The sequence below is a fragment of the Eubalaena glacialis genome, chromosome 8 (assembly GCF_028564815.1).
Source record: "Eubalaena glacialis isolate mEubGla1 chromosome 8, mEubGla1.1.hap2.+ XY, whole genome shotgun sequence".
Classification (NCBI taxonomy): domain Eukaryota; kingdom Metazoa; phylum Chordata; class Mammalia; order Artiodactyla; family Balaenidae; genus Eubalaena; species Eubalaena glacialis.
Window position 1 is genome coordinate 52,207,423 of NC_083723.1, and position 144,179 is coordinate 52,351,601.

The 144,179-nt window shown below is 36.7% G+C and overlaps 1 protein-coding gene across 3 annotated transcripts; it reads left to right on the forward strand.

The window, feature by feature from the left end:
• Positions 1–3,487: 3,487 nt before the first annotated feature.
• HYCC1 (hyccin PI4KA lipid kinase complex subunit 1) lies at positions 3,488–93,391 on the forward strand. Of its 3 annotated transcripts, XM_061198503.1 has the most exons (12): positions 3,488–3,571; positions 48,079–48,157; positions 53,452–53,553; positions 59,067–59,246; positions 60,202–60,282; positions 60,781–60,896; positions 61,270–61,365; positions 69,794–69,910; positions 72,874–72,961; positions 73,661–73,820; positions 88,331–88,626; positions 89,424–89,503. In XM_061198503.1, exons 2-11 carry the CDS (start codon positions 48,107–48,109, stop codon positions 88,597–88,599), a joined length of 1,260 nt encoding a protein of 419 aa, XP_061054486.1. In that variant the 5' UTR covers positions 3,488–3,571; positions 48,079–48,106; the 3' UTR covers positions 88,600–88,626; positions 89,424–89,503. The 3 variants fall into 3 exon arrangements, with proteins under 3 accessions (XP_061054486.1, XP_061054484.1, XP_061054485.1); XM_061198501.1 differs by lacking the exon at positions 88,331–88,626 and having other exon boundaries at positions 89,424–93,391; XM_061198502.1 differs by lacking the exons at positions 53,452–53,553; positions 88,331–88,626 and having other exon boundaries at positions 89,424–93,391.
• The last annotated feature ends 50,788 nt before the right edge of the window (positions 93,392–144,179 follow it).

Sequence of the window (144,179 nt, forward strand, 5' to 3'; positions counted from 1 at the left end):
CTGTTTTACGGTTAATTTAATAGAAATATATTTGAGTTAAATTTTTCTTAGGTTTCTGAAATTTAATATCATAGGGAAAATGTTCACGCTTTAAAATGTTCAACTTATTTGCAAGAAGGTAAATGCATTTTAATAGTTAATGTAGAATTATGCATACAGATATTGGAGACTGGCAAATTTGGGTAGTTAAGGTCTGGAGTATGCTGACTTTCATAAAGTAGGTTAAAAGCATTTCCCTTTTGAAACAATGTTCTCAGGCATTTTCCTGGTGCTTTGCTGCTCAGATACAAATGGTTATGTGTAACTGTTAACTGCAGGCTGTTATTGTTGGAAATTATTTTTATATGCACAAATTGTGATCGAAAGGAGAGTGGACCGCGAACATAAATTTGTGTTTTGGTTTTACTCTTAGAGGGAAGATGACTCAAATTGCCTTCTATATCATCTCACCACTTCAAAACAGGAAGTGGTCAGGCAATAAATTGCTTTCTGTCTTCTTGCAGAAAGGAAACAAATATACGAATATAAATAGGCAGCCTTCAGTCTCTCACCACTCAATCCATCCTATGCACAGTCTTGATTTAGCATTAGTAAAATGTTATGATGTCATTCCCCTGGTCTCAACCTTGAGTGTATGTTAGATTCACTTGGGAAGCTTGTGAAATAAACCCTATATCCATCCCCCAATTTTCGGATTTATTTGACGTGGGTATGCTTTCGGCATTTATATTTTTGAAAGTCATCCCAAGTAACTCTAAGGAACAGACAGGAAGCTACTAGGCAAGCAGACAGAACCTGAACATTTGAGTTTGCTTTTACGGCACTCTATTATCCATCTCCAACCTAGCTTGGCAGGGTCTGGCCAGCTCAAACGGCTCCCCATGTCCTCTGTACATTGCTTATACTTCCCCTCTTCTGTTTCTTTTCCAGGCATACCAAGAGTTTCCTTTCACATGTTTTTTTTCGGATTCAAATTTCTGCCCAGTTTTCAAGACTTGGCCCAGTTTTTACCTCTCCCATGATGTCTTCCCTGACCATCCTTGACCGGAGGGCTTGCTCCCTCTTCTGAACTCACACAGCAGTTATTGCCTAGAAAATCATCTGAACAATGAATCAATCATGTACTGCTTTGTGTTATCTCTTCTACTGTTGTGATAAATGATTAAACTTTGCTTTACTTTTCACCTGTTACCCAGGGACCCATACTGTGAGCTTCTGGCATGCCTTTGTATCCTTGATAAGCTGAGTGCCTTGTGTAGCGCAGGAAGTCAATAAGTATTTGCCCCTTTCTCCCATTTCCGAAGGTGTGGTTTGGCCCTTCATGTCTGCTGGGGTCTTGCCCTGGTCCTAGTGGACCTTCTTGCCAACAGACTCTCTGGCTCTTTAAATCAGGCCAACACATCAGTGGCCCACATGGCTAATTGTCAGTAAAACTGATTGTGTGTGTACTCCTCTGCTCACCCTTGCTCTCTCCCTATTGTCTGATCAGCTGACCTTTTGGCTTTCTTTCCCTCTCTGACACCTCACTCTCCTACTCCCTATTCTGTCAGGACTTGATGGCAGAATTCAATTTCTTGGGTTTTGACTTCTTGCATTCTTTGAGATGTTAGAGTACAACACACTCTCTGGATCTTCCTGTTTCTATTCCTTCAGGTAAACACTTACCTTGGCCAGGCTCTGGCCCAGCTGACCTCAGTTATCCTGCAATCCTCCACCAGTACCCTGGTCTGATCTGTCAAGATTCTCATCAAACAGAACAGGCACTCTCTACACTGTCTTTAAGATTGTCCACATGATTAAAAGCTTCTATGGGTCCCTCATTGCCTGTAGAATAAAGTCTAAACCTGAGCTGTCCAATATGGGAGTTATTAAAATTCAAATAAAAAACTGAGTTCCTCCACTATGCCATATTTCAAGCGCTGAATAGCCACTGGTGGCTAGTGGCTATCATATTGGACAACGCAAATATAGAACATTTTCATCCTTGAAGAAAGCGCTGTTGGACAGTGCTCATCTACATACCTTAGTGTAGTTTATATGGCCTTTATAATCTCATCTCAGTGTTTTGCTCTAGCTTAATTTTTGGCTGCTACATACCTTTCAGCCCCACCCACTTTCTCAGTGTTCCGCAGCCAATCAGTGCCCTTTCACACTTCACGCCTTTGAACTTGCTGTTCCCGCTTCCTGAAATGCTCTTTGACTTCCTTCTCTGGCAAACTCCTATCTACCTTTTAAGATCCAACTCAAATGTCACCTTCCTTGTGAAGTTCCCTGACTCTCCTAAACACAGTAATTTCTTCTTCTGTGTTCCTCTGGCTCATTGAACCTAGCTCTGTTGCCCTTATCACCATATTTTGTAATTATTTACTTATAAATCTGTCTATACTCTTGGATGGGGGATCCTGATTGTTCTATAGATCTACCCTAATGATTAGCTGAAGTTGTTTGCTTGATGCCCTTTCAATATCAAGTAATATATTTTCTTACTTTTTGCTTGTTATTTATGTGTGTGCCATGTTTGAAAAGATTTTGGTGCTTTAGGAGAAGTCCTTCCCCTTTCTTATAAAACTAAAGTGGCTTCCTGTCTTCCAGGTTGAAGGTTCATTTTTCTTCTAATCAATTCTGATTGGACTTGCGAGGGACGTGGTAGGAGGAATCGACAAGGTCGAAACAGAGGAACTATACGTAGGAAATAGTTCAGATGTGCTCAGGTTCCAGTCGTTACATAAAATATTTAGTGTGTGTTTGGGAGAAGAGTAGGGAGGGAAGATGAAGAAAAACAAAACAAAACAAAACAGCTCATGGAACGGATATTGTGGAATTGTTTGACTTTTTCCAGACTAAGGCCAAAAGCAATGATATAAGGTGAGAAGAGTTTTTATTACCATTTCGCAAAACGTACATTTTTTTCTCCCCTCCGAGGATTTGATAAAATTTTGAGAAATTCGGGTGACTCAAATTACTGGGAAGTAAATCCTCCTGACCAAGAAATTAAGATATCAATTAGTTTCTCTTCTGTGATTACGGTTAGCAGCATTTCGAAAGGCTTATTTTCTTCTGGGAGGGCTGTAAATCCTAATGGCTGAGTCCAAGAGACCTTCTCTGATCACTATCGCCTAGTTGTTGCCGCAATCTTAACAATCAATCATCTCCCCTTGGGTGCCCCGACCACGCCTATTGCTCAGACCACGCCCACCAAGTCGCCCTCCCTCCCACCTCATGGCTCCGCCCCAAGCCTAGCAGAGGAAGATTCTCATTGGTGAAGAAGTTGCTCTGGTCCCGCCCTGGCGAGCGGCGATAGGCCGAGCTGGCGTGGGGCGGTGGCGGTTGGCTGCCTGGGGACGGGTCCCTGGTCTTGCCCGTCAGGGTAGCTGGCGGCAGTGGCGGCTCTCGGGACTGGGTTGTCAGTCCGTGAGCGGAGGGGGAAGATGGCTCGCGGGGACCCGTTCTGCTAGGAAGAAGGGGGGCAGGTGGTGCTGCTTACTCGGGAGAAAGCAGAGCAGCCGCCGTCGCTGTCGCTGCGAGCCAGACAAGTCGAGGTTCTGAAGGTGGAGCCTGGAGAGCCGTTCTGGTGAGTCCGGCCGAGCGAACCGCGCCGGGCCCCCAGGGCGGCCGGCGACCGATAACTTTTTTGTCAGGGAGGAGCCGGGGCGAGGCGGCGGCGGGGAGGGCACCGGGACTTTGTCCCCGGGGCGGCGGCTTCGTTGGAGGTAACGGCTCCCGCGCGAGGCGCCGCGGCTGGCGGTGAGACGGTGCTGGGCGCCTGGGGCGTCCGGAGGTCTGGGGAGCGGGACCGGATGGTGGGCTGCGGCCGGCGGCTTCTCGCCCAGAAGTTGGGCGCAGCCCGCCTGCTGCTTGGGCGGCGGTGGCAGCTTTGTGCGCGCGGACTCGGGTCTTTCTCCTTCCCCGGCCAGGAGCCCTCCGACCTCCGGGCGTGACCGGGGTGCAGCCGCCTCGGCCCGACCCGCCGCCCCTCGGCGGGGTTGGCCTGGAGTGGGACCCCGCCACCCCCGCCGCGGCTGATGCTCCGGCCTGACCTCTCCTACCCCTCCCACCCCTCCTACTCCTGCTTGCCACTTCAGCGAGGCTGCCGCTATCCGTTCAGTCTAATGGCCAAAACGGTCACTGTCGTCCCCCTCGTCTTTGAAAGCTGCATTCGCCTCGGTTCCCCCCTCCCCCACCCCCAGGTCGGACAGATGCACAAAGCAGCCACGATTCCTTCCTTGGTTATTTACACCGGAGATCTCTTCTGCAGCCCTTGCCCTCTTCTTACTAAGAGTTAGTCCTCTCCTTAGGATGATTCTAACATACTCGAGAATTGTCAGGGTTTTGTCTGAAAATTGTTGCATTGAAAGACCCGCCGAAGTTTGCACGCTTTGGCAAAACTGGGTATCCGCCCTTCGGTGTGCACATGTGTGCGTTGTACCCTCAGAGTTTAGACAGTCCTGATAATTTTTAATTTTGCCCTGGTGTTTTCGTACTCTGCAGAATCGGTTCTCTGATAAATACACTATCACACGCCTGGCAGCCACTCGGCTCTTCAGGTAGGGGGAGTTTATTCCGCTGGCAGCTTCTACTTATCTCAGAGACCGTACTACCGGCAGGAGGGCCAGGGTATCCTTTGGCAAATTGTCCTTTGGGTCACCCGGTAGTTTTGGGGGCAGGTATGACACCTCTTTGGTTCGTGTATCATTTTACAGTTTGAAATTTTCAGCTTTTAAAATCTTATCTGCATAAAGTCATAAATATTGGTCTAACCTTGAGTCAATGTGATAGTCCTGGGAGGCTTGTTTTCCATAAGGACATTCTCCTAACATCCATAGGTCACCGCCCCGCCCCCGGCCCCCAATTTCTAAGCATTTTTTTCTTTAGGTTAATACATTTTAAGTACAAAGCACCATATTTTTGAAGTGCAGGCAAGAAAGAAAGAAAAAAAAAATCTGTAGGATATGATTGGTTGGCCAATAGTAGCTTCAAAGTCAGTTATTCTAATAATTCATTTCAACAAAGTGGCAAGGGAGAAAATCATCACCTGTTTTAGGAAATAAACTCTGGATTTGGTGTATTTATCCTTTTTTGATTTACTGTACTTATAACCACAGAGGGATTATAAACCCTCTTAGTTATCAGCATTAACAGGATATGGATACCCAGATGAGGCATTGGCTAGGTCAGTGTGTTATCCCTGCTATGCTTCCTTTCTTTGTTGTATTCGTATTTTATGAAATCTGCTCTTGGTTGCATTTTTAGAGTGGTGTTGTTTTGACAGTCAGAGTTTAAATATATCTCGTAGTCAACTATTTTACTCAGGATCCTGTTGCCTGATGTTTATTTTATAATGAATATTAAGAAATCTTTAAAAAATGTTAGTATCAAGACCATTTTGGGGGGTATCAAGTTTACATTTTGTAAATAATGGAAATTATGTCAAACGTAAAATTTGCACTATCCCAGGCTGAATAGGTGCTAGGGATACAGAAATGAATGTCATAACTCTTGTCATCAAGGAATTTACTGTGTAATATGCAAGACAGATAAGTAAAGTAACAATTATAATACCCTCTGATAAGTGTGAGTAGAGATATGCCTAGTATAGTAAGGGAGCAGAGTAGGAGATGGCTAACTCAGCTTGGATGTATATAAAGTCGGGGGCACACAGTAGAGTTTTAAAGTATGACATAATTTTGTCAAGTGCAGGACGTAAGTGAATAACTTGCCAAGAAGAGAATATAAATATAGTCAGTGAGAAAGCAAGGAGGCATGAGAAACCCTGGTAGTTTAGAGAAGTCATTGTCAGTGACAAGTCCGAAGTCAGTAACGTTGACGTGACTTGAATGCAGGGGTGAGATGGGGAAATGGTGGAAGATGAGAACAGTGAGGGTGGTAGAGGGCCAGACCAGGGCCTTGTATCCTTGGCTAAGGGGGTTGCGTTGAAAGTGATGGGTAAGAAACTGCTTAATGGATCTGTGTTTTGGATCCTCACTCTGGTAGAGTGAGGTAGAATCTGATAGATGCTGTCACCTCGGGAAAGAAAGGAGGAGGAATCAAGACTGAGGATTTGATTTGGTTCCATTGATTGGAAATGAGGAACACATAGATGGAGGGAAGATGATACATTCTATTTTGGATATTTTTGGATTTGAGGAAGCTGTGGAATGTTCAGGTGAAGCTGTAGATAGATGTTTGGATCTAGGATGTGAAACTTGTAAGGGAAATCAGGAATAGAGGGAAGAGTGGAGGTTGAATTGAAGAAGCTGCGTTGACTTGGGTATGTTGGAATGACTCAGATTGGTAGTCTTTAGCATAATGAAAGCAGCAGTCAGAGAACAGACAAATAAAAAGCAGATAGGTGGAAGAATAGTGTGAAAGAGAGAAGAGTAGTAGTTAGAAAGGTAGGAAGAACTTCAAGAGGGATGCCAAGGGAGGAGAAATGTTCAAATAGAGGGGGAATGGGTCAACAATTTCGAATTCTTTAAAGAGGTGTCAAATAAGGAGAGACTTCAGGGACCAGTGAATTTGTCAGGAGTCCATAGGTGACTTTGACAAGTACAGATTTAGCTGGGTGGTGGTTCAGAAACTAGTCTTCAAAAGATTGAGAAAGAATGGATGATGATAAAGTAGACATGCTTGCCTGAGGCATTTTAAGAAAACTGAGGAAGGGAGAGAATGACAGCTATAGAGCAGTGGTTCTCAATCTTACCTACACATTTACAATCTTTTGGGGGAGCTTTTAAGAATCCCGATTTCAAGGGGGAACTCTTGTACCAATTTGGGGAGTGGGACAGGACCCAGACATCAGTATTTATTTCAATAGCTTTATTGAAGTATAATTGGCAAATAATAAACTATACATAGTTAAAGTGTGCAGTTCAATGTTTAACATGTGTTTATACTCATTAAACCATCACCACAATCAAAATCACCTCCAAAAGTTTCCTAGTGCCCCTTTGTAATCTCTCTCTCTCATCCCCTGAAACCACTGATCTACTTTTTGTTACTATAGATTAGTTGCATAGATATTTTAAAGCTCCCTAGGTAATTCTATAGGCATAGTTGAAACTGCTGCAGAGGGATATGGGTTGAAGAGATATTGTGCTTGATTTTTTTATATGCATAAGGAAAGTGAGAAGTAAGAGATTAGGAAAGTTATCTATTGGAACTAAGTCCCTGAGGAGATAGAAGTAGATGGAATTTAGAGCTTTGACTGGTAAGAAAGGAAGACAATTCTGGAAGCAACATCTCTAACAAAGAATATGATATTAAAGATAGTATTTTTTGTTGTTGTTGTTATCAGCATCAAAGTTGTCATCATGTAATATCAAGATTAGTTCTCTGAAATACTCAAAAACAATTAGCATCTTAATATTATGAAAATGAATGCCCCTCAGAAAAACCCCTTAAATGCAGCCTGAGACCCCTGGCACCACCATGTAATGCTTTGTCATTTTTTTGGAGGGGAGCAGATGGAATTAACTGTTTGACTATTGCTTATTGTTAAGAGCCAAGTACTGCTAGAATCTTTTTGGCCCTCTCAGAGTTAGGCTGCATATCTGCACTGTGGAAAGAGAACATTTAACATTTACAAATCTCCTGTTTAAAGTATTTTTGTTCAGAAGAAATCCTGCTTGTTTGCCCTTTGGATATATGCCTTTTAAATACATTGGAGAAGAAAATCCTTCTTCTGTGTCCCAAATGAGACAGAGAAGAGTTGTGATTAGAAGTTGTCAAAGGCACACACTTTGGGACTTCTCTGGTGGCACAGTGGATAAGACTCCACACTCGCAATGCAGGGGGCCCGGGTTTGATCCCTGGTCAGAGAACTGGATCCCACATGCATGCCACAACTCAGAGTTCTCATGCCACAACTAAGGAGCCCACGTGCTGCAACTAAGGAGCTGGTGAGCCTCAGCTAAGGAGCCCACCTGCCACAACTAAGACCCGGTGCAACCAAATAAATAAATATTAAAAAAAAAAAAAAGGCCCACACTTTGTATCCTGAGAAAGGTAATTCTACCCCCCCATCCTACCCCACTCCCCCATTCCACTTTTTCTTTTTCTTTTTTTTTAAATTTCTGGATCAGGTTTTGGATGTAGGTGAAAGCTGAGCCCCACTGGTTCTGAGGTCCAGGGTTTGTTCTTCACTCTTGTTTCTTACCTTTGGCAGGGGGCTGAAAGCAAATGGTTAATATCTAAATATTATTTGACATTGCACTTGAGCATAAATAAAGGTGGGGTGAAAAATTTTGTCTGATTGTTTCCTAGAGTTCTGAAAATTTCTTTCATTGTGATTAAAGTATAAAAGTATGATCAGACCTAGAGAGGGTAGGCATCCCTAGTTTTGGTGCAGCCTAAAAGAGTGGGACTATCAATGTTAACATGATTTTGGATACTGTTGTTACTATAGTCAAAGCAATATTGTAAACATTCTGTATTTTCTTAATTACTAATGTAATACGTAATAATTGTAGGAAATTTGGAAAATTCAGGAAAGCATAAATGATAAATAACATAATACCTTCACCCATTGATAATCATTATTAATACTTTGGTGAATATCCTTACACGTCTTTTTAAATGGGATTTACTCTTTTTTTTTTTTTAACAAAAAACCCCCCGTATTGTAACTACCCTTTTTCTGTTGTTGTTCATGCTGTTCTGTTTCTAGCTTACTTTTACATAATTGAATGAATACTTACCCGAGTCAATAAAACATTATTTTTTTACAACATAACATCATTTTAAATGTGTGGCTCACATTCCAGCATATGGGTTTACCATTATTTATTTAACCAGCATTTCAATTGTTAAAAATTTAAGCTCTTTCCAATAATTTTGAATGAATCATGTAGCAGTTAGCTTCTTGATGGATTAATCATTGCCCATATCTTTATTTACTTAAGACAAATTCTGAAATCAAAAGGTATCATATTTTAATTATTTTTGATAGATATTAATAGACTGCCTTCCAGAAAGTTTTATTTAATATTCATTTTTGTTAATTGTGCTTGAGAATGTCAGCAACCTCTCCATATTAAAAATCTGCCATTTTGATATGAAGAGTTATATCTTCTATAAATTTTTTTGTTTCATTGGTTATTAGTTATTGGTTATTTGTATTTTTTGTGAATTATCTATTACTGTACTTTGTTTATTATGATATAAAGATATGATATGGAGACTTTTAAAAACTGAGTTATGAGAGCTCTTTGTATATAAAACTATTAGACATTGGTCAAATTACAATGCAGATAATTTCTCCAGTTTGTCATTTGCATCCTAATTTTGTTTTTGGTGTGAATTTTTTCTTTTTAAACAGATTTTTAACATTTAGTGTAGTTAAATCTATCAAATTTTTCTTTTATGGTATCTGCCTGCTTAGGAAAGCCTTCTTGCATTCCCAAATTATGTAAGTAATTACCTCTATTTCCTTATATTACTTTCAGAGTTTTAAAAAACATTTACATCTTTAATCTATTTGGAATGTATTTTGAGGTAGAGTGGCAAGTCAATTATTTTAATACTATTTACTGAATAATTATCTTTCCCCAGAGGTTTTAAATGCTTTCCTTTTTATATACCAATTCATGATTTTTTTTCTAGGTTTTCTATTCTGCTTCATTGGGCTATATTTTTTGCTCCAGTAACTCCAAACAGTTCTAATTATTATAACTTTTTAATGTATCTTACTATAAGGTTGTGTGAATTCCTATTATCTTTTTCAAAACATTTTCAGTGTTTCTCATATATTTTTTTCAGATTGCCTCTAATTCAGTTTATTAAGACCCTGAAAGAACCCAATTGGAATTTCTAAACTAATGTTTTAGAGATAGCTGTGATATCTTTACAATATTTTCGTCATTCCTTCAAGTCATCTTTTATGACTCAGTGTTTTGTAGTTTTCTTCATGTGGTTCTGCCTATTTTTAAAGTTGATTTTTGGTATTTTAAAACCTGTTGCTATTGTGAGTGGAATATTTTTTCATTGTGTTTTAAAGAGGATTGCATCTTCCTGGTGGAACATAGAAAAGTTGGTGACTTGTGTATACTGTTTTCTAACTGTTTATTTTACAAAATTCTTAATTCTAATAGTTTTTATTGGATTTTGTAATAAGGCAGTTATAGCCTTTGTAAATGATGATAATTTTGTTTTCTTGCCAATATTTAACCCTTTCTTTTTTAAAAAATTACACTGATCGGAATGTCTAGAAGATTGTTAAATTATAGTAGTGAATAGTGAGCATCTTTGGCTCATTTCTCATTTGAATGAATGCCTTTAGGGTTTCACAGTTGTGTATTCTTTTTGACAATTTTTTTTAGTATGTTAAGGAAATAGTCTTCTATTCCCCTTTTTTGGAGTTGAGGTTAAATTGGAAAAATATATTAAATTTGATCACATACTCTCATAATGTATATTGAGATAATTATATGGTTTTTCTTCTTTTACCTATTGGTTGATGAATTATATTAGAAGATATCCTAGTGGATTTCACCAATTTTGTCTCTTTGGAATAAAGGCAACTTGATAATAGCATACCTCTTTAAAGCTACATTTGGTTGCTCTGTAAGATCTCTAGTGTTCTTTTTGTATTACCTTTTTGAGGTTTTGGTTTCTGAATGTGCTAGCTTTGTAAAATAGAGAGAGAGAGAGAGAGAGAGAGAGAGAGAGAGAGGAGTGTTCCATCTTTTTATAAGCTCTGGCAATCTCTTCTTTGATGGTCTGAAATAGTTTAGCTATAAAAATGTCTAGGTCTTTTTGGATTAAATACAACTTGTTGAGATTTTAATATCTGCTACTTTCTTAAGTACTTTGCATAATTAATTTCATTTATCTGTGCACAGCTTTGCAAGATAAGTATTATCCTTATTCTACAGATAAACTGAGACTCAGAGAGATTAAGATACTTGTTCAAGAGCAACAGCTAGTTAGTGGTAGAGAGAGTTTAAACTCAATTCCTATCTGATGCCATGATTCATGATTTTTAATCAGTACCCTAATTTTTTCCTTATCAGGACTCTTTCCTTATTCTCTATTACTGAGAAGTAAACTTAATTATTTTATTTGAGTGTCTTATTAAGTGTTTTCATCTTTGCCCAATTAATTTCAGTTTTTGGTAACCCTATCTTAATTATTACTGGTTTGTTCTGTTTTGATATCGTATCTTCTGCTGTTTTAACAAATACAGCCCAGTATGGTTATGACAGAAGATACTGGAATGGGAATGGGATGATATTTATTTAATGCACTTTATATAATTCATGTTTTAATTTGTCAGGTGTTCAAGATCAACTTGCATTCCTGAATCCTGTTTTTACCTTGTAAGGAATGTTAAGCGCAACACATTAAGGAGCTTTGGAAATAGTACTTTTCCGTTCTAGTTTAAATATTTGTCATTGTTGAAGCTTGCATCAGAGTAGGCTTTTAGTAGTAAATGTTAAATGATATTTGTTTGGTGTGTGCTTTCTGGAACAAAGAGTCTTTTGATTAGCGGATGAACATTAGTTGCTTTCTCATATAAATGCATAAGCATTCATTCAGTTATTTGCACTAGACCTAATGAAAACATTATATGTGAGTTCTTAAACTGTGCAATGAAAATTATTTGAGGTTTCAGGTATTGGAAGATATACATTCCTCTTCTGTAGAGGAACTTACAGGCTTGGAAATTAAGGAGAATAATGTAAGCCCTAAAAGTGCTTAAGTTGGGCAAGCAATTGTAAACTCTGTTTCTATCTTTTTGAGCTCCTCTGGTTTTTTTTCCCCCTTTAGATGTAAGTAACATTTAATTTATTCAATTAGGATATTGGTTCTAATCAACATACACAGACTGTACTCCCCACCTCCACTAATGGGGGGCAGAAGAAGCTGCCAGTCTGACCTGGCACATAACATGCTCTTTGGATCTAAATGTCAAAGTTCCTGTTGATTTGTTAATCCATAGATATTATTGTGGTGGACGGAGCCACCACATGGTCCTCAAAGCAGTGCACACTTTAGTAGTTGAGAAGAGGGAGAGACTGTTTTGGGAAATTATGAAACTTTGAGTGGGTCTGGATAAAGGAATGTAGAGGAAGGTGGAAGTATTTTAGAAATGGGTGGGGGGAGATGCATCAACTAAGTATGAAAGGTAGAAATGTGCAAATCCAATAGACTGTTAGAGAAGTATGGAAAATCAGAAGAATGGGTTACGTGGGTGATAGAAGCAGAATATTGAAGTCAGTGAAGTCTTCTCAGTAGAGTTTCAGAAAGGAAGATGCTTGTGGCAAGGTTAAAGAGAAGGAATGAGTATGGAGAGAACCAATAGAATTGTCATTTTTGAGGTCATGGAGAGTATATGATGAGAACCAAATATATACTGTAAAGGGGGTTAAGGAATAAATTGGTGGTGAAATAATTGGAGGCAGTGGCAGTAGATAAGGCTACTAAATCAGAAAGCTAATCAGTGAAGAATAAATAAGGATGAAAGTAACTGGAGGGCATTAGAAGCTAATGAAGCTTCTCTCCCAGTTCTATCCCTCCCCCACCCCCTCCCCACAGATCCTGAAAAGCATTTTGTCCAACTGAATGAAGTGCAAATTGTCCAATTGAAAATATTTTGTTAGTGATAATTTGAACTATCATTGAGCATCTGTGGTTATTATTTTTAATCCCTAAAACATTCCTGTAATACAGATGTTATCACCTACTTTTCACAGTGGACGAAACTGAGAAAGTTTAAGTAACTTGCTGGAAAGTGGGCATGGTTTTTTTGAACTCTTCATTATGCCATGCTTCTTCTGTTTATTGAGCTGTGTTAAAACACTTGGGGACATTGTAAAGCAACCATACTCCTATAAAATTAATTAAAAAAAAACACTTGGGGAAGGGGTGGTTGTAAAAGGAATATAAGGTATGATTCCTCTCCTTATAGAAAGGAGTGGAAGAGAAATTTTAGTTATGTTTGCTGTAATTTGTGTTGACTGTATTTTCTATTTAAAATGTTTTATAAAAGGATTCCTTTCAGTAAGCTCCTCTACCATATGTATAATACTTAAATTTTAAACATTTTATCTAGAGATGAAATGTTCTTTTTATCCATGATGATTGGTTGAGGGGAAAGGAAGTACAGTCCAAGAAAGATGATGTCAAGAAAAGTCCGGATATGAGAATTCTCTGGTATTCCAGAGGTTAGGACTCCACTCTGTCACTGCCGAGGGTGCAGGTTCAGTCTCTGGTCGGGGAACGAAGATCCCACAAGTTGCGTGGCGCAGCCAAAGGGAGAAAGAAAAAAAAAAAAGGTAGTGTACGAATAGTTCTTTTCACTGTGAGAGCTACAAGTATGTTATACAATTTTCGATAGCACCTCAGAAAGTCTAGCATCTTCATGGAAATCATACTGAGCTTATCACAAGATGGTAATCAGGGCAGATATTTTTCATGACACCAGATTATAAAGCTTCAGAGTTTACTGTAGTATAATGTGATTTATTGAATTTGGATTCCATCAGTCAGGAATTGGTTATTGATGACAGAGTCTAAACAGATGTTTAATTTTCTGTTATAAACCCTTTCTTTGGAAAGAATGCATAATTGAAAAGAAATACTTAAACTACTTTAGGGATTAAACATTCTTACAGGACTTTCAAGTACTTTGAGAGGAACCAACATAGAAATTTTTGCTGTACTAATTTTGGTTTCACATTCAGCTGCAAAACAACATCTAAGTTACATTTTGCTATACTAGTATAAGACTTAATATTATTAAAAACTTTATTTAGAGGATTTCCCTGGTGGCACAGTGGTTAAGAATCCGCCTGCCAATGCAGGGGACACAGGTTCGCTCCCTGGTCTGGGAAGATCCCACATGCTATGGAGCAACTAAGCCCATGCACCACAACTGAGCCTGAGCTTTAGAGCCTGTAAGCCACAACTACTGAAGCCTGCGCGCCTAGAGCTTGTGCTGCACAGCAAGAGAAGCCACTACAGTGAGAAGCCCGAGCACCGCAACGAAGAGTAACCCCCGCTTGCCACAACTAGAGAAAGCCCGCGTGCAGCAACGAAGACCCAACGCAGCCAACAAAACAAAACAAAACTTTATTTAAAAAATAATTTTATAATTCAGCCTCTGCTAAAACAAATTGACTGTAACCCCAGTTAGTATGAATCAACATGATCATACTGGGACTTCCCTGGTGGTGCAGTGGTTACGAATCCGCCTGCCAATGCAGGGGTCATGGGTTCGATTCCTGGTCCGGGAAGATCCCACATGCCGCGGAGCAAATAAGCCCGTGCGCCACAGCTACTGAACCTACTCTCTACAGCCTGTGAGCCGCAACTACTGAGCCCACGTGCTGCAACTACTGAAGCCTGCATGCCTAGAGTCCTTGCTCCACAACAAGAGAAGCCACCACAGTGAGAAACCTGCGCACCGCAACAGAGTAGCCCCTGCTCTCCGGCAACTAGAGAAAGCCCACGTGCAGCAACAAAGACCCAATGCAGCCAAAAATAAATAAATAAAATAAATAAATTTTAAAAAACCCAAAAAACCATGATCATACGGCACTATTTATTTCATCTTTGGTTACTATAATTTTTTAAACCAAGAAAAACAACTATGTTAATAAGATCCACTGAGTTTCTGATTGAGACAAATCAAATAGAATTTTGTAGTGTAGTTAAGATTTGTTGCTTTTGTTATTATGGCTCTATTTTATTATTATGTTGCTTTTATTATTATGGCTGGATTATTTTGGCTCTATTACATTACCACCATTAATTGTTTACTTGCATTTTTTCATTGTACCCTCCCTTTGTCTGCACATTTTCTGATTGAACATCTGAACTTCTGTTGGCAGATGTCATTAATGGTTGAGCATCTCATTCCAATTTTTGAAAGGGCAGTGACTCACCTTAAGACATCAACCCAACCCATGAGTCACTTGGAATTTGGTTCTCCTAACATTTCTCTCTTCTTTTGTCTCCAACATTAGAGAAGGGAAAACTGCCACTTAAGAATGCAAAAAACTTTAAAGGAATTAAAATAGAGCTGTGCTTTAAAAAGTGTATTTCTATATGCTATCATTTTGGGGAAAGAGAGAGGAAAGAGAGGTGAATGATAGCAAAATGATTGCAAGATAATATTTACATTGGACTTTCTTCAACATTCCTCCTCATTTTCCTCATAGCATTTGTTTTTATTTGCTTATACCCTGATTTGCCTTGATTTGTTTCAAAAGGGATTAAAGGACACTCATTTCTGCTGTGTTTTAGGTTTACTTGTTTCCCCTAATAGACTGTGAATCCCTCAAGTCAGCGACTATGTCATACTCATTTTTGTAAATCTAGCATCTAGGACATAGAAGACATTTAATAGTTCATAACTAAATGGATGATATTTAAGCACCTCTGTACAAGAGAAGAGAGGTTAATTGCTGCAATCCTAGTTAATTGCATGCAGCTTTGATGGTGTTAATGGACTGAACTGTGTCTGTCCCCCCACCCCATTCCTAATCCCCAGTACCTCAGAATGTAACCATATTTGGAGATAAGGTCTTTGTAGAGGTATAAATTAACTTAAAATGAGGTAATTAGGGTAGCTTCTAATCCAGTGTGACTGGTGTCCTTATAAGAAGAGGAAATTTGGATATGACTTTACAGATGGAAGATAATGTGAAGGCACAGGGAGAAGATGGCTGCAAACCACGGAGAAAGGCCTGGAACAGAACCTTTCCTTAATGGCTCTCAGCAGGAATCAACCCTGCTGACACCTTGATTGTTAGACTTCTAACCTCTGGAACTGTGAGAAAATAATGTCTATTGTTTAAGCCACCCATTCTGTGGTACTTTGTTACAGCAACCCTAATGAACTAATACAGCTGGCTTGTATGCTTGGCTATAGCAAAATCTGATACCCTTAATTTGCCTATTTCCAAGGAACAATTTGCTACACTTAATGTCAAAACCTTAGAACTTTTTACTCTTCCCCCAGGCAAGACTTGGGAAAGAGAAATTTGTATGGCTTAAGGGAGAAAGTAATAACTATACATCTCAAATAAATAAATAAATAAATAAATAAATAAAAAATAAACAATAACTATTTGTCTCCTTCCACTTTCCTACCAATACAGTCAATGGCAAGCAGCTAGCTAATTCTCTAGTTCAACTGAATTTGTTTGGTTTGGCATGGAGGAAGTGTTTATGAGTTATTTGTGTTTAAGTGTTCAAGAACTGCCGCTAAACCTGGTTGCTTTTTCAAAGTATGGAGATGGAAGAGGAAGACTGAATAAAATAGTTATTGTGATGTTAATTTGAACTAATTGCTTGCGCATAATCTCAGCAACATTACTTTGCCTGTGTTATAATCAACAGGGCAGAGCAGTGTGTCTTTTATAGTGTTTTGAGACACTTAGTTGAAAGAGAAAATTTTGGACGTGTACAAAACAAGAACACTTGCTCTATCATCATTTGGAAGTAGTTTACCAGAGTACTGAGAATAGGGTAAACTAAATTAACTAGCAAACTGAATAAACCTCTCAGTCCTAGAGTTAAAAAAAAAATTGTTTGCCATAAAGCAAAACAAAACAAACAACAAAACCGTCCAATTTATGGGCAGTAAGACTTTTAACCTATTTTTGGCATTTAAGCTTCAGTCACATCCACACAGTCTGGAGCACCCTTGTTAACAGCCTGTAGTTACTGTGGTAAATACCAGTGTTACACTTTTTCATCCCCTTTCTTTTCCTTCATTCCAGTTGTTGAGAAAAATACTGAAACCAAGAATTTTCTCAAAGTCACTTGCTAACAAGTGGCAGAGCTGGGTCTCATTGTAAATTGAAGACTTTTGCTGTGTTACCCTACCATGTTTTTCTATGACCCTGTAGTTCTCAACTTGGCTGCCAAACAGAATCACCCATGTAATTTATTTTCCCCTACCAATTTATTTTGAGATGAAAATATTCTAGTTTTCTGTTTAGAATGAAAATAAAAGAGTAAATTATTCATGAAACAGTATACTATAAACTTTGAACTGTTGTGTGCTGGGGGTAGAGATTGTTGATAGCATGAAGAGTGATTGAGAATGGGGACTCTAGAGTTGCGCTGCTTGGGTTCTAAATCTGACTCAACTGCTTACTGGTGTGTGACCTTGGACAAGTTATTTCTTTAAGCTTCAGCTTCCTTTTTTTTGTGAAATGGAGATTATATTAATTTACCATTTAGGAAGTCTGTGAGGATTAAATGAAAATTCCCATAAAGCACTTAACAAAGTGCCAGACACATAAGTGCTTGAGAAATGTTAATCGTTATCACAATATCATCCCTGGACATCTGTTGTTGACACATTTGACTCACACTGTTTTCTAGACTGTATTCCCAATGATGCCAGTTGTGTCTGGACCATAAAGGATCTAATGGGCAAATACACTTGGGAAAATATTTCATTCTAAATAGCTTTCTTGGAGATTCATTAACACAGATATAGCATATTAAAAGGCTCTGACGAGTCCTTTGATTAAAAAGAAAGAAAACTCTAACTTTCTTGAATAGTTAAATTTTAATAGGGAAAGCCTTTTCTTCTTTGGTACAACTGTTAATATCTTTTAGAACAGTTTGTTTTTGTTTGTTTGGTTTTTTTTTGGCTGTGTTGGGTCTTCGTTGCTGCACGCGGGCTTTCTCTAGTTGCAGCGAGCGGGGTCTACTCATCATTGAGGTGCGCAGGCTTCTCATTGTGTTGCCTTTTGTTGCAGAGCATGGGCTCTAGGCGCACGGGCTTCAGTAGTTGTGGTGCACGGGCTTAGTGGCTCCAATGCATGTGGGATCTTCCCGGACCAGGGATCGAACCTGTGTCCCCTGCATTGGCAGGCGGATTCTTAACCACTGCGCCACCAGGGAAGTCCTAGAACAGTTCTAACAAGAGTTTAGGAAGCACTGCCTAAACTATTTATACTGTGTTTACCTGGTTTAGTGAATTAATAAGGATAGTGATTTTTTTATTTTCCCCAATTATTTGTACTCTACAATAACAATATGATGTATAGTTGGAAGGAGCCAGGAGTTTGGGATTCTAGTAGAATTTCTGTAACTACCTAGGAGAGTGATCTTGTATTTAGCCTGTATATGTGCCTTTTAAAAGTAACAAAATAAATGAGGAAAATGACTGTAAACAGCTGGTTATATGAAAGATTTGTCATTGAAATAACTTGCCTATTAGATTTGACTTTTTTTCAGCCTTAGTACCAACTGTCATACAACCAGCCTTGCAAATAAGTTATAGGAATAAGAGCTATGTTCATGATCAAGTCCCTGATATCAAATTCATTATAGAAATAATCACTAACAAAACTACAGAAGCTTTGAGAAATCTGGTTAAAAATAATTCCTTGACAAGTTCAAATTCTGTATATGGTTAAGAAGTTGAGGTTTGGGGTTTTTTTTTTTTTTAACATACTTAATTTAGATTAGTTTGTCACATTCTGATGTTTGTAGCCTAACTTAAATAAAAAATAATAAAATCTATCCTCAAATAGAGATCATTTTTAACATACAGAAATCTGTTGCATTTCTTTACACTAACAATGAAATATCAGAAAGGGAAAGTTAAAAAAAAATTCATTTTAAAATTGCACTAAAAAAAAAAACAAAAAAACTTAGGAATAAACCTGACCAAGGAGGTGAAAGATTTATATGATGAGAACTATAAAACATTGATAAGGGAAACTGAAGATGATTCAAAGAAATGAAAAGATATCCCATGCTCTTGGATTGGAAGAATTAATATTGTTAAAATGGCCATACTATACAAAGAAATCTACAGATTTAATATGATCCCTATCAAATTAACCATGACATTTTTCACAGAACTAGAACAAATAATCCTAAAATTGATATAGAACCATAAAATGCCAAAGCAATCCTGAGGAAAGAGAACAAAGCTGAAGGCATAACCCTTCCAGATTTCAGACAATACTACAAATCTATAGTAATCAAAACAGCGTGGTATTGGCACAAAAACAGACATATGGATTAATGGAATAGAATGAAGAGCCTGGAAATAAACCCACACACCTGTGGTCAATTCATCTTCAACAAAGTAGGCAAGAATAAACAATGGAGAAAAGACAGTCTCTTCAGCAAGTGGTTTTGGGAAGGCTGGACAGCCGCATGTCAATCAATAAAGTTAGAACACACAGTCACACCATACACAAAAAGAAACTCAAAATGGCTTAAAGACTTAAATATAAGACACGACACCATAAAACTCCTAGAAGAGAACATAGGCAAAATATTCTCCGACATAAATTGTAGCAGTGTTTTCTTAGGTCAGTCTCCCAAGGCAATAGAAATAAAAGCAAAAACAAACAAATGGGACCTAATCAAACTTATAAGCTTTTGCACAGCAAAGGAAACCATAAACAAAACGAAAAGACAACCTACGGACTGGGAGAAAATATTTGCAAACGATGCGAATGACAAGGGCTTAATTTCCAAAATATACAGACAGTTTGTACAACTCAACAACAAAAAAACAAGTCCAATCAAAAAATGGGCAGAAGACCTAAATAGACATTTCTCCAAAGAAGACATACAGATGGCCAATAAGCACATGAAAAGATGTTCAGCTTTGTTAATTATTAGAGAAATGCAAATCAAAACTACAATGAGGTATCACATCACGCCAGTCAGAATGGCCATCATTAAAAAGTCTGCAAATAATAAATGCTGGAGAGGGTGTGGGGAAAAGGAAACCCTCCTACACTGTTGGTGGAAATGTAAATGGGTGTAGTCACTATGGAAAATAGTATGGAGGTTCCTCAAAAAAGTAAGAATTGCCATGTGATCCAGCAGTCCCACTCCTGGGCATGTATTCGGAGAAAACTCTAATTCAAAAAGATACATGCACCCCAATGTTCATAGTAGCACTATTTACAATAGTCAAAACATGGAAGCAACCTAAATGTCCATCAACAGAGGAATAGATAAAGAAGATGTGGTACATACATACAATGGAATACTACTCAGCCATAAAAAAGAATGAAATAATGCCATTTGCAGAAACATGGATGGAACTAGAGATTATCATACTAAGTGAAGTAAGTCAGAAAGAGAAAGACAGATACCATTATGATATCACTTATATGTGGAACCAAATGATACAAATGAACTTATTTACGAAACAGAAACAGACTCACAGACATAGGAAACAAACTTATGGTTACCAAATGGGAAAGGGGGTGGGGGAGGGATGAATTAGGAGTTTGGGATTAGCAGATACAAACTCCTATATATAAAATAGATAAACAACAAGGTCAAGATCGTACTGTATAGCACATGGAACTATAGTCAATATCCTGTGATAAACCATAATGGAAAAGAATATGAAAAAGCATATATATATATATATATATATATATAAAACTGAATATATATATAAAACTGAATATATGTATAAAACTGAATATACATATATAACTGAATCACTTTGCTGTACACCAGAAACTAACACAACCTTGTAAATTAAGTGTACTTCAATTAAAAAAAAAAACCACACCCCTCTAAAAAAAAATAGAGATCATTTGTCAAATAGCATTTCCCTAAACCAGTACTAGTAATGATACCTTATATTCATTTATTCATTTATCATTCTGTAATTTAGAGTGTTTTCACATGCTTTATTTTCTTTATTTTTCTGTTATGTGTGGTAGGTAGGGCAGCTATTATTTTTTTAATTCAGTGTCACTTAACAGTCAAATAAACTTTCTGAGCCTTGGTTTCCATGTTTGCCTGGTCACCTTAGAGTAGTTGGTGGAAACAGAACTCTGGCCCCAGCTGCTGTTCTAATTTTTCCCTGTGCTGTTCTTCAGCATCCTTAGAATATTGTCTTCTGTTGTGCCACTCATTCAAATTCCTTGTGCTAAATATTTCCTATTAATGTAGCCTGGTGTTTTAAAAATCCTCTTACTGTTTTTTTAAGCACCTAAATTTCTGTACATAGTCATGTTTCCCCCATCCTTGTTTGTCCAGTTCATTTTTTAGACCCAACTATATGGTCTTCATTTAATTTCCATTCAGCTTTACCTTTTGAGATTAAATGCGTGATACCAAGCTGTCACAAGACTGTCCTTCGTATAGGTGTTAGCATGACTAAAATGTTTGTGCCTGTTTGTGAGTGTGTGAGGGCTGAGAAGGAATTGGTGTAGGTTGTCTGTGGTAGTGATAGTTTTCATTTAATTATGAACTAAACAAGCAAATGGTTTTATTAGCTATAAAGGTTAATATTTTTCTGATTGGATTATTTATTTTTGAAACATTCAGGAATCTTTTCATAAAATAACATTTTATGAAACTTTTTTCATCTCACCTGCATTGCCAACATCTCTTCATATCATATCCATAGCAGCAAACTTTAATACTTGTATGTTTAAAATGTTTGAAATGTAAAATATGATTTGCCTACTGAATGGCAAAATTCATATAGGTAAAATTAAATTGGAGATTAACATTGAGGTAGAATAAAAAATTTAACTGTCATGTGGGACAGTTATTTATAATTAATATGATTGTCTATCTAGAGTATTTCAGATAATAGACTGAAGAATTATTGGAACTTTGGATAAATATTTCAGTAGGATTATTAGAAATAAAATAAACCGAATGCATAGAAAAACAATGGCTTTCCTAGATACTTGAAATAAGCAGTTACAATTAAAAAGAAAAAATGTAAAGTGTAATAAAAAGAGCTCATTTATAATAGCAGTATAAATTAAACCCTATTAGATAACAAAATGCACAAGTAACCTTAGACCCAGCAATGCTCTTTCTTGAGTCTATCCTATAGAAGTACTTGCAGAAATACAAGAAAATTTGTCACAGCATTGTTCAAATAGAAAAATTGGAAAAAACCATTTTAAAGGGCTGGAAAAAATTTCAAAAAAGGGAAATACCTGTAACTTAATAGATTTAGCTAAAATTGTAATAGTCAGGTTTTTTTTTCCCCACAAAAACCTAATTTCTCTGAATGTGTCCTATGGTGTTTTAGTTATCTGTAACTGTGTAACAAATTACCCCAAAACCAAGTGGCTTAAAAATAACAAAGATGTATTTTTCTCATGATTTTATGGGTTGACTGGGTTCAGCTGGCAGTTTTGCCTTTGCATGGCTAAAAGCAGTCTAGCTGAAACCACTGTGCAGCTGTATTCATGTGGGAGCTTGGCTGTGTCTGAAATCCCCAAGATGGCCTCTCATCCTCCAAGGCCTTTCTTCACATGGCTTCTCATTCACATGTCTATCCCTGAGTTTTTACAGTATGGTGGCTACCTTCTAAAAGGGTATTTCAAGAGGACATGCCTGAGGTGCAAACTTCTATTAAGCCTCTGCTGGCATCATGTTTGGTAAAGGCCACTGGTCAAAACAGGTCACATTGCCAAGCCCAGCATCAGTGTGGGAGAGGACTACACAAAGGTGTAAAATGATAGGAAGGGTTGTTTGTTGAAGGCCACAAATATAATAGTAATAGTCTACCTCACATGAAGAAAAATGTCCAGGATATATTAGATGGAAAAAGATCAAGTCTCTGTGGAGAGTGATTCCATTTTAGGGCTGAGAGGGGAAATCAAAACACAAATTGACCATCATATCATATCAGTTGGAATGCAGAAGCAGTTATAAAGATCCAATTATGTTCTATTAAGCCAAGACATTAAAGAAATTTGCAAAAATGTGAAACAGAACCACTCTTCTCAATAATTTTTTTGTTTAGAGATTATTAAAAATAAAAATATGTCAATATATAATAGGTTTATTATTGTAATAAAATTTAAAATTTATCATTAAAAATTTCAAATATGATAAATGTCAGTAAATATATCCACCATAAACAAAAGCTCTTTGGGGTTCTCAATAGTTTTTAAGAGTAAGGAGTTTTGAGAACTGTTGATTATATATTGATGGTATATGCATAGAAAAAAGTTTGAAATAATACAAAATAGTACAACAGTGCTTTCCTTTGAAGAGTGGGATAGCAACAGTGAGATGGATGAACATTTCTTTTAATTATGTGGAAAAGATTTAAGTGTAGCAATGAAAGAAAACTCCAATAAAGAAAAATATTAGTGGAGATGGGCGATTAATGTTCTGTGAAAGTGTTTATAGTTTTTTGGTTTGTTTTCTTTCTTAATGGAAATTTTGTAATTTTTTTGTAGTTTCATAATAAGCAGAACCCTGTTTTACACTCTACATTGTTGATTTTGTGTATTTCACATAATTTTATCATGATTCTAGTACTTGTAATTATTCCTGTAGAAAATATAGGGTGCTGTCTTGATTCATTTTCCCCCTCAGCTATGCTTCTCCCTTCCTTTGCCATCTGGATTACAGCCTCCTGTGGACACAGATCATATTTTACTGTTCTTTTGCTAACAGTACAAAGTAATAGAAACACTTTGTATTATACTCAGTAGGCACTCAAGGGCTTGTTGATTATTAACGTTGCAATTTGAATATATAGTAATATTGATTTTTTGCATGTATAAAAATATTGAGTGAGTTATACACATGATCGATTCTCATCCTTTGTCTGTTTTTGCCCAGTCTTGTTCTCTTTTTTTGTTCCCACTCTGACCCTGCCTGCCCTACAGTCTGGGTAAATTGTATGAGCTAGACAGGGGATGTATAACTAATTTGTATCAACTTGAGGTCCTGGTCTAGTGAATATGTAAAAAGCAGTACTGATCACTATACTACTTACTTATTACTTATACAATAATCATGTCAATGAATGGTATTGAGGTAATTTTTGTAGTTTGAAACTTTTATAATCTGTCAACATAAACTTTACAATTTGTGTCTTAGTTATCATGGTTTCATGGACTTTGATTTACTGAAGTAATACTTGAATCATTCAGTATATACTGTAATTATATTTTATAAAAGACGCTACATACATTTTGGAAAATTTTATTTCAGCCAATAATTGCTCTTGTAGATTTATACCCAATATTAAATTTGAAATAACTCAATTTCTGATACTTCTGTTTTTAAAGAAATGCATAACTTACGTTAGTCAACTCTTTAGAATTCTTGTAAAATTCTAGTAATATTTTCTAAGTCAAGGTCAATCAGTCAATCTTTAAACCAATCAATCAGGTGATGCTGTTGTGGCTCATAGATGCAGTGCCATAGTTCTCTACTGACAGTTTTCCTTGCCACCCATATACTTCATCAGCCTAGGCTCTGAGTTTTTCCTGGGTAGGTTGTAAAAAACAGGAGTAAAAGGAAGATATAGTAGAGAAGAAAAGCATACAGACTTGGAGGATGGTGTGGCATGATGCATTTTGGAGAATAGCAGTAAGTAAAATTTAGATAGGTAAATTATGGCTGTATTATAATGGGAGCTTGAGGTAGAAGATCTGATAGGTATGATGTGGAAAAGTGTCATAGTATGTTTCAGGAGAAAAGCAGTGTTTCAGGAAGATTAGTTTGGCAGTAATGCATATGGTGTCCTGGAGAAGAAACAGAAGCAGGAAGGCTGTGTGAACTGAGCCTGCAGAGGCAATAAAGACCCAGACTGAGGGTGTAGCTATAGAGATGGAGAGCAGTTGGCAAATTTGACAGGCATTATGAAGAATGAAATTTATTCCTTTACTCAACAAATATTTATTAAATACTTGACTGTATATATTTATGCTTCTAATATCTGGACTGAACTTTGCCTATAATTACAATACAATTTTAAACTTTAAAATTATGTACACCGGTGGTGAAGTTCTTACTATTCTCTTTTCTGGTGGTTTGTAATTTTAAAAATAGTTAATCTTCTAGACCTTTCTAAAATGAAGAGCAAACACTTCTTAATCTTCCAAAATAATTTGTACTTTATTTGATTAACAAATTGAAACCAGCTACTTAATTATACATATAAGAAATCCTCTGGCAAGCAAATGGAAGTTCTTAAACAGAGGGCTTTATTTTTTAAGAAAGCTTGCATTTATATTTGTGAACGATTAAGAATGTTATAGTGCATGGAATTCCCTGGTGGTCCAGTGGTTAGGACTCCGAGCTCTCACTGTTGAGGGCCCGGGTTCAAGGGATTCAGTTCCTGGTCGGGGAACTAAGATCCCACAAGCCAAGCAGTGCAGCCCCCCCGCCCCCCCAAAAAAGAATGTTCTAGTGCATAAAAAAGTCTTTTCATTACAGTCTTATAATGCCAACTATCACTTTGTGCCATACATTTAGCATCTTGTTAGTATGATTTCTACATCAAGCAATGCTTAAAATAGGTTGTTGGTTTAAAACAAACTGAAAAGTACTTTAATTTCAAGGTCATTTTCTCTGGTTAAAGCCAATAACAAAAGTAGGTATGAATCCACTCAAAGAGCCACATTAATCATGCTTATAAGATAAAGATTTTCCTTAAGTAATGTTGATAACACATAATAATTTGCATGTTGGAATATAAGTATGAGGGCAGAGTGAGGCAATGGAGGTAAATCTTCATGTTATAAATAATTTATACCTTAGTGTGTTGATGAGAAAGACTGGAAAATTTCAATTGTAATGGTATTGTCTTCATTGACAACAAGCAAAAGTAATTTTTTCTTCTTACTGTCATAACTGTAAATATACTGCCTATAGCATTGCTTTTTTTTTTTTCCCTATTAGATCCCAATGAAAGCCCTGGCTTTTAATGCTTTCATTCTGTTGGAACTAATATTTTGTTTTCTGTGTTGTCTTCCTGGACAGTCATAAGATTCATTGTTGTAATTCTTGTATACTTTTATTAATTTTTTCCTTGATATTTCTCCTGTTATCTATTTCAGAGATTTCTATTTCATTGGCTGATCTGGAACCTTCCTCAGCATAGGCCCCTATTCTTTCTTCATTCTAAACATTGAAAATGGCCAGCAATACCACTACTGGGCATATACCCTGAGAAAACCATAATTCAGAAAGAGACATGTACCACAATGTTCATTGCAGCACTATTTACAATAGCCAGGACATGGAAGCAACCTAAGTGTCCATCGACAGATGAATGGATAAAGAAGATGTGGCACATATATACAATTAAATATTACTCAGCCATAAAAAGAAACAAAATTGAGTTATTTGTAGTGAGGTGGATGGACCTAGAGTCTGTCATACAGAGTGAAGTAAGTCAGAAAGAGAAAAACAAATACCGTATGCTAACACATATATATGGAATCTAAAAAAAAATGGTTCTGAAGAACCTAGGGGCAGGACAGGAATAAAGACGCAGACGTAGAGAATGGACTTGAGGACATGGGGGTGGGGAAGGGTAAGCTGGGACGAAGTGAGAGAGTAGCATTGACATACATACACTACCATGTGTAAAATAGATAGCTAGTGGGAAGCAGCTGCATGGCACAGGGAGATCAGCTTGGTGCTTTGTGACCACCTAGAGGGGTGAGATAGGGAGGGTGGGAGGGAGGCGCAAGAGGGAGGGGATATGGGGATATATGTATACATATAGCTGATTCACTTTGTTATACAGCAGAAACTAATACAACATTGTAAAGCAATTATACTCCAATAAAGATGTTAAAAAAATAAACATTGAAAATGGATTTTTATCATGGATACTTACTTAGTTTGGGGCCTCCTGTACTTAACCTGTGTCCACTTTGGGAAAACTCATTTATTGTCATTGCCCTAATAATTGCTTATACATGGATAGCTTATGACACATCTCTAGCTTTGTTTCCTTACTTTTTCTCTAGTACAAAATTCCTTGCTTTCAGGATCACTTTTATTGCATGCTATGATGTCAGCTACCATGGAGGGCTAATTAACAAGGTAAATGTTATATTAAAAACACAGAATGGAATTCAGGGCCCAAGCTAGCAAAAGTTCAAAGGTTTGCTCACTTTTTCATTCACTGAGCAAATGTTTATGTATCTATTATGTGTGAGTCAGTTTAAAAAGGCTAAATTGTAACTTAGATTTTTAAGAATTGATTGGATAAGTATAAGATAGGAGTGACCTAGTTTGGAAGCAGTTTGTATGAAAAAAGTCTTGGGGTTTAGCTTACTGTAAGCATAATATCATCTCTTTCTGTGAGACTTGAGTACAAAGGAAAGTAAAAAAAAAATTTAGGTTTCCCTGATTGAAATGTTGTGTCCTTGTATTCAGCTTGTTAGATTTCTCCTAGGATATTATATCTATAGTAGATACTAGATACGTTTACCATTCCTGCTCACGCAAAGCCCCTTCGAAATAAACCTGCATCTATATTCGTCTGTATCTTTGATTTCAACTGTAGGACCAAGGGGAGATATCTGTCCAAGGATGGGCAGTCTTCAGGCTGGCCAATTTCCAGAGTGGCTAGTTGAGTTGTGGTCATGATCAAAATAAGGAACTGGTACAATCAGATTTATTTGAAGAATTTAGATTTGGGAGATTGAGAAATGCAGATTTGGTGCAGATGAGAGTGTGTGTCTGGATCAGAAAGGTCGTGATAATTAGGACTAGAATAGCCATAATGGGACATAGGCAGGATGAGTAAGTTAGAAAGCCATTCAGCAAATGAAGAATGGAACATCAACACTATGAAAGCAATGTATATTCATCCTATGCTTTGAGATGTGGGAACTGGACATACGGCTTTTGTGGTCTTCTGCATATATCCCTTTCTGTAACATTAAGATGGTACATTGTTGTAACAGTTTACTAAACTTTCTTTTGAATAATTAATTTTTATATATGGATGTAGGATGAGCAGGGATTTTAAGAGTTTTCTAGATTATCTCTCAATTTTCATGAGATTTTACTTATAAAATCCTGGACAGATGAAAAATCTATCATAATCTTAAAGAATTTTGGAAATTGTGTGTTTTCTCTCAGTAGCCTATTTTATATTGAGGTTTCCAATAATAAGGGTTATTAATTATTTTATCAAACCTGAATCCCTTATTGTATCATTTAAATTAAAATTTTTTATTAGTTTCAAAATTGCAAAGATCTATAGTATAAAGAAGAATATCAAGGTGAAACTTCATTTTTTTAAACTGAAAATTTAAATGAAATCATTTGACATCTCAGGAAAATTCTGAGGTGCTGGCCTCAGGATATGTACAAACTAAGATTGTTTATACCTAATGAATAAAAACAACTTTTTTTTTTAAACATCTTTATTGGAGTATAATTGTTTACATTGTTGTGTTAGTTGCTGCTATATAACAAAGTGAATCAGCTATATGTATGCATACATCTCCATATCCCCTCCCTCTTGCATCTCCCACCCTCTCTATCCCACCCCTCTAGGTGGTCACAAAGCACGAGCTGATCTCCCTGTGCTATTAAAAGCAACTTTTATATAATATAGTGAGAACTGTGAAGGTTACTGTGATAAGTTGGCTCCGTTGATTAAACATAGCATTTAAGATAGGATGATTATTAGTCAGTGAGTTTTGTTTTGCTTTGTGGCTATGGACTTCTCCAAACTTTGAATTCTAGCCAACCGTATCACAATGTCTGCCATTATTAACAGTAGGATCAGGCAAAAACTATATATACATCAGCAGAATATAAACACATTTATTAGACATTCATAGATTATATCCTATTTATAATAGGTTTAACTACAAGTTTTCAGAGAAAAATCTAATTCCTTGATGGCAGGGATCATGTCTTGAAAAATCTAATATTCTCTGATAGGAGTTAGCACAGTGCCTTGCACTAAAAAGTTATGTTCTACATGTTTGATTAAGATAGGTGTTCTGGTTATCTATTGATGCCTAACAAACCATCCCCAAACTTAGTGGCTTCAAACAGCAAATATTTTTGATCTCTCACAGATCTGAGGCTGACTAGATTTAGAATGGCAGATCTTCTGCTTCATGTTGTCAGCTGAAGCTACAGTCATCTGGAGGCTTGGCTTGGTTGGAATATCCAAAATGGCTCAGTCTCGTGGCTGGTACTTGGTACTGACTCTCAGTTGGTAGCTCAGCCGGGGCCTCAGTTCTTTTCCATGCAACCTTTCGTGATGGTGTGGGCTTCTTACAGTATGGTGTTTGGATTCTAAACACATGAAAGTGCAAACTGCAGATTTCCTAAGGCCTGGCCTCAGAAGTTTCACAGCATTGTGTTCACTGCATTCTTTTGGTGAAAGCAGCACATGGGGCTAGTCCAGATATCAAAGTGTTTTTTTCCCTCACTTCTATTATTTAAATTCAAATCAGATATCCGTTCCCTGGACAAAAGGTTCTTCTGAAGTCCTGGAGGATTTGAAAAGAATAGAAAGATAGAAATGAGAAATGAGAAGAGGGATTGCTACCTTTCTTCGAATTGTCCTCCCTTTTCCAAAAGAAACACACTGGCCTGGTTGCCGTAATACATTGGTATCCCAACATGATTTTATTTGTCCTTGGGTTAGGCAAAAGATGTTGAATGCAAAAAACATTTCATGTAGTAAAAATCTCTGCTCTCTTTTTAATAACCAGATACTTGTCTGTGATTTATGGGGAAAATAGGCCTAAGTTATGGGTCTTTGGAAAGACTTCTCACACCTCTTCTACTGGCCTATAAATTATATTCCTTCTCCCTGTGCCCTGAGAGGAAACTTTATTCACTTGAGGAGTCGAGTAGGCAATGAGGCAATCAACAGCACTTCTTTTCAAGCACCAGCACAGGTACCCTCCTGTTTCATAGGGCTCTCCAGTTGACTGGTCATTTTCTAAGCAGTAAAATCACTATTTGAAATTAATTTTATTCTGTAACATAATCTGAACATTTCCTTCTGCTCTGTTTTCCTGAAATTCAGCTAGGAATCTTGATAATCTTCTGGTGGCACTTAATTTACTGCAATGGCCCCATTTTGTAGGACAGAAGTTTAAAACTTTGTGATGTGTCACAATCCATTTATAGAAATTTGTTTGTTCTTTAGACTTATAGAAACTTGATTTTCATGACATATAAAGCAAATGGTTTTAAAAGATTCAGTAGTAATTTATAGTTAATACTTCATGATGCAAGGGATGATGTGAAATAATAGTAAAAATATTTTTTAGAGTTTTACAGTGAAAGTTATAAGTACCTTTTCTTTTCTTTTTATGTTCTTCCTATTGGATAAGAGTAAAACATTTATAATAAGTTATATATCTTTTGTGACAACATTTTTATGATGTGCTTTCTGGAAAGCTCCTTGAGGAATTCAGTAATCATTATTAGGGTTAAAATTAAAATATAATGTGGGGGATTGAAGAAAAAGACATTAGATTTAGAAAGGTTTTATTGCATACTGAAAATATAAAAAATTAATTTCACACATTACTAACTCTGCTTGTGAAATACTGCATAGAATTCTAGCGAGCTTTCTAATATAATTTTAAGTACTCTGTTCCAAGATATATTTGAGAAAAATAGGAAGTTAGATACACAGCAGGAAATACCTATTTTAATTTTGTTCCTTTTGCCTTTGAGAAGAATAAAGATTTTTTTAATGTGAGAGTATATGTTGAATATTGCTTGAGAGATCTAATTAAGTTTATAAAGCTTTAAAGTTATGTAATCAAGACTTTGCCATAAATGTTAAAAGATTACATATTAGATATGAAATGTGGGGGTGGGATAGCAACTGTAGAGAGCCTCTTGCTGCGTGCTGGTGGAGAGAGAAAGGTTTTAAATCGCTGTTTCAATTTTGTGGTCATTTTGCTTCTTGTCCTCCCTAGTCTTTAGTGGTACCTATAGTCATAACTTAACCATGGAAGCCAGGTCTAATGGAAAGAAAATTTTTTTACAGTGTCACAATGTGTGGTAAGGACAAAGAAAAACTTCTGTAAACTGACACACACTATTGGTTTTTCATCTTCTATTTCTCTAGCTACTTGTACTACATTTTATAAAATTCCATTAACCTCTTTCTCATATAATGCATTAATATTTCAGGTCCCATTTTTAATCTTTATACATTTTCTATTTCTCTTAAGATACTTTTCCTTTTTTGAAATTTATAAAAACTTGTCATCTGAGAGAATTTTTAAGTTTTACCATATTTAGATTTGTTTTGAACTGGCTTGACTTGGTAATTTAAAATTACATGAATGCCAGTTGAAATTTTCACTTTATAATTTTATGGTATAGTTTAATATTTCTGTGAAATTATACATTTAATTAAAAATATTTCTACATTGTACTGAAGATTTTTGACTCCATATAAAGACAACTAAAATGCTTGAGTATATTACTGTTCCTAAAGAAAACACAACTAATGATAAGTCAACTAATGATTTGAATTTTCATTCATGTTTATAATTCAGTACTGTAATTATTTTCGTTTTTTAACTTACAACAACAACTAGATAAGAAATCTCTTTATAAATTAGTCTCTTTGTCACCTCAGTTTAGTGCAGAGAATAAGTTATAATGGAAAAGAATTTGCCCCTTAGGGTTAAGAAGCCCTTGTGTAATCAAGTATTATGAAAGTTACTGAAATCGAAGCTTTAATGAAGAATGGTATAGCATGTTATCAGAAGACATGAATATCTTTGAAGTGATCTTAATCCCACTGTTGGAAGGTGCTTTCAGATTACACTTGTGGCAGATAATATACTACATTACTTTATATACGGTAAAATAAATTTACCTTTAAAAATTAGAAATGTTTGTACTAATTTCATTTCAGATCTGCTCTCCACAGTGGCTGGTGTTTTTCTACATTACTGCTTATTCATGGATAGTTTTACAACGTATCTCTAGCTCTGATTCCTTACTTTTTCTCTAGTACAAAATTCCTTGCTTTCAGGATCACTTTTATTGCATGCTATGATGTCAGCTACCATGGAGGGCTAATTAATAAGACGAATGTTATATTAAAAACACAGAATGGAATTTAGGGCCCAAACTAGCAAAGATTCCAAGGTTTCTTCACTTACTCATTCACTGGGCAAATGTTTGTGTATCTATTATGTGTGAGTCAATTTTAAAAGGCTAAATTGTAACTTAGATTTTAAAGAATAGATTAGATAATAAGTACAAGATAGGAGTAACCTGGTTTGGAAGCAGTTTGTATGAGAAAAGTTTTTGGATTTAGCTGACTCCAAGCATAATATGAGCTCTTTCTGTGAGACTTGATTTACTGATACAAGAAACTCAACTAACCCTAAGCAGGATAAATTCAAAGAAAAACACACCTAGATTTATCATAGGCTGCTGAAAACCAAAAATGAAGAGAAAGCTTCATATAAGAAGATTTAGGCTTCATATAAGCTTATTTCAGATATTTCATGGCACGCATACCTTAGATGATTCACTAGAAGAACTCACAGGATTCAGGCAGTTATACTCACAATGCTTTATTACAGTGAAAGCATATAAAGCTGAATCAGTAAAGGAAAAAGATGCATCAGGTAGAGTCAGGAGGAAACCAGACACAAGCTTTCAAAGTCCTCCCTCATAGTGATCACATGGGACACACTTTTTCTCCTGCAGTGAACTGCAGCAACACATGCAAAGTATTACTGACCAACTCACTAAAGCTGACATGAAAAGAAATAGAAGAATTTTAATAGCTCTACATCTGTTAGAGAAATTGAATTCTTTGGGTAGGCAATAATTTCTTAAATGGGGCACAGAAAATACTAATCATGAAAGAAAAAATGATAAATTGGACTTCATCAAAATTAAAACCTTCTGTTATTTAAAAAATACCATTAAGGAACCAAGATGGCGGAGTAGAAGGATGTGCTCTCACTCCCTCTTGCGAGGACACCAGAATCACAACTAGCTGCTGGACAGTCATCGACAGGAGGACACTGGAACTCACCAAAAAAGATACCCCACATCCAAAGACAAAGGAGAAGCCACAATGAGACGGTAGGAGAGGCGCAATCACAGTAAAATCAAATCCCATAACTGCTGGGTGGATGACTCACAGACTGGAGAACACTTATACCACAGAAGTCCACCCACTGGAGTGAAGGTTCTGAGCCCCACGTCAGGCTTCCCAACCTGGGGGTCCAGCAACGGGAGGAGGAATTCCTAGAGAATCGGACTTTGAAGGCTAGCGGGATTTGATTGCAGGACTTTGACAGGACTGGGGGAAACAGAGACTCCACTCTTGGAGGGCACACACAAAGTAGTGTGCGCATCGGGACCTAGGGGAAGGAGCAGTGACCCCATAGGAGACTGAACCAGACCTACCTGCTAGTGTTAGAGGGTCTCCTGCAGAGGTGGGGGACGGCTGTGGCTCACCGTGGGTACAAAGACACTGGCAGCAGAAACTCCGGGAAGTACTCCTTGCTGTGAGCCCTCCCAGAGTCCGCCATTAGCCCCACCAAAGAGCCCAGGTAGGCTCCAGTGTTGGGTTGCCTCGGGCCAAACAACAGGGAGTGAACGCAGCCCCACCCATGAGCAGTCAAGCGGATTAAAGTTTCACTGAGCTCTGCCCAACAGAGCAACAGTCAGCTCTACCCACCACCAGTCCCTCCCATCAGGAAACTTGCACAAGCCTCTTAGATAGCCACATCCACCATAGGGCAGACAGCAGAAGCAAGAAGAACTACGATCCTGCAGCCTGTGGAACAAAAACCACATTCACAGAAAGACAAGATGAAAAGGCAGAGAGCTATGTACCAGATGAAGGAACAAGATAAAACCCCAGAAAAACAACTAAATGAAGTGCAGATAGGAAACCTTCCAGAAAAAGAGTTCAGAATAATGATAGTGAAGATGATCCAGGACCTCAGAAAAAGAATGAAGGCAAAGATTGAGAAGATGCAAGAAATGTTTAACAAAGACCTAGGAGAATTAAAGAACAAACAAACAGATGAACAATACAATAACTGAAATGAAAAACACAATAGAAGGAATCAAGAGCAGAATAACTGAGGCAGAAGAACGGATAAGTGACCAGGAAGACAGAATGGTGGAATTCACTGCTGCAGAACAGAATAAAGAAAAAAGAATGAAAAGAAATGTAGACAGCCTAAGAGACCTCTGGGACAACATTAAACGCAACAACATTCGCATTATAGGGGTCCCAGAAGGAGAAGAGACAGAGAAAGGACCCGAGAAAATATTTGAAGAGATTATAGTTGAAAACTTCCCTAACATGGGAAAGGAAATAGCCACCCAAGTCCAGGAAACGCAGAGAGTCCCAGGCAGGATAAACCCAAGGAGATACATGCCGAGACACATAGTAATCAAATTGGCAAAAATTAAAAAGACAAAGAAGAACTATTGAAAGCAGCAAGGGAAAAATGACAAATAACATACAAGGGAACTCCCATAAGGTTAACAGCTGATTTCTCAGCAGAATCTCTACAAGCCAGAAGGGAGTGGCATGATATACTTAAAGTGATGAAAGGGGAGAACCTACAACCAAGATTACTCTACCCGGCAAGGATCTCATTCAGATTCGATGGAGAAATCAAAAGCTTTACAGACAAGCAAAAGCTAAGAGAATTCAGCACCACCAAACCAGCTCTACAACAAATGCTAAAGGAACTTCTCTAAGTGGGAAACACAAGAGAAGAAAAGGACCTACAAAAACAAACCCAAAACAATTAAGAAAACGGTCATAGGAACATACATATCAATAATTACCTTAAACGTGAATGGATTAAATGCTCCAGCCGAAAGACACAGGCTTGCTGTATGGATACAAAAACAAGACCCATATATATGCTGTCTACAAGACACCCACTTCAGACCTAGGGACACATACAGACTGAAAGTAAGGGGATGGAAAAAGATATTCCATGCAAATGGAAATCAAAAGAAAGCTGGAGTAGCAATACTCAAATCAGATAAAATAGACTTTAAAATAAAGAATGTTACAGGAGACAAGGAAGGACACTACATAATGATCAAGGGATCAATCCAAGAAGAAGATATAACAATTATAAATATATATGCACCCAACATAGGAGCACCTCAATACATAGGGCAACTGCTAACAACTATAAAAGAGGAAATTGACAGTAACACAATAATAGTGGGGGACTTTAACACCTCACTTACACCAATGGACAGATCATCCAAAATGAAAATAAATAAGGAAACAGAAGCTTTAAATGACACAATAGACCAGATAGATTTAATTGATATTTATAGGACATTCCATCCAAAAAAGCAGATTACACTTTCTTCTCAAGTGCGCAGGGAACATTCTCCAGGATAGATCACATCTTGGGTCACAAATCAAGCCTCAGTAAATTTAAGAAAATTGAAATCATATCAAGCATCTTTTCTGACCACAACACTATGAGATTAGAAATGAATTACAGGGAAAAAAACGTAAAAAACACAAACACATGGAGGGTAAACAATACGTTACTAAATAACCAAGAGATCACTGAAGAAGTCAAAAAGGAAATCAAAAAATACCTAGAGACAAATGACAATGAAAACACGACAATCCAAAACCTATGGGATGCAGCAAAAGCAGTTCTAAGAGGGAAGTTTATAGCTATACAAGCCTACCTCAAGAAACAAGAAAAATCTCAAATAAACAATCTAACCTTACACCTGAAGGAACTAGAGAAAGAAGAAGAAACAAAACCCAAAGTTAGCAGAAGGAAAGAAATCATAAAGATCAGAGCAGAAATAAATGAAATAGAAACAAAGAAAACAATAGCAAAGATCAATAAAACTAAAAGCTGGTTCTTTGAGAAGATAAACAAAATTGATAAACCATTAACCAGACTCATCAAGAAAAACAGGGAGAGGACTCAAATCAATAAAATTAGAAATGAAAAAGAAGTTACAACAGACAACAGAGAAATACAAAGCATCCTAAGAGACTACTACAATCAACTCTATGCAAATAAAATGGACAACCTGGAAGAAATGGGCCAATTCTTAGGTATAATCTTCCAAGACTGAACCAGAAAGAAATAGAAAATATGAACAGACCAATCACAAGTAATGAAATTGAAACTGTGATTAAAAATCTTCCAACAAACAAAAGTCCAGGACCCGATGGCTTCACAGGTGAATTCTATCAAACATTTAGAGAAGAGCTAACATCCATCCTTCTCAAACTCTTCCAAAAAATTGTGGAGGAAGGAACACTCCCAAATTCATTCTATGAGGCCACCATCACCCTGATACCAAAACCAGACAAAGATACTACAAAAAAAGAAAATTACAGACCAATATCACTGATGAATATGATGCAAAAATCTTCAACAAAATACTAGCAAACAGAATCCAACAGCACATTAAAAGGATCATACACCATGATCAAGTGGGATTTATCCCAGGGATACAAGGATTCTTCAATATACGCAAATCAATCAATGTGATACACCATATTAACAAATTGAAGAAGAAAAACCATATGGTCATCTCAATAGATGCAGAAAAAGCTTTTGACAAAATTCAACACCCATTTATGATAAAAACTCTCCAGAAAGTGGGCATAGAGGGAACCTGCCTCAACATAATAAAGGTCGTATATGACAAACCCACAGCAAACATCATTCTCAGTGGTGAAAAACTGAGAGCATTTTCTCTAAGATCAGGAACAAGACAACATGTTCACTCTCGCCACTATTATTCAACATAGTTTTGGAAGTCCTAGCCACGGCAATCAGAGAAGAAAAAGAAATAAAAGGAATCCAAATTGGAAAAGAAGAAGCAAAACTGTCACTGTTTGTGGATGACATGATCCTATACATAGAGAATCCTAAAGATGCCACCAGAAAACTACTAGAGCTAATCAATGAATTTGGTAAAGTTGCAGGATACAAAATTAATGCATAGAAATCTCTTGCATTCCTATACACTAATGATGAAATACCTGAAAGAGAAATTAAGGAAACACTTCCATTTACCATTGCAACAAAAAGAATAAAATACCTAGGAATAAACCTACCTAGGGAGACAAAAGACCTGTATGCAGAAAACTATAAGAGACTGCTGAAAGAAATTAAAGATGATACGAACAGATGGAGAGATATATACCATGTTCTTGGATTGGAAGAATCAATATTGTGAAAATGACTCTACTACCCAAAGCAATCTACAGATTCAGTGCAATCCCTATCAAATTACCAATGGCTTTTTTTACGGAACTAGAACAAAAAATCTTAAAATTTGTATGGAGACACAAAAGACCCCGAATAGCCAAAGCACTCTTGAGGGAAAAAAAACGGAGCTGGAGGAATCAGACTCCCTGACTTCAGACTATACTACAAAGCTACAGTAATCAAGACAATATGGTACTGGCACAAAAACAGAAACATAGATCCATGGAACAAGATAGAAAGCCCAGAGATAAACCCACACACCTATGGTCAACTAATCTATGACAAAGGAGGCAAGGATATACAATGGAGAAAAGACAGTCTCTTCAGTAAGTGGTGCTGGGAGAATTGGACAGCTACATGTAAAAGAATGAAATTAGAACACTCCCTAACACCACACACAAAAATAAACTCAAAATGGATTAGAGACCTAAATGTAAGACTGGAGACTATAAAACTCTTAGAGGAAAAGAAAACATAGGAGGAACACCCTTTGACATAAATCACAGCAAGATCTTTTTTGATCCACCTCCTAGAGTAATGGAAATAAAAACAAAAATAAACAAATGGGACCTAATGAAACTTCAAAGCTTTTGCACAACAAAGGAAACCATAAACAAGACGAAACGACAACCCTCAGAATGGGAGAAAATATTTGCTAACGAATCAACGGACAAAGGATTAATCTCCAAAATGTATAAACAGCTCATGCAGCTCAATATTAAAGAAAGAAACAACCCAATCCAAAAATGGGCAGAAGACCTAAATAGACATTTCTCCAAAGAAGACATACAGATGGCCACAAAGCACATGAAAAGCTGCTCAACATCACTAATTATTAGAGAAATGCAAATCAAAACTACAATGAGGTATCACCTCACACCAGTTAGAATGGGCATCATCAGAAAATCTACAAACAAATGCTGGAGAAGGTGTGGAGAAAACGGAACCCTCTTGCACTGTTGGTGGGAATGTAAAGTGATACAACCACCATGGAGAACAGTATGGAGGTTCCTTAAAAAACTAAAAGTAAAATTAACATATGATCCAGCAATCCCACTACTGGGCATATACCCAGAGAAAACCATAATTCAAAAAGACACATGCACCCTAATGTTCATTGCAGCACTCTTTACAATAGCCAGGTCATGGAAGCAACCTAAATGCCCATCGACAGACGAATGGATAAAGAAGAGGTGGTACATATATACAATGGAATATTACTCAGCCATAAAAAGGAACGAAATTGGGTCATTTGTTGAGATGTGGTTGGATCTAGAGACTGTCATACAGAGTGAAGTAAGTCAGAAAGAGAAAAACAAATATCGTATATTAACGCATTTATGTGGAACCTAGAAAAATGGTACAGATGAACCGGTTTGCAGGACAGAAATAGAGACACAGATGTAGAGAACAAATGTATGGACACCAAGCGGGGAAATTGGCGGGTGGGGGTGGTGGTGGTGGTGTGGTGAATTGGATATTGGGATTGACATGTATACACTGATGTGTATAAAATTGATGACTAATAAGAACCCGTTGTATAAAAAAAAAAATGAAATTCAAAAATTAAAAAAAATAATACCGTTAAGAAAATAAAGGGGCACGTCACAAACCAGGAGAAAATATTTGCAAAACAAATGTAAATCCAGAATATATTAAAAACACTTAAAACTCAGTAAGACGTATAACCTGATTATAAATGGGCAAACAACTTGTAGAAACACTTCACAAAAGAAGATATATGAATGACCAATAGGTTCATGGAAAGATATTCAACATTAGGTATCATAGAAATGTAAATTGAAACGATGAAATGCCACTATATACTCACTAGAATGGCTAAAATTTTAATTAATTAATTAATTTATGTATTTTTTGGCTGCGCTGGGTCCTCATTACTGCACGTGGGCTTTCTCTAGTTGTGGTGAACGGGGGCTACTCTTCGTTGTGGTGCACGGGCTTCTCATTGCGGTGGCTTCTCTTGTTGCAGAGCTCGGGCTCTCGCGTGCAGGCTTCAGTAGTTGTGGCTTGCGGGCTCTAGAGCACAGGCTCAGTAGCTGTGGCTCACGGGCTTAGTTGCTCCACAGCATGTGGGATCTTCCTGGACCAGGGCTCAAACCCGTGTCCCCTTCATTGGCAGGTGGATTCTTAACCACTGCGCCACCAGGGAAGTCCCTAGAATGACTAAAATTTTTAAAGGTGTTAATATCAAACAAATGTTGATGAGGGTTAGAGGAACTGAAAATCTTATAAATTGTTGCTGGAAATGTAAAATAGTGTAGCCATTTTGGAAACAGTTTGGCTGTTGTGTGTGTGTGTGTGTGTATAAAGTTAAAATATGTAGTTATTATATGACTTAGTAACTCTACTCCTAGGTGTTTTACCAAGGTAAATAAAAAGGTTTGTATACAAATCGTTCCAGTTACTGTTGCTGCATAACCATCCCAAATTTAATAGCGTAAATTAAAGTCATTTTATTATGCTCTTGGATTCTGTAGGTCAGGATTTCAGAAGAGGCACATGAAGATGACTTTTCTCTCTTTCACAATGTCTGTGGCCTCAGCTGAGAAGGTTCAAAGGCTAGGGGTAATCTGACAGCTGGGGGCTAGAATTATCTGAAGACTCCCTCACTCCCAAGTCTGATGGTTGATACTGACTGTTAGCTGGGACTCAGTAGGATTGTCACTGGAGAACACCTACATGTGGTCTTCCCATATTACTCTTTGGGCATTTTCGTAATACAGTGGGTAGGTTCCAAGAATGATGGTCCCACAGAAAATCAGGTAGAAGCTATATCACCTTATATGATCTAGCCATAGTAACAAGCTTGCCTAGATTCAAGGAGAGGTTACATTGATTCTACTTCTTGAAGAAAGGTGTGTCCAAGTCATCTTGTAAGAAGACTATGTTGTGGTCATCCTCAGACAATATAGTCTGCCACATGAATATTTATAGCAGCTTGGTTCATAATAGCTCCAAACTGGAAGTAATCCATGTGCCCATCAACAGGTGAATAGGTAAACATATTGTGGTATATTCATACAATAAAAAAAGAATAAGCTATTGCTATACTCAACAGCATGAATAAATCTCAAAAACATTACGCTGAGAAAATGAAGCCAGACGCAAGTATACATAATGTATGATTCCATTTATATGAAGTTCTTGAACAGACTGAAGTAATCTATAGTGATAGAAATCAAATCAGTAGTTGGCTGGGATAGGGGGTTGAAGGATTGACAGGAAAGGATGTATGCATAGAACTGTACACTTAAAATGTGTACATTTTATTGTGTATAAATTATACCTCAAAGCTGATTTCTAAAAACTAAAAAAAAAATGTTGTGAGGGGAGGTAGGAATTAAAAACAAGCATACCACTCTTTTGAGAAGTTTGAGTATAAAACAGAAGCAGAGAAATGTGAAAATAGCTGAAGAGGAAATAAGGTTGAGAGTTTTTTAGGGGGAGTGAGTTAGTAGAGAGGGAGAAATTTAATTAGGGAGAGAAGGAGACTCGTTGGAGCAATTTCTTTAGGTAGACAAGAAAGGATAGTTGTGGTGTGTAATTCAAAGGATTGGCCGCAGATAGGATCATGGACAGTTCATTTATAGTTAACAGAAGGGAAGATGGAGTATAAAGATACAGATGCTTCAAGATTGGTAGACATTTGGGAGTTTGTGGAAGTTCTCTTCTGATTGGTCAGTGAAGTAGGAATTAAAATCATCAGCTGAGAGTAGGAATGGGGAGATGGTTTTGGGGTTTTGAGGATCAGGTAGAATGCACGAAACAATTAAATGGGACAGTAGCAAAGTGAATGGGCTATGGGGAGGAGGACACTGCATGATTGCCAGGCAGCAGTAAGAGCTCGAGTCAGGTTCTTGGTCGTAAGCTTCAGGTGTTGTTTTAGTTGTTTTCTCCACCTGGTTCAGCTGCATGGGTGCTCACATGGACTAGGTGGAGAGTTGGATTTTACCAAAATTATATTTTTGCTAAAGGAGTAAAACTAGTAAGAGCAAAGGAGTTGAGGGAGCATATTCAAAATGGTGATTATAATTGACTAAAGAATTTGAAATGGGTAAGGAGAGAAAGGAGAAGGTTGGAAGGTGACATTAGATTCAGGTATGGTCAAAACGTTTTGGGGTCTGAGTACATAAAAGTGTGTGCCGAAAAGATAAGAGGAGCGATCAGAGTGGGTAATGACAAGGACTAGGGTAATGGTTCTCCAAGTATCATCTTGAGACCTCTCGGGGTCCTGAAGACGCTTTCATGGTGTCTGCAAGCTCAAAACTATTTTCATAATAATACTTGGACTTTTGTCTTTTTCATTCCCATTTATGAGTAGACAGTGGCTACATGATAAGTGATGACTAATGAAATATGTGCTCATGTGTTCTTTTAAATTTTGTGTTGTTTTTGAATACAGTAAATGTCAATTGGATTGGATCCTAGAACAGAAATACATCAGAGTCTCAATAATGTTTTAAACAATTTTAGATTTATAGAAAAGTTTCAAAGATAGTACAGAGAATTCCTGTATACCCCAAACCCAGTTTCAGTTTCTCCTAATGTCATCTTATATTACCGTTGTACATTTGTCATTACTATTACTTTGCTATTAACTAAATTTCAGACTTTTTTTTTTTATTACTATCTCTTTTCTTTTCTAGGATCCAATCCAGGAGACCATATTGCATGTAGTTGTTATGTCACCTTAGTCTCTCTGGTCTGTGAGTCTCAGCATTTTTTATTTTTCATGACCTTTTAGTTTTGAGGAATATAGGTCAGATATTTTGTAAAACATCCCTCAAATTGAGTTTCTTCTAATGTTTGTATCATGATTATACTGGGTTTATGGCTTTTTAGAGGTAAGGTGCCCTTCTCATCATATCAAGGGTACATGATATTCACATGACATCATGGGTGATGTTAACCTTGATCAAGGCAGTTTTTATCAGATTTCTCCACTATAAAATTACTGTTTTCCTCTTTCCATACTCTCTTCTTTGGAAGGAAATCACTATGTCCAGCCCATTCTCACTGGGGAGGCAGAGACTGAACTCCTCCTAGAGGGGGAAATACCTATATATATTATTTGGAATTCTTCTGAAAAAAAGATTTGTCTCTTATTCTCTAATATTTATTTATTTATTTAGTCATTTATTTATATCAATATGGACTCATGTATATTTATTTTATACGTTGGGTAATAATTCACTACTACGTTATTTGTTCTGTTGCTCAAATTGTTCCAACTGTGACCACTGGGTGTTCTTTCAGGTTGGCTCAATATTTAAAAGTATAAATGTTTGGTCTAGTTTATGATCATAGGATTGAGTTCCTGAGGCAGGGAAGAAGACAGTATTGTTGTAGGAGATTTTTAGGAATTAAGAGTTCAGGGAGTGAGAAGGGAGAGTAGTTTCAAAGCATGACAGTGAGCCAGAGCTAAAATCATCTAGAAATGAAAGGGAGGGATTGAATGATAGATGACAGCTTGGAGTTTTGGAACAGCGTTGGGTGGATGGTTCGAGGGGAGAGAGGGAGAATGATCTGAAATGGTAATATTACCTCTAGGGCCAGTGGTTTCTTCCAGGGCTATGAGAGGAAAAGCAGTCCTCTTTGAGAAGATTGCAGGGAAAGCAGTGTCTTCAGAGGAGAGCCAGGCTTCTTGTTAGAACAAGAAGAAAGTGACAGTGAGAGAACTGTTGAAGATATAGAGGATTTTGCTGGTAACAGATTGTCAATTCCCGAAGGCACAGTGAACGAGAACCTCCTTCCAGAATTAGGGTGGAATAGGAGATGAAGGTAAAATAGAGGGCCCACAAAGAGTTACGAAGATCAGTGTGCAAGGGCTGAGTGTAACCTGGGAGCTGTAGTTTCTTGTGGTTCCTGACATCAACAGGGGGGAAGGGAAAATGACTTTAGTCCTAGTGGAGGCAGGTAGTGGTGGCGAGGCTGTGAAAGTTTCTGGGGGGAGCTGTTTCGAGGTCTCCCTTTTGAGCTCTGCAGAGGAAGGCAAAGAAGTATGGAGAGGGACAATTTTACTGAGTATTCATGTGAACTCAGTTATGCAATTGAGGGCTCCCATTTGATCTCTATCAAGTGAATGATAAGAGGCCTGGAGCTGTCTGGTGTTACTAATGTATAATATAGATACAGAAAACTGCACAAAACATAAGTGTTCAGCTTGATGAATTTTCACTAAATGAACACACCTGTGTAACCAGCACTTAGATCAAGAAACAGAATATTACCAGAACCCGAGAATTAACTGCTTCAAGAGCAACCACTCTTCTGATTTTTAACAAAATTGATTAATTTTGCCTGTTCTGGAAGTTTATATAAATGCAATTGCATAGCAGTACTCTTGTTTGCCTTCCTTTTCCCAATATTGTGACATTGATGTAGTTATAGTTTGCTTATTGTCGTTGTGTAGAACTCCATGTATGATATACTATAATTTATCCATCCTACTCTTGATGGACACTTGGTCTCTTTCTAGTTTTTGACTGTTTACAAAAACTGCTGCTGTGAATGTTCCTGAACATATCTTTCAGAGACATATATTCACATTTCTGTAAGGTGTATATATATATATATAAAATTAATTAATTTATTTTCGGCTGTGTTGGGTCTTCGTTGCTGCGCGTGGGTTTTCTCTAGTTGCAGCAAGTGGGGGCTACTTTTCGTTGCAGTGGCTTCTCTTTGTTGCAGAGCACGGGCTCTAGGCTCACGAGCTTCAGTAGTTGTGGCACGTGGGCTCTGTAGTTGTGGCTCACGGGCTTTAGAGCACAGGCTCAGTAGTTGTGGCACACGGGCTTATTGCTCCTTGGCATGTGGGATCTTCCTGGACCAGGGCTCGAACCCGTGTCCCCTACATTGGCAGACGGGTTCTTAACCACCGGGCCACCAGAGAAGTCCTTGTAAGGTATATTTTTATGTGTGGAGTTGTTAGAGTATGCGTGTGTTCAGTTAGAGGATATTGCCAAAGTGTTTTCCAAGATACTGCACTAATTTACATCCATGCTAGCTGTGTATAAATATTCTGGTTGCTTCATATCTTTTTCAGCACTTGGTACTATCTCTTTCATTCTATCCATACTTGTAAGTGCGTGTGTGTGTGTGTGTTTGTGTGTGATATTTCCCTGATGACTAACAAATTTAAGCACCTTTTATATTAAGTTTCCATTTGGATAAGTGACATGCTTGCTTTTCCTATTGAATTTTCTGCCTTTTTCGTAATAATTTATGCGTTCTTTATATGTTCTGGATATGGGACTTTAGTCAGGTATGTCAGTTGTAAGTATCTTCTCCCAATCTTTGGTTTTGCCTTTTCATTCTCACAGTAGTATCTTTTGATGAATAGAAATTCTTCTCTCCCCCCCCCACCCCCAGCTTTATTGAGGTATGATTGGCAAATAAAAATTATATACATTTAAGGTGTACGTGGTGTTTTGATATATGACAATCAAGCTAATTAACAAATCTATCACCTCACATAGTTACCATTTTTTTGTGTGTGTGTGTGGTGAGAACACTTAAGGTCTGCTCTGTTAGCAAATTTCAAGTATACATTATTACTAACTATGGTTACCATGCTGCACATTAGGTTACCAGAACTTATTCATCTTATAACTGAAAGTTTGTACCCTTTGGCCAACATCTCCCCATTTCCCCCACCCCCCTGGAAACCACCATTTTACTCTCTGTTACCATGAGTTTGACTTTTTTAGATTCCATGTACAAGTGAGATCTTGCAGTGTTTATGTTTTTTGTCTGGCTTATTTAACTGAGCGTAAGGTCCCCCAGGTTCATCCATCTTGTTGCAAATGGCAGGATTTTCTTCTTTTTAAGGCTGAATAATATTCCATTGTGTGTGTGTTTGTGTGTATGTGTATCACATTTTCTTATCCATTCATTTGTTGGCAGATAGAAGTTCTTTTAATGAATCCAATTTATAAAAACCCCTTTATGATTAGTGCTTTTGTGCCTCTTATTTAAAAATTTTTTGCCTACCCCAAGGTTATGAAGGTATTCTCTTATGTTTTCTCCTAAAATTTTTGTTTTACTTTTTAAAATTAGATCTGTGATCCAGTTGCAACTGACTTTTCCATATGGCATGAGCTATAGGTTATGGTTCTCTCCCTACCCCGTACCCCATGTAGCTGTCCAGTTGATCTAGTTCCATTTTTTTATAAAGACTACCCTTTCCCTACTGAATTACAGTGTGACTTTGGTCATAAATTAGGTGATCATGTATGTGTAGGTCTGTTTCTGGTCACTCTAAACTGTTCCATTTTCTTTTTTGGTAATGATAATATGATGATAATATGACAATACTTTATAGTAATACCACACTGGCTTAATTACTATGGTTTTGGTAAGTTTTATAGTAAGCCTTGATACTTAGAAATCCAAGTCCTCCAACTCTGTTGTTCTTCAAGATTGCTTTGACTATTCTTGATCCATTTGCATATGCCTCTTGATTCCTTTTAACCTTTTAAAAATTAATTTTAACTAGAGAATTATTTTGAATTTTTGTAAAAATTTTACCTCCCAAATTCTCTGTAACTTGATGTAGTGTCGTTCTATTTGTGATTGCTTTCTGTCCTAATTTACTAGATAAACAGTGGATAAATACAAAAGAAAACTCATGTGCATTTATATTTACCTTTCTTCATTTTGCTTCACAAACATGTATAACAGGATAAAAATAGGTAGATCTAGGTAGAAAGAAAATAAAGGTAAGTGTATAACATAAAATGATAAATAAAATTAATCTTGGCCTGCTTACAGAGTTAGGGCAGAAACTTTGACTCCCATTTTATTAAAATCAAAGCAAAGAGAATCTGTAATGAGATTCACAGTATCCATAATATAAAAGCAAACCAGGACTTCCCTGGTGGCACAGTGGTTAAGAATCCACCTGCCAATGCAGGAGACACGGGTTTGAGCCCTGGTCCAGGAAGATCCCACATGCCGCGGAGCAACTGAGCCCGTGCGCCACAACTACTGAGCCTGCACTCTAGAGCCTGTGAGCCACAACTACAGAGCCCACGTGCCACAACTACTGAAACCTGTGTGCCTAGAGCCCGTGCTCCACAACAAGAGAAGCCACCGCCATGACAAGCCGGCACACTGCAACGAGAGCAGCCCCCGCTCACCGCAACTAGAGAAAGCCCGTGCACAGCAACGAAGACCCAACGCAGCCAAAAATAAAAATAAATAAATTAAAAAAAATCAGCTACTACAATTAAAAAAAAAAAAAGAAAAAGTAAACCACTTACTCTAAAGGAGAGTTTTTCCTGGTATTGAAAAATGAAGATGTGATTTTTCTCCTCCTTTGGCTTTTAAAGGGAAGAACGTGATCTAGCAGGGTTTTCAGTAACATTTTGGGCATAATTCCAAAGCCCAGTTTATTTGAATGGACAGTTCTATAAAATCAATAATATGGTACAAATATGTGGTTTTCTAATAGTCTGGCTTGATCCAAGGATAAAATTTAGAATAAAAAAGGGCTATTTTTTATCCTGAAAAAATAAAATGCATCTCTCTCAAGTAATTCTTCATGTATGAATAAATGAATTAATGAATATATATATTTTTCTTAACCATTTTTTTTAATGGAAATTAGACAACAGAAACATTAGAATGTATTCTTTGTAAGAACCTGTGTTGTTCATTAAGAAGTATCTGTATACTTTGATAGACAGCCGAGCAGAGGCTATACAAGTTGATATTCTTCGATAATAATATTGCACAGTAATAACACTTTTATTGCAAGGTACTGTAATTAGTGCTTTTATTTACATTTTTTCATTTAATTCTCACAATAATCCATTGAAAGTAGGTACTGTGGTTATCCCTATTTCGTGAATGAAAAAAGTAAGGCAAATAACCTGCCCAAGGTTATACTATAAATAAGAATAGAATCAGGATTCAGTTTCTGTCAATTCTGTCCCGGTTTCTACTACGTGATAATGCTGATTAAAATTAAGAAGGATAATGCAGGGTTTGTGCCTGACTTAGGAGGTTAGGAAATTCAGCTAGAGCTAATAAAGTTTCCCCTCAAGAAACAGTTTTAAAGTTCATTCTGCTATGGATGGATGGGTGAAGAAAACTACATTGTACTTTGACAAAAGTTTTGCTTGAGATAAATTTGTTTTGCATTTCCTTTAGCTTCCTTTTTTCTTATTTATACTTAAGTAAATTCCAATCTTATGAATAATTATTGTTAAGACTAAGGTCATTATCTTGGATATTACCACTTTTACTTCTGTTTTATGAATATTAAGCTTTCAGGGAACCAAGTGGCTTACCTAGATAGATTCTTACTGTAGTAAAGAACTGAAATATAAACAAATTAAATTAATGCTTTCTATAAAGTTAGTTTTGGATGCATGTCTTTTTATATTTTCACAGTTTTAAAATGTTTTCTGCAGTTTTTTTTTTTTTAAATTTATGTATTAATTTATTTATTTTTGGCTGTGTTGGGTCTTCGCTGCTGTGTGCAGGCTTTCTCTGGTTGTGGCGAGTGGGGGCTACTGTTCATTGCGGTGCGCAGGCTTCTCATTGCGGTGGCTTCTCATTGTGGTGGCTTCTCTCATTGCGGAGCAGGAGCTCTAGCCGCGGGGGCTTCAGTAGTTGCAGCACGTGGTAGTTGTGGCACACGGGCTTAGTCGCTCCGCGGCATGGGGGATCTTCCTGGACCAGGGATGGAACCCGTGTCCCCTGCATTGGCAAGCAGATTCTTAACCACTGCGCCACGAGGGAAGTCCCTCTGCAGTTTTCTTAAGATGCATTATCTATTTGGAATTATTTAATTGAAACTAGGGAAAAAAGTCCAGTATGTTTTGCAGCTGGTATTACTAAAAGCTAAATGAAAAATTGCAGAGCCAATTTCATCATGTTATGATATTTATACTTTTGTCAAAATTCGTGCATTTTAATGCTTGTTTGTGCACATTGGTTTTGAAATGAACCCAGTAATTTATGTTTGAAACTGCTTTAGTTTCACAAGTAACAAAGTAGCTAAATTTTATAGGATTACTTCTATTCTTGGTAATCTGACTATAAAGAAAATATATTCAAAATTTTAACATTTTTCTATGTTAATTTTCAGGTTGAAGGTTTAGAACAGATGTGGAAAGATGTTCACTTCAGAGAAAGGGGTTGTGGAGGAATGGTTGTCAGAGTTTAAGGTAATATTTACAGTTTTAATATAATAGTTATATTCCAAAGAAGTTGTGTCTGGGGTTTAAATTCTAGTGACTTTTTTTTTTTTAATGACTAAAAAGCTAAATATCTGTGGAAGCAAAAGAATTTTCCAAAAACTCTTATTAGGGAATTATTTACACATAGTAATCTTTCCTAGGAAATTGACTCCTGTTTTCAACAAGTAGTTTAGTTTGTTTTCTCCCTTTTATGGCAGCACCACAAAGAATGGTTAAAGTCTCTGAAAGTTGATGTCACTCTCTCCAACCACCATGAAAGAGTCACTGTTGAAACGTTTCTCCCAATTTGGGGGGCACTGGGAGTGGGCAGATAAACGATAAGGAGAAGATGGGAAGATATTTGCCCAACTTTCTATCAGTGCATCTTTCTCTGGTTGGCTAACCCAGTGCCCGTATAAGCGGTTTATAAATTTTGGTTAGTTGATGAAGAAAAATATAACTCTGTTTTCTTGTCTCATGAACTCTTCTTTATGATAGTTAAAATAGTGTTCCTTTAACCAGTTAACTAACTTCTTTTTGTCCTCTGGGTCTTGCTGTTACACATAATTATGTGAGCTTCCTGATCATGAACCACAGGAAGGAAGGGTTTGGGCTGAAATTGTTATTTTTTGTCCAGCCAAGTTAGCCCAAGGCCTCGGACAGAAGTCAGACTTACTGGTTTGTTTCAGTGAGGGAGACTATACAATAGGTACCCTGTAGGCATCTCACCAAACAAAGGGAAAAATAAAATTGTTATAGGATTTTCAGGAAAGGTGGAGTTTAGGTGAAATTTAAATGAAACAGTATTTTGATAGACTCAAAACAAAGCAGAGCTATGTGTAATGGGGTTAAAATCTGGCCTGGACTGTGAAGTGGACCCAGGGTCACGTTGTCTTGGGAACTACAAAGTTAACATCTTTGTGGAATGTTGGGTTCAGAAACCCCTTATCTGAAGCCTGCTTCTCTGTGTCTAGGTGACTTAGGTCCTCCCGCCAAGAGTGGGATGTTTCATTCTTACCGATATATGTTTAAATGGCAAAGTTCTTGATATCTATGATTTTAGATTACAAGGCTTCTCACTGAGTAAGAATACAGTAGTCATTCAAAAATGGAGGTTGTTATGACACTTTTTAGCTGCAGTATGTCCTTGAGAGAAGCAATGTTTCCTGTTAATTTTGTAGCTGGCCTTACCCGTCATTATCTCATCCTGATGAATGACAAAAGGTTTTCATTTTCTCAGCTTTTATAGTCATGAATTGAATGTCTTTCTATGGATCCCCTAACTCATCATAAAGTGATGTAGTTATACATGCACTTATGAAAGGGCACTGTATATAGTATACATATTTTAATAGTTTGATTAAATCTGGTGTGTGCCTTTTTTTCCTACATATGTTGTCTTTGTGTTTTTAAGCTTTTTTCCTGCTTCAAGAGTGCTTAATATGGTTCATTACCATGATTTTTTTATTTTTTTTGGCAAGTTGATTAAAATTGTCAAGTTTAACAGTTGAATACCACTTCTAGGGCATTCTTATATTAATGATGTAGTAAAATTTGCAAAAGCAAATAGAGCCAGTTAGCCGTTCTTTACTATGGGAGTTGTGTCAAGAGGGCTCGATAAAGGATGTGGGGCTTAGGGGAGGATCAACTATTAAGGCAAATAACTGAAAATCATGACTAATTCTCTTCCCTTCCCATCTTTTTGTTTATTTCCTTCCCTTCATGGGAAGGAAACTTTTCCTTGAGAGGAGGGGAGTAAAATCCTGGGCCCCATGAAATAAAAAGTTATTTAACTTTACCTTAACCCGCCAAAATTAAATTTACCCAATTTTCAATCAATTTGACATAACAAATGATTTAAATTATTGTCAAGTATAAGGGAAGATGTTTCCTATTCCTTGGTTAATTTGGTAGGCATTTCTGAAAACTATTTTGAATTGTGTTAATGTGTGTTGAATTCAGCTCTGTTTTATGTTTGAGGAAGAGATTAAGGTTACCAGACAAAATCAGCAGCATAGTAAAAGTGATAGAAGATAGGAAAGTACATGAGAACAAATCTCCCAAGTATACTTTTAAAATTGAATATCTTGTCTTTTGAAATGATTTGTGATGTTAATTGTATATTTTGGTGAAAATATTTAAGAAATAAAGTTTAGGGATCATCTATCTATCTATCTATGCCTCTGCTTGGTTGTTTAATCTAATAACTGTGGTGCTAATAAGGCCAAGGTCATCATGATTAATAAAGTAAGTGGTACAGAGTACATGGGGCTGAGAAGTCAGACACCCTTTGGTCTAATCATAATTGTTCCTCTAGGTGGTTTTATGATGTTGGACAAATCACATAACTTCTTTGGGTCTCAGTATCCTCACCAGAAAAACTGAAATAGGTGGTCTGTGAAGATGATTTTAGCTCTGCACTGTTCCATGGGTACAGTCTGAACTCCCAACCTCATAACCTCACTCTACATTCTCTCAAATGCACAAAGACAATGCAGTTTGCTTTGTGCAATTTTTTTTTCTTTTTTCTTTTTTGCCTTTGGAAAAACTAGTATTTACTCTAGCTATGGGCCCTCATTAATATTCTCTTAGTATACCAACAAAGAGAATTAGACTCAGACTTCATTATTTTAAGGTTTCATGAATAGTTAGTTCAATCTCTGTCTTTTCAAATATTTATTTGTAAAATATTATCTTTCAGATTGTATTGTGTTTTTCTTAATGTTATACATAGATTTATCTGCCAGATTTTTGATTTTCTGGTAGTCACTGAATCACAATATGTGACTCAAAATCTAGTCTTATGTGTAATGTTGTTGGTCAGAATTGTTTTATTTATTGGTTCTCCACCCATCTGTCCATCTTCATTAATTCTCTTCCACCCAACCCATATCACTTCCTTACATTTTATAAAAGCCATCTGCCAAATGATACTTTAGTATGAAGCATCTGTCTTCTTCAAATTTTGCCAAGACTAATTTCCTACCATAATTTCCCATTATAACTTCTTTTGTCTCCAGTTCTGCCTTCTGAAAAGTGAGAAAGCTTAGCTGGTATTTAAGAAGGCCAGTACCTTTGAACTAGTACAGTATAAGAAAATTTAAAGGTTTGCTGTCATGGTATTTAAATCCATAGGCTCTTTTAGATCTTAAGGTTTTCAAAGCACTGTTCATAAACACAGCAATTGTATTTTCTCTCCTTCTAGAGACAAAAGTAACTTTTCCCACATTCACAAAATGAAATAATGACAGAATTGTGATAAAATACAATAGTCCACTACACTAATTTTTAGGAGATCCTTCCTCTCATTTAGCAGTAGTAGCCTAGGCCCAGGATATTTTCTAGAACTTGTCTTTTCAGAAAAGAGCTGTCCTTTTGCTTTTGGCTGTTTCACAAAAAATATTTTACCTCATGAGGGTTAATTGATACATAAACTGAAAATTGTAGTTCACATTTTTAATGACTCTTCCAGTTTTAGCCTAGATAGTGTATGTAATAATCTTTCTATCCACTAATCATTTTTTGAGATTTATTTTTCAATTCACTTGGTTTAAAATTTTATGTTTAGACACGCATGTGCACGTGTGCACATACACACACATATATTAATGTGTTTTACATGTATACTTAGGTTCGTTATCATTCAGGTGATTGGAAATCTGTTGTTTATTTGACTATTATTCCCTTTTATATAAATTCCAACAATATTAGGTTACTCTTGATCAAATAACGGAAATGGAATGTTGCCTGGAAATCTTTTGCTACATGCTTTTGAAATACTGAAGAAAGCCCTAATCTCCTCTTTGTGTAAGCAGCTGCAGTGAAACTCCCCGCTTCCCTGCCCCGGAAGAATTGTGGAAGGTTCCCAGATAGTTCACATTTACTTACCATTCTGGTAAACAAAACTATCTTAATAAAAAAAAGAAGCTATTCACTTACTAAGGTGAAATGTGACCTATTTTTAAAGAATCTACTGAAGAGTAAACAGTGACAGTATTTATTTCTTATTTTGTTCATCTATATAAATGTCTTCAAAGATTTGAGTACGAGGCTGTGTGCTGAATGCTGTGGATGGAAAGATAAGATAGTTCTTGCCCTCAAGGAGTTCACAGTAGGGTAAAAATGAACCAAATGTCCTTATTATAAAAATTAATGCTGTTTAATTTTCTATGTCTATTTATGCACACACACACCTATATACACTAACCATAACCCATTTTAAATCATGAAATACTAGGATGTGGGACATGTGAGAAATAGTGTATATCTTGGAATGACTGTTAGCAGTATCTTGAGACATTATATCTACTGCAGGATTAACATTGTTGATTAATTGGTTGATTGATAGAAATAATTTTCATGGGAAAAAATAATGACTTGGGAGACAGAAGTTGTTAAGGAAGGGGTATACTCTAGAAGGATAGGTTTTTATCGTTTGTTATAATGAAGTGGGTTTTTGTTTTTTGTTTTTCTTCAGATTTCCCTACTACTTTTATCCTAAACCGTCTGACTTACTACTGGAGTTTTATCTCTTCCCATTCCTCTCTGGTCATAGTGTCCTTTCTGAAAGGGTGGCTCTGTGATTAGTTGCTGATATTTTAAATGGCATTAAGAACACTAGTTTGTTGGTAGTGTGGCTATCTTTTTCTCCAGTTCTGAGAAGTAAAAAATTTCCCCCCAATTCTGTAAAGTAGAACAGTCTTACTTAACAGTCACAACATGTAACTCAGGAGTTACTTTGATAGATGATCTGTGGCTTTAAGGTTTGAAACATTAGCTCCTTATATAACATGTTTATTAAGAAACAGGATAAAATACTGCTAATAAGATTGGTAACCTGTATAATGCTACAAAAAAATGTATCTCTGGCTTTACAAATGATTTGTATTCTTATTTCTAACCCCAAACTGTGATCAAAGATGAAGTGTTGATGTTAATTTATGTCCCTGTTGATGTTGAGGATTAAATATATCTTTTATTTTATTTTTACAATTTTTTTGTTGAGATATAATTCACATAATGAAAAATTCACTATTTTAAGGTGAAAATACAGTGGTTTTTAGTGGTTTTACAATGTTGTGCCACTAACACAAGCATCTAATCCTAGGACATTTCCATCACCTCCAAAAGAAACTCCATACCTCGTTAGTTACTCCCAATTCTTCCTTCTCCCAATTCCCCATCCCCCAATCTCTGGCAACAACTAATCTGCTTTCTGTATTTGGATTTGTCTATTCTGGACATTTCATAAAAATAAAATGTATTTTTTAAAATTTGTTTAGACACTACCAGAAACATCTTTACCAAATTATGCTACAAATTTGAAAGACAAGAGTTCTTTAGTTTCATCTCTCTATAAAGTTATCCAGGAGCCACAAAGTGAGGTAAGTACTCGAACAGTTTATTGTGCTAGTAGTATTCATTTGATTGATTTTTTAATTTGTTACTGTGAAAAATAACACATATATTAAAAAGGGTAAGAAAAGTATAGTTTAAAGAATTGTAATATATATTCTGGAGTGTTTAGCTGATTACTTTTGAGAAGTGGATAGAGGGATAAGAGAAGAATACTTTATGTGCAGAAAAATGGCAGAATAAAAAAAATTATAATAAAATGAGCTCCAGTGTACCATCACCCAGGCCAAGAAATAGAATTGTTACCATATTCCAAAGCCACCTCTGAACATGTTCCTGCTCATCTACCTATGTATTACGTATGTAGGTATCTGTCTGTCTACCTATCTATATATCTATCTATCTTGCTGGAGATAGCCTTGGAAAGTCTGGGTCACTGCATTCATTCATTCATTCAGCAAATATTTGTGTGCCCATTATGAGCCAGCCACTGTGCTAGGCAACAGAAAATCAAAGATGAATAATAGCACATGGTCTTTATCCCGTAAGAGGAAAGGGAGGAAATAATGTAAATACATGCTTTCAAGGCAATGCCTAACTGAGTCTAGATGGATTTGCACATGTTTTCCAGGTGTGGAAAGTAAAAGGACATTCCAAGCTGTAGGGATAGTATATGGAGGCCTGAGAAAATGTGAGGAATTTGAGGAGTAGCAAGTAGTTTGGTCCTGCTGGTGTTTTTCCCAGTCCTTTCTTCTTCTCTCTGCCCGCCCCTCCACCCCACCCCGCATTTCCTTTTCTTTTTTAGATAGCGAATTTAGTTTGAAGGTGACAAAATGATCTATGCTCCAGATTCTGGTGCTTATAAATCCCACCATTCATAGTAGAAATATAATAGGTAAGGATTGGAAATAGTGAGGAAAATCAAAAGGCATGGCATTCAGGTAAAAGCAAATAGGCTAATGCAGTAGTTAACAAGAGATGAAAGACTGTTGGGAACTGAAGCTGGAAAGATAGGTTTAGGTTGTAACCATGGCGGGCCTAGAGTTCCATCATAAGCAGTTTAGACTTTTTTTGCGCTGTTGACTTGACCAGATTATTGTTTTAGGAAGGTGGCTATGTGGAGGACAGATTGGAGAATGGAAAAAATGAAAGCAAGAAGACTAGGAGGCTATGACAACAGTGTAGGAGGGCTGTTGAGAACCTGAACTAGGGCAGTGTCAGTGGGAATGGAAAGAGGTGGAGTAGAGAGGAGGAGTATGAGGTATACATTCTTTTTATACTTGAGTTTGGTAGGTGAAACGATAGGCTCTAAGACCACTAATCCTATTATCTAGGGGTAAAACAACTTACACCCTGGCGTCTAGTCCTATGTGGACCTATATGCCTTTGGGATGAAACTATCAAAACTAGAGTCTTTTGTTATTTGAGTAGGTAACCTCTTTTGGAGGGGGTCTAGAATAACCCAGCTTCTACTGATTATTCCATAAAGAAGATTATAAAGATTATGAATTTTAGGTGCTGAAAAAAAGATTAGGGATTATATTGACAAGACAAAAACTTTAACTGGAATAACTAAATAGAGCAATCATATTTTGCTTGTCCCTTCCTCCTTCCCAAAGCTTCTTAATTTGTACAGTAGCTTGTTTTCTTGAAGGGTTTTAGTTTTTGAAGTATTTGGGTAGAAGCTGTTTTACAGTTTTCCATGTTTATTTGAGAATTATTTTACCAAATGGAGCAAGTATAGCTGTGTGCTTTAGTATTTTTTTTGAACAAATTAAGTCTTATTTATCATTTACTGCTCAGTATTTTGAAAGACTTAAAAATTATGTCTCTAATGAAGTGTGTTTTAACCAGGCTGCTTTGGATAGAGGTAAATTTCTGATAGGGTAGTTTGGTTCATAGCATTTCTTTCATTCAGATGACAGTGAGCTCTAATGGCTCAGAGCAGTATATCTCAAACTATTTGTGGTGAAGTACCAGTTTAAAATTTTTTTCCCAATCTCTCACAGACCAATATGTGTACCTAATGTGCATGACAAGTATGCAACTCACATCACATGCGAGGTACCACATAAATTTGATAACCCCTAACTGATCCATACTCTGTTCAGTAAGTCTGCTGATCACCCTCTTGGTTATTGCAGCCATATCAAGTTGCTATAAAAGTTTTTAAATATTTCCTCTCAATTTCTGTATTTATATTGTTGAGGACTGGTAACAGTTTGTAGATGGTCTTCAGTCCATGGACCACACTTTCAGAAGCACTGGTTTAGGAGGTTTTGCATGTAAGTTTGTTCTATGTTTTTAGCCTGATGAATGTGGTAAAGACAGTGTGTATTCTGTATTCTTAAAAAGACAACTCAGTCTTTAAAAATGTACTTAGAAGTGCTTCTAAAATATAGCAGTGTCTACTTTAACATCATAACCTTCCTTTTGCTCTTTAGAACATTTTGTGTCTTAAAGTGGAGATATTCCCGAAAAGTTGACGTCATTGTCTTTTGGCATTTTTGAAATTTGGAACGTTGATTCTGCTGTTATTTGAAGTCTGGGAAATTTGGTATTCAGATTTTACAAGTAGTACTTTTTCATTGTTTAGTTAAATTCATTTAATAAATATTTATTGAACACATATAGTGTGCCAGAAATCACTTAGAAATGTAGCAGTGAACAAAATAGAACAAATTCTTTATCTTATAGATTAGAACTTGTATTCTGGTAGGTGAAAGAAACATTAAACAAATACCTAAATGTATAATAAAATGTCAGTCATAAAACTGTGAAGATAAATAAAGCAGAGTAGGGGAAGTATGTGTTGGGACTGAGGAGGTGATGGTTGAATTAAGGTCTGAATGAATTAGAGAAAGAAAATAAAACTGGGGCAAGAGCTTTCCAGAGAGGGAATAGTAAGTGCAAACGCCCTGATGCAGGTGTGGTGTGTGTGGCAGGCTCAAGAAACTGTAAAGAGGAAGTTTATGGATACAATGAAATTTCCTTAATCAGTGCTTTTAATTGACTAAGATAGGCATGGGATTAGAGGCTAACAATGCTCAAGTCTGTTATGAAACCAGCTGTTTTTTTTTGAAAAAGCCACATAAAATCTTTTTGGTGTTCTAGGCATAGCAAGCCCAGAGTGAGAGGAGGTCAGTTCATTGGCTACTGGCACCTGAAGAGTAGTGCCCTCCAACTTTTCTGTATCTGTTTCCTACCTGTATTCTCAGTAATTGTTCAATGCAAAAAAGGTTTGGAAGATTCTCTTGTGAATTTACCCAAACTTAGCTCTTTTCCATCTTTTATCCCTGCTTTAGTCATTTAAAGGCATTTTTATGATACGTTTTTTTTACCATTAAAATTCTCTCTTAAGATACAGCTTCTTACTTATGAATAGATTGTTGTAAAAGTTCATTTGTAACTCAGTTGTTTTAGAATTCTGAATGTATTTTAGAATGGAAAGAAGGTACATTATGATTAGACCATAAAAAGGCCATTTAACACATCAAAATATACTTGAGGTGCAGTTGTCTCTTAACAGTATTATGAAACCTACCCACCAAGTATAACAATGTTTTCATGAGAAAATAGTTCAAAAATTCAAGCAAGACACTAGGAATACAGCATGTTCTAATGCTCCATTGCTTGTCTCAAATATATTCAGGTTAGATAAGTCAAACACTGATTGTGTTTCCCACATTGTATATTGTTTTATTCTTTTCCGACATTTTTCAGGTATGTTTATAAAGGAGTTAGAAAGCCTTGGCTTCAGTCTCACTTTCGTGAGCTGTGTGATTTTTTTGGTTTTAGTTGATAGCTTCTTTGTCTCAATATCCTCATGTAGAAAGTATACATGAGGGTAATGACATTGTACCATATAATATTGTGGGAATTAAATGGGTCATATATGTGAACGTACTTTGCAAGCTGTAAAATCCTGCACAGATACTGGTATTTACCTCTAGTGGTTTGATATGCATAATTTCATCGAATCTCATTGCAATATATAACTTCTACATCCCTTTTGAATCTGTCTTCATTTGGTTCTGCTTTCATAAACCAAAACTCCATTTAATTTTAGACTTTAAACCAGTTTAAAAGGCCTTTTGGAGTGTTTTGATTAAAATTGATTATGTGTTCATGCAGCCTATTGAATAAATTTTCAGCATAAAGTTTCACAAGTTTGCAAATATTTTTTAGACTATATTAATTGATTTAATCAAAGCTTCCCCTGGTATTTAGAGATGAGCGATATTACACCACAATACAAGATTATCGACCCTTGTCCACAAAGAAATTTTTAAAACTCCACCCTGAAAGCTAAACATTCCCCTACCAGTCTTTCTTCCGCCATCCCCCTCTCCATTCTTCCAAATTCCTACCCTAAAAACTTTTCTTGCTATCTGTGAATGGGGTTACTTTGCCTCTGACCCTCCAGTTTCCTGTTGCCTTTGCCATGCCACAGTGGACACCTGTTGCACTCTGATGACCATTCTGAGAGTGGAAAAATGTTCCTTAACTGTCAGAAGATAGTTTTTCAATAGGAAAGACCAGTTTGATTTAGTCAATATTTATTAACGTATAACTTTTTCTGTAATACTGACTTTAATTATACCCGGTTTGCTTTACATATTGAACTTTTTTGAAATCAAAACATCCACTTTAGTTGCTGTTCATTCCAATTATTGGTAGTAGAAAATCTGTTTTGTAAATTGACGTCAATCTATTGCCTAAGTTAGTGAAGTGAATGAACTTCTGTTCGCTGAAAATATAATAGTAGCCTGCTTGTTTGAAAAGTAGCCCGGACATATTCGTTAATGACTTGTGTGTGATGATTATATATGCTTTAAGATAATACTTACCTATAAGAGTCTCTTATCTTGACTTTCTGATTTTTTAAAAAAAGGTCTGTTATAAAGATACAGTCAGCTCTGTTAACTGGGTAACTGGGGGAGTGTGGTGGGGGGAAAAAAAGGCTATCAGTAAGTCCAAATCACGTTTAAAATAAAATGATAGCAACGTTTAGATCATCCAGGGGCAATTAACCATGGTTACAGTAAGAAACTAGACCTAGGGGCTTTATATTATTCAGCTTTTCCCTCCACATATTGGTCATTGCTGTCCGATGCTGCCTAGTTATAACTCAGGAAGGCAATGAGACAGTAACTCCCTAGGACTCTCCTTTCAATTTCTCCAACCCAATCATTTATATTGACATGTTTTATCTGGAAGCAAGGATATTCAGGAAGAAACCTCTCACATCCTATCTATTTTAGGAATTTTAAAAGATATGGTTTTAATAACAATACTACCTTCGAGCTACAGAATGTTTTAGAGTTTATAAAGTGCTTCAGTATACACTTAGTTTGCAGTTTGGCCTTCCACTGGAGTTTATTACTAAATAGCTTAGCTGTGAATAGTTTTGTGCTTCCAAAAAATGGAAACATTTGTATATTTCAGTAATTACCAATCAGGGAAAACCTTTTATATTTCATATATCAGTGTCATTCAAATACAGTCCAGTCCTTGAATGAATATTTTGTCTTTCTTCCAGTTGCTAGAACCTGTCTGTCACCAGCTCTTTGAATTCTATCGCAGCGGAGAGGAACAGTTGCTTCGATTTACACTGCAGTTTCTTCCAGAACTGATTTGGTGCTACCTTGCCGTCTCAGCCAGCAGAAACGTGCATAGCAGTGGATGCATTGAAGCTCTTCTCCTAGGGGTTTACAATTTGGTTTGTATTTAATGTAGTTAACAAAAGGTTTTCTGACAAAAGCCAAGCATATAACCCTTTCAACAAAAATGAATACATAATGGCAACTATTTTTCATTTTAGTAAAGCTAATATTTGTTTTTAATACATCAAATGACTCATAGCTCCTTCTCCCAAAAATAACTTTATGGAGGTTGAAGGCTATATGGGCATACATACAATTATGTAAATATACATTTTTTGATTGATTGGAGACTAAAAATCAGTCCATTTAAATAATTTTATGGAGATATCTGAAAATATCAGTATTGAGTTTTAAATTTTTTAAACTTAAAATCCACTGTCTATAAATTGTCTGTTGTGACCTTCACAGAAAGTTTGGGAGAAAAGATCTAGTCTAATATCTACCACTAATAATTCTGTAAAATCTGGACTGTCTCCAGACTTCACACCATTGATTTAAAATGTATAGTTTGCATTACTAATAGTGTTTGTATATTAAATAGTATAGAACTATTTAGTATAGAACTATTTAGTATAGAACTATTTAGTATAGAACTATAGTATAGAACTATAATAGTATAGAACTATTAAATAAATAGAACAATATTCTAGATACATACTTAAGGTTTGTACTTTTTAAAGTGGAAAAAAAAATTAAGGGTCATTTCATAATGTATTTCATAACTATGTTAATTGATTTAGAAAGTAGAACTTTTTACATGAGAAAAAAATCAATGATTATTACCACACTACATCTGTATTTCATCCTTAAAACTGTGTTACTTATATTTTAAGGAGAAGGTTAACTCCTAGTATTTGTGAATAATCTATTATCATAGTTTAAGATTTTAGTTGAATTTAAGATTCCTTTCTTCTCATGTCTTTTTTTTTTTTAGACTAACAATTTAAATTCAGCTTTTAAATTTATGTGTAAAAAATAAATATTGTAAGATATTTTCTTTCACTTTTGTAGGAAATAGTTGACAAACAGGGACAAAGCAAAGTATTGAGTTTTACGATTCCATCTTTATCCAAACCATCTGTATATCATGAGGTAAGTGACATTTTTATCAAAGTAAGTTTATTGGTCCTAAGATTTGAAGTTGCTATAAATTAGGGTCTGGTTATTGAGACAAAAAATTTGATCAGTTTATTAGGCCTTAAAAAGTATAAAACACCACACAAAGCATTGGCTATTCCCAAAGTAAAAATGGGCAATCAAAATCATAAAACTAAAACCTGATTGTAAAAGATCTATTAAAAGTATTCATTTTGAAATACTCTCCCCTTTTCCTGACAGATAAGATTAGATTTTTTATGTGTGGCAATTATGTTTTTCTGGGGTAGAATTTTTAAAATTAAACTATTTTGTATTTCTATTTGTGGTTTGTTTTTAATTATTCATTAATCTTTGAGCAGAATACTTAGTAGGCAATCTGAATATTTCTAAGATGTATGATGTTCATGGCAGTCATTCTTACTGGTGTATATATTCTAAATACCACATCTTCAACAGAATAGTTTTTTCTTTATTCACATGTCTTTTCTTTAGCCTTCCAGCATTGGGTCCATGGCTCTGACCGAGAGTGCCCTATCCCAGCATGGCTTGTCAAAAGTTGTGTACAGCGGACCTCACCCCCAAAGGGAGATGCTGACAGCACAGAATAGGTATACTGTGGAGACATAACCTGCTATTGTACCATGCTAATTTTTTAAGAAATTATTTCAGTAGATTTATAAATAATGTTTAATGAATTGTATGTAACAATTTTTAAAATGTTGAGTCATTTTGTGCAAGAGAAAAACACATTTTCCCGATTTGTCACTTACACTTTGCTTCAGATGTCATCTGGAACATTGAATTTTTAAGATAATTTTCATATGACTGTTACTTTTTCCTTTCAGTTTTGTATTCTTATTGGTGTGATTATATTGTACAGATCTGTTCTGTAACATAATATCCCTCCCCAATGCTTGCTTAATTACAGTTGACTTCTTAGAATTCTCAAGATTTGTAAATATTCTTTTGGTTTATCTTTAGGTTTGAAGTGTTGACGTTCCTTTTGTTGTGTTACAATGCTGCCCTAACTTATATGCCCAGTGTTTCTCTTCAATCACTGTGTCAAATTTGTTCAAGGTAAATTAAAATTCAAATGTTTTTAGTATTGAAATATATGAATCTAGGATTGCTAGTTTGTTACATATCTAAGTTATTTTTGTTTTGTTTAATCATTTGCGTGAAACACTAAATAGGTTAATATAAAGCTCCACCTAGTTGACATATAGAAAGCTCCCTAAAAACACAATGAAGTCACAAAAAACACAGTGAAGCGGGTAAAGCTGAATAACATTTCAATAGAATATTTAATTAGAAAAGGATCATACTATATAATTAAAAGAATGGAACTATTATGACCTTTCAGTTTTTGGCATGTGGTTGGTTTCTGTTTTGTTTGCTTTTTTATCTGTCTGTTTATCTATCTATCTATCTATCTATCTAGGTAGTTATTCTTATTGTGCTCTAATTTGGTACCAAGAAGTAAGTAAGAGATACTGGTTTTTAAACGTTATGTGTTAAAAAAAATTTAGCCAAGAGCTTGGTTAAGTAAATTATGGTAATCCTTGGGTATACTATGCAAATATTTAAGAATTCTGATTTAAAAGAGTACTTAATGATATAGTATATATGGTGTGATTCCAGCGTTGACTGAATATGACCAGAATATTAACAATAGTTATGTCTACTTGGTGGAATTATAGTTTATTTTAATTTTTTTCCTGTGTGATTTTCTGTCATTCTCTACATTTTCTATGTTGAAGATGTTACCTTTTTTTTTTTTTTCTGGCCACACTGCATGGCTTGCAGGATCTTAGTTCCCCAACCAGGGACTGAACCCGCACCCTCAGCAGTGAAAGTGAGGAGTCCTAACCACTGGACCACCAGGGAAGTCCCTGTTACCTTTTTTTAAAAAAACAAAAACAAAAAAAAGCAAGGCAGAGAAAATGCCTTTGGTAATTCAAGTAAATAAGGGAAAATATAGAACTAAGGAACTTGTAAAATAATTTAGATTTGGGAAACTTATTTAGAAAATGTAGCTTTGGAAAGTTAGTAAGAGGGAGGGTGCATAGAGCAATACTTAGAAATCAAGTCAAAACAAAACAAATAAAAAACCTAAATTGATTCTATTGAATAAGATAGAAAACCACGCAGGACCAGAGGGAGAGGGAGGTAACAAGGCAAGGGGCTTATTCGAGAAGATAGAGACGTGGAGAGTCATTCAGATATTTCCTGAATTGGAGCATAAGTACATTTGCTGCACCTTAGAAGATGGTACCAGTGTGCCATCTCTCTCACTTACTCTTTCTAATATGTTTCTTGTTTTAAATATTTTAAAGGCAGAGGTGCCCAGAGTTTTTGAATTTCACAGATCTGTAAAATTTCAAAGAAGCTGAAGTGGGTATTCACATGGTGTTGCCGACTTTTGTCTTTTGTCAAGTCATTGTATTATAAATATCTACCGTCAACATTATTTAATGAAAGGGGAGACTATTTTAACACCCAAAAGGGGTAGAATGGAAGGGAAGGACAACAGTTTATAAGTCAAAAGTGAGATGTTTAGCATTCCTTGTTTCTCATTTCAGTATGGTCCAGTTAAAATGTTGTTATGCACTAAAATGAGTGTAAGAACCAACACTTCAGAAACATTGGCTTAAGGAGTAGTTCGATGCAGGAACTTTTCACCTGTAGAACTTAAAACACACTACTTTAAAGCAGTATTTTAGATGGTAGGACCCAGGAATATTCTAGTATGCTTGAAGCTCTAACGTTCTAATACATACAGATGTTCTAATACAACCTCCTAAATAAGAACCACTGTTGATGTTTTCCTGAAATGACTGATGGCAAAGTTAGGAAAGAACATGTATCGCTGGTTTCTGTCCTGTGTAACTCCAGTGCACTATCTTCAATATAATTACTTTTATGTTCTGGGTAGAAAATTGCTAACATATCAATTTTACCTAACCAGGGAATTGGATAATCCTTTAAGAACGCAAGTAAGAGCTGGTTTTGAAAACAAATAGAAACACCGATTACTTAAAAACTAGCTGTAGGATTTTGGCCGAGGAAGATTTTAGTAGAAACATATTACATTAATTCTATGCCACAAGAAAAACTCATGTATACCCACTAGCTATAAGAAAATGAGGGAGGAAAGAGATCTATGTAATTCAAAAGACTTAAACTATTTAATAATGCTAACTCTTAAGCCGCAGAACATGATGTAATAGGAACTCCATCAAATTTATCGTTCCCATCTTTTTTAGTTTGCTTTTGTTTTTGTTTTAGATTCCCTATTGCTGTATTCTCAATGGTTTAAAATCTATTTATTTCTCTTAACTCTGGATTCCCTTAATCATTTATCAAATATTCTAATTAAGGTGTACACTTTAAAGATGTATAGCAAAGAACTAGAAAGCACGAGTATCTAATCAAGCAAAGCCTAGTCCAGAGCTATGGAAGGAAAATTAGTTATAGAACTATGGTGATAAGTAAGTTATAAATGATTATGATAAAGTACAAGAGATTCCTGATGATCTTAGTCCTGGTGCAGGTTTTCCTGAAGAATAAAATAAAGTGATCACACTGTGTTATGGCTAATCAAGTTGTTTTGGCCATGTGGCAGTTGTTTCAGATTGCTGATTAGTTTGGTTGTTCATGATAATTATGCCAAAATGATTGACTGGGTTATCTAGGAGGAAGGACACATAAATACAACCAGAAAAATTTCGTGGAATACCTGAGCTAGGTTCAGTGACAAATGTGTTCTGTTCTTTTTTTAACCTTCTGATTGTAATGAATCGTGGAATTAAAACAATCCTGGACACTTCCCACCCTCCACGCATACATACAAATCTATTCTACTGGGCAAAAATCTGTTCAGTTAACTATAAGCTTTGCTTCAGTTAACTGTAAGCAGACTGATGGCCAGCTTGATAGCCGGCCAGCTTGATAGCCTGTGTTTTCCTCCTACATCTGTGCATGGACCACTTGAAGAGAGATTTGAAAGGAGGCAAGAGCTAGACTGAGTTTTAGTCAAGTTTTTATTTTCTGCTAGTACTAAATATTACGTATGGCCCTTCTAAAAGCAACATACCCACCAATACTACAAATAAGTTTTATTAGTATATTCCTAAGTCCTCTAAATTTGGGGAAATATTTTTTTCTTTTTTTTTACTGTTGAGCATCTCTTTTAATACAATTGTGTTTAAGAAGTGGCTTATCTTGCCTTTTGATGTAGAATATAAATATTAAAGATGAAACTGTACTAAGCTGTAAATTAAATTTTCCCCCGTTGTCTAAGGGACTGTCCTGATTTTGTTCACTTGGTGAGTCACCTCGCTGACTGACTTGAATATGTACTGCTAGGGATTCTTGATCAGCGTATTTGTTCCTGTGAATCTGTAATGAAACCCTGACCCACTCCTGATTCCTAAATCAGCCTTCCTGACCCCTGAACAGATTTCTTCTTGTTTTCTGTCTATTAGGGACAGCTTTGTGCAAATAAACCATCTTGTGGATTAATTTTCCTGACTGGTAAAATGATAGAGAGAGAGAGAGAGAGGGAGAACAAGCTCTTAGCACAGTGTATGCCATTTTGTTATCATTTAATAAATGACAGCTAGTACCCCAATGATGAACACACATGTTCACTATAGATACACAGCCGCTCTTTCTTTTTTACCACCTGTTTGCAGTTGCCAGCTGTTCTAGAGCATATCTTATACTAGGAAATTCCTTGTTGAAAGAACCTACAGTTGACTTTTCATTGCTTATTATTTACTTTGTACACCTTTCCACCGTTGTAAATCTTCTCCATCCTTCCTTTACAACCCATCTGAAATAATCTCTTCTCCAGCAACTCGAGCACTATTTTTGTATATGGTATTCTCTAGAGGAAAGTGATAGAAGATGCAGCCTTTATTAGGCTCCTAATTTCAAAGAGCAGAAGCATGAGAACAGAAAAGTGCTCATTACTGTATAGGAATTTCTTCCATTTTCTCTTTTCTCCCTTATTCCCCCACTTTTTCTGCTCTCCTGGCCTTCTCACCTCCCCTCTCCTCACTATTTAAAAAGCAGAGCAGAAAAGGAAGAGGTTTTGAAATTGGTTAGTTTTATTTCATAGTCTATGTATTTTATCCAGATGGATAGGAAATAGAACTGGACCAAATTTTAAATATTTCTCAAGTTAAAAGATAGAAAAATCATTGTTTCCCTTTTTTTCTAGCTAGTTTCTACTCACTGGTCTGATGATCTAATGATAGTAGTTAATCTATTTTCTTTTCTACTTTATAGTGCTAAATAAATACTCTCTTCAGTCAGCCCCACTGGAATTGGGCTTTCTAATCATTTTGTGGTTTGTAATTCAGTATATTGAGAACAATCTCACAGGTTTTCTCTCTGTCTAAGAAAGAGTATCTCTCAACAGAGAATGAGAATCATGGCAGTAGTTTCCCTCACTTACAAATTGATACATAGAACTTCTTCCAGAAATGTACTGACAAATATGCCTTCTACAAGGAATTTTATTTTATCATGGTTTGTGAATTTGAGAGATATCTATACATGACCACAGAGTAAGTTTAATACAGCAGTGGAGGTTAGGCCACTCAGCTGCTCTTTCGTAAGGTCGAGTCCTTATGTTTTGGATTTGTAAAGGGAAGTCAGGCAACTTCAGGATACCCTCTGATGAACAGAGGAGTCAGGCATTCATGTGACATGTAGCTTTGTTGATTGTTTTTGCTTTGTTCTGCATTTTATGTAAATTCAGTGAAGGATCTATGCGAAAAGAATATCTTTGAAGAGAGCATTCAGAGTACTGATGAGTAAATCAGAATTCTTAATTATTAAAAGCAAGGACTGGAGAGGGCTTCCCTGGTGGCGCAGTGGTTAAGAATCTGCCTGCCAATGCAGGGGACACGGGTTTGATCCCTGGACCGGGAAGATCCCACATGCCACGGAGCAACTAAGCCTGTGTGCCACAACCACTGAGCCTGTGCTCTAGAGCCCGCGAGCCATAACTACTGAGCCCACATGCCGCAACTACTGAAGCCCCTGCGCCTAGAGCCCGTGCTCAACAACAAGAGAAGCCACCGCAATGAGAAGCCCGTGCACCGCAACGAAGAGTAGCCCCCGCTCACCGCAACTAGAGAAAGCCGCGCACAGCAACGAAGAACCAAAGCAGCCAAAAATTAATTAATTAAAAAAAACAAAAAGGACTGGAGAAAAGAGGATAAAGAGTTGCCATTATGAGTTATGCTGCAGCTGGCTAGCACTAGATTATCTTGGGTCTCAGCTCAATGTTACCTCCTTGGAGAGATCTTCCATTATCATCTTTTCTATAGTAGCACCTTCTCACCCCAGTTTATTTCCTTTTAGCACTTATAACACTGTTATTACCTTGTTTGTTCACTTGGTATAGCCTGTCAACTGCTGGAATATCATGAGGTCAGGAACTTTGGTGTTTTTTTCACTTCTGTCTCCTTAGAGTTCAAGAGAAATGCCTGGCATACAGTAAAAACTTAATAACTATTTGTTCAATGAATGAATGATAGATGATCTCTTCCACGTCAGATTTGTGATCCATTAAGTACACTTATGATTAAAGGAAATAATTCAGTTTTTATTTTTTAAAAATCTTTCATTGATAAATGCAAAATTCCTGTAGTCACTTGCTACAGTTTGGGTAAAGTTTTAGTAGTTATTAAAAGCTAACTGCTAAAAAACAAACAAACAAAACCCCCTAACTGCTATGATCTGAATGTTCGTGTTCCCCCCATCCCCAGATTCTTATGTTGAAATCTTAATGCCCAATGTGATGGTATTAGGAGGTGGGGCCTTTGAGAATGGGATTAGTGTTCTTAGCCAAGAGACACCACAGATCTCCCTCTCCCCTTCTACCATGTGAAGATATAACAAGAACTCTCCAGCCTTGAAGAGGGCCCTCGCCCGACCATGCTGATTCCCTGATCTTGTGATTCCAGCGTCTAGAACTATGAGAAATAAATTTCTGTTGTTTATAAACTACTCAGTCTGTTGTATTTTGTTATAACAGCCCAGACGGACTAAGACACTAACCCTTTGCACTTCTGAATAAAGAAGTAAATACAGCCTCTAACAGATAACTCCTTATTTCCTTATAGGTAGCTAGTAGAGAAAACAAGAGAACCTGGAATCCTGTTTCTTTTGTGAATTGAGAGAACTATCTCTCTAGTTCTCACCTAAAGTAAATTTAAAAGTTGATTGACCATCCTAGAGCTATGGCAATGTTGTTTTTTAAAAATTGTGTAATAACAGCAATAACTTATTTTTCTGACCATATTCTCTTTCTTAAACCCTATACTTCTTTCCTGATTTCTAAACCTGTGTATCCAATTCAGTAAACATCTTCATCAAGATGTCCCATAGATACCTTGTAAGAGTTAGAACTCTTTCTGTTGCAACTGACTGATACCTACGTAAAACTACCTAATATCAAAGGGAAAGTTTTTGGCTGTTAGTACTTGGGAAGAGCAGGGATGGAACTGGCCTCAGGGTCAACTAGATGCAGAGGCTCAACTGTTATCAGGCTATTCTCTCCTCTCTCTTACCTCATTTTCATCTGTTGGCATTGTACTTTTTTTTTCACTGAAGATAGGCTTCTTCTATGTGGTAAGAGCAGCGACCACAGGCAGCTAAAAGCTTACATTGTCTACCTTTAGTGAACGCAGGAAAAAGAACATCTCTCCCAGGTTCACTATGAAAAACAATCCAGCAAAAGTTTCGATTGTGCCGTCCGAAGCTTATACAAACCCCTATAGGGCCAAGTTGCGTAGTAGTATTATTGGAAGAGTACTATATCAGGTTAAATATTGGTTTGGCTGTTTTAACAGAAATAACGGTAACTTAAATAAAGTGGCTATTTATTTTTCTTTCACATAAAAGTCCAAGCTGATAGATGGTCTGAGGGCAGATTGGCTCTGTTTCTAAAGTATTCAGGCTCCTTCTTTCTTGGGATTCTACCATTCCCTATGGTGTTACTCTTGTCTGTATGGTGATGGATCACTACTATTACATCTGCCTTCTATCTTGAAAGCAGGGAGAAAGAGAGAGTGGAAGGCAAGCAGCTGCCTTTTAAGGGTACAGCCTAAAAGTCGTACGACTTCAGTTAGCAGACCACTGTCCAGAACTAGTCACATGGTCACACTTAGATGCAAGGAAGCCTAGGAAATATGGTCTCTAGCAGGTGGCCATAGTTCTAGTTAAAATTGGTTGGGGAGTGTGGAGGGGAGTGTGCCTTTGTATATGTTATTAAAAGGAAGAAGGGAAAAATAGATCTTAGAATAGCGACCTCTTGTCACAGGCAGTTTTATTGTCAGCCTCACCATAATCACATGGTTATACTTAATTTTATAGGGGGAGACTAGTTCCTAAAGGTAAGAGGGATAGAGGTACTATTAATGGAAGACATTGAGGGTGGGAGAGAGGACATGACAGACAAAACTGACACCTATATTGTATACCTAAAAATAAACATATCTGAAACTTAGCACCTTCCAAAACAGTATGTGTTACTTGTCCTAATTGATTTAGTGGCACTACCAGCCAGCCAGCTATCCAAACCCCCCAATAAATGTGGGGATAATTATACATTCCTCTTATTCTTTCCTTTTCACTCCCTGATGATAGTATGATACTTTTTTTTTTTTTTTTTTTTTTTTTGGCTGCATTGGGTCTTCATTGCTGCACACGGGCTTTCTCTAGTTGCGGCTAGCGGGGGGCTACTCTTTGTTGCGGTGCGTGGGCTTCTCATTGCAGAGTACGGGCTCCAGGCACGCGGGCTTCAGTAGTTGTGGCACGCGGGCTCAGTAGTTGTGGCTCACGTGCTCTAGAGTGCAGGCTCAGTAGTTGTGGCGCATGGGCTTAGTTGCTCCGTGGCACGTGGGATCTTCCTGGACCAGGGATCGAACCCATGTCCCCTGCACTGGCAGCCGGATTCTTAACCACTGCGCCACCAGGGAAGTCCCCTCTTATGATATTTTAACATTAAAATTTTCAGTCTATCTGAAATTTATTAAGATATACTGTATGAAGTTTGAGTCTAATTTTAGAATACTTTTTTGGAGCCTGCAGTTTGTGTCAAGAACTTTATCGGGAATAGAGGATCATACCACTGATCTATTCATGATGAATAGTGCTGAGTTTCATGTTTTATGGTTTTATGATAACCAAAAATCATTAATAATTTGGTCAATAATAATGACTGATCAAAATTAGTGAACCAACTCTGAGAATCTGGTTCACTTACTATATATTAACATACCCCCAGCTTTCTACATTTTTTCCCAGTCTAACTTACTCAGTAAAATGTTACAGACAAATGTTCTGTTTTGAAAGATTCTTTGTTTCATTGCTGTTTGGTTTGTTATGAGAGCATACCTTGTACATTGTTGGCTTATAAATGTTAAAAAATAAATTACCTTAATTTTTGCTAGTTTTACAAATATATTTATTTTGGTCTTTCTAGAATCTGTGTTTGTGGATATCCTCGACAACATGTAAGAAAATACAAAGGTATAAGTAGCAGGGTACCGGTTTCTTCAGGATTCATGGTGCAAATGTTAACAGGAATTTATTTTGCCTTGTAAGTTTATTTCATATACAAAGTTAACCTTTGATCTCTTTGGAAAATTATAGTCTGTTATTTTATTGTTACTATATTATAATCTCAATAAACAATCAGCATATTTTTGTGAAAAAAATATGAATCAATATCTTGATAACAGTTTTATTATTTAAAACATATCTTTTAATATTCCAAAGAATTTTTAACCAACTAAAACACTTCATCATCTTTCTTTAATTCAGGGACAGAATGAAAATTAGTGACACCTAAATACACTTACAGTTTCTTTCTTCATTACTCCATTTTTTTTTTTTGCTGTAATTTCTAAGTAGCATTTTTTCCCTAATGAATATCTCTTTTCCATTTCCAGAAATTTAATTCTTGAGAAACATCTTAGAGCCTCTTCCATCAAAGTTTATTATGAATTTGCTATTCATTTCTAATATTGATGCTCAGTCTTACTGGATACTTGAGATATTAGTATTTTTCTTTGCACCCTATCTTTTACTACTTTGTACTTCTCTTACTACACGTATCTTACTATACTTTATATTATATTCACTTGATACCTTAATTTTCCCCAGTAGATTATAAGCTTCTTAACTGAAGGCAGAATTTATGATCTTTGGGCCAAATCTGGCATGCTCCCTGGTTTTTAAAAAGTTTTATTGAAAAGCAGTGTTATCTGTTTGTTTATGTATTGTCTGTGGCTGCTTTTGTGCTACAGTGACAAGAGTTGACTAGTTGCAGTGGAGGCTGTATGGCCCACGAGCCCAAAATATTTATTATCTGGCTCTTTAAGAAAAAGTTTCTTGACCCCTGTGTTAGACCATTAGTATTGTCCCACAGCTCTTAGATGCTCTGATCTATTTTATTTTCTCTCCTTTTTGCTTTGTGTTTCTGATTAAGTTCTGTTGATCTATCTTCATGTTCATTGATTCTTTCCTTGACTATGCTGAGTCTACTAATGAGCCCACTGAGGGGGTTCTTCACCTCTGTTACTGTGTTTATTTTTAGCCTTTTCATTTGGCTTTTTCTTATAGTTCCTATGTCTCTGCTAAACTACCCATCTGTTCATACATGTTGTCCCTCTTTTCCACTAGAGCATTTAATATATTAATCTCAGTTATTTTAATTTCCCGGAGAAGTACAACATCTGAGTCATCTCTGAATTTGGTTCGGTTGTTTTTTGTCTCTTGATAGTGGGTTGTTTTCTTCTTGCTTTTTGTGTGCTTTGTAATATTTGATTGATCATTATTTTGTTCATGGGTAGGACAGTAAAGATTGAGATAAATATTATTTATGCCTGGAAATGGATATGCCTGTTTTCTAGGATGCCAGTAGAGTTAGTGTAGGCAGGAGTGAGCTGGGACTGGATTCGTTGTTGCTGTGATTACCTATACTGCACCACCTACTTCAAATTCCTTTTATGTTACCTGGTACTTATTGCTGGAGGGTTTTTCCTCAATACTCTTGCTCCATCCTCAGCTTTTAGCTTTCCCGGTGTGTCTATACCTCAGAGAGGGTCTCTCTCCATGTTCTTGCCCCTCCTCCAGCAGTAGAGTGCTGCTGCATGTGTCTAGATGTGTATCTGGGGGTGGGAGGGAGGAGAAGTGGTGTTTTCTGTTGTCCTGGTCTGGCCTCAGTTCTGAGCAGGCCCTATGTCCCTGCTTATCTGGGTGGGAGTTCCTCAGTGGTCCTGGCCCTCCTCCAGTGGTAAGAGACCTCTGGCCTTCCTTCTTCTCAGCATAGGATGATTTCCTGATCCTCCCCTACATGTAGAGGCTTTTTTTCTTTTTCTCTCCCTCACGGCGAGAGTGAGTTGGTCTTCACCTCTGCCCTCGGGGTGAAAGAGTTTGCTGCTCTTTCCCCAAAGGCTTTAAACTTCTGTTCCACTGAAAGTGTCTGGCTGGATCTTGGTGCCTTTCCTGCTCTGGTGGCCACTCTTCTCCTTCAGGCCTGCACTACCAAGAGCAGCTTTCTCTGGTCCCCCGCCTCGCGCTTAGTTTTTCTTATGAGTGCCTAAAGGTGGTTTGTGGAGAAGAGCTTATGAGTGGGTGTGACGTCCCCTTGTATCTGCTTCCGGAGTTTTTGTACTCTTGTACTGGCCCACACCTGGCTTTTAGAAATTTGTTGAAAAGTATTCTTTTTACCCACCTGCACTGTGGCCTCACTCTCTTCAGGGGCACCTGGCTGCCATTGGGTTTCAGGCTACTTGGTTGCCCTGTGACCTTAGCTCCTTGTTGGATTCATGAGAAGTTATGATTTTGTAGATTACCTGGCTTTATCTTGTTTTTAGGGTGAGAGCAATGCTGCTTCCATTTTTTAGGCCTCACTTGCATGCTTGATGTAATTCACACTTCTTTATTTTGTTGTCAGATGAGCAAGCCATTATTTCTCTGTCCATTCCATCATTTAGCCAATCTTTAGGAAGAGTTTGGCCATATCTTTGAAAATTAATATACACATGCACTTTTTTCCCAATCTCTCTGTGATATTTGCAGCATATATCACGTACACTTCTAAATGACTATGTGAATGCAAAGAAGTAACTACTTAGGATGCTGCAAGCCACAGTAGTTGTAGATTTTCATTAAAAACCATGGGAGTTACAGAGTAGTTTGACCATAAAGTGTTCTGAACATTATTCTAAGGTATATAATTTATTATGCTCTGACTTGTTTTGAAAGCGTAAAGTGCTTTGAGATTGCCTAGCTTTTTGGCTGTCTGTTCTATAAATAGACATGTTCTTTAGAGAAGAAATGTACATCTGTACAATTTTCTTTGCTATTAATAGGCTTTCAGATACAGTTGAAAGGAATTCAAAGATTTAGAAATATATATTTAATGAGGGTGGAATGCTAAGCAATGTGCTAATATGATCTATTATTTTCCTTATTAAAGATAAACAATTTCTCATTATATCTTGTTCAGTTATATAGAATTAATTTAAAATAATTGTACTTCATTTAATTTTATAGTTATAATGGAGAATGGGATCTAGCTCAAAAAGCATTGGATGATATTATATACAGAGCCCAGCTAGAATTATATCCAGAGCCATTGCTGGTAGGTGTCTCACTTATTTATGTAAATTTTGTAATTTAAAATTTCTCAATTTAGAACTGTAAATTGAGAAGTAGCCATTTGTAGTGCATTAATACATTATTAATACTCAGTGATTCATGTTCCTGTTATAGTAGAAAAATTGTTACTTGAAAAAAGCATATATAATTTGAAAATTTCATTAGGCTAACGTCTTAGCCTGATATGAATAGTCATTTTCACTTCTAAGAATATTCTCATTAACATGCTCAAGCTGCATTTATTAATTAGCATTAGGCATTTGGAAATATAATTTAGTATTTTAGGATTTTAAATTTCATCACATATTTTTAACCATGTTTCCTTCTGCATTCTTACTCCTCATTTTAGAGGATCTTATGAAAGATCTTGAAGAAATTATTCTTTTTAAAAATCTGTTAAAATTTAGCATCTTGGGATAAACAACAAGGTCCTAATGTCTTGCACGGGGAACTATACTCAATATCCTGGGATAAACCATAATGGAAGAGACTATAAATAAAGAATGTGTCTGTCTGTGGATAACTGAGCGAGTTTGCTGCACAGCAGAGGTTGGCACAACATTGTCAATCAGCTCTACTTCAATAAACAAAATTGAAAAAAGAATTTAGCATCTTGTTTTATCTAAGGGTATAATAATACATCTGTTTAATGCCAATCTTGAACTATATTTTTCCTTCTTAGGTTGCCAATGCAATACAGGCTTCATTGCCTCATGGTGCCATGAAATCTAGTAAGGAGGGTACAAGGTGTATTCAAGTTGAAATCACACCAACTTCTTCCAGAATATCAAGAAATGCAGTAACCAGCATGTCAATTAGAGGTCATAGGTGGAAAAGACACGGTAAGAAATAAAACACTCCTCAAATTAGAGGATTGTTATTGCTGTCCCCTTCTTCTCTGTACTTAAGGTGCTGTAACTTCTAAATTTAGTAAATAATATCATAGTGGCATGGAATAAAGAGCTGTTGGATCACCTTTAACATTTCATTTGTTATCCATGAATGGCAGGCAATAAGAATACAGAGCCCCTTGTGTTACATATATGGATGAAAATTTATTTAAACATTGTATTGGCTTTTAAATTTTATTTCAACACAGTAGGAGAGTAGGAAATGCATTTTTCAATTATTAATACATTTTGGGTTTCTATTCACAACTATTTGCAAATATTCCTTAATGTTTCTGATTTTTCAACTCTTTAGCAGGTAAACTTGCATATTGAAATAGAACAACCAATAGGGACTTTAACATTTTCTTCTGGACGTCTTGGTAAAGAATCCCATGGTATTGATACAACTCTAGGCATTTCTATTTTCTAGAAGTTAATTTTCTTGTAAGATTGTTTGTTTTAGTATCCCTTCTTGACTGCTTCATTTTATTATTTAAAAATTCTACTGGAAGTGAATTTTATTTACCATGACCTTCTTAATGCTTTCCATCTCTCTCCGTTCTCTTATAACTTATTATTTTTTATTTAATTTCTTATTCTTTTTATAACTCGCCTCCTACCTAGAAGTTGTTGTAGTGGGCAAGAATCAGTGTAAGGAGATTACTGTCACCTTCCTAGAAGTTAACCATAGAATGGGAAGCAAAAAGCCATTTCTTTGCTCCAAGCAAACATATATATTGGAGTAAAACAAAATCGATTGTCTGTTTTCTCCTCCCTACAAACTGCAATGAAAATGGTAGCTCCTTTTGGTATATTTGATAGTTCCAGTTGTCTCTATGATATCTATAGAGAAAATGCAAAAGTGAGAAGAGTGAGATTATTCACCACGAAATAGAAAGTTGATGATGAGAACAGTTGCCATTGTTTCTACTCAGGGAATCTAGGAGACAGTATGTCCAAAAAAAAATGATGATGAAATTTTCCAGCTTAACCAATGATCATTTTCAATCTTTTCCTTTTTTAAAGTAATGTGACCAATTCTCAAAAGTCCTTTAGGAAGGCACAAAAGAGGTGGTAAATATTTGCCATTATCGAGGCAAATTATGCTACTGTTTAAAACATATAGTCAGAGTCTAAACATACATCAGTTTCTTCAGTGAAAATTATGCTACAGTTTGGGACTAGATTACAGGTAGAAAGTCATTTAATTAGATATCACCATGTTACCCTAGAGATCCGTTTTCTGTTTAAGCATTAGCAAGTGAAAATATACACAGAGGCAATGAACCAGATCGTATGAGTCCATTGTGGCCATAATTGCTCCAAAATTACCACTACAGGAAACGCAAGAATGAATTTTAATTCCTTTTTCACTTTCCCTTCTTTCTATTTAGGTGGACATATTGGGAACTAGGGGAAAAATATAGGTCCTGCAGTTAAAAATGTGAAATATTGAAGTTTAATTGTATTTGCACGTATGTATGTGTGAAAGAGATTTGTGTATGTGTCCATAAGTGCATTTAATGGAATAAAATGTGTACCGTGCAATAAAATAGAAATCATTTTCCAGAAATATTGTATAGCAGTAAATTACCAAAATGAGAAAAGACTACTTGAATATATTGTATATACTAGATTCTTACATATCTTCCAGATTTTATATTGGCTACCACTTGAAGGGTTGGCACAGTGTCTTAAGGCTACAGCCTTAACCTTACTTGTCACCTGTCTCCCTACACTTATTCAATCTTAACAACTCTAACACTTGGGCAGCTCCTGTTCATGATAACAAAAAAGTCAAGGATGAGGATTTAAAGAGAGTGAACTATGAAAAGCAAGTCAGGCGCTTGTAGAATGTAGCTTAGTCTTGTTTACCACTCTTCTGCAGTGTGAATTCTCTTTATCCAGTGGACTCTAAAATATTCCTAGTCCAAGGTCCTTATTTATCTCTACGGGTAGGTTGCATTCTCCCTTTTTAGAGTAGTCTTGGCTTTCCTTCCTAGAGCAGTATTTTTCATTGTTACCCTGTTTTGCTGAATTGAAAGCTTTTCTGTTTTCCATCTCCATGGTCCTGATTCCTATTTGAACACCTTATCATTGTTCTGGGCTCTAGCTGACACTGGCTTCTTGTGGGGAAGATAGGTATCTTTACTATAGTTCTTAAATATGTAGATCATTCTCAAGTTGTAAATGGATTTTTAAATTAAATTTGTTTATATAAATTATGTTTATTATATTACATTCACATATGAATTATATATATATAAATTATAACAATTTTATTTTTACATTAATTTTTGCAGAAACAATGTTAAAGGGCATGTGGATTCCAGGGTGATCCACAAAAGCCTTATCATCTTATAATGTTTCTGAAGCACAGCACTGTAGAATGTAAGCTTAGTTTATGACTGTGTGAAAACACATTTAGAGTTTCTTTGTTTGATGGAATGCTAAATGTGTTTTGTGTTCCACCTCTATCCCTACCATTCCCTTCCCACACCAACCCTCCCAGGAGGAGGGATTTCTTCCCAGACCCTGAACTGTATCATACGGTAGGAATATGGAATATGCAACTTTAAGGCAGTGATGATGAGGGTTGGGGAAGGAGAAGGGACAAGAAACATGAACTTTAAGGAATACTCTTTTTTTTTACTCCTTGTCTTTTTCCTTGTTATTGCTAGTGCTGGGAAAGAAGAAAGCAATTGGCCCTTTTTTTTTCTTTTCTTGGATCTCTTCCATTTCTCTTCTCTTTTTTCTTTTATTTGTGTCTTTTTAAAAAATTGATATATAATTGACATATAACATTAGTTTCAGGTGTACAACATAATGATTCAATATATGGATATATTGTGAAATGTGATCACAATAAGTCTAGTTAACATGCATTTCCACACATAGTTACCCTTTTTTCCCCTCATGATGAAAACTTGTAAGATCTTCTCTCTAAGCAACTTTCAAATACACCATACAGTATTATTATTAACTATAGTCACCATGCTGTACATTACATCCGCAAGACTTATGTTTTTATAACTGGAAGTTTGTACCTGTTAATCACTTTCACCCATTTCACCCACTCCCACTTCCCACCTCTGATCTCTGTATTTAGGAGTTTTTTTAGATTCTACATATAAGGAATCTCATATGGTATTTGTCTTTCTCTGTCTGACTTATTTCTTAGCATAATGCCCTCAAGGTCCATCCATGTTGTTACAAGTGACAGGAGTTCCTTCTTTTATGGATAAATAATATTCCATTGTATATATACCACATTTTCCTTGTTCATTCATTTCTCAATGGACATTTAGGTTGCTTCCATATTTATGTCTTTATTTATTGCCTCTCTCCTTTTTTCTCCATTTTCCATCCTAGCTGGGGAGAAGAGGGGCAGGAGTAAATGAGGTTGTCCCACAGAAGCAGCCAAGCAGAACTTTCTTTTTTTCTTTCCATCTCCCTTTTTCATTAAGGAATATAGATAATTAAGCCATTAGTGTGATTGCACATCTGAGTCACCAAAAATTGCACATGCAAATAAATACATTAAATTGGAGCAGTTAATCACATGTATTCTTTTTCTTATTTGTAACTGAAAAAATCTCTTTGTCTTTACAGCCAAAACCAATTCATGTTTTAGTCCTTCAAAAATTAATTTGGAACAATTTTAATCATTTGCATTCAAAAATGTTTTTCTGAGCTCTTTTAGAATGTATCAATATTTCAGGATTCTCTGAAGCTTCACAGATCTGCCATTCTTTTCTTAAAGTTAACAATTTATCTATAGTTTATATTTTAATGGAAAACGTTGTTTTGGAAGGTAAAAAATTATTTTGGTTTAGCATTTCCACACATTTCAGAACATATATCCCTTGCCATCATCTTATTATTGTGAAATAACAACCCAAATTTCTAGAATTATATTTTGGATGGTTCAATTTTAAAATTATTATTATTAATAAACGTTATTTTTAAGAGCAGTTTTAGGCTCACAACAAAATTGAGTGGAAAGTACAGAGTTCCCATACACCCTCTGACCACTGCCCTCTATCAACATGCTTTATCCGCCCTGACTATCAACATCCCAAGCCAGGGAGATGTCGCAAGGCCCTGTAATTTTAATTTTGATCAGACAGTGACTAAATAGGGTGATTTTTAAAGAAAGGTTGGTTTCAGCTGAAGTATTATTTTGGAGAGACATGTTTGAGAACTAGTGTGTTTGCCTGATTTTCCCCACTTTTCAATTAATTATTTTACTATTATAGTGGCGTGGCTTAATGTTGTGTTTTCAGACTTTTTAAACTTTGTGTGTAAATTTTTGAGAAAGTTATAATGAATTCATAATTCCATGTCAATACATATGTTTGGAAAGTAAAATTACAATGTAGAGTTGCTGCTTTTGACTTTCAAGGGTCATAGTTTCAGAATTAATAGCTTTATATATATTTATATAGATTTGTTTATATATATTTGTTAATTATTTTAAGCATATTGTGTTTCACTTAGTGTGTATTTTTTAAACCTAGATTTTTGAGCCACCTACAGATTGAGGGCCATTTAGAAGGCATAATTTGAAAGTAAAATGCAATTAGAGAAAGATAATAATTGAATAAAGATTTTAAAAAGCATTAAGTAAGTTAAGAGAAGAATGTGAGTAGATTATGACCGTCACAAGAATCAAAATGAAAATTCCAAAAAGAAAAATAAAACAGTGAAATAATCAATTTTTTAAATTAATAATAAAAATGCAGTTTTTTTTCTTAAATATTTATTACGTTTAAAAAATAAACAGAGCTAAAAGGAAAACAGAAGGTATTTCTTTATAATTATGCTTCTGTTCTATAGTTATTCTTAAATGTTGCTTCTAAAGCCATTTTCATTATCTACCATTTCAGCTATAAGAGCCCTTTTTCTTAAAGCCCTGAATGATTCTCTACAAGATTCTATTATACAATCTATACTTATTTATTTCCTTGTACTTTTCCATTCCTTCTCCTCTCCCAGAGCAAATTTAATTGCTATTTTTTTTCTTTGTCTGTTTCCTCGCCACCACCACCATTATGACTCACTCTTCTTCCACTTTTTAAAAAATTATCTATACTTGGAACAATGTAACAACTTTCCTCCTTTCTTTTAAAATGGTTGTTGAAATACCCATTCCATAAAAGTCCCCTAATTAAGTTATGGTTGCAAATAATGAGTGCTTATAATTTTTGCCAACTAGTTATCTGATAAAAGTCTTATCTAGTGAAATCCTAATTCTTTATTACTGCCCACCATTTTTCCACTTGTGTATTTGTGAGATAATGAGACAAGTCAGTGAAAAGCATTTCGGTATGCTTTAAAGCACTATGTAAAGGCTGACTTTTATTAATTTAAAACTATTTACTTTGTTTTATTAACTGCTCAATAATTGTATTCTTGATAAGCTTTTATTAGCCAGCTTGCTATTCAAATCATCCTGTGATTGATTAACCCTTTCATTGGCTTTCCTCAATTTGAGACAAACATGTTTAGTTTGAGTGTAATATCAAACAAAAAAGTATACATATGTGATATAATAGTAACGATCAGTTTAATGATTTTTTTGTAATTTCTAAAGCCCTGAGGTATAGTACTCTATTATCTGACATGTATAACACCATTACAGTCAGGATTTTTTAGAATGTTGTTTTAATACTTGTTGTCTCAATCCCAAATTGACATGTAAATAGAATAGATTGAACTTGTATTCTCATTTATGTACGGTTACAACTGTTTGCAACAGGTAGGTGTAACAATAAAAGCAATATTTGTAATCTAGATTCTTTGAATTTTGCCCTGCTTTTGGTCCTGGCATATGTTAAATGGTTTATTTTTATAATATTGCATTTCATTATTTTGACTTAGGAGATCCAAGAGTACAGAGTTTTAAGTAGTGAAGAAGAATGGAAAATAAGTACTATATATATTTTTAAGTCTTCTAACTTAGTAATACCAAATCAGTACCCTGAGAATTTTAGAGTATTTAATTAATTATATGGAATGTTTAAGTGAAAAATGAAACAAAATATAGTTTACATAGAGTGAATCTAAAGAAAGTGAAGTTTCATGTTGTTACAGCTGTTTATTGCATTTTCAGCATTAAGTTCCTATTTAAAGGATGCCAAGGTAGTTAAATAAATTTAAATGATTGTAATAAAATTCAAAGATACCTGTGATTATGTTTTTAAAAAATGACAAAAAATGTGATTTGTTTCAGTTTGCCCAGTGATTTAGGACTAGCTTATTAGATGAGATAAGAAATGGAACAATAAAAAGATGCAATTCATGTTGGAAGATAGTTTATTTAAAACTGATTATTTAAAAAAACAGATATTGATTTAGAAAATGTTAATAAATTTCTATCATATAATAACATATTGATAAAATAGGACATTAATAACTTTCTAACTGTTGAACAAATCGGAATAATTATAAGAGGTATATTTTAGTTAAATATTAAAAAAATGATTATTTGTAAATATTTCAAAACATTTAAGCTAGTCTTTCTAGATACTGCAGAAGGTAAATGCTGTAAATCTTGACACGGAACATTTATTTTGTGAATCAGATTTTATGACTTTATAAGTAAAGCATTTGAGGAAAAACAAAATTGCTGATAGTTATAAAAGCGTTTTGAAAAATGAAGAAATGGTAATTTTAAACTCAAAAGTAGCAAACTTTAAAGAATTGGCTATTGGAATTCTACATGTGCAATTAGAAATTTATAATGCTTATGTTTTTATTTTAAAAGTTGTTTATACTTTTTAAAGAAATTTAGAAAAAATCATTTTGAGAAGCTCCATTATTTTTAGATTCTAAAATGCTGTTTGAGGAACAAATTTTCTTTTCCCTATATAAATGATAAAACATTGGAACCAAAAATAAGCATTTCCTTCTGACCAAACTTAGCATTGCATGAATTTTAACTGACATTTTTTATATTGACCTTTTACTCATGGAAGACAAAATAATATATTAGAAAATATTGGTTGACACAAAGAAAAAGGACATATTGACCAGAGAGCTAAAATACAATTGACACATGTGAACATTAGGCTTAAAGAGGAAGACAGTAGTCTTAAGAGTCCTGGCGAACTTGAGAAGCAAACAAAAAATCTTAGTTTATTTCTAGGTAAAATAAAGTAAAGTAATTTTCTCTACAGAGAAGCAAGATAGTTAAAATTATTGGTTTTATGAGGCAAAAACGGTTGTTTGTAAATGACTGTGTTCTACTTTTTTTTTTTTTTTTTTTTTTTTTACTAAGGATGCCTTATATAATTCTGGCTGTAGTTAAGGAACTTATTATTTATTGTTATTTATTATTGAGCTTTACCCTTCCCCCAACCTTTTAAGGAGCATTTGTTGCACAATGCGCACGGAGGAAGAAATAAGCTTTTATAGATAGTTTTTTAGTAGATATTGCTTATCTGTTTTTGGTCTCTCTGGTCATGAGGATCTTTAATCATGGAGGATTCACCTGATCCAGCAGCAGTGTTGGCAGTTCTCAAAGAGATGTTTTTTATACTTGAGACTTAATAAAGATGACAGAAGTTATTGCAAGTAATTGAATTTACCTCGATAAGGAGAATTGTGTCATTTACTATATACACAAGTTAAAGACTTGACTGTTCTTCCTTAAGGAATCTGGTAATATTTCCTAACCAGTGTGTCCGTAAATAAATTGTTCTTGTCCAGACTGTGTTTTTTCTTTGTGACCCAGGCTGCTCTTTTCTTACCTGGAAATTCTGCTTCTGGCTTCAGGATTAATATTACTAAATCTTAGTAATTCATGTTCTTGCTCAGAGTGCAGCCCCTTAACTGCCAGGACCTTATTATGTGTTTCTAGGGCAGCTTTACTTTACTCTAATCTGCCTTGCAAATTACTGACCCAGGCTGTGGACTGTTACAGTGCTGTTCTTTCTAACCCAGGACACACTTCGTGCTCAGTATTTTGTGTTATACAGATGTGACTTCTATCGATAAAGAATGCTAATAAAGTACCCAAATAATTTATCTGTGTACTTGTCAGTGGCTGCCCATTGCAATCAGAACAAAGTCTAAGCTCTGTACTATGGCATAGGTGGCCCTGGTGATGTCTTACCTACCACTTTGACGTCATCTGAAGACCACTCTTACCTTTCCTTCTAACCCTTCAACGTTCTAAGCCATTTCTGCCTTAGGGACTTTGTACTAGGAATTGGGGATATTTGAGCTGAGATTTGAATTATTAATAAGTGCCAGCTTGAACTCTCTTCCTCCACATTGTTGTGTAGCCAGTGCTTTTTCATCATTCAGATCTCAGTTCAAATATCCTTTCTTCAAAGAGGTCTTCCCAGACCACCCATCTAAAGTAGACTTTCTCCCCCCTACCCTGCTTACTCTTTCCCATTATTCTTTTCTTCATTGCATTTTCCACTATCTAAAATTCTCTTGTTTACTTAATTACCATACTACAATGTAAGTTCTGTGAGGGCAGTGTCTTTGTCTGTCTGGTTGGCCATTGTATCCCCAGAGTCTAAAACAATGTCTAGCACGTAATAGGTGCTCAAGAAATAGTTGAATGCGTGAATAAGTGAATAAATGATAAATTTATAATATAGACTGAGCAATTTGCTTCTTTTTTCCTTATTTTATTGAAAAACAGTGCAACAACATGATAGTGAACTGGGTAGAGGAATATTCACTTATAATCCCGGTACTTAAAGAGTTACCATTTTACAGTTTTTTTTTTCCATACGTATATGTATTTTTCATAGTTACGCTCTAATTAATTTTTTTTTACATACTGTGCTTTTGTTGAGTTAACACTGTCAAATATTTTCCCAAGTTCTCCTAGTAAGTCCCATTATTTTAATGGCTATATAATACCACATTGAGTTTATATTCCAGCATTTACTTAACCATTTCCTTAATATGCTAAATAATTTGTTTCTAACTTTTTGCTGTTATGGATAACACTGCAATGAATAGCTTAATGAATATAAACATTTGTCTTCCATTGAATAGAATGAATTGTAAACATTAAACTGGGTAATATGAAATTGTTCAGGTATTTTATGATATTTAAAATATATCTTATAAATTGTAAAGGAATATGTATGACTTTCTTCTGGGGTCTACTCTAAAATACTTTTCATAATTAATGTCAAAATTGTATGATACAGATGAATTTTTTTTAATGTCAGCTTATTTTATTGATTTTGCAAATGAATTTGCAAGTGCCTTAGGTCATAACCAGGTTCCTTTCTTTTTTTTTTTTTTTTTTGATTCACCTTGATTGTCTTTTTTTTTTTCCAGATTCCTTTAGACTTATGAATCAGTCTGAGTACAGAGTTGTATAAATTCTGTGAATAATAAATTGTTCCTTTATTTAAATTGTCGCTTTTAGTAAGTAGGGCAGCTGTGAAAAAATAGAAGCTAAAGCTAGGATAAAGAGTTTCATGAGTGACATAATGTGATAGATATTTGGGATTATAAAATTACATATGAGAGAAATCACAACTTTTCATGATCAGTTTTAATGATATTTGCAATTTGTTTCACTTTTTTTTTTTTTTCCTCAAAGCCAGAAGAAATTTTGTAGGGAGAAATGATTTGAGTGCCTTTGAGAACCAATTTGGAAATGTCTATTAAAAGTATTCTTTAACTCTCCTCATATCTATACATGGAGAGAATGTTACCTATTTATAGAGGTTATACAAATAAAATATTCTCTGAGAAGTTTCTCTTTGCATCTTTTTTGAACTTTTCAAATTATTTGAAGTCAAATGTAAGTACTGTTTTTTTATAGGTATAGAACAATCATGACACATTTTGCATAAAATTTTAAGCTCTGGGCTTTTAAGCAGATTCTATTTTCTTATGCATTTATATTCCCTTAAAACATCTCCTTTATGGTCTTTTTAAAGAAAGAATAACTTTCTCTTCTTATCCTCTAGATAACATAATAAAAGAACTATAGATTTAAAAATAAAAAGTCTTTCTGATGTTAATAAGCATTTTACTAAACCTACATTTAGAGGCAGCTACTACACTTTTCTAAAACAAAAAGCCTTTGCTTTTCTTTGCCATCTAAAAATTCTTTTTTTTTTTGGCCACGCAACGCAGCATGTGGGATCTTAGTTTCCCTACCAGGGGTTGAACCCGCACCCCCTGCATTGGAAGTGCAGAGTTTTAACCACTCGACCACCAGGGAAGTCCCTAAAAATTCTTTTATGCTATACATTATTTTTTCATTTTATCAAGTCAAGTAACACATTCCCAGCTTACCTTTCTCATTCCTTCTTTATGTTCTTTCAACTTCATTTATTTTAAAAATTTCACCTCATAACTGGAGGTTCATTCAATTTATCAAACAAATGTTTATTAGGCACGTACTTAATGCAGTCTTCTTTCCTAGGAACTAGGTATACAGCAGTGACCAGATAAAAATCCCTGGCCTCATGGAACTTACATCTGGTAGACAAGATAAATAATTGTAGGTTAGAAAGTAATGAAGTGGTAAGAAGAAAAAGAAACCAAGTAGGGAAGAGGGCATATGAAATATGGGGAATATTGAAACTTGATGGGATGATCAGGGAAGACTTCACTGAGAAGGTTTTGAGAAAAGACCTGAAGGAATTAAGGAGGTGAGCCATGTAGCTATGTGGGGAAGAGCATTCCAGGCCTAGAGAATAGCAAGACCAATAAGAAGTTGTGTGTAGGGGGATTGGGTCACAGAATTATATAGGGGAAGAAGTTGGAGAAATAATAGAGAGCAAGATAACATAACAGATGTTTGTTATGTAATTATCTTTCTTTATCCTGTAATTTTCCTGAGAGTTATATTTCTTTTCTTTCTAGCTCTGTGCAGAATTACATGTTTTTCCTTCTATGAATTTACTTTAATAAGCAGTTTAAAAGTTTTGTGGTTTTTACCATTTTTGAGTGATAACATACATAAATGAATTAAAGATTTTTGCTTGTGGAAAAACATGTCTTGTTTTTCCACATGCCAGTTAATTTCATGATTTAAAAAAATTAATGTTATTGTTTCTTGGGCTGCAGAGCTTTACCATTATCCCAGTGAATGTGATTAGCAATCCAATTGCCTATTGCTATTTTATATAATATTCTTGCCATTTTCTAGTTTTCCTGTAAAATTCTAAATTTTCACATTGCAGCACCATGTTAATTTTCATTGACATCTTTTAAAAAATAAACCCAATTAAAAAAATAAATTGAAGTAAGTCAGACAGAGAAAAACAAATACAGTATGCTAACACATATATATGGAATCTAAGGAAAAAAAAAAAAAAGTCATGAAGAACCTAGTGGCAAGACGGGAATAAAGACACAGACCTACTAGAGAATGGACTTGAAGATATGGGGAGGGGGAAGGGTAAGATGTGACAAAGCGAGAGAGTGGCACTGACATATATACACTACCAAACGTAAAATAGATAGCTGGTGGGAAGCAACCGCATAGCACAGGGAGATCAGCTCTGTGCTTTGTGACTACCTAGAGGTGTGGGATAGGGAGGGCGGGAGGGAGGGAGATGAAAGAGGGAAGAGATATGGGAACATATGTGTATGTGTAGCTGATTTACTTTGTTATAAAGCAGAAACTGGCACACCATTGTAAAGCAATTATACTCCAATAAAGATGTTAAAAAAATAAATAAATAAATAAATTAACCTTGAGAGTTATGACTTATTTAGGTTTTCTTAGAGATTTATTTGCTCTTGCTCTGTGTTCAGCCAAAGTAATTCATTTGCTTTCTATGAAATGACCAGGAATCTAAGCAAGTAAGTTAAATGTAATTGAAAAATGTCTATCAGAGAATATTTAACTCAAATTGACTTTAATGAATTGAAGAGTTAGAATTTATAGTATGTTATACTGTTTAGATCCCCCATACAATAGTTGTTTTAGCTCTTTCTGAACTTCAGTTTCCTTGTCTGTAAATGGGAGTCAAATTGCCTGCTTCAGAGGTGCACCAGCACATTATTCTGAGACTATAATTGAATAATATATGTGAACACTCTCAAGAAAACTATTTAGTGCCAATCAATGTAGTAGATTGTTTTCTATTCTGTTAGGCTACTTATGCTTATCTTCTAAAATTTTGTTAAATTTTAGTAATCATTGGCTGTGTTATGTCTGGATAATTTCAACAGTTTATAATTATTTTGGACTAATGATCCCATTAATACATCTTTTGTGAAGCTGCTTCTACAGTGTAAATGGACAATTCTTGGTTGTCACCAACAATTGTGCCATGCTGATTTTACTCTCAGTTGCAGTGGCCTCTGGCATTTACCTCAGTTAGATTTTACTTGCCCTCACTTTGTTTTTTGTTATTTTTAATTAATTTTTATTGGAGTATAGTTGCTTTACAATGTTGTGTTACTTGCCCTCACATTGAAGACAACTATTAGCAATGGGGAATGGGCTTGTTTGGAACTTCTTAGTCTCATTAAACCTCTATTAGGGAAGCAGAAGCAGCAATGTGATACTACCTCATCAACATGCTTTGGTCTGTCTAGGAAATAAAAATTTCATTTAGAGTATATTCAGTCAAAAGACGTGGATGGACCTAGAGTCTGTCGTACAGAGTGAAGTAAGTCAGAGAAAAACAAATATTGTATATTAATGCATATATGTGGAATCTAGAAAAATGGTACAGATGAACCTATTTGCAGGGCAGGAATAGAGAGACATGTAGAGAACGGACGTGTGGACCTGTGGTGTGGGAGGTGGTGTGGGATGAATTGGGGGATTGGGATTGACATATACACACTACCGTGTGTAAAACAGATAGCTAGTGGGAGCCTGCTGTATAGTGCAGGGAGCTCTGCTCCGTGCTCTGTTTTGACCTAGGTGGGTGGGATGGGGGGGTGTGTGGTGGGAGGGAGGTCCAAGGGGGAGGGGATATATGTATACATATAGCTGATTCACTTTGTTGTACAGCAGAAACTAACACAACATTGTAAAGCAACTATACCCCAATTAAAAAAAAAAAAAGTTTATGAAGCACTAGGTAATTGGGAAATTAATATACCAGCACATTGGCCTACCAGCGCAGGGCAATATGAAGCTTTGAGGACCTTTGGAGGTGCATATTGCTGCTGGGTATGGAGTACCCAGGGCATCCATAATACCTTTCATTTTAAGTTTTCAAAATTTGAAAGAATCGGAATAGAGCAGTGGTTCCTAAACTTTGCTGCACATTGGTCATGGGGGAACTTTTAAAAATCCCAGTGCCCAGGTCATACCTCATACTATTTAAATCAGAATGTATAGGGTGAGAGCCAGGCATTCTTAGTACTTAAAGATGCACAGCAAAGTGGGCACCCACAGGAATATATGGTTCTGGCCACCAATCTTTTACCTGTTACTGTTTCACGTGCTGTAGCACCATTCAGGAGACCTTGAAATGAAAAATATTTGAAAGTAGTGGATTAGTAATGTCCCTCACACAGATTTGTGTTCTACATTTTAAAAGAGTATATACTGTTTTACATAGTCTTACGGTGTTTTGAACCTTAACTTTCATTACTGGTCCATGGTAGACATATTCATGTTATTTTTTCCCATCTGTTACGGATATTTCCTTGACAACTTTAAATAAACCATGGCTTTGTGATTTGAGACGCAATAAAATGTCTACAAGTATTAACTCGTTAGGAGTTTCATTCCTTTGTTTCGATTCCAAATGACCATTTTCAGAATAAAGGACAAACAGCCAATTTGTTTTTCCAAATCCATTTTTATTTTTCTCCAGTTTAGTAATGAACGGTTACAAATTAGCCTAAATTTATGGAATTAGTATGAGTCTGAAGGAATAGACTGTTTAATTATGTCACAGCTGCATTAATATTTACTAATATACAAGATGATTGGTGTGTGAAACAAAAACTATACCTGTAGCATTACTAACCATGATATAAGTGCATAAGCATTTTTCCAATATCATGGTTTATTAAGGCAGTCTCAGTGTAATCTAATAAAAAAATTGTGCAAGGGGAATTCCTAAGTGGCTTGGTTCCTCATGTTAAGAAGAGCTAGAGTTTTGGCTGTAAATCCTTGAAAATTTGCCTAAAGCTTGACATAAGTTCAAGTGGTCACAATATTATCTTAAAAATAATAGAAATTCTATTTTAAACTATAAAAAAATTTCTGTTTCATAGTCCACGTCAAATATGTGTGTGAAAAAATACAGAACATTAATTGATGCTCTGAGTTTTGTCATTGTCATTTGAAATTAAAGAACATGACCCCATTGTCTCCAGTGCTGTCAGAGTATGGTAAATTATGGGAATTTCTACAGTGCAAATATTTGGCTTAACACCTAACATTCACTCGTCCAATTTTTGTTTTGGATCTTTTTGCTTTTCTTGTTTTGCATTTTTATTTTGTTTTGTTTTCAGCCATCATTTTGTCTTATCATCTTCAATTCTAGAGCAACCTGACAACAATAATGATACTACTGAATTGGGCATCCTTGTCATTCCTGAGATTAGTGTCACAAATGTGGCCGGAGAGAGGACCGGGAATGGGGAAAAAGGCAGAACACTAGGAGAGATTGATGCTCAGCATATACAGGGTGTACAGGAAACAACCACAGATCCTAGAACTGAGAGCAAAGGCTTGCCAGAGATCAGGAGGCAAAAATCTGTAAGAAAAATGATGGAGGATGGAATAAACTCACCTGGCAGAGTGCAGTTTTAGCAGAGCACTTTATAGCTGCACTCCAAGGTATCTCATGGCAAAGGGTCACTGCTGCATGTTTTAAGCAACAGTTGCACAGTCACAAAAATTTTGCATGTCACCTAATCAAAATGCATGAATTATGTACCACAGTTTCTCAATGACTCTTAATGCTCTTTGGAATGGTCATAGCTCTGCTGTCTCTGAGTAAATAGTTATGAAAATGAGGCAGAAAACTGCTTCCAAAATAATTTTCTGCTTATGTTTTGAGATCTAAAATTACTTTTTTATCTTTATTTTTGCCATCTTTGATATGAAGGAGAATGTATAAAGAATTTTAACAAGTTTGAGCTTGTGATATTTATGGTCTGTATATTTTTCTCTTAGTAAAATAATCTAGAATGTGGAGTGCAACCTTTAAAAAAATCTTTGAAATATTTTAATACCATTTTTAAAAAAGTTCCTTGGTATGATCTTTGATTTTATACTGCTTTGCTACTGGGGGAGAGTTTACCTCTAGTTTTACTGTGTGGTATTTTTCCTAATTGTTTCTGACCTTTTGCATGAATAGTAAGAGAACTTTTTCTAAAAACACAGTGGGGTGTGGTTTATGGCATGCTTTTTGTTTAATACACTCTAAATTACTCTTATTTAATTATAATGAACTATTGTTGACATTTTATAGAATGTTTTGATTATCCTTTGATTTTGGTCTATAATCTGTTGCTTTACATATTATGCTAAAATTTAATGTATTTAAAGTATACTTGATTTGGTATGAATCATGAAAAAACAATTACTTAAAATGCTTAATGTTAATTAATTTTTGTTATTTCTTTGTTTAGGAAATACAGAATTAACAGGTCAAGAAGAACTGATGGAGATATCTGAAGTTGACGAGGGATTTTATTCCAGGGCTGTGTCTAGTACCAGCCAGTCGGGTTTATCATACAGTAGTCAAAATTGTAGTAACAAGGCAATTGTAGGAAAGACTCAGAGACGGTCAGGAGGAAACAAAACTGGAGGAAAAGAAAAAGAAACTGCAGGGGAGTCTTGCAAAGATCACTTTGCTCGAAAACAAACTCAGAGAGCCCAAAGTGAGAATCTCGAGCTTCTCTCCTTGAAGAGACTTGCATTAACAACCAGCCAATCTCTGCCTAAACCTAGTAGTCATGGTTTGGCTAAGACCGCTGCGACCGTATTCAGTAAATCATTTGAACAAGTTAGTGGTGTCACAGTCCCATATAACCCATCATCTGCTGTTGGCTGTGGGACTGGGACAGATACCAATAGGTTTTCTGCTTGCAGTCTGCAAGAAGAAACGCTTATTTACGTTTCTGAAAGGACTGAACTTCCAATGAAGCATCAAACAGGTCAGCAGAGACCTCCTAGTATTAGCATTACTTTGTCCACAGATTAATTTGTAAGGGTTTTCTCACGTAACCAGTGAATCAGAAAATACGACTTTGCTTCTTCATGAAAGTTCCCAGGGTCGTCTTTCATCCCTGTTCCTGACAGGAGCCCTGATGTCTTAAATTCTGAAGGCTACCTTGACTTTATGAAGGGAATAATGTCTAGGTTGCAGTAAGTTGAAATATGGTTTTGTTATTTCTTGGTTGTTTTCCCCTTGGCTTGAGTCTTTTTTTTTTTCTTACTTTCTTATTTGTTTCTGTTGCCCTGAGATTGTCAGTGTGACAATACATTTTGGCAGGCTGTCTGATCAGATTGGTTACAGCTCATGAGAGGTTATGGGTCTTTTTCTTTAATAACTCCTATTTTGGTAGCTGTATGTTTGGCCTTCAGTGTAAGAGGGAATCTCCTTGCATGAGAACAGTTTTTTCAAGGATGAGGCTGTGGTACAACTCCAGGAATTCTACAGCTGGCTGCTCAGCAAGCCAGTCTGAAAAACAGACATGGGAAAAAACAAAACTGATATGTATGAAAAGTGCCTGCTAAAAATGTTTGTAACCAGATCATCTTTAAGATTAGTAGAACAGTTTATATAAAGCACTGGAAAATGCCTGGTAACTCCGTAACCTAAAATATTATATGATTCCAGGGGATGGGAAGAGGGTTTCCATTGTTATCTTTGGAACATTTTTATATCAGAAATCAGACTGCTAGTAGATGTGTTGTTTTGAAGTGTTTGATCTGGATTTAGCAGGTGAAAATCCCTTTCAGTTCCTAAGATGTAATAGGCCATAAAACTGACTTACCCTGCTGCTGGACTTCGGAAATCCTACTTAGTTTGGATTCCCACAATTCAGAGCACACATCATTGAAGACTTCCTGGAAATCACTGAATTTTGCAACCCATCTCTCAAGATACCAGTGTTTACCATATTGAATTGTTTGTCTACAAATGAAGGAAATTAGGTAAATTTTTCATCTATAAAATATCATTGAAAGAAAATAAAAATAGTGAAATATGGACAAAGGACATTTATATATTAACTAATTTAGGGTTATATATGTTTGTGTTCTTAAATTTAAAATTTTAAGTATGAAAAATATTAAATGTGTTTCTTGTTTTGTGAACAGGCCTATTTGAAATGTTCTTGTTATGATAGAAAGAATAATCAATATAGTTGCTCCCAACCAAAAAATAAAAATAAAAAGGCAATATGGCAGAAGCTAAACAAACTTGTATGTAGCTATAGAGAATCAGGTGACCTCCAGATGGATGTAGAAATTTGATGTTTGCTAGTGGTGGTCATTTCAGCTATGGTTGAGGTTCCTTATAAATCGAGTATACTTAAGTAATAATCTAGGGTAAGAGAGAGAAAGCAGGGTTGAGGATGAGAGAGTAAGTTGACTGGAGAGGAAGATGTAGGGAGCTGTCCCCTTGTTAGTGGTTAGTACACAGTGGTTTCCTTATTCACAGTCTTTAGCTGTGGTCACACAGAGAAAATGCTAGTTTTCCTCTTGTACCTGCTTATGCAGAGCTCAAATATGTGAAAAATTTGTTATGTCTTGAAGACTGCTAAAGCATTTTCACTATGAATGCAGTTTTGACCATAACTGCTTTGGCTATCGTTTTAAATCCAATTCTTCAAAAAGCAAGAACTAGTTTTTATTCAGTAACCCTGAATAAAATATGGTTTTTAACATAAGTGAATTTGATTTTTTTAGTGCCAGTGATAGAAATGGAATAAGATCTATTGGCATACATTGTAGGAAAAAAAAAAAAAAGCAAAGCAACCAGACAGTGAAAGTTGATAAAGTATTAATTTAATAGAAATCCTGTGTACAATTTAAATCCTGTGTACAATTACTGTGAATTTCCTATTGTCTTTTTGTAATTCTTTAACAAAGAATTTCCCCTAGGCATAGCTACTAACAGTATTAATAATAGTCTTAAGAACTAATTTAAAAGATTGGCGTTGGAGGCAAGTTAAGGTGCTTAGGAAGCATTGTAGAATAAGTTTGAGGAAACATTAGCTGGCACAAATAAGAGATCAGATTTTAATGTTCAGCTGTTGTAATGGAACCTCATTTTGTTACTATTCTAGATCATTGCTATTATAAATCATTGTGGTCTGAGGACCAGTAAGGAACATTGGCATTACCTGCCATCTTGTTAAAAATGCAGAATTTCAGAGCCACCTTAGATCTACTGAATCATAATTTGCCTTTTAATAAGATCTCAGGTGATTATTATGTACATTAAAGTTTGAGAAGACAGTATCAAAGTGCAAACAAATCACTTATCTAATATTTAGAATTCTCAGTGGTCTCACAACCCTAGATCAAATATGTTGGATACTGGATCATTATAATCTTCATTGTTTTTAAAGCTAATTAATTTTTTAAGAGTGTCAACTGACTTAAGTCCCCTAATTCTAAATTTTTAATGAATCTCATTTATTTTTACAATAAAAATGTTAACATTTTATATTCTTCTATTATTTGAAAGTGGAAGCAGAGCTGTAGATGCCTACAATTTTAAGTATGAAAGGGGTACCACCCTTTTACACAATGCACAACAAATCTGCATGTGTTTTTTCTTTTAAAAACCCTGAAGGCTTACTCAAAGGAGTGGTTCTGAATTTTTGCTCCAAGTAATTTGTCCCAGTTGATTTTCTGGAATGTGGAGTTACGTTAACAGTAAAATTCTTTCGTAGTACCTTTGATACTATTTCAAATAAAGATTATACATTTGAAAATTTTTATAGCAGTTATTAATACTGGGTAATGCTAACTGTGGTAACAATGGTAGTTATCCCTGCTCTTCTTGTCCCACTCACTTTCCCAAATTTGAAAGTTGGAGTGGCTTTTGTAGGTCATTTTCTTATGAAGATGCTGATGTGACCATTTGGTCACAGAACTTCTGTATATCCAGAGTAATACCTTTTACCACAAGAAGGATTCTGCACAAAACTGGGGCCTTGCACCCCATAGCTCAGAGGATCTGCGCAGACATTGTAGTCCCATTCCACATTTTAAACCTCTAAAAGATTCTTGAAATTACCCAACTTCTCACTCTTCAGATACCCGACTGCCTGGGATATTCTAGTGAAGCTGAGTGCCAGCTTTTCCGTTTTAGAATCCAAGCGGAGAGAGAAACACAGACTTCAGGGGAGTGTCCCAGGGCAGGTGAGCACCCTGGAATCTCTTATTATACCACCATGGAACTTTTAAAGGCAGCTCTGTAGATTTGAAGAGTAGAAATTCTCAGTCCTTAAATGATTTCAGTGTGTTTTGAAAAAGCAATATTTCATTGCTCTTTTCAATTATGAAGTAACTGCTTAGCAAACATTATTCAATAATAATTATAAAAATTATTATTAACTTTTAAAGACAAAAAGTTAAAATAAAGGGAAATAAAATTTTTAAACCAAAATAGATGAAAAATGATCCCATTTTTAAGGGATTTTGTCTATTTTGGAAGAATAAAATTAAAGTGTTGAAACCTTTAAATTTAAATTGTAAAGAAAAATACACCCTGAGACCTAATTTTCAGCAGATATTTAAAGTAAGGCTATTTAACGTTTGAGTCTATAGGCACAGTAAGTCTACACTTTATTAAAGGGAAGCACATCAAGGAAATATATATGTTAAATAATGTAACTGAAAAAATATTTTTTAAAAAGCCATTTAAAAAAAATAATTTGATGGGTACTTAAATTAATCATTGTAGATAGAAGTTAATGTATAATAGTGTCTTCCCAATCTTTGGATAAAAAATAAACTCTCTAGTCCTTTAATTAGCATGAATTTATACTTTTGGATTAATTGCTTAGTAAAATTATACCCAATACTTTGAGTTATTCACATTTATATTTAATATTGTTAAATTCTTCATCAGAGAACAGAAATATGTTGTCTTCTGTATTTTGTAACTTGTGCATACCTAAAGAGATTAGCAGTGAACGTTTTAGAAGATGCTTTTGTGTTTTTTAATAGAGTTCTAGAGTACTTATGTCTTGATATGAAGTTTCTACTAGTAAACTCAAGGTCCTATTTCGCATACTGTTATTTTCTCTTATGTGGAGTTTATTGTGTACCTCTTATCTTTATTTCTAATCATGTAGTGATACTAATCTTTTCATAGTAAATTGACTTGTTTCTAATTGTGTTCCTAGAGTTTACATTCCTAAAGAATAAATTACAACTTCGGATATTTTTATGTGCTCTCTACCTTTTTAAGGCTATGGAAATAAACTGGAGTTTAGTTTTTTGAAGATTTGTATATTTGTATAAATGTTCTCCATATGCAATACTTTATACAGCAGTGTTGCCTCTTGTTTTAATGAAATAAAAACTGAAAAAATATTTTTTCCAGATCACTTTACTAATTTAAAAATCGTCATAAAATTTTGCAAAAGTCATGATGTGGAGGAAGAAATTAAAGGAGGAAGACTTAGGTGAGTTGAGCCATTGAGAGCTTTTGGGAGTAAGCCATAGGACAGTGACATCTCATTCCTGGCTTTACGTTTTACATGGCTAAGGATGAGAAGTGTGACAAGTTCATTAGTATCCATCCAGAAGAAGATGAGCTCCATGGGTCATGCACCAGTGACTGATTATTTGTCATACCAGAAGTACAGGCAAATTTAGATAACAGTGCTTTGCCCTTTTATCTTTCATATGGGTCTTTATCTCTTGAGTGCAGAGACTATATGCCCCTAGTTGCTAGCATAGGACTTTGTGCATGGTAGGTATTGAGACATTCAATGAATGTGTGAGTTAGGTTGACGTTAGTTTTGGGAAAGAATCAAGGATAAGGTCTCCAACGTATTGTATTATGGTAAAATTTTAAAATTTCATTTACTGACTCTAGGAAATCTCCATGACATTACTTGAATAGGATTACTGTGTGTGCTTAGAAACAAAACCCTCTTAGAAGCTTGAAAAAAAATCCTGTTGTATAGTCGATTATATATTTGGATAATTCCATTTCATCCAAGGAAGTAAGTAATTTAGGAAATACTTTCTGACTACTATTAGAGGAGCATTCATAGAAAACAAGAGAAGTGATTTTGTAGGCAGTATGTTAGCCCTATGGAATACAAAGTCTTCTAGTGACTTTAGCAATCCCAATAAATAGTTGACTCACTTCACAGAATCTGTAATACCAGCATATAATTATTTTATAATTATTAAGAAAGGCTTTTACAAATAATTCTAGTCACTTGGTAATTTCCCTTGCATTGTTATTGTGGTGGTAGATAGCTAATATTTGTAGTTAAAATTATGATCTCATTTAATCTTCAGAACAGTCCTATAAAATGATTAGAATTCCCATTTTACAAAAGAGGAAACTGAAGCTCTCAAAAGGGCAGGTGACTTGCCCAAGGTCACTTGGCTGCTGGGTGGAAAGCTAGAGCTTAAACATAGGTCTTGTGACTCTCACTTTTCTATCACTTGGTAAAAGAAGATACTAAGTGAATACTACATAACAGACATGTGTTTGATATTCACTCATTCCATCTGTCTTATAGGTGACAGAGTTAAGTTTTAAGGTCAAAATAAAAGTTTTCCAAAAATAAATTATGATACGTTTTGTAGAGCTTTAGGTAATTGTGTTTCAGTGGTAAACTGAATGCTAGTTATTCTGATATTAAAAGCATAGTAAAATATAAATTAAGATTTTGTTTATTTTTTTACCTGTCAGATAGATAAGGATTAAAAAGATTGATACTAGTATTAGTACAGGTGTGGGGAAATCATTAGTTTAAGAGGCCACTGGCAGGACTTAAATGGGTACAACTAAACTGATGAGCAGTTCAGCAGGATCTGTCAAACTTTAAAGTGCATATACCTTCTGACATAGCAGTCCTGCTCTTCCATGTTTATTCCACTCTCTATATTGTACAGAAATTTTAGCATAATGTATAAAGGCATTCATTGCAGCATTGCTTGTAATAGCAAAAAAAAAAAAAAAAAAAGCAACAATCTAAATGACCGTTAATAGAGGACTGGATAAATTATGGTGCACACATATAGTGGAATATGATGTAGCTGTGAAAAACAACGCAGATGTGTATGTGGTGATTCAGAGAGATTATTTAATAGAATGTTCCCTGAAAAAAACATGTCATAGAGCAATCCCATTTTTATAAGACTTGGGTAGAACGTTTAATATGGGTGTATATGTGTTTATATATGTTTATATATTCATGTATGTACATATGTACAGCACATGTATGTTTGCTGGTATGCGGGGAGGAGAGCATTATTTCTCTAAGTACGATCTAAAGACAGCCTGCATTAGGGAAAAAATGGTGCTTTTTAAAATAGAGATTCCTAGGCCTTGTGCTGATCCCTCTAAATCAGAATCACTGAGTGAAGCATGGAAACCTTTATTTCTAACAAGTTTCTCAGTTGATTCTTACACAAACTTAACATTTGGTTTAGTAGCTGACAGCAATGAATTGGTTATCTTTATGTCTCTGGTAGTGGTTTGTAGTTAGGAAAGACAAATGTGTTTTAAAATTAATTGTTAAATTGAGGTATAGTTGACACATAATGTTATAGTAGTTTCAGGTGTACAACATAATGGTTCAATATTTGCATATATTGCAAAATGATCACCACAGTAAGTCTAGTTAATATCCATCACCATACAGAGTTACAAAATGTTTTTTCTTTTGTGATGAGAACTTTTAAGATTTACTCTCTTAGCCATTTTCAGATAAGCAATACAGTATTATTAACTGTAGTGATCATGCTGTACATTACATCCTCATGACTTATGTATTTTATAACTGGAAGTTTGTACCTTTTGACTCCCTTCACCTATTTTGCTCACCTTTCCACCCCTGCCTCTGACTTATTTCACTTAGCATCATGCCCCCAACGTCCATCCATGTTATCACAAATGGCAAGATTTTCTTCTTTTTTATGGCTGTATAATATACCTGTGTGTGTGTGTACCACATTTTCTTTATCCATTCATCTATTGATGGACACCTAACGTTGTTTCAGAAAGGACAAATTTCTTGACCAGATCTTGTGTTCTAAATGGACTCCCCCTAAGATAAAGCAAATTAACATTGATTAACATCATCAACATAGACCTGTTAGTGAAAGGTAAATTGACCTGACACACAAAAATGATTCTACTGTATAGTACATGCCAATTAAATGAGCAATCCTTAAAAAAAAACCTTTGCTGTTGTTTAACTCTCAAATATCATCTGGTGACCTGCTAATAAAGCAAAATTAAGTACTAAAAGTTAACCGCAGTAAGACAGTGCACCACCTTGATATGCTTACCTGTCTCTCAGAACTAGAAAATTAGCTATTTGTTGAGTTTTGAGACCTGTGCGCAAATGGTTTAAGGCATGTCTGTCAAGACAGGGAACTGATTGGATTTGGCAAAGTTAAGAAATGGTTTAGGATTGGTGGACACAGCAAATAAGGACCTTGAAGAATCTTGATAAGTAAACTGTTGTTTGATAAGCCAGCTGTTTGCCCAGGTCAGCAGGTCATTGTCTCTATCCTATAGGAACTTCCTTATGAAAACAAAAAATTAGAGATTGTTCCTGTTTGTCTTTTGTTTTGTTTTGTTTACCATCTTATCTTTCCTGGGCAAAGGTTTACTGAAATGAACAACTGTCTCATATTGACATAGAGGGCCTACAGTCTTATCTAAGCCATACTGACACTGATAGTTTCAGACTGATAAAGTCTGTTTATCTCTCCCCATTCAAAGATTGTAAGTCAATACTATAAATACAGCATATTGATACATTGTTAATGACTTCTTAGGGTTCTACAGAAGATCTCAGAGATTTCTTCTGAAGCTTCTTGACCCTTATCACACTTGATTTATACTTGTAAAGTGCTGTAATATAATAATCCTCTTCACATTGTTCTGTGATTATCTTTTCACATGTCTGTCTCCCGCACTAGGAGAGAATATTACAGTTTGCCAAGCAGGAAAAAATTGAGCTGGGTTATACAAGCACTACCGCACAGTATGCTGGTAGTAGTTAGAGGTAAAAACTGTGGCACTACAACCCCACTCAGCAATGGTGGTGGAGGACACTTAGGAGAGGAACTCTTTACAGTGAGAATAAATCTGAGCAGTATTTCTTGTCTGCTCTGCACAGAAGGTAAAGATATCCCAAGGTACAGATCTGCCCCATTTTATAACTCATAGTTGGCCAGGTGGTAGAGGACATGGAAGTAACAAGGTTGGAGGATGAGCGATAAAATTCAGGCACTAAATGTATGGTTGGACTTCTCAAAATGGGCTCAGATTGTAAGAATAATTGTTTTCTACATAAATACTAAACAAAGACCCCATTTGAAGGAGATGCTAAGTACTCAGATGGTCAAGATGATTCTGAGGATGTCAGTAGTTCTTTCTTTCATATCCCAGTCCTTGTTCAATCAACTAATGAACAAAGTGGCAATACTGGAAGCAGAAGGGCTATACATGGACTTCAACAATATGGCCCTCCTGGGACTTCCCTGGTGGCGCAGTGGTTAAGAATCCGCCTGCCAGCCGCATAGCATGGGAGATCAGCTCGGTGCTTTGTGACCACCTAGAGGGGTGGGATAGGGAGGGTGGGAGGGAGGGAGACGCAAGAGGGAAGAGATATGGGGACATATGTACATGTATAACTGATTCACTTTGTTATAAAGCAGAAACTAACACACCATTGTAAAGCAATTACACTCCAATAAAGATGTTAAAAAAAAAAAAAAAGAATCCACCTGCCAATGCAGGGGACACGGGTTCAGTCCCTGGTCTGGTAAGATCCCACATGCTGCGGAGCAACTAAGCCTGTGTGCCGCAAATACTGAGCCTGCGCTCTGGAGCCCGCGAGCCACAACTACTGAGCCCACGTCCCACAACTACTGAAGCCCGCATGCTTAGAGCCTATGCTCCGCAACAAGAGAAGCCACCGCTATGAGAAGCCCGCACACCACAACGAAAAGTAGCCTCCACTCACCGCAACTAGAGAAAGACCGTGCGCAGCAGTGAAGACCGAATGCAGCCAAAAATAAATAAATAAATAAATAAATTTTTAAAAAACTTATAAAATAACAAACAAACAATATGGCCCTCCTTTTGTCAAGGCTACCCTTATTACTGCCACTGCTAAGAGCCCAGTCTGCCGGCAGGAGTGACAAACCCTAAGATTTCATGCCCTAGGGCAACCAAATAGTTGCCTAGTGACAGACCAATTATATCAAATCTCTTTTCTCATGGAGAAGCAGCTATTTGTTCATAGAGTAGACACTGTTAATCTGGATTTATATTTGCCTTCCCTGTCTGTCATGCTTCTGTGTGCAACACTAAGTGCCCTATTGACCATCATGATTTTCCTCAAAATATTGCATCTAAGGAACTTGCTTTATAGTGTAAGAAGCAAGGTAGAGGGGGAATTCCACTTCCATTAATGGCAGACTGGGTAATAACATCAAGATTTCCATGGACATCTAGATAATCTGAACGAATTCTTTTTAAAACACGAAAATCTAGAGAGACAAGCCCAGCATTGCGGCCACTTCTTACCTGGAGGTATTGGCTGATTCTAGAAGAAGCACTTAAGGGGATGAGCAGTGCTTTTACTACCCCCAGAAGGCTAGGAGGACAAAAATTGGATACTAGTGCATGCCAACTCATGGGAAGGGGCTTAGAAAACTCCCATGCTTTGGTTTGGGGTCCCAAAAAACTCCACCAGTGAAGGAAAAGTGAATTGAAGGTACACTCCCCCACCCCTCCAAATTCACGGGGAATTTAGCACAGCATCAAATCATCTCAATTCCTGAAACTGAATTGAAGTAATCCCTTAGGTGCCTGGTAACAAACACTCTGTGGAGGAAAGAAAAAACATCTCAAGTGTCAAGTTCCATAATTTTTCAAATTAAATGTTCAGCAGCGAAGAAGAAATAACCAGACACTACTACAGCAGAGCAGCCCTCACTGAGGACAACTAGTGACATTGGATAAAATAATTTAAAACCTCTGTTTGAAACCATTGAAGACCTTTTAGGCAAACAGGACTCCAAGAGCCAAAATCCCAGAAAGAAGGTGTGCAGGGAAGAGTTTACAGAGCAGGCCTGACATACTATCCTTAGAAAGCCCTGCTTGCAATGTTGGCCTTTGGCTGGCACCTGGGAATTTGGATTACAGGAATGTTCCCACCATTTCCTAACTGATAAGGTAGTTTACTATGTATAAACTGATTATACAGACAACATGGTTTATGTTGAACATCTACTTTCCTCTGGGCATCAGTAATTATGACACATGCTAGGCAGAAGGTGCCTATATGAACAGCTTCTAATACAAACCCTGGGCAGTAGATCTCTATAGAGTGTCCCTGGCAGATAACATATCACATAAGTTGTCACAATTCAATACTGGTGGAATTAAGCACATCTTGTGTGATTCCACAAGGGAAAATTCTTGGAAGCTTGTGCCTGGTTTCCTATGGATTTCACCCCATGCACTTTTTCCCTTGGCTGATATTGCTTTGTGTTGTTTTGCTGTAATACATCATAGCCATGAGTATGACTGTATGCTGAGTCCTGTGAGCCGTTCTACTAAATCACTGAATTTGAGGGTTTTCTTGTGGACTCTCAACACAGAAGGTAACCCGAGAACTTGTGAGCAAACCTTGTGCAGCTACTTTTTCCTTTATAGAATTTGCCAGTTTGGGACACAAATCTGGGTAGAAGGCCCAGGAAGAGAATTTCTGCTAAGAATCAGAGAAGCAAACAAATTACAGCAACTCCAAAGAACTAGAGAGACAAAAAGCTTAGGGTCATCAAGCCAACCAACACTTGAAAGACCTAAGGTCCCAATAAGGCAGAAAGTTTCAGAGAAGTGAGCCTGATACTCTGCTGGTTTTCCCCTTGAGTATTTGCTGAATTCTGGGACTGATAAGAGCAGAAAGATTAAAAAAAAAAAAAAAAAGCAGAAACCTGAAAGCCAAAGCAAAGATATCTATTTGTCTATCTTTTCTTTCTATCTATCTATCTATCTATCTATCTATCTATCTATCTATCTATCTATCTATCTATCTATCTACCTATCTCATCATTGTATTTAAGAAACAAAAATTGGAACAGGAGAGAGAGTAAAGCTTATAAAATTACAACCTTATAAAAATTACAACCCCAATGTTCATTGCAGCACTATTTACAATAGCCAGGTCATGGAAGCAACCTAAATGCCCATCGACAGACGAATGGATAAAGAAGTTGTGGTACATATATACAATGGAATATTACTCAGCCATAAAAAGGAACGAAATTGAGTCATTTGTTGAGACGTGGATGGATCTAGAGACTGTCATACAGAGTGAAGTAAGTCAGAAAGAGAAAAACAAATATCGTATATTAACGCATGTATGTGGAACCTAGAAAAATGGTACAGATGAACTGGTTTGCAGGGCAGAAGTTGAGACACAGATGTGGAGAACAAACGTATGGACATCAAGGGGGGAAAACCGCGGTGGGGTGGGGATGGTGGTGTGCTGAATTGGGCGATTGGTATTGACATATATACACTGATGTGTATAAAATTGATGACTGATTAAAAAAAAAAAGTAAAGCAGGATTCTCCAATGATTAAAAAAAAAAAAATTACAACCTAGTTTCACATCCACTGAATTATAGATTGGATTAATGTGATCTGCTTGCCACCACTCTTATCTTCCTACCAGGGAATAGGGTGATCCCTCCCTGTATGAAAATAGCATTCCAGAGACAGCACAGTGTATCATATACAATATCTAGCATTAAGTCAAAAATTATGAAGAATACCAAAGAGTCAAACCATGAGGAAAAAGACACTAAAAGCAGATCCACAGATGACCCAGTTATTAGTGTTATCTGATATGGATTTAAAAATAGCTCTGATTAATGAGTCGAGATTGAGAATTTAATAAGAACTAGAATCTTTTTTATTCAAAATTCTAGAACTGAAAAATGCAAAACCTAAAATTAAGAACTCAGTATATATATTTAAGCAGATTAGAGAATGGATTAAACAGTCAAAAAGAGATTGTTAGACTGGATTTGTTAAAAAGATCAGACATGCTTTAGATTCAGACACACATACATTGAAAATAAAAGGATCCAAAGGTGTACCATGCAAAGAGCAACCATAAGACAGCCAGAATGGTTATACTAATATCAAACCATTAGACTTTAAAACAAACAAAAAATGTAACTAGAGATAAAGAGAGGCATTTTATAATGATAGAAGGGTCAACCCATCATGAAGATATAACAATTATAAACACACACTAACAACAGAGCCCCAAAATACATGAAGCAAAAATTGTCAGACTCGAAGGGAGAAATGGAAAGTTCAATAATAGTTGGAGCCTTCAATACCCCATTTTCGATAATGGATATAGCCATGAGGCAGATCAACAAGAATTTATCCTAGCAATTCAAGGTTGATGCATTAATTTCATAGAGCTGCTGTAACAAATTACCACAAATTATATGGTTTACAACAATAGAAATTTATTGTCTTACAATTCTGGAGTTCAAAATGAAGGTGTCAGCAGGACTGTGTTCCCTCTGATGGCAATCTAGGCTTTTTTTTTTCTTTTTTTAAAAATAATTTTAAAAATTGAAGTATAGTTGATTTACAATGTTTCAGGTGTACAGCAAAGTGATTCAGTTTTATATATATGTATATATATATATACACATATATATATTCTTTTTCAGATTCTTTTCTGTTATAGGTTATTACAAGATATTGAATATAGTTCCCTGTGCTATACAGTAGGTCCTTGTTGTTTATATATTTTATATATAGTAGTGTGTATCTGTTAATCCCAAATTACTAATTTATCCCTCCCCCCGCTTTCCCCTTTGGTAACTATAAATTTTCTATTTCTGTGAGTCTCTTTCTGTTTTGTAAATAAGTTCATTTGTATCATTTAGATTCCACATATAAGTGATATCATATGATATTTGTCTTTGTCTGACTTACTTCACGTAGTATGATAATCTCTAGGTCCATCTGTGTTGCCGCAGATGGCATTATTTCACTCTTTTATGGCTGAGTAATTTCCAGTATATATGTATACCACATCTTCTTTATCCATTCCTCTGTTGATGGACACTTAGGTCACTTTCTTGTCATGGCTATTGTAAATAGTGCTGCTATGAACATTGGGATGCATGTATCTTTTCGAATTAGAGTTTTCGACTTTTCCGGGTATATGCCCAGGAGTGGGATTGCTGGGTCATGTGGTAATTCTATTTTTAGTTTTTTAAGGAACCGCCATACTGTTCTCCATAGTGGCTGCCACAATTTACGTCCCCACCAACAGTGTAGGAGGGTTCCCTTTTCTTTACACCCTCTCCAGCATTTATTATTTATAGACTTTTTGATGATGGCCATTCTGACTGGTGTGAAGTGATACTTCATTGTAGTTTTGATATGCATTTCTCTAATAATTAGCAGTGTTGAGCATCTTTTCATGTTCCTGTTGGCCATCTGTATGTCTTCTTTGTAGAAATGTCTATTTAGGTCTTCTGCCCACTTTTTGATTGGGTAATCTAGGCTTTTTTTTTTTTTAATCATGTACCTCAAGACTGTTCCAGCCTCTACCTATTACTTAATTCCAAAGCCATTTCCACAATTTTAGATATTTGTTGTGACAGCACCCCACTTTCTGGTACCAAAATCTGTTTTAGTTCCTCAGGGCTACTCTAACAAATGATCACAAATTGCGTGGCTTAAAACAACAGAAGTTTATTCTTTCACAGTTCTGGAGGATGAAGTTCTGAAATTAAGGTGTTGGGAGGGCCATGCTCTCTTTGAATGCTCTAGAGGAGACTCATTCCTTGCTTCCACCAAACTTCTGGTGGCTCTAAGCAGTCCTTGGCATTTCTTGTCTTCTAGCTGCATTACTTCAATCTCTGGCTCTGTCATCATATAGTCTTATTCCCTGTGTATCTTCATATGACCTTCTTATAAGGACATTAGATTTAGGGCCCACCCTGATCCAGTATCACCTCATCTTAACTAACTACATCTGCAAAGACCGTATTTCTAAATAAGGTCACATTCTGAATTTCAGTATTTCATTATTATGATGCTAGTTGTGGGATTTTAATACATACTCTTTATCAGACTGAGAATATTCGTAGTTTGTTGAGTGTTTTTTATCATGAAAAGGTACTGGGTTTTGTCAAATGCTTTTTCTGTCTTTTTTGAGGGAGACATGGACATTCTTTCTTATTTATTTACTGAGGTATGATTAACATACAAAAAACCTGTACATATTTAATGTATACATCTTGATGATTTTGAAGGTAAGTGTATACTCATTAAACTGACACCATATACAATGCCAAAAACGTAACCATCACCTCTAAAAGTTTCCTTCCTCCCTCTTTTTTTAAAATATAAGAACGTTTCACATAAGATCAACCCTATTAATGAATTTTTAAGTATACAATACAATACTGTCAACTGTATGCACAATGCTGTACAGTACAGCTTGAGGACTTGTTTATCTTGCTTAAGTGAAATTATGTGTGTTTCGACCAACACCTCCTCCATTCCCCTTCCCCCCGTCAAATGCTTTTTCTACATTTAATGAGATGATTGTGTAGTTTTTGTCCTTTATTCTATTAATATGGTGTATTACATTAATTTATTTTTGAATGTTAAAACAACATTGCATTCCTGGGGTAAAGCCCACTTGTTAAAGCTATAGTATTCTTTCTATAGGATTTGTTATGTTATTAACAAATATGTTATGCTTGTTTTATGCACTAACATAAGATCTATCCTTGAGATTATTCCATGTGCACTTGAGAAGAAAGCATTTTCTACTGTTGTTGGGTGGAGTGTTTTACAGATATGTGTTAAGTCAAATTTAAGTGTAGTATTGTGTAAGTCTTCTATTTTCTTGTTGATCTGCTGCCAGCAGTTCCATCCATTATTGAAAGTGGGGTGTTGAAGTCTTCAACTATTATTGTTTAACTGTATATTTCTTCTTTCAATTCTGTTAGTTTTTGCTTCACCTATTTTGGGAGTTCTGTTATCATGTGTATATATGTTTATAATTGTTATAGCTTCCTGATGGGTTGATCCTCTTCTTATTATAAAGTATCCCTGTTTATCTCTAGTATTTTTTGTTTGTTTGTTTTAAAGTCTGTTTTATCTGATATTAATGTAGCCACTTCAGCTTTCTTATGGTTGCTATCTACAAGATACACATTTTCTCATACTTTTACCTTTAACCTACTCATGTCTTTGAATCTAAAGTGTGTATCCTGTAAGCGATATATAGTTGGATCTTGTACTTTATCCAGTCTGACAATCTCTGCCTTTTGACTGGATTGTTTAATCATTCACATTTAATGTTATTATTGATATAGTTGGATTTGCCTGCCATTTTATTTTTTGTTTTCCATGTCTCATGACTTTTTTATTTCTCTATTCCTCCTTTGCTGCTTTCTTTTCCATTAAGTGAACATTTCAAGCATAATATTTTAACTTACTTATTTTTTTCACTATAGGCTTTGAGTTTTTCTGAGTGGTTGCTCCAGAACTCACTATATACATATTAACATATCAAAATCAGTTTCAGATTTATACTAACTTAATTCCATTGAGATATAGAAATGTGACTTCATTCCTCCTTCCCCCTTCTTTTGTACTATTATTGTTATACATACTAAATCTTTATATGCTACAAACCCAAGAATACATTGTTATAATTATTATTATTTATAATTGTATGTCTATTAAAGAGGCTGAGAAAAGGAAGGAAAGTATCTATGTATAGCATTTGTTATTTTTAACTTTTTATTTACCATTTTGGTATTCTTCATTAGTTCCTGTTGGTTTGATTTACCATCTGGTGTCACTTCTTTACTCCAATACTATGATCCAGCCCACCTCCTTTGTACTGTTATTGCAAAATATATTACATTTCTATATGTGATAAGCCAAACACAATTACATACATACATACTGTTTTATATAATTGCTTTGCAAATCAGAGAAAAAAGCGGAAGAAACATGCATTTTTACTGCAATATACTCTTTGTTTTTCTCATGTGCATGTAAGTTTTCATCTGGGTTTATTTGCTTTTATCCTGAAGAATTTTGGACATTGTACTATGAATACCGATTCTCTTCCCCTTCCTCTGGGGCTTATTTTTGTTGTTATTTGGGTGTGTGTGTGAAACTTGGCTAAATTATTTTAGTGAAGTCTGTTTTCTCCCACTGTGTGGTATCAATTCTTGGAAGGCACTGCCTCAACGTGCACACAGTCACGTTGGGATGACAGTGGTTTTAACAGGGCTTTCTTTGACTGTCTTTTCCCTGGTCTCTGTTAAGCTGTCAGCCTTACTTGATATCACATCCAACTGTTAGGCTCCATGAGTTACTGGATAATTCCTCTATTGTTTTCAACAATGCCCTGGGCATAAATCGTTCTTCAGTCTGATCCACTTAAATTCAGGCAGGAGCAGTTTTTGTAGCCAGATTTTTTTTTTTTTCCTGACCCCAGGGGTACCCTTCTTAGCTGTCATTTTCCTTGATTCTCTTTGATGAACTAGCTGGCCAGTGGTTTAACTATTGCTCTTATTAAGAGAGCTGTTGTTTCCTAGAGCACCTAGGCTTGAACTTTCCCGCACTCTTTTTTCAAATAAAGTGAGTTACTTTGGGGAGAACTTTGGAGCTCTCTTTCCATATGAATTACTTCTCCCCCTAGAAGAAAATCTCTGAAGCACTACTCTGAGTGCTGAGTGGGGCAGTAACCTGTGATCTTGACTTGCCTGTCCTGGCATGGAATCACTGCCTTTTGAGTGAGCTGGAACAAGGGTAACTGGGGTCCCAGTGTTCTTGGCCTGCCACATCTGGGGTAGAGTCTCTCTGCTATAGATGTGTGCTGAGTGGTGGAATGGAGGCCCCAGCCTCTTAGCTGCACTCTCCAGGAATTTTTCCTCTTGAACTTGGAGTTGGAGGAGATGAGAAATGCTAGAGGCCTGTCTTCCTGGTAAGATATGTTAACCTTTGATTGGGAACTTAGGAAAGAGGAGCCCCCGTGTTCTTGGCCATATCCACTTAGAATGGAGCTTCCGTTACGCTAATCTGGGAGGTGTAAGGGAGGGAGAGTGTCCTAACTCAAATTCCACGTACTTTCTCTGTTTTTTCTGAGTTTTAGTAGATTTTCTTAAACAAATATTTCTTCACTTGCTGTATGCACTTAGGGCAATTTCCAGAGACTTTAACTGGTTGTTTGTTTAAATAGTTTTCACCAGCTATGCTTGTATACTGGGGAGTAGGTCCTCAGAACTCCTCATGCTACCATCCCAGAAGTGGAACCTTCACTTAAGTTTAGATGGCAAAATGCCAACAACATTGCCATCAACTTATAAATGTTCTGTACTCTCCTATGAAGCCAATCACTATACTTTTATGATAAAATCACCAGCCAGTCTTTAAATACATTTGCCTTTTCTTATGTCACTGTTTTTTTCTTTTGAAAGAAGGATGGATATCTTGCTTTGCTAAGTTGGGGCTATTTAGTTAGAATACACTTCAAAGATATAATACTAGGATTAGAAACATTTCAAAAATGTTGAACTTCAATGTAGATATGAAAACAATAAATAATTTCTCTCTAGGGCCTATTTTAGGGGTAAATTATCTTGCTGCCAAAGACATTGCTGAAGTGTTCTTTTCAAACGTCAAGACTGATTATCAAAGATTATCTGGTATAAAAACAAAACCAGTCAGAACTCTAGTACCAGGGCAATTGGTTGTGATTAAAAATTAACAAATGAGCCAAGGAGGAAAACAAAAACAAAAACAAAACAAACCAATCTACATACTGCTGCTCTCATTTACAAGGACCCTGTTTACCTGATACCTTCTGGGGTTAAGAGTCTCTAAGCAGCCACCAAATTGATGGCAACCACTAGGATCCAATTCCAGTAATTGTCCCCTGATGCTATCATAAAAAGCCAAAAGCTCATGAAATTCTTCCTCTCTGTTCCTGAAGCCCAAACCCATGTAAATGAACACTTTGCATGGTTACTACTTTAGCCTTTATGAAATTTTGTCAGGTGTAGGCTTTGGTACTCAAAATGTAGACGTCTAAACAGGTAAGCCCTGAGTAGCTACTTTAACATAATAAAACATAAACACTAACGTGAAATAATGAGAGCAACATAATTTCTGTGGATTTTTGAAGATTTTTTCTGAGTGAACATAATTCAGAGAGAATAAGCATATTCCTGAAATATTTTGTTATAGTAACTCACTAGAAGTTAGCTAAAATTAGTTGGCCAGGAAAGCAACAGGAAAATGTAATGATATATTTTATTTTCCAAAGTAATTTGATTGCTAAAACAAATCTGCTTATGAATTTAAAATATGAAAATTTATCCATTTTTGTAACATTTTACACTTCATATTTTAGAGCTCCTAATCCTGCAATTATATATGTGCTTCTTTGTTAAATAATTTTTATCATAGCAGTCCTACCCTCATTTTGCATACTAAAAGAAAACTAGCCTTTTCAGGGCGATGAAGATAATAGTAAATTTTTTTAAATTAATTAATTAATTAATTAATTTTTGGCTGCATTGGGTCTTCATTGCTATGCGAAGGCTTTCTCTAGTTGCATAGAGCAGGGGCTACTCTTCGTTGCAGTGCACGGGCTTCTCATTGTGGTGGCTTCTCTTGTTGCAGAGCACAGGCTCTAGGCACGCAGGCTTCAGTAGTTGTGGCACACTGGCTCAGTAGTTGTGGCTCGTGAGCTCTAGAGTGCAGGCTCAGTAGTTGTGGCCCATGGGCTTAGTTGCTTTGTGGCATGTGGGATCTTCCTGGACCAGGGCTCAAACCTGTGTCCCCTGCATTGGCCAGCAGATTCTTAACCACTACTCTACCAGGGAAGTCCCTCAATAGTAAATGTTAAAAAGACTTTATTTGACATTTCTCACTTATGCTTATTAATGGCCTTACATATTTTTCTCTGAGTTGTACTTCATTTGTGCATATTTTCTAGTCTGTTTTTTTCCCCCTGTTTCAAATACTCATGTCTATATGTAGCTCATTCAGTCCATACACATGTACTAAAGACCTGCTATGTACCAGGCACTCTGCTGTGTACTGGTAATGCAAAGATGAGAAAGACATGGTTATTTGTGCTTGGTGTCCTGGTAGATCTATGGGAGCACAATGAGCATGGGGTGGGGGATGACTAATTCTGTGGGAAAGAGTGATGTGGTGAGGACTCAACAAAAGAGATGCCATTTAATTATCCTAAATATAAGAACAGGATTTTGCCAAATAAGAAAGGAAGACGAGGGTAATGGGGAAGGGAATATTAGATAGAGGGAAGTGTGGGAGGAAAGGCTGGGAAGAATTAGAGACCTCAATGTGTTCAGAGCAGTACAGGCACGCAAAGTTAAGGAGTTCCCAGACCACTGATAGGTTCAGTGATTCATTAGAGAGACTTACAGAACTCACTAGAAGCTGTTCAACTCGTGGTTATAGTTTATTACAGCAAAAGGATACGGATTAACTTCAGACAGTAGAAGAATTGCATGGGGCAGAGTCCAGGAGAATTCCACGTGTGGAATTTTCAGTTGTCCTCTCGCAGTGGAGTCCTGGATAGCACTAAATTCTCCCAGTGATGATGTGGGACAACACACATGGAGTATTGCCAACCAGGGAAGCTCACTTTGGCCTTGGTATATGGTGATTTTACTAGGGCTCAGTCCTGTAGATATGTTTGACCACTTGCATGGCTAACTTCTAGTCTCTAGTCCCTCTGGAAGTCAACCTGATAATGCATTGCCTGAAGCTCCCACCAAAAATCACATTGTTAGGGGGGGGATTAACCAAGATGGTGGAGTAGAAGGACATGCTCTCACTCCCTCTTGCGAGAGCACCAGAATCACAACTGGCTGCTGGACAATCATCGACAGGAAGACACTGGACTTCACCAAGGAGGATACCCCACGTCCAAGAACAGAGGAGAAGCCACAGTGAGATGGTAGGAGGGGCGCAATCAGAGTAAAATCAAATCCCATAACTGCTGGGTGGGTGACTCACAGACTGGCGAGCACTTATACCACAGAAGTCCACCCACTGGAGTGAACGTTCTGAGCCCCACGTCAGGCTTCCCAACCTGGGGGTCCGGCAACGGGAGGAGGAATTCATAGAGAATCAGACTTTGAAGCCTAGTGGGAATTGATTGCAGGACTTCGACAGGACTGGGGGAAACAGAGACCCCACTCTTGGAGGGCGCACACAAAATAGTTTGTGCATCGGGACCCGGGGGAAGGAGCAGTGACCCTGGGGGAGACTGAACCAGACATAACTGCTGGTGTTGGGGGGTCTCCTGCAGAGGCGGGGGCTGGCTCTGTTTCACTGTGGGGACAAGGACACTGGCAGCGGAGGTTCTGGGAAGTACTCCTTGGCGTGAGCCCTCCCAGAGTCTGCCATTAGCCCCACCAAAGAGCCCGGGTAGGCTCCAGTGTTGGGTTGCCTCAGGCAAAACAACCAACAGGGAGGGAACCCAGCCCCACCCATCAACAGTCAAGTGGATTAAAGTTTTACGGAGCTCTGACCGCCACAGCAACAGTCAGCTCTACCCACCTCCAGAGCCTCCCATCAAGCCTCTTAGATAGCCTCAACCACCAGAGGGCAGACAGCAGAAGCAAGAAAAACTACAGTCCTGCAGCCTGTGGAACAGAAACCACATTTACAGAAAGACAGACAAGATGAAAAGGCAGAGGGCTATATACCAGATGAAGGAACAAGAAAAAACCCCAGAAAAACAACTAAATGAAGTGGAGATAGGCAACCTTCCAGAAAAAGAATTCAGAATAATTATAGTGAAGATGATCCAGGACCTTGGAATAAGAATGGAGGCAAAGATTGAGAAGATGCAAGAAATGATTAACAAAGACCTAGAAGAATTAAAGAACAAACAAACAGAGATGACCAATACAATAACTGAAATGAAAACTAGACTAGAAGGAATCAATAGTAGAATAACTGAGGCAGAAGAACGGATAAGTGACCTGGAAGACAGAATGGTGGAATTCACTGCTGCGGAACAGACTAAAGAAAAAAGAATGAAAAGAAATGAAGACAGCCTAAGAGACCTCTGGGACAACATTAAACGCAACAACATTCGCATTATAGGGGTCCCAGAAGGAGAAGAGAGAGAGAAAGGACCAGAGAAAATATTTGAAGAGATTATAGTCGAAAACTTCCCTAACATGGGAAAGGAAATAGCCACCCAAGTCCAGGAAGCGCAGAGAGTCCCATACAGGATAAACCCAAGGAGAAGCACGCCGAGACACATAGTAATCAAAGTGGCAAAAATTAAAGACAAAGAAAAATTATTGAAAGCAGCAAGGGAAAAACGACAAATAACATACAAGGGAACTCCCAAAAGGTTAACAGCTGATTTCTCAGCAGAAACTCTACAAGCCAGAAGGGAGTGGCATGATAAAGTGATGAAAAGGAAGAACCTACAACCAAGATTACTCTACCCGGCAAGGATCTCATTTAGATTTGCTGGAGAAATCAAAAGCTTTACAGACAAGCAAAAGCTAAGAGAATTCAGCACCACCAAACCAGCTCTACAACAAATGTTAAAGGAACTCCTCTAAGTGCGAAACACAAGAGAAGAAAAGGACCTACAAAAACAAACCCAAAACAATTAAGAAAATGGTCATAGGAACATACATATCGATAATTACCTTAAACGTGAATGGATTAAATGCTCCAGCCGAAAGACACAGCCTTGCTGAATGGATACAAAAACAAGACCCATATATATGCTGTCTACAAGAGACCCACTTTAGACCTAGGGACACATACAGACTGAAAGTGAGGGGATGGAAAAAGATATTCCATGCAAATGGAAATCAAAAGAAAGCTGGAGTAGCAATACTCAAATCAGATAAAATAGACTTTAAAATAAAGAATGTTACAGGAGACAAGGAAGGACACTACATAATGATCAAGGGATCAATCCAAGAAGAAGATATAACAATTATAAATATATATGCACCCAACATAGGAGCACCTCATTACATAAGGCAACTGCTAACAGCTATAAAAGAGGAAATTGACAGTAACACAATAATAGTGGGGGACTTTAACACCTCACTTACACCAATGGACAGATCATCCAAAATGAAAATAAATAAGGAGACAGAAGCTTTCAATGACACAATAGACCAGATAGATTTAATTGATATTTATAGGACATTCCATCCAAAAACAGCAGATTACACGTTCTTCTCAAGTGCACACGGAACATTCTCCAGGATAGATCACATCTTGGGTCACAAATCAAGCCTCAGTAAATTTAAGAAAATTGAAATCATATCAAGCATCTTTTCTGACCACAACGCTATGAGATTAGAAATGAATTACAGGGCAAAAAACGTAAAAAACACAAACACATGGAGGCTAAACAATACGTTACTAAATAACCAAGAGATCACTGAAGAAATCAAAGAGGAAATCAAAAAATACCTAGAGACAAATGACAGTGAAAACACGACAACCCAAAACCTATGGGATGCAGCAAAAGCAGTTCTAAGAGGGAAGTTTATAGCTATACAAGCCTACCTAAAGAAACAAGAAAAATCTCAAATAAACAATCTAACCTTACACCTAAAGGAACTAGAGAAAAAAGAAGAAACAAAACCCAAAGTTAGCAGAAGGAAAGAAATCATAAAGATCAGAGCGGAAATAAATGAAATAGAAACAAAGAAAACAATAGAAAGATCAATAAAACTAAAAGCTGGTTCTTTGAGAAGATAAACAAAATTGATAAGCCATTAGCCAGACTCATCAAGAAAAAGAGGGAGAGGACTCAAATCAATAAAATCAGAAATGAAAAAGGAGAAGTTACAACAGACACCGCAGAAATACAAAGCATCCTAAGAGACTACTACAAGCAACTTTATGCCAATAAAATGGACAACATGGAAGAAATGGACAAATTCTTAGAAAGGTATAACCTTCCAAGACTGAACGAGGAAGAAGCAGAAAATATGAACAGACCAATCACAAGTAATGAAATTGAAACTGTGATTAAAAATCTTCCAACAAACAAAAGTCCAGGACCAGATGGCTTCACAGGTGAATTCTGTCAAACATTTAGAGAAGAGCTAACACCTATCCTTCTCAAACTCTTCCAAAATACTGCAGAGGAAGGAACACTCCCAAACTCATTCTATGAGGCCACCATCACCCTGATACCAAAACCAGACAAAGATACTACAAAAAAAGAAAATTACAGACCAATATCACTGATGAATATAGATGCAAAAATCCTCAACGAAATACTAGCAAACAGAATCCAACAACACATTAAAAGGATCATACACCACGATCAAGTGGGATTTATCCCAGGGATGCAAGGATTCTTCAATATACGCAAATCAATCAATGTGCTACACCATATTAACAAATTGAAGAATAAAAACCATATGATCATCTCAATAGATGCAGAAAAAGCTTTTGACAAAATTCAACACCCATTTATGATAAAAAACTCTCCAGAAAGTGGGCATAGAGGGAACCTACCTCAACATAATAAAGGCCATATATGACAAACCCACAGCAAACATCATTCTCAACGGTGAAAAACTGAAAGCATTTCCCCTAAGATCAGGAACGAGACAAGGATGTCCACTGTCACCACTATTATTCAACATAGTTTTGGAAGTCCTAGCCACGGCAATCAGAGAAGAAAAAGAAATAAAAGGAATACTAATTGGAAAAGAAGAAGTAAAACTGTCACTGTTTGCAGATGACATGATACTATACATAGAGAATCCTAAAACTGCCACCAGAAAACTGCTAGAGCTAATTAATGAATATGGTAAAGTTGCAGGATACAAAATTAATGCACAGAAATCTCTTGCATTCCTATACACTAATGATGAAAAATCTGAAAGAGAAATTATGGAAACACTCCCATTTACCATTGCAACAAAAAGCATAAAATACCTAGGAATAAACCTACCTAGGGAGACAAAAGACCTGTATGCAGAAAACTATAAGACACTATAAGATGAAAGAAATTATAAGATGATACCAACAGATGGAGAGATATACCATGTTCTTGGATTGGAAGAATCAACATTGTGAAAATGACTATACTACCCAAAGCAATCTACAGATTCAATGCAATCCCTATCAAATTACCAATGGCATTTTTTATGGAGCTAGAACAAATCATCTTAAAATTTGTATGGAGACACAAAAGACCCCGAATAGCCAAAGCAGTCTTGAGGGAAAAAAACGGAGCTGGAGGAATCAGACTCCCTGACTTCAGACTATACTACAAAGCTACAGTAATCAAGACAATATGGTACTGGCACAAAAACAGAAACATAGATCAATGGAACAAGATAGAAAGCCCAGAGATAAACCCACGCACCTATGGTCAACTAATCTATGACAAAGGAGGCAAAGATATACAATGGAGAAAAGACAGTCTCTTCAATAAGTGATGCTGGGAAAACTGGACAGCTACATGTAAAAGAATGAAATTAGAATACTCCCTAACACCATACACAAAAATAAACTCAAAATGGATTAGAGACCTAAACGTAAGACTGGACACTATAAAACTCTTAGAGGAAAACATAGGAAGAACACTCTTTGACATAAATCACAGCAAGATCTTTTTTGATCCACCTCCTAGAGTAATGGAAATAAAAACAAAAATAAACAAATGGGACCTAATGAAACTTCAAAGCTTTTGCACAGCAAAGGAAACCATAAACAAGACGAAAAAACAACCCTCAGAATGGGAGAAAATATTTGCAAACGAATCAACGGACAATGGATTAATCTCCAAAATATATAAACAGCTCATTCAGCTCAATATTAAAGAAACAAACACCCCAATCCAAAAATGGGCAGAAGACCTAAATAGACATTTCTCCAAAGAAGACATACAGACGGCCACGAAGCACATGAAAAGCTGCTCAACATCACTAATTATTAGAGAAATGCAAATCAAAACTACAATGAGGTATCACCTCACACCAGTTAGAATGGGCATCATCAGAAAATCTACAAACAACAAATGCTGGAGAGGGTGTGGAGAAAAGGGAACCCTCTTGCACTGTTGGTGGGAATGTAAATTGATACAACCACTATGGAGAACAATATGGAGGTTCCTTAAAAAACTAAAAATAGAATTACCATATGACCCAGCAATCCCACTACTGGGCATATACCCAGAGAAAACCATAATTCAAAAAGGCACATGCACCCGAATGTTCATTGCAGCACTATTTACAATAGCCAGGTCATGGAAGCAACCTGAATGCCCATCGACAGACGAATGGATAAAGAAGTTGTGGTACATATATACAATGGAATATTACTCAGCCATAAAAAGGAACGAAATTGAGTCATTTGTTGAGACGTGGGTGGATCTAGAGACTGTCATACAGAGTGAAGTAAGTCAGAAAGAGAAAAACAAATATCGTATATTAACGCATGTATGTGGAACCTAGAAAAATGGTACAGATGAGCCGGTTTGCAGGGCAGAAGTTGAGACACAGATGTAGAGAACAGACATATGGACACCAAGGGGGGAAAGCTGCGGTGGGGTGGGGATGGTGGTGTGCTGAATTGGGCGATTGGGATTGACATGTATACACTGATGTGTATAAAATTGATGACTAATAAGAACCTGCAGTATAAACAAACAAACAAAACAACTAATACTAAACTTTCATTGGGTTATTTGTATGGAAATATGTTAATATAAATGTTTCAGACATTACATGAAATTTCTAAAAATCTTATATGTTCTGGTATAATGTTATAAGTCATAATCCTAGATATTACTTTAAAATGTATATCTCAGAAATAACTAATTTTCTTGTCAACTGCATTATTATGAACTTTCATCAAATCTTTAACTGTGGTCATTTTTAAGTCTTTTGTCATTTACAGACAGTTCTGGGTGTACTCTGATGCTTTTGTAAGTATGTTCCTATAAAAGGGTTTCATCTTCAGGAAATGCATGGAAAAGACTCTGACAAGTACAGGTTTCTGGTACCTGACTGTACTGCTGAACTGAATGAATAAGTATTTTCAGAACTCTAATGAAAAACTGATGAGCTCATAAAAGTGCTAACAAAAGATCAAGATGAAAAAAAAAAATTAATTACATGGGACTGAGTGAACTGATGAGGATGAGTATAATTTTTGTGACTTTCTGTTTGAATTTAAAAAAAAGAAAAAATCCCACAAGGACTCAGAGGCAAAGAATATACAAATCAATTTTCACTGCAAAGTAAAGGAGCTGTTACAGTGGAGGATTACTGGACTGAATGTCAATATTATGACATAGTATGAGTGTGTTTCATGTTTGGTAATTGCAATCATTGTTGCTTTTGTTGTGGTCATCCATGTACAATGCTTGGTGTCAGTCTATTTATCTTTTGTAAAAATAAAATACAGTGTGTGTGTGGAAAAAAAAAAAAATCCCATTGTTAGACTATACAGTGTGGTCCAAGGCCCCCAGGTAAACAAAGACACGCCTATCAGGCAGGGCATTCCAACAGCTTAGAGATCACCTCCCAGGAGCTTAGGGCAAAAACCAGACCTCTCTTTGGGTAAGGTCAATTCTTTACTGCCCAAGGCATGAAGATTCCATTCTGGCTGGAGTACAAAATGGTTTAGAGGCTGGAAAGATGGCTAGTGGCAGAATAGAGAATCACTGATAGGGTGACACATGAAGAAGGAATAAAAATCATTAACAGAAGACATAGATCAAAGACATGCATGGAATTAACCGGCATATTTAGGGAATGTGGTTTTTATCATTACTTCCTTCCACATACTGCCAGGAGGACCACAATAGGCTGTGATAAAACCAAAATTATAAGAAAAAGAAGAGCCAAGTTTTGTGTGTGTGCTGGAGCATTGGAGTATGTATTTCACAACAGTGCCTCTCCAGAATATCTAACCAAGAAAAGCTACTTAAATTGAGCACACGATGGAAATCACAGCAAAAAGGAAACTATGGTTGTCAAGGCTCTTGTTATCTAATAAAGTAAAGAAAACCAAATTCTCCAAAAGAAATTTGTCAAATGGACCTTTCTGCTACTCCATTGTGCACTAATAATGCCTTACTCATGTCCCCATTTTTCATCATTTAGGCTATTTTAAATTATTAAAGTTTAAAATTTTTTAAGTTTTAAATTATTAAAAACAAAATTATAGACTCAGAAAATTTGGGAGCAAGAAGGATCTTAAAACTCCATTAAGTCCACTTTTTATCTTAATGGTAACCCTCAAACTGCCTGCATGAGAATTTTCTGGGCAGATTTATCAGCCTAATCAACAGAGATTTTGGTTCAATAGGTGAGGCATGTGGAGCACAGAAATCTGCATTTTAACAAGCGTGTCCATCTGGATCTACCTCATGTCTTTCAGAATGTTTTACACAGTCACAATTATTTCCTTATGATGATCTGTTTAGAGTAGCTCCAGGAAAACATTTGTTTCAGTGAAGTGTCTGACACCTAGAAAGCCCTCAATAAATGTTTTTCAAATAGTTTTGGACTTTCCTGTTCCAACAGATTTCCTAGATTCAAGGGTTGAGGTGGAAGGGCTGAGGGATTCTGTACTGAGGATACCTGAAGGGACTAAGGTAATGTGCCAGTCTCAGCCAGTCACTGACTAGATGTCACTAGGTGATGATACTTTTTTGTCATTTTTAACATGTGTTTCATAATAAAAGTTTATTTTTTAAAATCCAACTGTGTAGAACAAGGAACCCTACTTAATGCACTATGGTGACCTAAATGGGAAGGAAATCCAAAAAAGAGGGGATATATGTATATGCATAGCTGATTCATTTTGCTGTATAGTAGAAACTAACACAACATTGTAAAGCAACTATACTCCAATAAAAATTAATTAAAAAAAAAATCCCGATATATCTTACCTGAACTAAGTAAGGAGAAAAGGAAAATTTCCCTACCTCTCCTAAACATCTTATTTTATTTATTTATTTATTTATCTATTTATTTATTTATTTTTGGCTGCGTTGGGTCATCATGGCTGCGCGTGGGCTTTCTCTAGTTGCGGCGAGCGGGGGCTACTCTTCACTCTGGTGCGTGGGCTACTCATTGCGGTGGCTTCTCTTGTTGCGGAGCATAGGCTGTAGGCACGCCGGCTTCAGTAGTTGCAGCACGCAAGCTCAGTAGTTGTGGCTCGCATGCTGTAGAGCGCAGGCTCAGTAGTTGTGGCTCGCATGCTCTAGAGCGCAGGCTCAGTAGTTGTGGCGCACGGGCTTAGTTGCTCCACAGCATGTAGGATCTTTCGGGACCAGGGCTCGATCCTGTGTCCCCTGCATTGGCAGGCGGATTCTTAACCACTGTGCCACCAGGGAAGTCCAAACATCTTCTTCTTTGATGGGAGCTTGAACCAGCCTTTGTCAGGTGATTTACTTGCACACAGAATGTGAGAACCATTGCTTTAGCCCAACCATCACACATAGTTAGAGAAACAAAACCAAGACCAGTTAAATGATTTGTCCAGGGTAGTATCAATACTTTGAACATACTGGTTCAAATTATTTCTTGTATAGTCCCCTAAGTGGAATTACCATTTTAAAGACATTAATTCTTTTATGGCTCATTGCTAAGTAGATTTTCTGAACAATGAAAAAAATTTGTACTGCTGTAAGTTATGCATTACATCTATGCATTACTCTCCCTGCCCTCCAACCAACTTCCACCAACCAGTGCTTCCAATCTTTAGCTTTAACTTATTTAAAAATTTTAATTGATGTGTAATTGTGCCCCAGAATGTCCATTTTCTTATTAAAGAGGGCCAGCAAGGCTGTGCATTTTTCATTTTGGTAATTTGATGTCTGCATGTCTCCATGTGTAAATAGTTTGTCGATGTTAACTATAAATCAAGTAGAATAAGGTACTAATCTTATACCTTTAAAATTGTTGTTTGATAATTTGGGTAGTAAACTTTTATTAATAGATTATTACATATTTCTCTCTTTGGTTGCTTTTCTTTTAATATTTTATATAGTTACAAAAGTTTTGTATTTTATATGTATCTGAAAATGGCCTCCATCTTGTCATGTATCATTCTACAGCTGAGATAAATATGCCAGTCCATTTTTTTCTAGATTTTAAAATAGTGTTCAATGTTTATTTGGAATTACAGTTGACCCTTGAACAACATGGGTCCACTTACATGAAGATTTTTTTCAATAAATATCTACTACAGTACTACATGATCTGAGGTTGGTTGAATCTGTGGATGTGGAACCACAGATACATGAGGTGGACTGTAAAATTATACTTGGATTTTCAACTTAACAGGGGTTGGCGCCTCAACCTCCACGTTGTTCAAGGGTCAACTGAACTTTCAGAGTTAATGTATCAGATTCTAATGTAGTAAAAAATCTCCCATCCCTCCTCTTGATGTATTCCTGCCCCACGCTGCTTCTTTGTTTATACTGGTATGTGAACTTTCTCTTCCTGAATAAGGAGTCAGTGGAGATGGGAATACTAATTGATCTGAGTCAGTGAGTATTAATGTCATTCTGGAAAAAGCAGTGGCAGCATTAAGATTATGATGATGATATTGCTATTGCTACGACTACTATTAATCGTCATTATCATCAAAATCAAATAATAAAAAAGGCACTGTATGATAGTCTTGTTCACTAACCTTTCCAAATACTGCTATTAATTTATCAAGAGAGTGGGCTGGAGACTGTTAACTAGTATTTAATTTCATCTAACTTAGTGACCATGTTAATATTTTACTTAAGTCTTCTCAGGCAGAAACAAGGTATATGTCTTCATAAATGTATATTTCTGCCCTCTATTAGAGTTTAATTTCCCCATAAATAAATTTCTTCTATTAGGCGGTGAAATTATTAGTCATGTTAAAGAAATTCTCCATAACTAATTTTTATTTTTATTAAGTAACATGTAGAAATGAAACATATTTGATATCCTATGTGAAAAACCAGAATATTTAATGCCATGTAAAATATATATCTACATCTGGGAAAAGATTAGAAAGAATTATATAAAATGAAGACATGAGATTATATTACTTTGTTCCTTTTTGGCAAATTTTCTTTAAAGGTATTATTTAATTCTTTTGAGAAGAAATTAAAGATGGTGACCTACAAAAGATTTTCTTTTAAGATGTGGATTACTCCCTTTTCCTGTTGAAAGCATGATGAATATGCCCTATTTTACTCTGCAGTCCAGCAATAAGCGCTATGGGATCCCAAAGACAAATTCTTTTAAAGTTTCAATTACTAAGTTTTCTCTAGGATTTTATAGTTTTTACATTTGTATCTTATTGGTCTTACTATATTATCAATATTTATTTTCTTGCTTTTGTTTTATCAGTTTTAATATTATATTTTTAGCATATTTATAGCTGTCTCCTTCTAGGTTGTAATAAAATTTGTTAGAATAGAAGAAAATTATATTCCCCTAATTTTTCTTCCAAGATTTTAAACTAAAAAAATTCAAATATAACAGAAATGTTGATTTGCAGAATTAACAATTGTTAATATTTTGCCATGTTCACTCTATGTATATTATACATCTAAATTATAGTTCTCCTATTTTGAACTCTCTTTTATATTTGTTTTCTCTGTTCTTTTTTCATTAATTTGTTCTTCAACAAATATCTATTATGCATCAGTTAATTCTAGTAACTTGTATTTTCTTTTTCCCATTCCATTATTTGTGCTAATAACTTTTTCATTTAAAAATTTTGTTTTGCGGAATCAACTATTGGTGTTATTAATTTTATTTTTTCTTCTCCTTAGCATATGTTTACTCTTAATTTTATTATTTCCCTTTCCTTATTTTCTCTTGGCTTGCTAGTTAGTTTTTTCTCAAACTAAAGTGGGAACCCAGTTGGTGTTGCTTTTTATTTCTTAGTACTAGAACCGTCTGGAACAATAAAATTTTCTGCCTTTTTTTATTTTGGCTCTTCTATGTTTTTTGGTGTTTAAGATGCTCCTTGAAAGCTTCAGATTTGTTGGATTTTTTTTTTCAATCCAGATATTTATCTTTTTTAAAAGGAGGTTTAGCCAAATCATATTTCTTATTTTAATCAATTCTTCTGCATTCACGTTATTCCATCCATATATAAGCTTAAATATTGTTGCTATGTTGTCATACGTTTTCTTTTCCTTAAAAGAAAACTAAAAAAATTCTCTTGTGCCTCTTTAGAACCTATTCTTCCCTCCAATTGCATTCTTAGGCAATCACTGATCTGCTTTCTGTCGCTAAATATTAGTTTTTCCGTTTTCTAGTATTATATAAATGGGATCATAAAGTAATACTTTTTTTTTTTGCCTGGCATCTTTCTTTCAGCGTAATTATTTTGAGATTTATCCATGTTATGGTGTGAATCAATAGTTTGTCCTTTTTGTAGTTAAGATAGCTAAATAGTATTCCAGTGCATGGATATACCACAATGTGTTTATCCATTCACCTGTTGATAGACATTTGGGTCGTTTCCAGTTTTGGGATATTACAAATAAAGCTGATATGAACATCTGTGTACAAATTTTTATGTGGACGTATGTTTTCATTTCTCTTGAGTATACGCCTAGGAGTGTGTCAGTCTGTTTGCGTTGCTATAACAAAATACTACAGGTTGGGTAATTTATAAAAAACAGAAATTTATTTCCTACCGTACTGGAGGCTGGAAGTCTGAGGTCAGTGCACTGGCATGGTCAGGTGAGGACCCTCTTCAGGGTCTCAGACTTCCCTTTGTGTCCTCACATGGTGGAAGGGGCTGGGGAGCTCTGTGGGCTCTCTTTTAAAAAGAACATTAATCTCATTCACGAGGGCTCCACCCTCATGACCTAAGAACCTCCCAAAGGCTCCCCCTTCTAATACCATCACAATGGGCATTAAAGTTTTAACATATGAATTGGGGAAGGAGAGGACACGAACATTCAGACCATAGCAGAGTGGTATTGCTGGGTTGTATGGTAACTGTATGTTTAATCTTTTGAGAAATCACCAAACTCTTTTCCATAGTGGCTGCACTATTTTATACACCCTCCAGAAGTCCATGAGGGTTGCAGTTTCTTTGCCTCCTTACCAATACTTGTTTTTGTCTGTTTTTGTTCTTCCAGCCATCCTAGTATGTGTAAAATGCTATCTTATTATGGTTTTTATTTGCCTTTCCCTAATGACTAATGATATTGAGCATCTTTTTTATGTGCTTATTGACTACTTATATATCTTTGGTCATTGAAGTACAATTTGTCATTTTTTCCTTTTATAATTCACATTTTAGTGTTCTTATCTAAGAAATTTTGTTTTACCCCAAGATTATAAACATCGTCTCCTTTGTTTTCTTCTAGAAGCTTTGTACTTTTAGGTTTTACATTTAGTCTGTGATACAGTTTGACTTAATTTTTGTGTATGATTTGAAGAAAGAGCTGGTGTTTATTTTTCCCCATATAGATATAAATTGTTCCAGCACCATTTGTTGAAAAAAATTTTCTTTTTCCATTGAATTGCCTTGGGACTTAAAAAAAATTAGTTAACCATATATGTATGGATCTCTTTCTAGACTATATTCTCTTCTATTAGTTTATATGTCTATCTTTTTGCCAGTACCATTCTGTCTTGATTACTGTGGCTGAGGGCTTCTCACCCTCAGCACTATTGAAATTTTGGCCTCAATAATTCTTTGTTGGATAGGTGAGAGCTATCCTGTGCATTGTAGGATGTTTAGTAGCATTCCTGGCCTTTATCCAGTGGTCTGCATCTAGGGTAGACAGTGTTTTCTATTAGTTCCCTCTGATTTTTTTTGTTTGTTTATTTTCTTTTGTCTGACTTTAGGTTGCTTAAACATTTTTTCAGAATTCATGTCATATTTTTTTATTCCATTTTCTTTCAAACCTGTTTATGTCTTTTTGTTTAAAATATGCCTTTTGGGGAATTCCCTGGAGGTCCAGTGGTTAGAACTCAGTGCTTTCGCTGCTGAGGGCCCAGGTTCAATCCCTGGCTGGGGAACTAAGATCCCATAAGCCACAAGGCACAGCCAAAAAAATAAATAAAATAAAATAAAATATGCCTTTTGTAGGCAGTATATATTTGGGTCTTGCCTTCTTATCCACTCTGATAATCTTTGCCTTTTTAAAAAATTTTTATTTATTTATTTGGCGGTGTTGGGTCTTGGCTGTGGCACGTGGGATCTTCATTGTGGCACACGGGCTCTCTAGTTGTGGCATGCAGGCTCCAGAGCACGGGCTCAGTAGTTGCGGTGTGTGGGCTTAGTTGCCCTGCAGCATGTGGGATCTTAGTTGCCAAACAGGGATTGAACCCGTGTCCCCTGCATTGGAAGGTGGATTCTTAACCACTAGACCACCAGGGAAGTCCCAATCTTTGCCTTTTAAATAATATGTTTAGATCATTAACCTGGTGTAATTATTAATATGGTTAGATGTAGGTCTACCACTTCATTATCCCATCATTTGTACCTTCTGCTTTTCGTTCTTCTGTTCCTACTTTTTTGCTTTAAAATTTTTTTCTTACTATTCCATTTTAATTTATTTGTTGGCATTTTAGCCACCTCTTTGTGTTATTATTATTTTTAGTGGTTACTCTAGGAATTACAAAATGCATTCCTAATCAGAGTTTGTCTTTTTAATTCAGTATATCAAAAGCTATCCTGGAACCACACCTAGCAGATGTTTATTACCATCTTTTTGGCCAAAACTGGGTCTCATCACTACCTTTATGGCAGTCATTGTCCACAGGTAGTGACTGACTTAGACAAATTGAGATTCATATTCTGGAAATAGAGGAGAAATCCATCTACAGTGAAATAGAGGGGCTCTGCTTGCTACCTAAGTAAGTTGGTATATGTTAGCAGGAAAGAAGGGGTTTGAATATGGGGTAAACAAGAATCAGTGTCTGACACAGTAATTAATCTTATCTAATATACTTTGCCAAAATTTTAACCTCAGTACGTTTTAACATAATTCTTTTTTTTGTTGTTTTGTTTTTTGTCATTCATAATTTATTTTACTAAGGAAAACTATCCCCTTCAAACAGTTACATGACTCTAGCTTTTAGTGTTTGTTGCCCTATACCTCTTATTTCCATTTTATTATTTATTTGGGCTAGGAGTGCCGTTTATAATAAATATTGCAGGTTTGTACAAAATGAGTCTATGGTAGGTAATAATTATATTCTATTAGTGAGTACATGAATAATAAATGGATGCATAGAAGTTACTATTTTCTGACTAAAAAAATGAACTTTGATAAAAGGAGAGTTCAATTTTATTCTAGCAGAAAAAAATTTCTCCCAATGAGATTATTTTGTCATTAAAGAGGCAATCATAACACAACATTGTAAATCAACTATACTCCAATACAAATTTTAAAAAAAGAGAGACAATCATTAATTAAAGTAAAAAACAAAGCGAAACAGACAAAAAAGCTTAATTTGTGCTATTGGGTTGTTTGCTTTTCCATTTTTAAAAGAAGGTAAGTGTCATAAAAAAATTGTTACTTATAATTTTGTTTTAAAAAGTCAAAGTAGCATTTGAGTATGTCTTAATATGTTTTAGTAGAATATGGATATTCTTGGGAAATATGCTTAATTAGGGGAAAAATAATTGGCATTTGCAAACTTTAATTACATTTAAAATGTTTGGCTTGTGAAAACCAGACCTGTGATTTTGAAAGCACATTTCCTACTTTTTTCTCTAATGGGAGCTAGTAGCTCTCCATTATGATGATTGGATTATAAATTCTCCAGGGCAAAGACTGTATTAGCAGCTTGTGTGTGCAGAGAGACAGGTTGTTTAGCCTCATGATGATTTGCAATCTAATAAATGCATACACAGCATTATCTTATTGACTTTTCTTAACTTTACAAGGAGGTAGTCAAAGTTCCCCCAGCTTATGGATAAGAAAGCTGAGGCTCAACAACAATGAGTGAAAGATCTAAATTCACATGACTTGTACTGTTAGAGTTGAGACTGAGAGCTGCCCCTCAACCTGATGCTCTTTCCTCTGCCCCAGCATCCCCAGGTCTCCCCTCCCTGGCTGCACCACCTCCCTGGAGTTGGCTGTATACAACTTGTGTGGAGACTCTCCTGCCACCTAAATATTTCCCAGGGGGCCAGCGTGGGCAGTTTGGGTAGGAAATCATTTACTGTGCAGGGCTGTCCCATTTAGCATTCCCGGACCTCACCCAGTAAGTATGGGTACTGGCCCCCTGTCATTGTGACATCCAGAAAGCCCCATTACCAGATGCCCCTGGGAAGCGGTACTGTTCCAGTGCTGTCCACCAGCCTGCCTCTCTGCGGTCATAAACAGCAGGACTTACAAGCACAAAGAATAAAAACAGTCTTGACAAAGCATTTTTGAACGTCTTTGACCAAACACATAAACACTTTCGTATGTAAGGCTGCTCTAGGACACAAGAAGAAATGTTTAGAGGGGATAAAGGAGTATGTGGAACCCCTGAGCAAGGAGAATGCCAAAGCTCAGAAAAGGAGCTACCAGTTGGGGTAGAAGAATCACGTCAAAATTATCATGATGATAACAATGACAATGGTAACACCGAGTTAACCCTCCGCACTGGGCGCTAGGTCAAGCCACCCACATGTATTGTCCCATTTAATTCTCACCGCAGCGCCATGCAGCTGTCGCTACCATTATCCTCCTGGTGCAGATTAGTGAGCTACCATCATCCCTTGCTGCAGCCATTACTATAACTTCCTTTCTGGTCTTTCTGCTTCCATGGTTACCCCCATATAGTCCATTCTTCTCGAAATCAACCTGAGCCATTTTTATGACATGCAATCAGATCATGTCACTTCTCTGCTAAAACTCTCCAGCTACTTCCTGGCACTGAATAAAATCTGAAGTCCCACAGTGGCCACAGGGCACACATGCCCCGGCCCCACATACCTCCCTGACCTCACACGGGCATCACTCCAGCCACCCTGGCTCCTTGCTTGCTGCCATCTGCAGTCACTGTTCTCTCCCCCAGATCGGACTCGCTCCCTTACTTCTTTTAGTCTCTGATCCAACCTCACACCCCAGGCAGCCCTTCCGGATGGCTCTATCTAAAATAACTTCCCTTCCTCCCTCTTCCCTTCACCATGCCTTACTTTTCTGCACAGCACTTAGTGCCACCTGACATTATCAAATGCCTCTTTATCCATCTGTTTATTATTTCTCCTTTGATAGTAATGGGAGCTTAGTGAGTTAGGGCTTTGTCTTCCTCACCTCTTAGGAAATGGCTTGGCACATACTGACTCAATATTTGTTGAATACATGTGGTGTCGAGAAGTTAAGTCATTTGCCTAATGTTCAGAGCTAACAAATGGTAGATTTGTACTTTGAACTCCCAGACTGTCAGAGTAGACTCCGCTTTGGGAAGGAAAAAAAAATACAGATGGCAGAGAACCTTAGGATGGGAGATGGGAAGGAGACAGACCTTTCTTCTCCTTTCTGGCAGGAAATGCTCAGTGGAATTTTTTTTTTTTTTTTTAATCTATGCAGTAACCAAAGAGAATTGTTCAAAAGGCAGAGCTAAGGTACAGACATGTTCAGAGATTTCAAGTCAGGAGTATGCAGGTAAACTGGCTCCAAAGCCCACTTCTCTTCCTGGGCTACCGAGTTATGCCAGATGGTTACATGCTTTCGCCTTGCTACTTAATTTTCATATGAAAGGAATTCATACAACCTTGAGCTATGGGACCTTAAAATAGCTCTGTAAGGGTCATTTTGAACAAATTAATTCAGGGTTAGTTCGTTCATTTATAATGGCAGGGAACAAACAAGAATAAATTGGTGTATTTTGCATTTAATATCATTCCTTAAGATCTTGAGAAAATCACTGTGTCATCTATGGGTACTTCTTGATTAAGAAAGAAATTATCCATTCACACTAGAGACTGCAGAAGGAAATGAACTTCATCTTGCAATTCTAGAACAAACTTCCAAATAAGGGTTGTTTTCATAGAGTAGAGAAAAATAAAGGAGAGAGAGAAAATCATTTAGCACAGTGTTTCTCAAATTTGGCTACTTTCATGAACATATTCTTGGGGTAGTGGCTGCAAGCTTTCTTTGATCACATTTTAAATTTTATGTTTGACTTTTGTTCATAATCTAGACAAATGAATACACACTTGTTCAGTACTCTCTGGACAACCATCTTCTATAAAGGAGTGCTGCCACAAGAACCATACCACTGAACCAGAACTGCAGTCTGCCCGCTAATGCTTGCTTTGTTCCTTTGCTTTACAGGCATAATATTCAACTGAGAAATTTTCCTCTTCCAGCTCTTGGTATTGTATCCTTTTGTCCCTTTCTCCTTCTGTACCATAACTCCCAGGGAGCCTAGCTAGCTGTGTGTTGAATCCTTAAAATAGTTTTAAAGTAATTATATAAAATTTTTTAATGGTTTATCTTTTTGGCTAGGGGGAAGCAAGGGAAGTCGACAGAATAGATCCTCAGGTGATGTGGACTCAGTTTCTTGCTGGAATTTGCAAAGCCGATTTAAGTACGATCTTAGTTGTCAGAAGATTGTTTTTAAAATGTAGAAATTCAAGAAGACAGCCTTTGAGAATGCAAATTTTGAAGAACTTGGAATCTTTTTTCATTTCGAATATAATATTAACCGCAGAGCTCGGCTAGCTGGATATCACAGTGTGTTCAACATAAGGAAATCAGAATAATAAAAACAGCCTCTCTGTCTTGCCGGTGTTTGGTTCTATCTTTGCCCTACAACATATCCTGCGTGTTATTGTTTAGAGAAATAGCAGTGTGCAAAAGAGCTCTGCAGGGTGGAAAATTAAATCATGATGACTAGCTAAGTAGTGATCAATGGATTTCAGCAGATGAAATATGACGATATGATAACTTACAATGTGGAAATGAAGCTTCCAGAACTTTTCAGGGTTGTTTGCCTCAATGTTGGGGGCAAAATAAGGCTTATGTGAGAACAAAAAAAATGATAAGAATGCCTGAAATTCACATAGTGATTAAGACAAAAAGGAAGGGGAAGCAGTTCACAGGTAGGGATAAGGATGGAAGAAAGGCCGTTAACTTGAGATGGCCCTCGTGCCTTCGGGATTCAGGGGTCTGGGCTCCCAGAGGAATGACCTGGTGAGTTTCAGCACTTGTTGGTGTTGACTTGCTGGTCCCAGTACCTCTGGAGACATCTTGGCAAGCTAGCATTTACATGTAAACGCCTCTAATAGAACTACCCTTTCCAGAGCCTGCTACCGGAAAGGGTTGCACATGAATGAAAATGAGGAAGAAAGAATGTTAGACCTTCTGTTCAATTTCACATATTCATCTTTCCACCACACCTAGAAGGCTGTTAGTCACAATGGGAACGAATTATAATTCTAAAGAAATTACTTTGTTAAATTCACACCCATATACAATATACACATACATTTTAATCTCTTTATCTAAAATGAAATTGAGAACAAAGTTTTTGAGAATTCAAGTATTTTCACTTAAAAGGGAAGTTTCAAGATTCTAGTCCAAGCTTTTTCTGACATCAAATTAGTATATATGGAATGATTCGTCAGAAAAGGAGTGCATGGGCCACCTGGAAAAGAGGATGTCCCTCAGAGCAGCAGCCTTACGGGGACTGTGGGAACCAGTGGGAGGGAGGAGGGCGCCTCCACAGGACAGTGGCAGAGGCCAAGCTGCCAGGTGACGCCTCCTTGTGCAGTGTGGCCCTGCACTGGCTGCCTAGGCCCAAGTGGAGGGGGGGAGAGTGTGTGCAAAGGAGCGGTCCCGGATGCAAAGCATTAAAATGATACATGTGAGGAGAACTGGCATCCTTACAAATTGAATTTTATAATCCAAAAATAGTATAACTCTCCATTTATTAAAATCTTATATATCCCTAAAAAAACAAAAAACAAAAACAAAAAAGGCCCCTTGCCCAGGCACTCCATCATAGTAACCTGCTTTATTTGGCTGGAGACACTCATCACCATATGAAATCATCTTGTTTACTTGATTACCTATTCTTTCTCTCTCTTCAAAGATGATGTCAGCAACCTGAGAGCAGGAAGTGGGCTTTCTTGTTCAAGCCTGTATCCCCAGTGCCTGGAATGGTCCTAGATTAGGGTAAGCATTCAATAAAAGTTTGTTGAATGAAAAAAAAAAAAAAAAAAGAAAAAGAAACAAAAAAAAGGAGTGTATGTACACATAAACAATCTACATGGGATATTTTTGAGAATTTCAGCCTAACACAGATATAGTAGTTTTAATGTCTGCTTTTTTAAAGTCCAAAGTATTTTTGCCAAAGTGCCCATATAATCCAATTTTAATTTACTGATAATTTAACTTCTGTTCGGTTTACCTATAAAATAACTTATAGCTTGTAGTCTGTTCTATCTCACTGAATTGGAGGCATATGGCAATTTCATTCCCTGATTTCAGCCCTCAAATGTTGAGAATGAAAAGAGATATTAAAGAAACTCATAGAATAATGATATTAGCAGGGTAATGTGGGGAGATTTCGGGTGCTTCAGAAAAAACTTACCACTTGAAAAACTCCAACCTCCTTTGACCTGATAGTACTTGAGATCTATCATTAAAAACAAAATTTTAAAAACATTGTTGCCTCCAGGGACCCTCTTAAACAACGTCACTTCCTTGGGAAGTATAGGGCAGGCATCTGGTCCCGGGGCTCAGAGATGAGGTTGCATGTGTTTACCCCATCCTTTTCTTTGTGGTCTAGACCATTAACAAGGACCCCGGCAAGGGGCACTGTGATAAGTGGTGAAACTGAGAAGGTTCTCCTGCTGTGGGGAGCCCTAGAATCAGGACCCTTGGCATCAGGGGCAGTGGGAAGGCACAGAGGGAAGTCACCACAAGGGAAAAGGGGGCTGCAAAAAAACCAATGGGACTACCTTACCTTTGTTCTTAGGACCACTAGTCCTGATTTCTGTAGGCTCTAAAATGTTGTGATTCATGTAGAAAGGCTGGAGGAAGGTGCTGGGAGATGGGGGAGGGGAAGACTTGCTTAGCCTTTCATGGATTTATGTTCAACACTCTGAAAGAAAACTAGGGTTTTCCAATACCCACTTTACCATAACTGTTAGACGCAGGCAGGCAAGGAGTCTAAGCACTGGAGGCTAAGAATTGACCTCTTTAGTCAACTGGAGAGCCAGTTGGGGTTGGGATATTCTGAGCTTGTATCTCTAACTCCATAGGCAAGGCTGATCCTGGGAGGGAAATAAGAAATCAGTTCTGGAGCCCCTCAACCTTGGAGCCCTGGGACTACATTTAAGGAGTGAGAATGTGGTTGGGGGTGTGAACTGGTCCAACAGAATGTGGTGGTGTGGGGCAAAGGGGCAGAACTTAGCTTTCCTGAGGGCTCAGCAACAGAGGGTGTGGGCAGTCATGCTATGGACTCCCCAAGTCTTTGCCACCTACTGCAGTTCAGAGGGTAAAGGAAAGAAGGTAGGTGATGGTTTGTAAAGGAAAGAAGGTAGGTGATGGTTTGTAAAGGAAAGAAGGTAGGTGATGGTTTGTAAAGGAAAGAAGGTAGGTGATGGTTTGTAAAGGAAAGAAGGTAGGTGATGGTTTGTAAAGGAAAGAAGGTAGGTGATGGTTTGTAAAGGAAAGAAGGTAGGTGATGGTTTGCTGGGGTCTTCCCCTCCCCCTCATCCCATACGGCAAACTTCACATTCAACCTCCCCACACACTCCAAATTTTATCACTGCTCAAACACAGCATAATAGTTCCCTGTTTTCTGGTGAAAGAATATTTCTTTTTGGTGTCAGTAATGATAATTTAAAAATATATTCCAGATAAGATAATAAAGAGTAATAAATAAGAGCCACAAAAATGTTACTGTCAACCACCTCTCTCTCTTACTGATTAAAACATTAATGGTGGGGTTGAAGGGAACCTTGTTAAAAAGCCATGCTGACAAATAGTTCTTCAAGGTTTCGTCTGAAATCTCCAGTAGCAAAGTACCTGGGTAATGGACTGGGAACAAGAGAACTACTCCAGTATGCAGACATCTTTTGGGTAGAGAACAGACAATGGCGAAGATTTTGGAAGTACAAAATCTAACGGTCTTGGTTTTTATTTTAGTGTCCTCACCACTGGACATAGTGGGTGTTCATTCAATTGAATGAACCTTTTTAGGGCACTGAAATCTCTCCCTTTTAGCTTTCATCCAAATCTGCCCTCTAACATCCTAATTCCCTACCCAGTAAACAGCCCAGATGCAAATATTTTCAACTGAATTCCACCAGAAGAATTTCTGTATCTGTGGCTACTCAAAAATATCTCGACTCTCGTGATTTTCAAATAAAGCCCACATACTAATGAATAGTTTGCAAACATTAAAAGAATGAGGTAAACCAGACTTTAGTTTGTAAGTGGGCTGAACTTTGTGGAAAGCATTCACCTCTTTGCAGGAAGAACTTCTTTAGAAATCATCAGCTTTTGCCCACTCCCACAACTTTCCTCATTCTGAGGAACAACTTTCCTGTTTCAATACCCAAAACATGGATTATTGTAGCTGTATCAGAACTGTGTGATCCAGTTCTCTTGTTTAATAGATAAGGGAACTGAGTTCTCAAGGTCTACTTCCAGTCAGAAGTGGTAGAACCAAAGAACACATCTCCAAACTCTCAAGCCAGTGACATTTCCTCCCACAAGGTAACTGCTTCTGCAAAAGACAGAAGGGGGCAAGGGATGAAATCTCGTCAGCCCTGTGAAAGCTATCCACTCAGTTACTGGGAATAGACACACATTGAAAAGAATGAATAAGGTAGAACTGTTTATATATACAAATATGGCAACATTCCAGACACTCATGAATTAAAAGAGCAGTTGCCAAATATTAATAGTACAGAGAGTCCATTTATGTGAACCAAAATGAATAGTGTACATTTTCTATGGACAAAGTCTGAAGGATGCATTCCACCCTGATAACAGTGCTTACCTCTGGGGAGGGCTCTAGAATTGGGGATAGTGGTCAAGGGAGAGTTTGTCCTTATCTGTATTGTTTGTATTTTTATGAGGAGAATCTACTTATGCATTAATTATTTAAGAATTAGTTTAAAAGAGTAAAACTACCTTTTTATTGTGCTCTGTGTCACTCTGACAGCTTTGTTTCTATCAATATGGATCATGCATGGAGGAATTCAGCTTGTTACCTTAATCTCAGGGCAATACCTAGATTAATCTCAAAGCTGTAGGGGCTGACAGTCTGGCACAGAGGGAAAGGAGTGAGAGTGTGTTTGTGGGTTTAATTTTTATCTTCCCCCAAATTACTCGTTGCCTTTATAACTCAGCAGGACCCTATGGGGCCTCCTTGGGACAGCTGGACACCACCCCCACCCCACCCCTGGCACATGTCCTCTACCTGCCTCTTGTTTGTAGAAAAACTTTAGCCTCCTAGGCCTTCCCAGAGTTCCAAAGAATATATTTAATTAAAGAAGTGAGAAAATGCAGAAGCAAAGGAAAACAGTCAAGCAAGACAAAATAATAATTTAGCCATTAAACAAAGTCGAGGACCTTTAGTTCTTCCTCAAAGGCTATAACTAATATTCTGAGCCAAATCCTTTGAGCTGTTTTGCAGATACTGAAACCCCCACCAGGTGGAAGAAATTAACTGCATGCTGCCCACAAGCACGAAGAGCCAAAACCTGTTGGAACCAGAAGGTTGATGTTGTTGACTCCCCATTACCTCACCACCAACCAATCAGAAGAATGTCCACGAGCTGATCACGCACCCTGCAACCCTCTCCCTCTCCCTGTCTTTAAAAACCTTTCCCTGAAAGCCTTCTGGGGGAGTTTGTGCTTTTTGAGCACTTGCTACCTGGACTCCCTGCTTGGCGCCCTGCGATAAACACTGCCCTTTCCTTCACCACAATCTGGTGTCAGTAGATTGACTTTACTGCATGCGTGGGCGAGCTGACCCAGGTTTTGGTTCATTTACACCTTCTCCCTCATGTTGATCACCATTTCACACTTTCACCTTAAGTCAGACTAAACTCCTTGAGTATAACAATGCTGCTGTTCCTGATAATAATAATAACTGAATATGCAATACTACCAATCAGAATGACAATAGCTGTGCTTTTTTGAGCACTAACTTCACCCCAGACCCTCTCCTAAGACCCTTCATGCGTTGTCATCCTTGTTTCATCTTCCTAACCACTTTGTGAGGTAAGTACTATTGTTATGCCCGTGTTAGAGCTGAGCAACGGAGGCTTGAAGAAATCAGTGACCCTGACTGCAGCCACATGGCTGGTGGGTGGAGCCTGGGTCTGAGCCCAGGCAGTGTGACTCCTGCAGATGTGCTTGCACACAGATGTCAGCATTTCCTGTGCTTGGAAGGACGCTCACCGCTAGAGTCTGTAGGAAGAGTGCTTCGAGTTGGAAAATACGACTGGTCTAAACTGAATGTGTATGTTTTTGGAGAGACCTTCTGTCTAATCTGGTTCCCCATCGCTTCTTCCTTGAACTCCTCTGAGCCTTTAATTTAAAGCTTCAGTTGCCGCTGGGACACTAAATCAAGTGCATCATTCTACCGGCAATGTGCGGTGAGGGGGAAAATATTCTTCTTTGGAGAGTAAAAACCCATCTCCCTACGATTTCCACTTACCCATTCCTCTTACTTAAACCACCACCAACAAGTAGAAGCATCTTTTAAAAGGGAGAAAGGCTGCTCCTCTGGGGGTGAGTAAATAATCCCTTTTCTCTTCCAATATTGACTTTGGTTATGTCAGTTTTGTTAAAGGCGTGGAAAGCATAAAGTGGTAGATTTTGAAATGATTTTGTAGTTTATGTAGAGAAAGATACTTTTTAGGAAGCTGGTCGCCTTATGCTAAACATGGAACAGTTTTCTCCCCAGCCTCCCCTTCTCCCCAAACTTTGGGAATTATTTTATTATTTCTCTGTTGATGACCAAAGTATCTCATTTCATCATGGAAAGTTTGAGGTAGAGCACAGGAATCTTTGATAGAAATACACAAACATACACTAATGTATATACTATGTATGTTTATTTATGTGTATATATACATCTGTAATATAATGTGTGTGTGTGTATGCCACTTGATGAGGTACTGTAAAATTCTCCTCCCATTCCCAATTACCATCAAGTTTCTTCCTAGAGCGCTAAATTGGCTTTTTTGATTCCTGCCAAATCTTGCTCAGGGAAACCACCTATGGTCTCAAAGTTGTGTTACTATTTCCATATATTTTGTGAATATTTTCCTTTTGAAAAGAACAACTCCTCCTGCTCCTTTTTCATCCATGTGATGTCACATATGCATACATGAAAGATGAAGTGGTGACCTGTCCTTTTTATTCTTTGCCCTACAAGCTCAGGGCCTGATGCTATTGCCATATTCTTACACTTGTAAATACAGCAAATGGGCTCATGTCTCAAGTGCCCTCTCTGTGCCTGGCCCTGTATCTGGGACCTGAGAGAGGGCGGTGAATATAACGGACGTGAACCCTGCCCTCATGGGGTTTATGTTACCCCTGCTGCCAGCAGGATCTCTTAGCTCTGCCGAGCTCCCCAGTTACCAGGGCAACAGCACTTTCGGATGGGTAAGGAGTTCTGACAAATATGCGGTATCATACACAGTTCTGCAAACAAAGCCATTTATTTTAGGCTGCAGCATTTGCAGCAAAATTGGAATAATTTATCTAGAATGTGTCAGATTGAATGCTTTATGATATCTTTTTGGTTTTCTTTGGTAGAACATTTATACAGTAAAAGCTTTGTTATCCTAGATTTCTCAGCTAACTCTCTGCCAGTCACTGCAAACAAGAGGTATGGACTAAACAGGGGGATGGTCCCAAGAATCTGAGCCTGTCTGAGAGAAGTATTATAGGTCATTACTGAAGTGAATCAGGGGGATCTGAAGGATTTTTTACTCGGTGCTCTAAGGTAGAGGTCCCCAACCTTTTTGGCACCAGGGACCGGTTTCGTGGAAGACAGGTTTTCCATGGATGGGGGTGGGGGGGTGGGGGATGGTTCAGGCGGTAATGTGAGCGATGGGGAGCGATGGGGAGCGGCAGGTGAAGCTTCGCTCGCTGGCCCGCCGCTCACCTCCTGCTGTGCCGCCCGGTTCCTAAAAGGCCGCGAACCAGTACTGGTCCATGGCCCAGGCGTTGGGGAACCTTGCTCTAAGTTCTTGGGACAGAAATAACAAAAAAGAGGTTTTGCTGGGCCACAGCTGCTACTAAATGTTACCCATTCTGAACCAAAGAACAAGAAACATCCCTGATCCCACCCTCCTCAACCCAAGAAAAAATACTGAGTCCTGAAATTCCCATTAAAAATGGAATCCTTTTGGTTAAGTTGGCATCGCTCTTGGAAAGAGGGTCAGTCAGTCCAGGAGGACCATCCCCATACTTGGGCTTGCCATTAACCTTTCCTAGGATTCATGTGTGCAGGGCCCAGCCAGCACGGTTTGCCAAGAGAATGAGACACCACAGGTGAGCATCACTGGTTCAAAGCCTGGAGGGAGAAAGAGAAAGATGCTGGGTAGCCTTGCCTGGAAAGGCCTGGAAAGCCCCAGCCCCAAGAGAGCACTTTAAGCGTGGAGGCATCTGGAGACGGGTGGCTGCTCAACTCTGCAGAAGACCAGCTCTTGTTTGCCTCTAAGTGATTTCTGATATATTTCCAAGCACAAAATCAAACTTTCTTCTTTAAGAATCTTAACGAGGGAATTCCTTGGCGGTCCAGTGGTTAGGACTCCGCGCTTCCACTGCAGCGGCGCAGGTTCCGTCTCTGGTCGGGGAACTAAGATCCCGTATGCCATGTGGTGTGGCCAAAAAACCCCCCAAAAACCAAAATCAAAACAAAACAAAACAAATCAAAACAAAAAAGAATCTTAACGAATGCTCCTGCACGTGTCCTAGGTTTTTCTATGACAGGGATGTTTTGGACACTCTTGTCCTTGCCCAGGCTGAGGCAGGAGAGGCGAGGCGCAGCACCCTACAGCCCCAGAAGGGCCTCATCAGAGCACACTGTGCTGGGAGGTCACGGGTGGCAGAAACTGCTGGCCTCTCTTTCCACAGCCCGCAGGAAACGTTTGCATGTCTAACACTTTCTGCACAAAGCGGCCCATGGTAGCAATGCCCGGATGTGGTTCCCAAGCTGTTCACGGCACTGCTTTGTGATTCGTCTTTCTACACAGTCTCTGGGAGTCCAGTGGGGGGATCCAAACCTTCCTGTTGTCTATGTTCGGTAAGCAGAATGTTAAAATTTTAGAAATTCCTTGCTTTCACTCCTTTTAGAGGTAAAATAGTCATTAGCAGAAGCAAGCATTTGTTTCTTGGGGATATGTTTGTGAAAACATAACAAAGCTTTTATTTATGACTTGCATTAGTTATTTCAAGCTTAAGAAATGTGCCCTTTTGAAAAAGTTGGAAAAATAACATGTTAAAGAGGGAGAAATTACTTACACCATTTTTCCTGGGTTGAATGGTGACACAGATAATTTAGTCAAAACATATCTTTAACCATTTTTTGGGTGTGATAAGTTTGTGAGTCTGTGATTAGAGCTGGCTGAATGTTTCCCCCAGAATAATGGGTTTTGAGCATTAATAATAAACCTCTAACTTTCACAAGCAATTGCTATGACTTTATTCATATGCAATAAGGCCCTTCTAACAGATTACACAATTAACTTTCTGCAGTTAAAATAAATGAAATATTAATGGTTTTTGAGGAATCCAATGGAATTAAGTTAAAACACATTGACGTCTACCATTTTATGACCAGTTTAAATATATTTTTCATTATTTGAAATCTTTTTCTCCCAACATGTAGTAATGGTGGGAGAACTAAATGACACTGAAAATTCTGGAAATGAGGAGAAGGAGACTAGAACCGCAAGCACCAGGCAGATGAAGAGAGAGAAGAGTCGTTTAGGTAAGTCTCCAGTTACACATTATTCTAGTAAGCTCTACTTGAGAAAGGGGGCACATTACCCCCGCAGAGGCAATACTGCCGCATTGACATCAGCAATATGAAGCTGTCAAGTTCCTCTGAGGATAATGGTTTTTTTTTTTTTTTTTTGTACAGCAGGTTCTTATTAGTTATCCATTTTATACATATTAGTATATATATGTCAATCCCAATCTCCCAATTCATCACACCACCGCCCCGCCCCGCCACTTTCCCCCATTGGTGTTTACACGTTTGTTCTCTACATCTGTGTCTCTATTTCTGCCCTGCAAACCGGTTCATCTGTACCATTTTTCTAGGTTCCATATATATGTGTTAGTATACGATATTTGTTTTTCTCTTTCTGGCTTACTTCACTCTGTATGACAGTCTTTAGATCCACCAATGTCCCTACAAATGACCCAATTTCATTCCTTTTTATGGCTGAGTAATATTCCATTGTATATATGTACCACATCTTCTTTATCCATGTGTCTGTCGATCGGCATTTAGGTTGCTTCCATGACCTGGCTATTGTAAATAGTGCTGCAATGAACGTTGGGGTGCATGTGTGTATTTGAATTATGGTTTTCTCTGGGAAAACCAAAAATAATAATTTTCTCACAATTAGCTTTGTTTACCCATCTCTCTGCCCAGTAGTAGGATTGCTGGGTCATATGGTAATTCTATTTTTACTTTTTTAAGGAACCTCCATACTGTTCTCCATAGTGGCTGTATCAATTTACATTCCCACCAACAGTGCAAGAGGGTTCCCTTTTCTCCACACCCTCTCCAGCATTTGTTGTTTGTAGATTTTCTGATGATGCCCATTCTAACTGGTGTGAGGTGATACCTCATTGTAGTTTTGATTTGCATTTCTCTAATAATTAGTGATGGTGAGCAGCTTTTTCATGTGCTTCTTGGCCAACTGTTTGTATTTTTTGGAGAGATGTCTATTTAGGTCTTCTGCCCATTTTTGGATTGGGTTGTTTATTTTTTTAATATTGAGCTGCATGAGCTGTTTATATATTTTGGAGATTAATCCTTTGTCCATTGATTCATTTGCAAATATTTTCTCCCCTTCTGAGGGTTGTCTTTTTGTCTTGTTTATGGTTTCCTTTGCTGCGCAAAAGCTTTTAAGTATCATTAGGTCCCATTTGTTTATTTTTATTTTTATTTCCATTACTCTAGGAGGTGGATCAAAAAAGATCTTGCTGTGATTTATGTCAAAGAGTGTTCTTCCTATGTTTTCCTCTAAGAGTTTTATAGTGTCCGGTCTTATGTTTAGGTCTCTAATCCATTTTGAGTTTATTTTTGTGTGTGGTGTTAGGGAGTGTTCTAATTTCATTCTTTTACATGTAGCTGTCCAGTTCTCCCAGCACCACTTACTGAAGAGACTGTCATTTCTCCATTGTATATCCTTGCCTTCTTTGTCATAGATTAGTTGACCATAGGTGTGTGAGTTTATCTCTGGGCTTGCTGTCCTGTTCCATTGATCTATATTTCTGTTTTTGTGCCAGTACCATATTGTCTTGATTACTGTAGCTTTGTAGTATAGTCTGAAGTCAAGGAGTCTGATTCCTCCAGCTCCGTTTTTTTCCCTCAAGACTGCTTTGGCTATTTGGGGTCTTTTGTGTCTCCATACAAATTTTAAGATTTTTTGTTCTAGTTCTGTAAAAAATGCCATTGGTAATTTGATAGGGATTGCATTGAATCTGTAGATTGCTTTGGGTAGTATAGTCATTTTCACAATATTGATTCTTTCAATCCAAGAACATGGTATATCTTTCCATCTGTTTGTATCATCTTTAATTTCTTTCAGCAGTGTCTTATAGTTTTCGGCATACAGTTCTTTTGTCTCCCTAGGTAGGTTTATTCCTAGGTATTTTATTCTTTGTGTTGCAGTGGTAAATGGGAGTGTTTCCTTAATTTCTCTTTCAGATTTTTCATCATTAGTGTATAGGAATACAAGAGATTTCTGTGCATTAATTTTGTATCCTGCAACTTTACCAAATTCATTGATTAGCTCTAGTAGTTTTCTGGTGGTGTCTTTCTCCATGTATAGTATCATGTCATCTGCAAACAGTGACAGTTTTACTTCTTCTTTTCCAATTTGTATTCTTTTTATTTCTTTTTCTTCTCTGATTGCCATGGCTAGGACTTCCAAAACTATGTTGAATAATAGTGGCAAGAGTGGACATGTTGTCTTGTTCCTGATCTTAGAGGAAATGCTCTCAGTTTTTCACCACTGAGAATGATGTTTGCTGTGGGTTTGTCATATATGGCCTTTATTATGTTGAGGTAGGTTCCCTCTATGCCCACTTTCTGGAGAGTTTTTATCATAAATGGGTGTTGAATTTTGTCAAAAGCTTTTTCAGCATCTATTGAGATGATCATATGGTTTTTCTTCTTCAATTTGTTAATATGGTGTATCACATTGATTGATTTGCATATATTGAAGAATCCTTGCATTCCTGGGATAAATCCCACTTGATCATGGTGTATGATCCTTTTAATGTGTTGTTGGATTCTGTTTGCTAGTATTTTTGAGGATTTTTGCATCTATATTCATTAGTGATATTGGTCTGTAATTTTCTTTTTTTGTAGTATCTTTGTCTGGTTTTGGTATCAGGGTGATGGTGGCCTCATAGAATGAGTCTGGGAGTATTCCTTCCTCTGCAATCTTTTGGAAGAATATGAGAAGGATGGGTATTAGGTCGTCTCTAAATGTTTGATAGAATTCACCTGTGAAGCCATCTGGTCCTGGACTTTTGTTTGTTGGAAGATTTTTAATCACAGTTTCAATTTCATTACTTGTGATTGGTCTGTTCATATTTTCTGTTTCTTCCTGGTTCAGTCTTGGAAGGTTATACCTTGCTAAGATTTTGTCCATTTCTTCTAGGCTGTCCGATTTATTGGCATAGAGTTGCTTGTAGTAGTCTTTCAGGATGGTTTGTATTCTGCTAATTTTATTGATTTGAGTCCTCTCCCTCTTTTTCTTAATGAGTTTGGCTAATGGTTTATCAATTTTGTTTATCTTCTCAAAGAACCAGCTTTTAGTTTTATTGATCTTTGGTATTGTTTTCTTTGTTTCTATTTCATTTATTTCTGCTCTGATCTTTGTGATTTCTTTCCTTCTGCTAACTTTGGGTTTTGTTTGTTCTTCTTTCTCTAGTTCCTTTAGGTGTAAGGTTAGATTGTTTATTTGAGATTTTTCTTGTTTCTTGAGGTAGGCTTGTGTTGCTATAAACTTCCCTCTTAGAACTGCTTTTGCTGCCTCCCATAGGTTTTAGATCATCGTGTTTTCATTGTAATTTGTCTCTAGGTAGTTTTTGATTTCCTCTTTGATTTCTTCAGTGATCTCTTGGTTATTTAGTAACATATTGTTTAGCCTCCATGTGTTTGTGTTTTTAATGTTTTTTTCCCTGTAATTCATTTCTAATCTCATAGCATTGTGGTCAGAAAAGATGCTTGCTATGATTTCAATTTTCTTAAATTTACTGAAGTTTGATTTGTGACCCAAGTTGTGATCTATCCTGGAGAATGTTCCCTGCGCACTTGAGAAGAAAGTGTAATCTGCTCTTTTTGGATGGAATGTCCTATAAATATCAATTAAATCTCGCTGGTCTATTGTGTCATTTAAAGCTTCTGTTTCCTTATTAATTTTCTGTTTGGATGATCTGTCCATTGGTGTAAGTGAGGTGTTAAGGTCCCCCACTATTATTGTGTTACTGTCGATTTCCTCTCTTATAGCTGTTAGCAGTTGCCTTATGTATTGAAGTGCTCCTATGTTGGGTGCATATATATTTATAATTGTTATATCTTCTTTTTGGATTGATCCCTTGATCATTATGTAGCGTCCTTCCTTGTCTCTTGTAACATTCTTTATTTTAAAGTCTATTTTATCTGATATGAGTATTGCTACTCCAGCTTTCTTTTTGACTTCCATTTGCATGGAAATCTTTTTCCATCCCCTCACTTTCAGTCTGTATGTGTCCCTAGGTCTGAAGTGGGTGTCTTGTAGACAGCATATATATGGGTCTTGTTTTTGTATCCATTCAGCGAGCCTGTATCTTTTGGTTGGAGCATTTAATCCATTCACGTTTAAGGTAATTATCGATATGTATGTTCCTATGACCATTTTCTTAATTGTTATGGGTTTGTTTGTGTAGGTCCTTTTCTTCTCTTGTGTTTCCCACTTAGAGAAGTTCCTTTAGCATTTGTTGTAGAGCTGGTGTGGTGGTGCTGAATTCTCTTAGATTTTGCTTGTCTGTAAAGCTTTTGATTTCTCTGTCAAATCTGAATGAGATCCTTGCCGGGTAGAGTAATCTTGGTTGTAGGTTCTTCCCTTTCATCACTTTAAATATATCATGCCACTCCCTTCTGGCTTGTGGAGTTTCTGTTGAGAAATCAGCTGTTAACCTTTTGGGAGTTCCCTTGTATGTTATTTGTCATTTTTCCCTTGTTGCTTTCAATAATTTTTCTTTGTCTTTAATTTTTGTCAATTTTATTACTATGTGTCTCAGCGTGTTTCTCCTTGGGTTTATCCTGCCTGGGACTCTCTGTGCTTCCTGGACTTGGGTGGCTACTTCCTTTCCCATGTTAGGGACGTTTTAGACTATAATCTCTTCAAATATTTTCTCTGGTCCTTTCTCTCTCTCTTCTCCTTCTGGGACCCCTATAATGCGAATGTTGTTGCGCTTCATGTTGTCCCAGAGGTCTCTTAGGCTGTCTTCATTTCTTTTCATTCTTTTTTCTTTATTCTGTTCCATGGCAGTGAATTCCACCATTCTGTCTTGCAGGTCACTTATCCGTTCTTCTCCCTCAGTTACTGTGCTCTTGATTCCTTCTATTGTATTTTTCATTTCAGTTATTGTATTGTTCATCTCTGTTTGTTTGTTCTTTAATTCTTCTAAGTCTTTGTTAAACATTTCTTGCATCTTCTCGATCTTTGCCTCCATTCTTTTTCTGAGGTCCTGGATCATCTTCACTATCATTATTCTGAATTCTTTTTCTGGAAGGTTCCTTCTCTCTGCTTCATTTAGTTGTTTTTCTGGGGTTTTATCTTGTTCCTTTATCTGGTACATAGCCCTCTGCCTTTTCATTTTGTTTATCTTTCTGTGAATGTGGTTTTTGTTCCACAGGCTGCAGGATTGTAGTTCTTCTTGCTTCTGCTGTCTGCCCTCTGGTGGATGAGGCTATCTAACAGGCTTGTGCAAGTTTCCTGATGGGAGGGACTGGTGGTGAGTAGAGCTGACTGTTGCTCTGGTGGGCAGAGCTCAGTAAAACTTTAATCCGCTTGTCTGCTGATGGGTGGGGCTGCGTTCCCTCCCTACTGGTTGTTTGGCCTGAGGCGACCCAACACTGGAGCCTACCTGGGCCCTTTGGTGGGGCTAATGGCAGACTCTGGGAGGGCTCACAGCAAGGAGTACTTCCCAGAACTTTTGCTGCCAGTGTCCTTTTCCTCATGGTGAGCCACACCCACCCCCCACCTCTGCAGGGGACCCTCCAGCACTAGCAGGTAGGTCTATTTCAGTGTCCTATGGGGTCACTGCTCCTTCCCCTGGGTCCCGATGCGCACACTACTTTGTGTGTGCCCTCCAAGAGTGGAGTCTCTGTTTCCCCCAGTCCTATCGAAGTCCTGCAATCAAATCCTGCTAGACTTCAAAGTCTGATTCTCTAGGAATTCCTCCTCCCATTGCCGGACCCCCAGGTTGGGAAGCCTGACGTGGGGCTCAGTACCTTCACTCTAGTGGATGGACTTCTGTGGTATAAGTGTTTCCAGTTTGTGAATCACCCACCCAACAGTTATGGGATTTGATTTTATTGTGATTGCGCCCCTCCTACCGTCTCACTGTGGCGTCTCCTTTGTCTTTGGATGTGGGATATCTAATTTGGTGAGTTCCAGTGTCTTCCTGTTGATGATTGTTCAGCTGTTAGTTGTGATTCTGGTGCTCTCGCAAGAGGGAGTGAGTGCACATACTTCTATTCTGCCATCTTGAACCAATCTCCCATAATGGTTTTAATTACGTAAAATGAGAGGTTAAAAAAAATAAACAAAGATAATCAAGCAACATTTGTCCTTTATGCAACAATGTTCTACAAAAACCTCTGTTGATTTCATTAATTTACATGTCACAAAACAATTAGCTTTGTTTACCCATCTCTCTCAGAGTGTGGGTGCATCTGAATTTTTTCCTAATTATGTTTATAAGGAGTGTCAACTATAAAGGGTTTTGAGTAGTTCAAATACACAATTAGTATTCTAATTACTACAACTGGGGGTAAAAAATGCTATCCCCTGCTCATTTTGTCCCACTGTTACATGTAAATTATGGAGTGGGATGTGGAGGGTCATTTGTGGAGGGGGAATAAAGTTAGGTCCCCAAATCAGAGCAGCCTGCCTCACAGACAGCTTGACTCCACACTCCATGTCCATAGTCCTTTGCCTCAAAGTCTGATTGAGAAGAACATTAGGAACCAGGAACCCAAGCCCAAATAAGTTTCCAAATGGGAATTCTTACAACGCTTTTGAAGGATGTATGGCTGAGGTGATTTGTTACAGCCTTAATTCCGTAGCTTTATTCAAGTCTTGCCAGGCTCTCCTGAGCTCAGAAACCATCATGGGCTGAAGAATGAAACTCTGTTGTGGCAGGAGGAGGGGGTGATGAATCTTTCTTTTTCTTTTTTTAAATTTATTTTTTATATATATATTTTAAATTAATCTTTTTTAAAAAATAATTTATTTATTTTTGGCTGGGTTGGGTCTTCGTTGCTGCACGTGGGCTTTCTCTAGTTGAGACGAGTGGGGGCTGTGCTTTGTTGCGGTGCGTGGGCTTCTCATTGTCTCTTGTTGCGGAGCACAGACTCTAGGTGCACAGGCTTCAGTAGTTGTGGCACACGGGCTCAGTAGTTGTAGCACAGGGGCTTAGTTGCTCTGTGGCATGTGTTATCTTCCTGGACCAGGGCTTGAACGTGTGTCCCCTGCATTGGCAGGCGGATTCTTAACCATTGCGCCACCAGGGAAGTCCCGAATCTTTCTTTTTGATTCAAAGAAGAAGAAAAAGTAAAACAAAACTCCAAGTCCCATTTGTACCATTTAAATGGAAGTTTTCGCCAACTACAAAAAGATATTTGGGGGATAATAAAGGAAACTGAATATGGACTAGCTC

Excerpts from the sequence above, each read along its gene's own strand:
- HYCC1 (XM_061198501.1), top strand. The coding sequence starts at position 48,107 with ATGTTCACTTCAGAGAAAGGGGTTGTGGAGGAATGGTTGTCAGAGTTT. Across the intron at positions 59,247-60,201 it reads TCCTAGGGGTTTACAATTTG|GAAATAGTTGACAAACAGGG; the intron begins GTTTGTATTTAA and ends TCACTTTTGTAG. Across the intron at positions 69,911-72,873 it reads ACAGGAATTTATTTTGCCTT|TTATAATGGAGAATGGGATC; the intron begins GTAAGTTTATTT and ends TTAATTTTATAG.